The sequence below is a fragment of the Emys orbicularis genome, chromosome 8 (genome assembly GCF_028017835.1).
Source record: "Emys orbicularis isolate rEmyOrb1 chromosome 8, rEmyOrb1.hap1, whole genome shotgun sequence".
NCBI lineage: Eukaryota > Metazoa > Chordata > Testudines > Emydidae > Emys > Emys orbicularis.
In genome coordinates this window covers 91,711,853-91,856,031 of record NC_088690.1, presented here as the reverse complement: position 1 = coordinate 91,856,031, position 144,179 = coordinate 91,711,853, and the positions used below count along the sequence as shown (strand labels likewise).

At 45.7% G+C, this 144,179-nt stretch overlaps 3 protein-coding genes across 7 annotated transcripts; 1 reads left to right on the top strand and 2 right to left on the bottom strand.

The window, feature by feature from the left end:
* Nucleotides 1-27,554: 27,554 nt before the first annotated feature.
* Nucleotides 27,555-79,625, bottom strand: CSNK1A1 (casein kinase 1 alpha 1). 5 transcript variants are annotated; one of them, XM_065409699.1, is made up of 11 exons: nucleotides 79,328-79,625; nucleotides 78,422-78,528; nucleotides 61,659-61,785; nucleotides 59,618-59,716; nucleotides 57,002-57,085; nucleotides 51,836-51,975; nucleotides 47,832-47,910; nucleotides 46,715-46,789; nucleotides 45,177-45,283; nucleotides 43,760-43,908; nucleotides 27,555-29,060 (listed from the first exon to the last, which is right to left on the bottom strand). In XM_065409699.1, the coding sequence occupies exons 1-11, from the start codon at nucleotides 79,448-79,450 to the stop codon at nucleotides 29,053-29,055; spliced, it is 1,098 nt and encodes a 365-aa protein (XP_065265771.1). In that variant the 5' UTR covers nucleotides 79,451-79,625; the 3' UTR covers nucleotides 27,555-29,052. The 5 variants fall into 5 exon arrangements, with proteins under 5 accessions (XP_065265771.1, XP_065265773.1, XP_065265770.1 ...); XM_065409701.1 differs by having other exon boundaries at nucleotides 43,796-43,908; XM_065409698.1 differs by lacking the exon at nucleotides 27,555-29,060 and adding an exon at nucleotides 33,313-37,004.
* A 13,079-nt stretch (nucleotides 79,626-92,704) lies between these two features.
* LOC135882046 (toll-like receptor 13) lies at nucleotides 92,705-95,563 on the bottom strand. The gene has a single exon (XM_065408803.1). The coding sequence runs from the start codon at nucleotides 95,561-95,563 to the stop codon at nucleotides 92,705-92,707; it is 2,859 nt and encodes a 952-aa protein (XP_065264875.1).
* A 24,639-nt stretch (nucleotides 95,564-120,202) lies between these two features.
* On the top strand, nucleotides 120,203-140,184 carry ARHGEF37 (Rho guanine nucleotide exchange factor 37). Its single transcript, XM_065409908.1, has 13 exons — nucleotides 120,203-120,251; nucleotides 125,299-125,585; nucleotides 126,714-126,837; nucleotides 127,695-127,842; nucleotides 130,117-130,316; nucleotides 131,981-132,111; nucleotides 132,909-133,013; nucleotides 135,446-135,553; nucleotides 136,410-136,739; nucleotides 137,484-137,612; nucleotides 138,056-138,251; nucleotides 139,038-139,210; nucleotides 139,951-140,184. The coding sequence occupies exons 1-13, from the start codon at nucleotides 120,203-120,205 to the stop codon at nucleotides 140,182-140,184; spliced, it is 2,214 nt and encodes a 737-aa protein (XP_065265980.1).
* The last annotated feature ends 3,995 nt before the right edge of the window (nucleotides 140,185-144,179 follow it).

The following is a 144,179-nucleotide window of genomic DNA, read 5'->3' as shown; positions in this document are numbered from 1 at the left end:
TGTCTCTTGCCTCCCAGTCCTTGCTTTAGCCACAAAATCCTCCTTCCTCTTGTGGTGGGAGACTAAGCTTTGGCCCAGGATGCTAGTCAAACCCCTGCTGTTACAAGAAGTGCCAGGGGAGCTTTCCTGTCCACGTCAAGGAGACAGGAGCTTAGGGGCCAAGGTCAGATCTGACAGACCCGACACAGTGATCCGCAAGGGACTCCTCTCCCTCGGAAGGGAGAAGGGCTCGGAGGCCACAACTGGGGTTTGAATCTGAGATTCCAGCCAGGCTGGATGCTGCAAGCCTGATGCTCACATCCTTAAATGTTGGCCCTGCGGCTACCTCAGCCAGCTGCAGCTCCTTCCCAAGGTACGTGCATCTCTCTTCCAGCCCAGCTGCTGCCACCGTAGAGACTTTGCAGAGTTAACGAAACCTTCCAGGGATGCTGCACTGCAGGCAGATATTGGTAGTAGCTAGGTGGAGCCAACTGCCTCCCCCTAAGCCCCTGAGCAACTGCAGGTCCACAGGGGGCTGCACCAGCAGGGCTGATTCCCTGTATCACTCCAGGGGCGCATTTCAAAGGGGACGTGAAGACACTGACTTCATCACACTGGCAGCCCGGCCCCTCCAGCCTTATTCCCAATCACCCCAACCTGGGGTCTTTCCAGCTGATTGTTTTCCTGAAGGTCGGGGAGGAGTATTTGGTGTCTGAGCCCATGCAGGGCCTTCCAATCTATTCTCCATGGGTTATTATACTGGGCTTATCACCATAGCATCTGACGGCACATCTGTCACATGCTGTTTGTTCTCTCTGCCTCTCCCTGGAGGGAGATGCGGGTGGTGTGGAGTGTCTTGCTCTGGAAGGTTTGTTGTTGTTGTTCAATATGCCTGTTGCTATGTGTTTATAGTAGAGAAGGCAAGGTCAGTACTGGTGGAAGTGTTCACCTGTACAGAGAGCCCCTGGGCTGCACAGAAGGGGCTTCGGACGCTGGGGATCGCTGTACTGCCAACCCCAAGGAGCCAGGCCCCCAGAAATCATGAGACTGGTTTAGAAAAAATACATAGGGGGGATTTTTCTTTGCTTTCTGGTTCTGAACCGTTAGACTGCACTTGGGGGTGGGAGGTAATAGGAGCCTATATAAGAAAAAGCCCCCAAAATTGGGACTGTCCCTATAAAATCGGGACATCTGGTCATCCTACCACGAGGGCTAGAAACTTCCTTTTTTTTCCTTTCCATTTTTAAAGCTGAGATTCCCACGTAATCACATAATTCCATGAGCTGGGTCTGCAAGAAAAACACCAAATAGCACGAGACTGTCAATAAAATCACAAGGGTCGGAGACAGTGGAACCACTCTAGTACAAACCCTGATGGGGAAAGGGGACGGCTTCTGCAACTTGTCCCTCCCCGGAGCCCTCCCCAAGGCTATTCAGTTAGATCCTGCTTCAGTGGGATGGATGTGGCAGCAAGGTGCCTCTTTAGATGCTCATTGATCCTCAGCAGGTGATGACAGGTTAGCAGAGTGGATTAATGCACGAGGCTTCCCATTCGGGTGTGGTCACCAGTAGAGATGGCCCCAAACTCCTGATTCAAACACCCCCAGACTGTGGAAAAGTCCAGATCGGCTCTGAGCTCCGGTTTTGCCTCCAGTCACCCATGTGTTGAATTTGAGTCTCAACACCGTCTCTGGTGGACGTTTGCCTCCATCCGTTTTGAGCTGACACTGCCAGTCACACCAAGATGGACGGGGCTTGGGAGGGAGCCAGGTGTGGGACAGTACAAGCTGCCCACATCTAGGCCTAACAGGAGTTGTTAGTTTTCACTTTCATGCATCCTACAAATCCCCAGAGAAGTTTTGTCAACAGCCAGAGACAGTCTCCAGGGGAGATGGCAAACCCTGGCTGCAGGGTCCAACTGAGACACACTTGAAGGCCTTAGGACAAGGCTACTTCTAATCCTAACTGCAAAGGAAGGGCCCACAACTCCCCTGAAGGAAGCGTTAGAGTGAAATGCCCAGATTACAGCACCCCCTCTTCTAATTCCCCTGTTTGCCGGACTTCCCTCTATTCAGCAAATCATCCTAGTAACGCACTTCGAGGGTCACACCCCCTCCTGACCCTCAACAGGCGGGACATGACCCAGTGAGACCTGGAAAAGGAGGCTGGGGCAGAGGAGCCAGGAGAACAAATCAAACAGCTGCCAGCAGCATTTGCAGGTGTGGTGGGGCTGTCAGACAGACCTGCTGCAGCAGGATCCCCTACAACAAATGGTCCAGGGGTTGGGGGGCTGGCCTTTGACTTAGAAACCCATGTTCCCTTCCCTTTGTTGAAATTACTTAGCTTCTCTGTGGGATAATAGCACTGCCCTACCTCCCAGAGGTGTTGGGTGGATAAATACATAGAGACTGTGAGGGGCTCAGGCCCTGTGGTGATGTGGGCTATAAAAGTATTTAAGATAGGCAGCAAACTGAAACATGATAATAGTATTGCCAATCTCAAGCGTTAGACAAATCAGGAGAGTTTTAAAAAACGAATACCATTGGGGGTTCTTTTTATTTGGCTTTGGGGGTTTGAGCCTTTAGCCTCACATTTTCATGCTTTTCTTTGCAATAATGTGGGTGAGAAACTTGCTATTTTTTTAAAATGAAAGCTGAGGTCCTCATGTGATCCCCTGACTCCAGGAGCTGGGGCTTTAAGAAAAGCACCGAATAGTGTGAGACGTGTGATAAAATTACAAAAGTTAACTACATGGTGGTAAGCTCCTATGAAACTCCTGGTGGTTCTTCCATCATCATCATCATCATCATCATCGTAATACTTTGTCTCTCCGCAGCAGCTTCCATAAACCTCACTTCATACATTAACAAAGTTCCAGGAAATGGATAAGGACCATGTAGGGTGACCAGACAGCAAGTGTGAAAAATCGGGATGGGGGTGGGGGATAATAGGAGCCTATATAAGAAAAAGACCCAAAAATCGGGACTGTCCCTATAAAATCGGGACATCTGGTCACTCTAGCACCATGTCAACCATCACCAGCTGGGTGAAAGATATCAGCTCTTCGGCACCAAACAGTACCTAACTGGTTAGGAAAAGAACGCTGTATCCAGCTGAAATTGCTGGGGGGCTTCAGAGTGGTAATTCCCTCCTGCCGAGGCCACCAGGCCTAATATCGCTGCTCTTACAGGCCATGCCGTGGGATCTTTTCTAACTTCAGTCAGCAGGATCTGCTTTACATCCCCTTGCCCCAAAGCTGCTCCACCAGCCCACTGACGCACGATACACTGGGGCGTTGCTTCAGTATTCATGCAGAAGAAAGGGAGCCACCTCCCCAGTCACCCTCACCACTTCCAGCACCACCTCCATGCTCCTTTGAAGGTCACCCTCCCAGATGCTGCCGTAGCTTAGCTCAGCCCTGCTCAGTTTGTAAGATCACAGCAGCACAAGCTGGGGTGGCCCATGAGAGCCAGGGGGGAACCTCATGAAATCTGTGCTAGAACCAGCCAGAAAGAAGTCCCCCCTCCTTTTGGCAATTTTACCAAGGCAGGTGGGCTGTGTGGGGGGGGTCTCATTCATGTATCGCGCTCCCCTCACATGGCAAAGTGAAGCTTCTGCGATTTCTAGAAACCATCTGGATTTCCCGGGGCATCCGAGATCCAGCTTGAATCCATAGATCCATATGAAAACTCCTTAGATCTGATACCTCACAGAACCTCCCCTTGTTGGTCAGATTGTGGTCTCTGTGCCCCAAGTTTCCTGAAAAGCTGCTGTCATTACAGTGACCAGGGCCGGTGGAAGGATGTTTCGTGCCCTAGGCGAAACTTCCACCTTGTGCCCCCTCTCCCCCCTGTCCCTGAGCCCCCGCCCTGAGGCGCTACCCCCCCCCCGCCCTGAGGTGCCCCCCCCCCGCGGCAGCTCCCCCCCTCTGCCCTGAGGCGCCCCCTCTGCGGCAGCTCCCCACCCTGAGGCACCCTCCCCCCGCCCCAGCTCACCCCTGCCCCGCCTCCTCCCCAAGCACGCTGTGGCTGCTTCACTTCTCCTGTCTCCCAGGCTTGCGACACCAATCAGCTTAGGCGCTGCAAGCCTGGGAGGCGGGAGAAGTGAAGCAGCCACGGCGTGCTCGGGGAGGAGGCAGGGCGGGGTGAGCTGTGAGCTGGGGCGGGGAGTTCCCCTGCGTGCCGCCCCCCCCCCCTTGCTGCAGGCGGCCCTCCCCGCGCTCCACTGCCCCAGCTCCCTCCGCCTAAATGCCGGCGGTGACCGGGGCGGCCGAAGATCCGGCCGCCGCGGTCGCTGCCGAAGAAAATGGCGCCCCCCAAATCCTAGCGCCCTAGGCAACCGCCTAGGTCGCCTAAATGGTTGCACCGGCCCTGACAGTGACTCTGCTGCTGTGAATTCTTACACGCACACAGAAAAGGGAAACCATGTGAGAATGCAAACTCGTAGCATGTCAGTTAGTGCCCCAGCTACCAGGCTTCTGCTGGCCCTTTAGAGGCTGCTCTCTGAACATGCCATTCATGGGCTAGGATGGTGGTGACTCAGCAGATATCTACCCGTTCTGCAAGATGAGTCATGGCCAGGCTTCCAGAATGAGGCCATGCCTGCATTATGGACTGGCCAGCTGGCTCTTTGCAGCTGGAGTTGAATCATAATGGGGAGAGCAGTTCCTCCTGGTTAGGAATTAAAGGTTGAATTCTGGGCATCAGAGCAGTGGCAAGAGGGGATGCCAACCGAGCACACGAGGGTAGGTTTTTGTGGGACGCTGGCTGCACGGAAGCAGGGTTTGGCATAGCATCTAGGTTACGCAAACCCAGGATACCCGCAAAACCTGTTCCTGTGCAAAATGTGGGTGATTCAGGAATTGCTTGTCTAAGGATGACCTCTGAAATGGAAGCGAGCCAATGTAGCAGCCTGTGCGAATGGTTACAGCTGATGCTCTTCCTTGTGGCACCTTGTTAAGATGTGATTTGGCGGGTACAGGAGACATCTGCTCCAAGAGGAGCTTGTCTGTTTCTCTTCATGCACATTTCCAAAGAAATCCACATTGCCCAAGAGAAAACAGACCCTGACAGTGGCTTCAGGCCCTAGACCCAGTGAGGAGACGTGGCAAGGACAAAACACATCGGGAGCAGAAAGGACCAGAGAGAGGGTGAACTCCAGGAGAGCAACGGAGGAGACGCTCCTGATGGATAATGGATCTATTATCCAGTGTATAGTTGGATATTATACATATTGTCCAATTATACAGAGATGAAAGGGTTTTTTAGTGGGGGGAATGGGTATTGCAGAAATTCTGCCTAATTGGAAAAAAAATTGTAAGCAATAAATAATGATACCTTCAAAAATACTTCTAGGCTAGAACTTGCTCCAGGGGATACATTTAATGAAGGTTTATACTCCAGGGGATACTGGCAGAGATGAAAATCCTCCCGGCAACACTTGTGATAAGCTGTGCTTACAGCAATACTCAGGCTGCAAGGGGTCCCGTAAATGGGCCAGGGGTTGAAGAGCAGATTGTAGGGTGAGAAGATCAAAGAGCAGCTTACCAGAGGGACTCCGAGCAGAGCAGGAGTCCTTTGATTAATTCTTCATGGCAAGAAATCAAAACAAATCGTCATGTTTGTCCAACGGGAGTTTTCCACCCGTCCCCAGTGGATGATCCCAAGGCCCTTGGCACAACGCTGCTATTTCCTCCAGCAACCCCCAGGCAGGCGGGAGGGGTGTTCGGGCACCACAGCAGTGACTGGGGAGTAAATGCAGAGAGGGCCCCCTGAGTTCCACTGAACGGCGCCTGGAGCAGCGCAGTGCATGTGGCCCCGATGGAGAGGGGCAGGAGCCAGGGTCCCAGGGTGCAGGAAGGAACTTTCCGGCTGTGTCCCTGACTGCATGAGGCAAGCACGGAGACAGCTGTCAAAGAGAAGGAGTTGGAGCTGTTATTTGCACAGCCGGTGGGGACAGTCAGTTTCCAATCAGACCTGTGTGCATGTGTGACGGAGAGATCTGATTGTCCCATTCGTAGGGGCGACTCCAGGCACCAGCGCAGCAAGTGCGTGCCTGGGGTGGCAAGCCGCGGGGGGCGGCCTGTCGGTCGCTGTGGGGGCGGCAGTCAGGGAGCCTTCGGCGGCATGGCTGCGGGAGGTCCGCCGGTCCCACGGATTTGGCGGCAATTCGGCGGCGGGGGCGCCGAAGGTGCGGCACCGGCGGATCTCCCGCAGGCATGCCACCAAAAGCCGCCTGAGTGCCGTGCTTGGGACGGCAAAAAACATAGAGCCGCCCCTGCCCATTCGGGGCCGTAGGGAAGAGGATGATGAAGGCAGGAATTAATATGTTCTCTTTCATCCCCGCACATCCGATTGGCTGATGGCAAGAGGCCAGCTGTTCCCTGTGCCACCCCGTTCAACAGGAGGAGGAAGATTGCCCCTCACCCAACTTCCCACAGCTCTGGGCTTGATGCTGGGTACATCAGCTAGCAGGACAAGGCAGGGGGCTCCCACTCCAGGGTGACGAGTGGTTCAGAGTTTGGTGGGTAGCACCACACAAGAGGGCTGAACTGGGTTCTGATGAGAAGGGGCAGCTTCCCTTTGGCCTTCACTGTGCCCTTCTCCAAAACCTGCCTCCACCCTGGCCAGGCTTTTTGTAACGGGGGAGATCCGTGCTGGGACGGGACCATCAGGTCTGTCCAGGGAGGCAGAGGGGCCCTGCTGGGACTCCCTTCCCCTCCCCCACTCCCTCTCTGCTCTGACACTGCCACGCTAATTCCACCCCCACCCCGGGCGCATGCTGGCACCATGTGACTTGCCAGCAGCGGGGGAGACTGCGGAGTGACGTGAAGCACCTCCTCAGTGTCAGCGCTTCCCGAACAGGTGGCAGAAATCAGCTTAAAACTAATCCCCCTTGTCCTGCGTTGGCCTCTGGGGCCCGAGAGAGGCTGCCTCCCACATGCTGTGCCACTCCACGGGCAGGAGCAGAGGCTCCGTGCTTTTATCTGGTGCCAAGGGGAAGGGGAAGGAGTCGTGTCCCAGGAGAGCAACTTGTGTTGGTGAGTCTGGCCGTCATCAGCTGCTCGTGCTGCCAGAGGGGAGCAGAGCCATGGTTCTGCCGCTGGGTCCGTGCCAGGAGAGCGTACATGGCTGAGCTCTGCCCACGCCTCTGGAGTCCATCTGTCAGGCAGCCCCGGGGCTCAGCTCCAGCCAGGAGCACCCACTCCCCTGGTCCTCACTTTGTGGATGGGGAAACTGAGGTATAGACTGAGTAAGTGCTTTGTCCAAGGTCCCCCAGGAAGTCTGCCCTGAAGTCTGCAGGGCCAGGAATAGGGCCTGAAAACAGAACCCACGGTCCCTGGGTTTAACCTCTACCCTGTGCTTCCACCAAGAATAGCACAGACTCTGCACCCTCCAGGCCCAGTCACAGCATCTTCACCTCAGCAGCATCCACCCCAGCTCAGTCCCACAGTCGCCTCCCTCAGACGCAGACAGGCTCCCGTATGAGCAGCACCCGCCTTGTGCTTATGTGTTGGCTGCCATCTTAGCTGCTATGCCGGCACTGAACCATGGACCTCCTGAGCTAAAAGCACGAAGCTAAAGCGTAGCTGGGGGACGTCACCAACCCAGATCGTCCATGGATTGGCCCAGAGGGGGCCCTGAAACTCACACTCACCAATGAGTTACCCTTACATACAGCTCGGTCTCTCTGTGCGATGGCCCAGGAAACACCATCAGCTCCCCATTTCACCATCCAGCACCCGCTGGGCAACATGCCAATACAACAGCTCTAGCTTCACCCGGAGTCAGGGTCATGTGTTGTTTTGAAGCGGATGGTTCATTGTTTGGCCCGGTGGGGGTCAGGAAGGTGCTGGGCTAGCCCAAGTCCTCATGGCTGCTCCAGCTGCGAGCTCCTGTGCAGCGAGACCCACCTGCCTGCTCCAAGCACCAACCCCTGCACACCCCGGGGCTGTGCTTTGGAGCACGGGGCCAGGGGTCTGCTCATCTTCTAGCCCTGAGCTGGAGACAGCCACCTGCTCAGCACACATGCTTTTGCAGACCTAATTAGAACAAATAAGCACATCTGTAACTAGAGGCAGAGGCCCCTCCCCCCCACCCCATCTCATTTGTGCTCAGTATTTGTAGTCCAGGATTTCCTGGAGTTCCTGCTGGTGGGATGAGCTGGCTGAGAGCCCAGGGGCCTAAACACCTTCATCATGAGTAATAACACTGAGCTGGAGGGACCCTTCTGGCTCAGACAGTCCTTGGCCTCTCTGCCATGACTTCCAACAAGGGAGCCAGTCCGGTTCCAGTGTGATGGGGACAGGGCGCTTGGTCCATGGATTCTATGACACAGCAGTGGGCTCACACTGTTCCAGAGGGATGATACAACTGCCGCCAATGCACTGGAGCAGATACTCCTGCAGTGACCGAGCAGGGCTGGCTCAGAGAGGCCTTGATAGGTCTCATTTCCATGTGTGACTTATGGCCATTTCAGGAGATGCTGAACCTGAGCAGGGACAGCCATGTGACCCTGGCTCCCCAGGGGAGAGGGAGCAGGTTGGCTCAAGCCCCAGCTTGTCAGCTCAAAGAAGGCCTGGCCCAGCACGCTCTTCAGGATGCGGCTAGTGCACACCCCTCTGTCCTCAGGCACTGCTCAGGAACAAGGATCTTGTTCCAGCCTACCCACGGGGCCCACCTCACTGCTATGTTCTAAGGGGAAGCAGCACAGCTGCTAATTATGGTTGCTAATGGGTGAAGGGCACCGTGGCTGTAATTAGCCTCTGTTGCGCTCTCACTCTGGCCCAGTCCCCCCCAGCAGTCACACATGTCAGAGCAGGCTCGCTCCCAGGCACAGGAAAGGATGGCAGAGAGGGAGAGAGAGAGAGGAAGATGAACCAAAGCCCCTTGCTTCCCTCGTGGGAATCTCTTGCACAGGCCCCTGCCAGCCAGGACCCGCCCCAGTGCCTTCTCTGTAGATGATTCCCGGGGCACCCAGCTGTCGCCAGGAGCAAACCAGCCCTGCCTGAGAGTGCACAGACCCACCTACTGAGTTATGCTGCTTGGCTGTATTGGATGAGACCATTGGCCCAGCCAATGCCCCATCTGCGCTGCTAGCACCAGCTCCTTCAGAGGGAAGTGAAAACCTGGGCCATGGTGCAATGCTGTGCAACCTGGATGGCATACACGGGGCTGTTTCCTTCCTGACTCCTGGGGGATCAGTTTGCACCCTGAAGCGTGACATTGGCAAATGTCAGGACACCCTGAGCTGCACAAGCTGAGCATTGCCTCGCTGGCCTCCCGCGGCACTAAATCCCACCGGGTGGTCACAATAGCATTTCCTGCTAACCATACGACAGCTGTTCTCCTGCCAGCTTACTGAAGGCCTCCACGCCCACCTGCCTAACTCTTGGTAAATATTTGAAGGAGCTGGGTTCATAGTCTCCCTCCCTCCGTCTGCAGACGAAGAACCATCTGGGTCACCCCAAAGCAGGTTAGAAATCAGAATGAAGGACTGGGCATCGCGTGGGCCAGAGGCCATGCCCAGAGCGCCTAGCGGGGGCTGCTGGAGGGCTGGCAATGCAGATGCAGCGTGAGCGATTAGGGAGGACAAGGCTGAGAAGCTGGGGATGAAGGGGGCACTAGGTGCCCTTCCCCGGCCAGGCACACATTCCTGCTGTCTGCCCTTCACCCATCACAGCACAAACTGAACAGCAGGGGAATTACTACAGCGCAGCACGGCTCTCCCCCTCCCCGCTTGCCTGAGTCAGCACTTCAGGAGATTCATGTAAACACCGAAGTGCCCGAGTGCATTTTCCAGGCCTGCCTCGTGCGTGTGAATAACAGCTGCATCATGCAGCTCGGGCACGGCCGAGCACAGAGAAAGCAAAATTGGCAGAGGGGGCGACACAGGAAAGGCCCCAGGGGCCAGGGTGCAGCAGAGGGGGTGCGCCTGGGGCCGGGCACACTGGGGTTGTGGTGCCCGTGGGAAGACAGCAGAGGAGCGGAGGCCATATTCCTGCCCACCTGAAATGGGCACTGCGAAGGGAGGGGCCGCGCTGGGGCTGTCACTTTTCAGGAGGAGCTGCCGACCCCAGTACAAGAGAGCAGCGAGATCCGAGGGGCTGGAAACGTTGGCACTAGTGGTATGAAGTCCAGCCTGCCATTCCAGTGCCCCTGCCAACCTAGCTATGCCAGTGCCCCCTGCACCCATGGCCCTAACACACTGCTTGTCCCGTCTCTGCCCTGTCCCACTGCACCCCAGGCCTGTGAGCCAGCAGCGTCAGCTGCACTCAGGCACCCTTGCTGGTGGCACTGGCAGTGTGGGGCTTTCTGACCCAGCTCTCTGCTCCTTTTTAATAGAGGGGATAAATGGGAGCCCGAAGCTCTCGGGCAGGATGGCACAGGAAGAAAGGAGGGCCAGGCCAAGCCCTGCCCTGGAGAGGGAGCCACGGCCCAGACATGCCCAGACTGTCAGCCAAAAGCAGGGCTTGAAAGCGCCATCGTCAGCAGCCTCCGTGGCCCAGAGCGGAGCTGGCGTCCCCACCCTTGCTGATGAGCAGAGCAGCTCGAAACCTGCTGGGCTGGGCGACGGGCCACAGCAGTGCTGCAAAGCAGAGAGGTGGGGCCACTGCTCCCCGCCCCGCCCAGGGCGCCGCAGCCTGCTGTGCAAGCACCATGAGCGAGACAAGGGGCCAGTCCACCAGAAAGTGAACCAAGTGCAGACAAAACGCAAGCCCTGGCATCTGGCAACCAGAGAGGCTGCAGCAGCACAGACGTCCATCCCCTGCACCCCATTAGGTGGGGGGAAAGCCCCCCGTTCATGGCAGGGCCAGGAATAGAGTCCAGCTCTGATCTTCCACCCCCACTTGGGCCTGCGCCCCATGGTGCTGAGTGCGGGTGGCAAGCCCAGCCCTGAACCAGGCAGGAGCTCACACTCCAAGAGCGGGAGAGGGGCACACCGGGAGGCCCTGAGAAGGACCTGGTGGGGAGGCATCCTAGGAAGAGCCTGAGGGGTGGCTGCAGGGCAAGCTGGGTCACACACAGGAGCTAAAAGGGGCCTGGAGGTTGGCAAAACCGGCTGAGAGGAAGGGGTGGGAGGGTCACAGAGAGCCTAGGCAGGGCTAGGGCAAGCAAGCAAGTGCCAGTCACCCCCTTTCCCGCTCCTCTCTGAGATCAGCAATGGAATTCTGGCCGTTGGGGCGGATACCGGAGCAGCCTGCACTTTGACCTCTGGGCCCCAGGCTGCTGGCGGGGAATACCTGGGAAAGGAGGGTAGTGCCTCTAATTAGCTCCTTTCTTCTTCTTTTGAGCCATTCAAAAGCTGGTGGGGCTTTATCACACCCATAAAACACAAGTGAAGCAGACTTCACCCTGCAGCCAAAGCTGCTAAGTGCCCGTTCCTACCCTACAGCCTGGGCAGGAGCTCCTGCAGCTGGAGCAGACGGGAGCTTGACCCTCGCCAGCCTGCAGAGCTGGACCTTACTCTGCACATTCCAGTGGCTTTTCAATAGAAAGGTGTCGTCCCCCCCCGCCACACACACGGAGCCCTTTGCTGGTCTGCAGCCTCGGACAGGCTGTGGTAGCTGCCTGGGAACACGAAGGGCTGCAAACCAAAGGGATGCAGCGACGGGACGGGAAGAGAGTTCCCTGATGAGTTAAGGAGACAGGGCTGTCAGGCTCTCTTCTACCACTTCAAATTGGGGGACTTAACCAGCATAACAACAGCCACGTGGGAGGGGAGAGGAGGCACAGATAGAAGCACGTGCCCCCTGTCCCCCAATGCCTTTTGAATCAGGAGTCTGCTACATGCTCCCCAGCTATATCTTTGCTAAAGGATCACCATGGAAGAGAGAATATTCCTGCTGGAATGGGCCACAGCATTCCCCCTCCCTGCCCTGAAAGGAGATGTATGAGAGAGATGGCAGACTTGCTTACAGGGGAAAAAGCTCTCTGGCGCAGGAGCCATCTTTCTGTTCTGTGCGTGTACAGCCCCTAGCACAACGGGCTGTCCGCAGGAATGAGGAAAAATACATAATCGTCACTGCTGGAGAGCCGTACCCAGGGAACAAGGGGCTCGCCCTAGCCAGATGATTCTGCTCCAAAGAGAACCCCCTCCCCGTCCCAGCTCAAACCTCAGCTTGCAACGCATCAGGGCAGCAGGAGTTCTGCCTCTCTAGCTTTCCCCTGTGATTCTGTTCCCAGCCCCTGCCTGTGATGGGGACCACACTGCTTCCTGGCCAGCTGGGGCGTCACCATCCCAGCAACCCGGCCTGCTGCTGAACGTCACACTAGGACCAGCCCTTTCCGTGGAGCCTGGCCCATCAGTGCTGGCTGTTTGCAGGGAGGCTAAGTAAATAATTCGGCAATCACAGCTGAAATCAGTCCCAACAGGAAGGAGACGGAGGGATCCGTTTGAATTTGGGCCAACCCCAGCTCTTGTCTAAAGGATCTGCTTCAGCTGGGCTGCTCTAGTCTCGCTCACCTGCTGTTGACAGGGGACAGAGTGAAACGCTAAGCACACACAATCCTGCGGAGGATTACCGCCTTAGCAGGGTAGGGCCTGTTTGTCTTCCTGCTGCTCCAGCTGCTGCACCTGGATTGAGAGCAGGCCTAAGGGGTTCCTCAGTCTGTTGGCCAGCTGCAGCCCACACTGCACCCCTCATCCCCTTCTGCAGGGAAAGGGCCCAGGGCTTGTGGGGTGTGAGAGGCAACACTCCAGCCACATGGGCTCGTTTAGCCTGCATGAAACTAAGGACGTTAGTTTTGAGCTTTCTTCTTCCACACAGCCCTGCCATGCCCCCCGCCCCTCCAGTTTCCCCTGTTATTCCACTTCTGAGCTCTCCCCGCCAATCTACCATGGTACCTCAATACTGATCCCGGGTGCCCCTCTCCTCACTCCAGCCCTTGGCTCCAGGATTGGTCTTTCCACTGGGGTTTGCAGGATGGGGCCCAATTATTCGGAGATTTCCAAGGTACTCCCCTCACCCTGGCATCAGGCACCCTGGCCCCAACTGATCAGAGCCCCACCCCGTGGGTCATGCCTTATGCTGGCGCGTGCTGATGTGGCTGGTGCAGTGCAAAGCTGGTTAGCAATCAAAGGAGACTGCTCTGGCCCGGCCTCAAGGAGAGTTCAGTCCACCCCACCATGGCTGTCAGACATGTGAGTAAATAAGGTGGGCCCTTGCACCATGCCCTGACAACGAGCCACCCAGGCTCTGTGGATCAGCAGAGCTTGCTGCAGACACCCACATCCAGTAGGAACAGGGCTGAAAGCTCTGGCAGGACAGTGGCAGCTGTTCTGCATCTCAGACCGAGGCTAAGGGCCTGTGGCTGTACTCAGAGCAGTGACAGAGAGAGGAAGAGCTCTCCCTCCTATTGCTGGTCCTGGTGGGATCCAGTCCTCCTGACCCCTTTAACAATTTCCTCCCCAGAAGCACTGTCAGCGTTTAAAGAGGGGAACACTGGCCTCTCGAGTGAAACACATAACTGCCAGCACAAACTACAGCAGGAGGGCACGCCCAGCTGACACCAAGTCCCTAGGGCTTCCCTGGTCCCCACCCCATTGCTAGAGAGGTTTGACAGGTTCCTACCAGACCACAGACAACGCAGCTTAAACCTGAAACCAGTCATTCTGTTGACGTAGGTAGGCATCTGCAGAGAGGAACTACGGGAGGGACTGCAGCATAGAGGCAGGAGGGCAAAGCTCAGGAGTCGGGTCTGAATGATGGACAAGGGAGACCGTGTGTGGCAGGACTCCCCTTCCTCTCCCCCACCCCCATGCTGTACACTGGATGGCTAAGAAAACAGCTAGAAACTCAATCCTGGCTCTTGAGTTTCAACAGCAGCCCCATAGCAGACAGACGACCGTCACTCCTGGGGAGTTAGCAGGAGCAGGGGAACTGGAGGCTCTCGTTACAGAGAGTGGGGTGTTCTGGGCCTACTGCATCGTCCACTGCAGGAGGTGGCCATATGAGACCATGACGCCCATTCTCTTCACCATGGCGTCGGAATGCCTGGCCTGGACCGTAGATCCCCGTGCTGCAGCTGTAAATTTGACTCAATATTTCAACATGGCCCCTTCTTTCCTTTTGTCACCCAAGGAAGCCAGTCACATTCCTGGGTGCAAAGACAGGGTACATGGCTCAGGTAGTGCTCAGGGGCTGGAGGTCAGCACCAGAGGTGTGTGGAGTGGGGCTGGAGGAGGGAGCGGGGCATAGAAGCTTTAATGAAAGGAATTTACAGAGCATTGCTATTTCTTTCTCTCAACAATTGGTTTGAAAAGTGTCCTATGACGACTCTTTCTGTGCAAGTGTAAGGGGACTGTTGCCCCCTTACTAACATTCAGTGGGGGTGTTTTGGTTGGCTAGCTCCCAGCACTAGAAGGGGAAGGGTCGATGGCAAATCAGGAGCCTGAGACTGACAGTCCCCAGGAACAATGGGGAGAGGCCAATGCTCCAGATCAGCCTGATTGACAGGCTAATCAGAGGGTCAGGAGGCCAGGGAGGTCCCGTCCTCCGTGTGAGTTGGAATTGCCTGGGTCAGACTGAGTGGGGCCGAGCTAAGGAGAAAGCAGGGGCCCAAGCTGAGCTGGAGAGCAGAACCGTGCCAGATCCAGAGGTGCCAGAGGCGCAGCCCGAGACACAGCCCAGGGAGAGCAGATCGTGTGCTGGGAACAGAGCTGCAGCCACAGAGCCAGAGACACAGCCCAGGGAGAGCAAATCGTGTGCTGGGAGCAGAGCCGCAGCCACAGAGCCAGAGACGCAGCCCAGGGAGAGCAGATCCTGTGCTGGGAGCAGAGCTGCAGCCACAGAGCCAGAGACGCAGCCCAGGGAGAGCAGATCCTGTGCTGGGAGCAGAGCCGCAGCCACAGAGCCAGAGACGCAGCCCAGGGAGAGCAGATCCTGTGCTGGGAGCAGAGCTGCAGCCACAGAGCCAGGTGTGGTGAGCAAGTGGGGCCAGCCAAGGGGGGACCTTGGGCAAAGGGCCCAGCACAGAAAGACACCCCCAGACAAGGGCCCTTGCAGGCCAGACTGGGAGGGGGACCTTAACCTGACGGGGGGCTGACGCTGGGAAGAAGGGTCCCACCACTCAAAGCCCGGAGGTGTGTGGCCACCACCATTGCAAGTGTCCAACCCGCAGCATACCTGCAGCACAGCCAGGGCCTGAGACGGAAATCTGGGACCTACAAGGAACAGACTGCAAAGTGCCCTGATGTCCAGAGACACTGTTTGTGATGTTCCCTGCCACAAAGCAGGGTGATGTGTTTTCCTTTAACCTTTCCCATTTTTCCTTATTCTTTTCTTTAGATTAATTGTTAATTAAACAACTTGTATTTGTTTTAAATTGTATGGAATAATCAGTGGGTCAGGAAGGTGCCCAGTGCAGAGAGAGTACCCCGGAGTGGGGACACCCTAGCCCCTGTCCTAGGTGACCACAGCAGGGTTGGGGGTTGAGCCCCCCAGGAATCCTGGGCCCAGCCTTGTTGGGGTTACGAGGACTCTGCCAGACAGGAGAGTGGAAGGGGAGCCCTCAAGGGCAGGGAGGCCTCTGGGTAAAGGGAGTGGGAGCGAGGACTCAGATCCTTTCGCTAGCCCACTTCACCGGGGTAGTGCAGAAGCCAGGAAAGTTCCCCATAATAGTGGGACCACTCCCCCACTTACACAAGCAACACATTCTCCGTCTCACACCTCCCGCCCCCCCCCACCGAGACGTACTGTTCTTGCCATTTCTCTTCTGCTAATGACCATTTCTGAGCAATCCCTTCCTGAAACTGCAGAACATTGACACAATTAGTTCAGGACTCTATTGTCTAACTTCCTGCAGCATTAGCAAAGCGTCCTACGTGCTGAGACTAAACACCTCTGTTTAGAACGGCTACAGCCAGTGTTTATATCACTATGGCTGCAAAAGACAACACAGAGGAGTGGAGGTCCACACAATAAGGGGATATGAGAAATAGAGCAACTTCAGGCCTGTGTGTAATTAACAGCTCAGCACTTTGGAGGACATATGGGCAAAATGGGCTGAAATGATTAAAAATCGTTATGGCTAGAGATGGGGATTTTCTGAAGCACTCAGTGCTGGCTGATCAGTTTGCCTTTGGCTTCACAGGGGAACAGAGAGTTAGGCCAACTGTGAATGTTTTGGAAAATCACGCTCTTACCTGTGGGAATGCCTAATCTCTACTGCCTCAGCTCCGCTGGAGTCCCTTTCCTGGGGAAATCACCACCCCCCCGCCCCTTTGAATACTTATGCAAAACCATCATTGGCACTGGTGTGAGTTCTGTTTGCCTTTAATAAAAGATTAGCAATTTATTCTAGGACAATTCATTGTACTGGAGCCAGAATCTACTTCTCTGGCTTCAGATTGCACCCTAGGGCAATAGATTGATGCTGTTGCCCCTCTGTTATAAATCATACTTCATCTCAAGGAGACCGTGTTCAAATGCACCTTCAAGGCCAATAGCTTGAGGCATCAGGAGTGCACAGACCAAGCCAGCCCACAGGTTTTGGGTAGGGATAACACTAGCTGGTAGTGTCCTTGTTTTTATGAAGGCCCATCACAGGCTCAGGACAGCATTGTTGCTGGCATGGTCCTAGTCCCAGCACTATAGCCTAGAAGACCTTTAAGGAGAGGCAAGGAGAGTTCAGGACCTGTTGATCTTGACAACCTCCCCTCCCAGTCCCCTCAGGAGGTTGGGGAATCTCCATCTCTGGAGATATTTAAGAGTAGGTTAGATAAATGTCTATCAGGGATGGTCTAGACAGTATTTGGTCCTGCCATGCGGGCAGGGGACTGGACTCGATGACCTCTCGAGGTCCCTTCCAGTCCTAGAATCTGTGAATCTATGAATCAATGCTCACTGAGCTAGGACTCTGAGCACCTGGAGCAGGCAAAGTAATTAACTTGGCATAAAGCACAGAGACACTTCCCTTTGGACACATGAATTACTACCCATGGGAGATAAGGAAGTGCCTCTTGTTTATGTCACAAGTGTTTTTTTCAGACCACTTAGCAAGTCAGTGACAGAGCAGGTATTAGAGCCCAAATCACCTGACTCCCAACCCAGTGCTGTGCTGACATCACAGAACAATTCTTCCTCCCTGACCAGGCTTGGGAGTGGGAACAGACCAACCACCCCAACATGAATGTCATGAGTCCTCCAGAAAGATACAAGTTCTAGCTACTGACAGTGACCAGGGTGATCCAGTACTAGGCATGCTCCATTTGCACTACTTAAGAAGTCTATTGATTGATTTTAGCTGAGTAAAGTTCTTCCACTTTAATAGCTGGGGCTAGAAGTGCTAGAGCCACTTGGGGTATGTCTACACTGTACACTAAGCCTGAGCTCAGACTCAGGTTTGAGCCCAACCCCTCTTTCCATCCACACACAGGTCAGTCTGACTCAGGTCAGCAAACACTCAGGACCTAGGTCCTAGGATCCAGATCCTAGGACCGTACTGGGGGTGGGTCAGAGCCCAACTCGCACTGTGATTTGGGTCTAAGCCCTGTCATTTTGCAAAGTGGACACAGCTCAAGTCAGAAGGGCTGCGTAGTGCAGTATGGACACATTCGCATGACTCTGAGACCCGGATCCAGCAATTGTAAGCCCAGGTTTACAATCCAGTGTGGACACACTGAGACCACCAGCCTGGGTTTACAGTGCACTGCACTGTAGACATACCCGTGTAGCTTTGAATCCAGCATGTTCCCAAAGCTCAGTACAACCAGCATTATTAAATCAGTGGCCCAGTTCGCTGTTTAATATTACACCAGGCTCAGTGTCCTCTGGCGGTATAACGACAGGATGCCCAGTTTAGGAGCGAAGTAGCAAGATGGGAGGGTGCCGGAGGATTTGAGAGGAGGGAGGCTACAGTTTGGTTTAGCAGCGCTATAGGGGCTTTTGTAACTCTGCCCTTTTTTTGCGGGAACTAGGGCACAGTAAGGCCGAACTGTAGTGCGATGTGGGTAAGGAAAGGCGTGGGGAGTCTGGCTGGAGGAGGTTCTCTTTGTGGAAGGGCAGAGAAGGGAGAATTCTAGGAGGATTCTGCCACCACTCTCTAACATGGTGTCTTATACTGGGGCGGTGCAACCACCCCATGAGCTGCTCTGATCAGATTGGAGAACAGCTAATCCTGTCACCTTGCTGCCCCTGCGAGAGCTGGCCTATGGCAGACCATGGAAGGCAGAGCAGGAATAAAGACTTCTGCACTGGTGAGCTATGGTGAGCACAGTGAAAGTGGAAGGAGAACATGAGATGAAAGCCTTAGACCTTAGAAAGAGAGATGCTAGGTGATGGCCCCAGCCAGTGTGTTAAAACTAGACCACCTTATCTACACTAGGATTTTCACTATGTTTGTTAATGTGTTAAACAGCCTGTTTCTTCCAGCAAAGACGTGGCCTTAAGAAGTGCAGTCTCCTTTTCTCGGTCAGGCTGAGGAAATGCAATTACACCACAGGATGGCCTCAAACAAACAGGAGCAGAGCTCCTGCTGAATGGGGCTGTGCCTGTGCTGGGAGGCCAAAGGGCAGGCAGGGGCACAGTTCAGAGCCGTTGTCAGACAGTCAGAATGCGCTGCCCGCGCGGTTCTGTAATGGAGACAGCAGAGAGCGCCACTCTGGTTTGCACCCCATTGGACCGACAGCCGAACTCTGCACGAGGTGCTATCCCATTGGCTGTGTGCGAGCTGGGCAATAAGTAACCCACGCGTCCATTCTCCCTCTCCCGGCTGTAAAGCACAGGCTGAATGGTGTGTCACCTTTAGTAACAGCAGGGGAACTAGGGGGACCAGACAGCAAGTGTGAAAAATCGGGACAGGGGGTGGGGGGGTAATAGGAGCCTATATAAGAAAAAGACCCTAAAATCGGGACATCTGGTCACCCTAAGGGGGACTGCTGGGAAATAGGAATCAGAGCAAGTGATGTAGGCTGGTGGAGTGGAGCTGTTTATGGAGGAAATAAAACAGCACATTCTGCTACGTACAGCCCCGGTTGAAGCATCAGAATCTATGGCTGACAGACACTTGCCTATTATGAACTAAGCATGGGATTTTCAGAAGCACCTAGTTAGTTAATAGCACGAAACAGGGGGACTTGTACTCCTTTCTCCCTTTGGCCTTGTCTGCCCCCAACCATATCACTTTAACTAGCGCTGTAGTTCAAAGAGCACCCCCCCCCTGAAATGGACACGGTTATACTAGAATAAAGGTGCCTTATAACCGTACAGCTCATGCCCCTGCCCCGAGCTAGTATAAGACACTGTTGTACTAACTACATCTGCTTTAGAACTACAGCTGTAAGAACCTACCCATAGCTAACAGCTACACCAGTCCAGACCTGGGAGTAGACAAGGACAAGGCATTTTTGAAAAGCCCTCCTCAAACTGCTCCAGCCTGTGCCTTGGAAGAAGTTTATTGGCACAGCTCTGCTGGAGGAAGGTCGTTGGCTACTCATTGCCTACATCCTTCCTGAACGGGAGTGGTTGACTATTAAAGCTCAGGCACAGACACGCAGAGGCTGATTGAGATGCACATGTGAACAACTGAAGCCTCCTTTTACAATGAGAGTTTTTGAGATGGAGGCTTTTCCATTTGCCCAATGGAACATTTTGACTGACACGGCATTTGGCTCCAGTTGCACAGTGCTAGAGAAGCAATGTAGAGGACAGTACAGAAGCCAAGGTAGCTCTCTGCCCTCAGGCGCATAGGGCACTGAGCCCACACTATCACCATGATCATCTCAGCCACACCCAAAGGGCAGACTGGAATTGAGGACAAAAGCTTCTCACTCAAGTGTTGCCAAAGCTAAGCCAGTCACTGCTCCATGGCTGCTTTCCCCTCCTCAGCATTTATAGACATGTTAATCACCATTCCCCATACAATAATCTATGTAGCCAGTCAGACTATTGGAGCGGGAGGGGGAAAGAGGGGAAATCAAGAGCTTGTCTCTAATTTAAGCTATTTTTGCCGACGTTTTTTAAGCTAGGCTGTGTCTACACTTAAAATGCTACAGCTGAGTCCTCGTAACGCTGCAGTATAGACACTCACTACAGGTTCTCCTGTCACTGTAGTTAATCCACCTCCCCGAGAGGCAGTAGCAAGGTCAGTGGAAGAATTCTTCCGTTGACCTAGCGCTCTTGCCGCCAGGGGTTAGATCGGCTTAACTACGTCTCACGTATGTGGATGTAAGTAGGCCAGCGTAAGGTTCCAGCATCGACCAGCCCCTGATTAGTAGTTGTAGAGGAGACTGGCTATCTACTCCACCAGTTACTGCATCATATTTGACACCCTTGGTAGACACCCTCCTTCTTCTCAGCCATTGGACAGTGACTCTATGTAGGGCTGTTGGAAAGTGTTGCCATAAGGATCAGCATCTCCTGCTTCCATGAAGTGGAACCGCTTCCTCCGTGACCGTAATTACGGGAGACCATTTACCTCTGCCAAGGTCTGGTATCCCAGCAATAAAGGCTGGACCAAGATCAGAGCTTCTGCTCTAGTTCACTCTTACGGCAGTGTGCAGATGGCAGTGTCCATATGGTGTCAGCTGATGGAAGTTGTTCCTGCATATATCTGTGCCCTTCTAGAAACAGATGTAGGCAACACACACAGTTCTTTCCTGGAAAGAGTTCATGGGGTTTAGTATTTCTCCCCCAACCCTCTCCTTGCTCTTTCCAAATGGATCCCAAGTGCTCTGCATTCTCCCTTGGGACTATGATCCCAGCCACACTAAACAAACAGCAGCAGCTGGTGAATGTCACTCAGCAGGAGGAGCGGGATCCCTCCCTGCCAGCCATTAGCCAGGTATGTGTTAGTTTCCTCACTCCCGTTCCATGATCTCCTGCCAAAGGCAAACACTGCCAACATCTAACCGAAAGGAAAGCTGAGCTCTGCTGCAACTCAATATGCTTCAGCTCCAACACAACCCAGGAGGCGTCAACTTGCTCCAGAGAACCAACTGCTCTTTGAAGAGGGAAGAGCTGGGCATGCCGCGACAGCCACGTTTTTCCCTTAAGAGAGAGAGTTTGTGTGTAGTCTATTAGGAAAACGGTTGCAATTTGGTTATTTGCAATAAGCGGAAGAAATGCCCCATGTAAGCAGCGATAGACCCCCAGAAGCACTCCTAGAATTCAGAGAGGGCTCTGGCCCAGGAGGCCAAATGCCTCAGCTTACATACTGCAAGTCTTGCGAACAGGGCCAAGCAGCTGCTGCCTACATGAAGGACTCCGGATCTGACCGGCAGGGTTGATCAGTATCAAGGACTCCCCCCTCCAATGTTAGAAGTGATTTTAGTGTTGGCAAAATGTGCTAGACAATCTGGGACAACCAAGTCTCTCTACACACTCCTCTGCCTGCTTTGACTCTGACCTACTTCAAGCGCCTCCAGGTAATGAAGTCTCCATGCCCATCCAAAGCCTCCCTGGAGTAAGGTTAATACTAGATTGCACTTACACATTGACAGGGAAATTTGAATTCTGATGCGCTCAGCCAGAACAGCGGGAAGGGCTAGAGGCCCAGTGACTTCATTTCTCCCCTGGCACCTTCCCCCACCATAGCCAGGAGGAGTAATGCAGGAATAAGGGGCAACAGCCAGGCACCAGTTAAAGGAAAATGGCAGCGCAACCCCCCTCCAGTTATCCCTTGCTGTTTACCCGTTTCCTGGCAACCGCAAAGGAGGCAAATGCTGTGGTGCTCTATTTTCACAAGCTGCCCTCCTGCTGCCCCTTTTAAAAGGTAATGAGGCAGCCGGGCGGCCATCGGTGCCTCTCTTCGAGCACACTGGCACTGACCAGCACCCCAACAGGGAGAGAGGAAAACAGCAGCAATGGCCTTTAATCCCACACTGACTAGGTGATTGACTGGGCCCATCCGGCCTTAAACTCTGACTTCCTTAGTCTATGGCAGCCAGAGTCCAACAGAAGCAGGCAGCTGCTCATGTGAGCTTGGCGATGGACCCTGGCTTTTGTTGAAGTGAATGCATTTTTTTTTTTTAATGTAAAACACACCCACTAGATAAAGGAACTTATCATGATGGCAGAAAGGTGTTGAAAGGCTTGGGCGTCGCCTCATGCTGTCAAATATCCAAACCGATGGCTGGTATTGGTCCACAAAGGGCTGGCCAGCCCCCCTGGTGCTGCCACTCCTTGGTGCCAGCTGCTAAATTGCATTTTAAAATACCCAGCTAACTCTGCTTTTCCTCAGAGCACTTCTTCCCCATAAAGCAATTACTGGAGGCATCACAGGGAGAACATGCAAGCACAAAAGGGAGGGGAAGGAAGTGCATGGGACACGCCCCATGTTTGGACATCCTTAACAAGACAGTTTGCTATCTGAGGGGGAAAAGGAAATGTAGTGTAAAGTGTAGAGCTGAAGAAGTTTTGCTGCATGACACATGAACAAGCCATGCCTGAGCAGGGTTAGAGATACTGCATTCTCAGGCTACACTTTGCCTTCTGGGCACATGCAAAGATATTTTACAGAGCACATGACATACTGGAAGAAAAGCAAGTCTCTCTCTGAATTGCAGGGAACACATTCTGAGGCCTCTATAGTACCCTCAACATGTGCCCGCTGACAGGAGAGGCTCTGAGTGTTATCAAGAGGTACAGGAACGGTCAGATATGAGATAATTTAAAGAGTTGTCAGCAGGGAGAAAGTTCATTCAACAGAATGGATGGCGTAATCAGTTTATGGGGCTTGCTACCAGGTTAATGCTAGTCACAAAGCCATTATCACAAGCCAGATAGGGCTCGTTGCAACTGAGCCCTATAAAGAGCCCTGAGCCCTATAAACTTATGTAAAACATGGATAAGTGTTGGGCACTGGAGTGACTGTAGCACAAGCACATCTATTAAAGATATTGCTGACTCCAGTTAGTGCACCTAGCAGAGTGAAAAGTAGTTACATTTATTAGGGCTAATTGCAACCCAGCTGTGCAGAGTGAGGAGGGAAGCAGGGTGGGGTATATTTCCAGGATGTGACTCAGTGTGAATTTCAGGTGTTGCCTACTAGCACTGCAATTGTGTGACATAAGTTGGCAAACTCCTGAGTCACATAAGGAAGAACTGGCTCTTTCTCCTGGAGGATTATTAATGAGTGCTCTAGATTTTGTAATGGCCCTAAATACTAGAAATGCTTCTAAGACATATTAACCAGCCGGGCTTGCCATTTTACATGTCATGACACAACAGCAGCATACTCTTGGAAGTAGTCCTCCTAAAATACCAGCTGCTTAATTGCTTCCAGTAACCAGGCTAGAAGGAACCTAGACCTGTGTCCCTCCCCTCTGGTATTTTCCAGTTTGAGCTGCTCTCAGCTGCTGTGTAAAACTGTCATATAAACACGGGAGGCGAACATTTGACAGCACTGTCCAGGCAAAGCAAACAATCCAAAAAAAGAAAAAAAAATTGTTTTCTATAGCTACAAGATCAGATTAAATGTGAGTTCTGAATTGGTGTCCCTTTTCAATTTCCCTGCCTATACCCAGATTGGTCGAGGTGTGAGCAGCTACACTGCAAAGCCAGACCCAAGTTACTGGGTCCACACAGATGTTGTACTCACCTGTCTGAGGTGCTAGGACTTAGTGGGAGAGATCCCATGGGTCTCTGCAATAAGCCGAGCCACTCTGTGATTCTTTTCCAGCAAACCCTGGAGAATGTCTGGCCTTCTAGGCACACCCAGGGAATTAGGGGAAGGCAGGATTTTTCTCACATAGCCCTAGGGGTATGTGTACCCCGGTTTGAAAACCACTGCTTTAGGTAATGTTTATACAGAGCAAAACCCTAGTCTCCAGGAGGAGGTCATTACACAGGTGCATGGAGAAGGGACTTCCCCAACAGCAGGGAAGCTTATGAGCCAGTCCATGCATTATGTCAAAGGTGATTTCTTTTTAAAAGAAGGGGGATGGAGAAAAGAAGAGGAATCAGTTTTCTGATCAGGTGTTTTATTACATCCCGAATTACTGTTTTCATTGTGCCTTTAAAAAAAAATTGTTTAAAACTCTGCCACTAAACAAAAGATGTCTTAATTTAGGTAAGTTGGCAAGCTCTACCCAGTATGCACTTAAATTCAGGATTCCCACCCTATCTTCTGAAATATTTACCAGTTCCATTCAAATTGCTGCCCCCCTTTTGTTAGTTTAAAAAATTGTTCAAGACTTTTCCTCTCCTTAGCTATGAATACTGATATTCTGCATGGACACCGCAGAGAACCAAAATTCACTGAAGTACAAGCAGCTTCCTTTCCCCGCATTCAACCCCCTAAATGGGAAATGTAGGGTTCAAAACCAGAATAAACCAGAATAAATATTTCAGACTGATAAACCCAGGAGAGAAGCGATTGGGTCACATTAGAGGCAGGGAAAAAACACAAAAACAAAGATTAAATATTTACTGAAAATTTGGTCAAGTACCTTCAGGAAGCAAAACATTAAAGCTTTCCATTAGTAATACAAAGTACTTTGGCTTTATACAATAATCTAGCTGTATAATTAGAGTATTTGAAAATTTGATTCCAATTTACCTACTTCACCTGGAGTTCATCTCTTCTTCACAAATTAATCCTAGCTCTCTGAAACCAGCACTGGCTACTGATGGCAGTCATACTATGCATGCTGCACTTGTGAACAGTTCCTTTGCGCATGCTATTTGACACATGCATTCAATGAGCCAACTAGACCAAAGCTTTCGTATACAGAAACTTTAATGCCTCAAACTCAGCTGAAGAATAGTATGTTTGGGACCTGCAAGACACTTTTCAAAAGACCCAATTTCTTTGGGACAGAGTGTGTGTTAAGGGGAGAGCTTTCTCTTCACAACTTGGGACAAAGCAGCTTCTCATGTGTAGTTTGGAAAGGTTTCCATCCAAGTAGTCCTCAAGGCCGTGCAGTGGCCAGCCTTACACTTCTTGACTACCAGCCCAAAAAGACTTCACTGCATACAGGATTTGCATCAAAGGCCCATTGGTTTATTCCTACAAAATGGAACTTTAAAGATCTACTGTCCAACACTGGAGCAAGCCATGGAGAGAGCTGCCCTAGAAAGATGGTTTTCTTTAGTCCTTTGCTTGCCCCATTACAATTATGGGAGACATTTGTGCTTGCAGCAAAGAGCTCTTCCTCACAGCTCAACTTCACCTTTCTGCTGGAGTCTGCGGTGCTTGTAAACTTGCATTTACGACATCAGGCTGGTATGAATTCAGCATGATGGCTTCACTCTAAGTAGGGAACAGATGAAGCTGAGAAACAAGGCTGGCTCAGCAACATCTTCTAAATTGGAGAACAGTATCAAGGGAAATTAAAACCCCATGTGAAAAGCTCAGTGGATGTAAGTTTTGAACTAGACACTGTAGGCTCCTCGATGCAAAATTCCCACTTCAGTATGTGTACAATCCACAAAGCCACATGCAAGTCCAGGGAACCTTTCAGAAGTGCACACTTACAATAGTAGAACAGAATAGATACATCTCTTCAACAACTGAGTTTAGGTACAAAAGTTTAATAAAAATCAGTAGAACCCTCAGGCACCTCAAGAGAATAAACTTGGTTAAAGATTGCGTACATCAAGGTTATACATTGAACAGGCTTTCAATGTGTTTGGTAACCATTTGGCAGGCTCCGTTCTTTTAAACCAACCTGCATGTCCAAGTTAAAAGCTAGAATCACTTACCAGAACCCCCACTGCTAATACCCAGAGCAGTAAGCAGAGCGTTTGTTCTAACAGGAACAGAAAAGTGCATGGAACTTTGGAGGAGCCCTACAAACTTGGTAATGTGCCCACACTTTAAAAACAGCATCAAAGTGACAGTATGCTCTTGGTGATTTAAACAGTTACAAAATTGCTTAAAACCTGTTTTTCTTTATTGTATTATGTTCAATTGTCAGGAACGCTGGTTCTCACTAAGAGGCAAGTTTGCAAGGGATGGGATCTTAGTCTGTGCTTATATATGACCATTGTAGGTACATTATAATTGCTTGGAAATCTGTTGCAAAATATTTTGCATTGCCCTTTAGGGCACTGGATATTAGTAAGGGAACCACCCATGACACGCATCTGGCAGAGCTGAAACTGAAAGCCATTAGCCCAGATTCACAGAATTTAGTATTTTGGCTTCAGTTTTAGGTTTTGGTTACAGTATGTATTGCACAGTATACAGCCATTCAACATTCAGCTCGTGTCCACCCTCTGGAAGAGATTCTATCTTATTCGTTGTTCAGCCCGATGGCTGCAGGAGTGGGAAGTGCCTTCCAAAACAATGCCATACTGACTGATGTGCATATGACAGCATCTCCCATGCTAGACTCATGTTTTCACATCAAACAAGAACCATATATACGTATTAAATAGTAGCAATTAGTTTCCATCCTTTCCTGCACACGGAAGTAGCACAATTTGACTTTTGTAGTTTAACAGGATCTCTTGACTCCACCAAATCCAGGTTTTCCTGCTAGGCAGGCAGCTAGGACTGGATTTCGCTTATAGTGCTACACACCTGCTGACATTTTTTTCCCCCATTGATAATCCATTACAAACTCATTTGTAAGCGGAAGAACAAGATTATAAACTACACAGGAAAGGAATCTCTCCCCCTACAACTGTCGTATCTTCCCAAAACAGTAGCTGACAGTGGCTGTGATGGCATTTCCCCCCCAGTTTTGAGGAACTACATCTCTGCAAGGAAATAGCATTGGTGGCCTATGAAGTTCAGATCAACTAATCCTCTCTGGAAACATGACAGCTGTCCAGGAGGAGCTTACATTTCAGATCAGCGTCTTCTACTTATACCAGTGTGTCTTAAGAAGTGGGACTTTCCATTCAGTTTAGATATACCTTAGACTACTGTGGTTTGCCTAGTTGTAAATTATGTGCCTAGATGCTTTGGCAACAGGTGCCTTTGAAATATGGCTGTTTCCATTACTGAGACTGGGATTTGTCAAATGCTTAGAATTTCAAGTTTCCTTTGGCAAAATATGAAGCAGAGGAATGCCACCTAGAACCTCACCGCTACCCCGACTCCCCAAAAATACATGAAAGAAATCAGTTCCCCATTCACTCTGGAAATGTAGCTATCTTAAGCATCCTCCCCCCTCTGGCTGCAAGAAACTGTCTTTACTCAAAGGCAAAGTTACAAAAGAAAAACAAAGCCCTTCGTATACATAGACAGAAGCACTGGAAGTATATTTTGATATATTTGAGATCTTGAGCACTTTCAAACTCCTCACCCATCCAAACAGATATTTACCCATGTTAACTATTGAAGTGGTGTTTATTAATATAGTTGCCAGCTCACAAGACAAAGGTTTCTGCAGATATGAATTTAACATCTTATCAGGAAAACTAGAATACGAGCCCACCCGCCCGCCACCCCCCATTAGATTGCCCACTTTTTGGAACAGCTGTAGTCTGTTATAATTGTGACCTCAGTCTCTTTAGTAAGAGTGCACAGGACATATTGCAGACTTGGAATAATAAGAATTTTTCAAATTAAAGATCTTTTCCAACAAGAAAAATATGCCTCTTGGCCAAAAACTTTGCTACATGTATGGAAACAGTCTAAAAAGGCTAACGTACAAAACACCATTTACACAATAGGCATCTGGCAGCATTTTCAGATTTTTTTAATTTATTCTGACATGCTATAAAGGAATAAATTACACTGTTAAAGAATTACCAGCAATAAAAGTACTTTTCTTTCAGCTGGGCTAAAGTAAGAGTGAGGAGGAAAGCCCAGCGCAGTAACCAATGTGAACACTGCACGGTGTGAGGCTGTCCAAGAACAAGAGTTAATTTGATCATATCCACTTCACAAGAACTTGAAAGAAAATGCCTTGGTTTAAAACCCTCCAAACACTTCCATTCTAAATTTTCAAAACTAATAATCACAAGTCAGTCCAGCCAATGCAAGACAACGGCAACGCTTGTGGGCTGTCAATACTGGGGGTCTTCAAAAGATGCCAATCTCTTGTTATAGAGGGCTGGGTATCAATGCAGCAGGTTATAAAAAATGCAAGACTGCCCTTCCCCCTCAAGGAAAAAAAAAAATACAAAATTTATTTAAAAACAAAAGTGAGGAAGAATTACAATACTAAATCTAAAATGATTTAGAAAGAAATATGACTTTTTGCTTAACAAATGGCCTTGAAATTGTCTGTTTAAAAAAACTGGAGTGGTGTTTTCTTTAGACGGAATTAACAAGGCAAATTTAAAAAAAAAATTCGCATTTCCTTACAGAAAGTTTTTAGTTTTTAATGAACTTGTAAACAAAAAAGCTCCCATTTCAAAATAAAAACAAAATCCCAGATCATATAGATGTTTACAGTGATTACATTTATCTAAGCAACTTACATACAGATTCAGTTGTAAGATGTTAACTAAATTTCTGTGACAAATATGCTGTTTTTCCTTTTATACCAAGAACATTATAGAGTTAATGCAGAGTCCTAAAGATTATCTAGTAGTCGCTAAGTTTCTCTTAAGTCTTCACTTTAGATGCTGTTATTTCTAGCACAGGTAAGCAGGCAGAGTCTTTCATACGCTTAAAAACTGGAATCTTTGGTTACTACCATGTCAGCTGGCTTGGTATGTTGCACATAGAAGCCAACAATTTTAAGAATGTTTTAAGTGTACAACTTTCAAAACCCAGGGAGGAATAACCAGAAAGAGTGCACAATTGTGAGCATTTACAATGATCACAACTGTTGCTGAAGACTGTTCATGCCATTCTTCCAAAACAATGAGATCTCATAAGCAGTGTAGTTCAAAGTAAAAAGGTAACAAAAATTGGCATATGCACAATTTTCTCCACCATTTTGTGTCAACTATTTAGTTAACTTTTCCACTTGAAAAAATGCAATAGAAAACCGGACACCATGTTTCACTATCTCAGTAATTCACAATTACAGCTGCTGCTACAACTCAAAGTGCAGCATCACCAGCGCTGCCCAGAGCCAGTCTATACTGAAATTAAGTTCTTTACACCAAGTAAATGGTTGCCCACAACCACTGGCAAGTGTACGTATGAACTAAAATTTCTAGGATTTGGGGAGTGTCAAGTCCTGCTCCGATCTGCTCTGCTTCATTTGTTCCTCTCTTCATGCTCAGAAACCTGTAAGATAAAAAAAGGCAACTTACTGATATTTGAAAAGAAAGGGAATAGCCTCTGGGATGGCAGGGTTAAACACAAATAGTTATGGTCATTTACAGGGAAAATGTTGTTCCATTTTAGAATGGTATGGTCCCTGCTTTCCTTTTCTAAAGCTAAACATGGTTTGACTGATTACTGTTCTGAATCAACACCACATGCTTATAAATGTATAGCAACAGTATACATATGCACTAACTAAATGCAAAGTCCTTCAAATGGGCATTCAGTTTGGCAGCCAGCCATATAATTTAAGAACAAGATGTGTTCTTGCCACTAGGAAGCAGGGTATAATTTCAGAGTTGTTTTCTACTTGTCTGTAATGTCCTGTGTGTGTATTTTGCAGAATGTCACCACAGGTCACCTGATGGCAGTACATATGTACTGCCTCTCTGAGGAGCATCAAGTGGCAGGAAGCAGATTTTATCCTTTTCTTTGGGGCCAGCCTGATTAGAACCATTTTGGAACGGTGCAGAAATACTTTAAAATGCCTTTTCACTCCACTATGAAGCAACTATGAATCAGGTGTTTTGCTTCATATCCTTATTTTAAAAAGGCATATTGTGCTCTGTTGGGTGGGAGCCATTGCTTCGTCTGGGCACCAATTACTTTTCCCTCAGGGCTTCATTTATGCCCTTTGTAGTGGTCTACTTTTAATGGTGCTACTAGGAATGCTCAGGTTTAAGAAGAATTGTAGGCAGGCCCCAGACTCTAAGGAACACTATAGACTGAAGTGTTGTAGTGAGATGTTCACAAATCAAGGTGCATTTTGTTTATGAATGTCTCTGGCCATGTGATAGACCTTCTCCCTCCTCCCCCTCAAATTCATTTGAGAGCAGTTAATTCTGTTCTCAAACAGATGCAGCCACTAGATTTATTACACAAGAAACCTTTAATCAAATCACCCCCATGAGGTGTCATTTTGGTACCCCAAAACCTTTAAAGGTGACCAATAAGTATTTTAAAATTGGACTTGTGGCCATTGCTATTTCATGAGCGATAAAGGCCTGAAAGGTTGTTTATTTTTGTTTTTTGAACTTTAAAGAAGTCAGGCATTTCTGAGGGAAGTTTGAACACTAATGACTTACTGAAGGGACTAAAATGCTGAAACTTTAACAGATTTCCTTTAACTAGAGTCAATCATTAAACAGATTTTTAAAAAGAATTTTAAGACCAGCGATTAAAAAAAAATCCCTTTCCTTTAACTGCTCAGCCTTTAACTCGTGACGTCACCATTTCACTAGTTTTGTAGTCAGAGAGCCTTCCAGAATACACAGCACTTAGATTTCTAATGGAAACAAGCAAAAAATACTTTACGATCTGTAAAGAAAACTGAACTTCAAATAAAGAAGCCAAAAAGGATTAGAGTCCAAGATTTTCTTCTTTGCAACTCATCTTTAATATGCCTTATCCAAATGACTGCAGCTGTATGTTTTTAGTTGAAAGATAAAGGCCCATCTGACATGTTTTGTCCCAAATCATTACGCGGCTTCAGACTATTCACATTCTGATAGGCTGGTAAAGTCAAGAGTGCACTGCACCTAATTTGAAAAGCATTTAAATTGCTCAGCAATTACACCACCTTCTTTTAAGCACCCTCATCAAAAGCTACAGGAAAAACTACTGTTGTGCAGTCTGCATTTTTCCTGTGTGATTGTGTCCTTCTGTTGCGATAATCTTAGCCAAGTTGGCCAATGCTTCCTACAGTCTCAGCATTGGTTACACAGATACTGGGGCTGTACTTTGGCATGTCATGCTGATTAGACTGGCAACCACAATTTGTTATGTACACGGACCCCCAGCAGTCTGGTAATGAGACTGTCCAACACTAGTGCCATTTTACCATATCATTTGTTCAGATGCCTCTATTACTACACACCTATCATTGTTATAGAGTCACTGCATTTTGGAAATTCTTATGCTCGAGAAATCAAACATCTTTAGACCTTTTATCAACTCTTCATCACAGATACTCAATGTACAAGATAACACGAACGGCATGATCTAAAGAAATGACTTATGGGAGATTGTGGATGAAACTAAAGGAAACAAAATGCAACAATCACGTGAATCTCCTGTGTTCTGTATTACTGTTAAGCAAGGTAGGATATTCTACATCAGTGGCCAAACTGTGGCCTGTGGACCACCGAATTGGCTAGTCTTGTGACAATAGCGCTTTGTTTCCAGTTGTCAAGCTGCATTAAGGACAACCAATAGTACCTGTCTTTTGAAATGAGTGAGGGGAGGAGTCAAAGAGTGTAAGTTTGGGAATCTTGCTATATGCTAATAGCCATTTAGGAACTATGGGACCAGAACTAGATTCACTAATTTGAGAGTTTATGGTAAGGAAAGCAATCATCTAAAAACAACACATTCAGTAGATTTGCTGTATGCTTGAGTCCCATCTCTGGAAAAAAGCAGCCAGTTTACAGTGATCAGTGCTACAGAGTCCATACGGCTATGGCATGATGAGCTGGGCTCTTCTGTGTCATGAAAAAAACCCATCAAGATCAAATTGCAGATTACTGGGGACAATCTAAGATGCAAAAAAACCTGCTCAACTTCACATTTCTGGTGTTAGAAGCTAGAAAACATCTCACTAAATAACAGAACAAATTTTATTTGAATCTGGGAAAATATGCAAGAAAACAAAAGCTCATTTTTACACTGCCACTTTTGCCTAATATCAGAATTTGCTCAGTGAGGTCTTGGGTACTGCCATGATCGATGAACAGCATGCAGTGTTTTGGATACAAGTACTACAAACATTAAACACCAAGGGAAAATACTGTTGCCATTTCTTTGCCTTCTTAGGCTTTAACGTCAGACATTCTACCAGTTTGTAATATTTTCATTGACAAGAGAAGCTTTCAAATTTAAAAGCGTTTTTTCAGCTAATTCTTGCTTTCAACTTTTGCCTCAGCCCAGAGTCAATGCAATGCTCTGACAAAAGAACACAGCAGCACTTATCCAGGATACAGTGTCCTGGTACTGTAAGTAACCAGCCCTCATGCTGCCTCTCCTTTGTATTACTGATGGAGGACTGTGGGATTAACAAAGCAAGGAAGGAGATGGGAGCATCCCCACCACAGAGGACACAAGAGACAGGTCTCATGCTGTAGAATCCATGAACCCCTTTAATGCTTTCCTCTAGCAATCCTGAACATACAAGAAGCGTTAGAGGAACTACTGGGGAGGGAGCGAGAAGGAGAAAAGAATACAGAATAGCTGCTGCCACCACACAAAGAGGAGCCACTTCTTGGTTCTGGTAGCTGTCCAGTCCTAGGATGAAAAGGCAGAGTTGGGACAATGTCTTCCCACAAAAGCATGTCCCAACAGTTTGTTGAGACCCTGTGGTATACTACCTTTCTTTCCATAGAGCAGTACAAGTAGCCTTCAGATAAGGTGGTTTCCTGGCTTCCCTCCTAACTACTTTTCCCTATCCACCAGTTAGCTGACTACAGTTTTACTTTATAGCCCTAGGACTGACCATCACTAGCTAACAAATTTTTTGACCCCCTCTATGTCTACACTAGGCACAAAGTGGTTAAAAATTTCACGTGTTAGACAACATTTATGAAGCACCTCATTTTCCTATTCTAGATGCGGTTTATGTCCCTTTCTCCACCCCACCCCCAATTTTTAGACAGGAATGGAGGAAAAGGGTACGTGCGCACTTAACTAAAACCTGGAGAGTTTTCATTACTGGGTGGCACAGCATTATCCTATGTTACTTTCAAAAGGACAGCTGTCTCTAGACCAGACCCAAAGCCGCAATGAAAGCTTTGTAGCTAGGATACTGGAGCTTCCTATACACTAAAGCCTTCTATGTTTGAAGGGCCAGGTTTGCTATGCTTCCATGCTCATCTGACAAGCTGATAAAGTACATTCAAGATCATTACTAGCAACTTGAATTTTCTAGTCTCATTTCAAAAGGAAGCTCGAGTATTTGTACTTACGGTCTCTGCAGTAACTACCTGTACTAGCCAGCCTCTGCAGTTCTGTCTGACACTTCACATGTTAGAATACTAAAGTACCAGAAGACAGACTATTTCTTTAACTCCTCTGGGAAAAAGAATTTTGTTATATCTGGTTAGCACTGGAGAGTCTACTTTCACAGACCCCATTTCTAAGCACATCTAATAATTTAGCAAATAGGGTGGCGGACTGATTTAAATCACGGCAATTTAAGTCATCAAGAGGAAAACCTCAATTTAAATCATTTTAATCAACTTTTCCATTTGTACTTCAGTTATTTTCTAAAGAAAGGTGCATTCTCTTGTTTACATAACCATTAAAACATGCTATTTACAACTAAAGAGTCTTTACACTAGATTTGGTACATCTTTTTGCTACCCAGGCGGGTACACTTAATATATACTAGGGCTGTCAAGCAATTAAAACAAACTAATCGCGATTAATCGCACTGTTAAACAATAATAGAATACCATTTATTTAAATATTTTTGGATGTTTTCTAAATTTTTTAATATATTGATTTCAATTACAACACAGAATATAAAGTGTACAGTGCTTATTTATTTTTGATTACAAGTATTTGCACTGTAAAAAAAACAAAATAGTATTTTTCAATTCACCTAATACAAGTACCGTACTGCAATCATGAAAACTGAACTTACAAATGTAGAACTATGTACAAAACCCACTGCATTCAAACATAAAACGTAACTTTTAAAGCCTGCAAGTTCACTTAGTCCTACTTCTTGTTCAGCCAATCGCTCAGACAAACATTAACATTTGCAGGAGATAATGCTGCCCGCTTCTTATTAAGTCATCTGAAAGTGAGAACAGGTGTTCTCATGGCACTGTTGTAGCCGGTGTTGCAAAAAACATTTACGTGCCAGATGCGCTAAAGATTCATATGTCCCTTCATGCTTCAACCACCATTCCAGAGGATGTGTCCATGCTGATGACGGGTCCTGCTCAATAACAATCCAAAGCAGTGCGGACCGACATGTTCATTTTCATTATCTGAGTCAGATGCCACCAGCAGAAGGTTGATTTTCTTTTTTTGGTGGTTCAGGTTCTGTAGTTTCTGCATCAGAGTTTTGCTCTTTTAAGACTTCTGAAAGCATGCTCCACACCTTGCCCCTCTCAGATTTTGGAAGGCACTTCAGATTCTTAAACCTTGGGTCAAGAGCTGTAGCTATTTTAGAAATCTCACATTGGTATCTTGTGTTTTGTGAAATCTGTCGTGAAAGTGTTCTTAAAATGAACAACACGTGCTGGGTCATCATCTGAGACTGCTATAACATGAAATATATGGCAGAATGCTGGTAAAACAGAGCAGGGGACATTGAACTCCTTGGGAGAGAACGGTCACAAATTTAATTAATACATTTTTTTTTTTAAACAAGCGTCATCAGCATGGAAGCATGTCCTCTGGAATGGTAGCCAAAGCATGAAGGGGCATACAAATGTTTAGCATATCTGGCACGTAAATACCTTGCAATGCCGGCTACAAAAGTGCCATGCAAATGCCTGTTCTCGCTTTCTGGTTACACTAAATAAGAAGAGGGCAACATTATCTCCCGTAAATGTAAACAAACTTGTTTGTCTTAGCAGTTGGCTGAACAAGAAGTAGGACTAAGTGGACTTGTAGGCGCTGAAGTTTTACATTGTTTTTGAGTGAAGTTATGTACAAAAAAAAAAAAATCTACATTTGTAAGTTGCACTTTTACAACAAAGACTGCACCACCGTACTTGTATGAGGTGAACTGAAAAATCTCATTTTTACAGTGCAAATATTTGTAATCAAAAATATACACTGATTTTGATTACAACACAGAATACTATATGAAAATGTACAACATCCAAAATATTTAATACATTTCAATTGTTATTTTATTGTTTAACAGTGCGATTAAAAGTGCAATGAATAGCGATTAATTTTTTTGAGTTAATTGCGATTACTCAACAGCTCTAATATGTACACATTTATTTAAGCAATTTTAGTTAATATTTTCAGATTAATTGTACATTTTCAGTATGCTAGAAAACAGTGAATGATATTGCTTATTTACTGGATAATTAACTTTTTGCACACAATTTGAGTCATGCTGCATTAGGATGAAAACTGCAATTTAAACACACAAAACAGCATTTTTATTCAACAAAACTTTGCTTATCAAAACGTATTTCACATTTACAACTAAATGATTTAGCAAACAGAGGGATTAACTGTGTTGAGCAGTGAATTACATCGATTTCAGATCAGCTCCAGTTACTTTCACTTCGGCACATTTGAAAATTTGCCCAGGCTGAAGTTCCTTTTCGCCTAAGCCTCTTGAACAAGAGAGTCTCCTACATTTCTTAAGCCATCCTTCTAGTTTTAAAAGTTTGATTTCATCCCCTCTCCTTCTTGTTTTTATTCACAGACTGGACGAGAGACAAGCTTTCCTGCTTTTTCAACTCCCAATTGATTTCTCAACTTTGAATTAGTTCAAATGAAGCAAATATTCACTGTGCCTGCAGAAGAGGCGACTGCTGTCAAAAGCAGGTTTAGCACTTCAAAAGACTCTGGTTCCAGGTGCTTAACTAGTGGCTGCCACCAGTTCAGTTGTGTGACTGTTTAAATCATTAGCTAACATGTACAGCTTGAATGGTTTACCTCCAGCCCTGAAATTTATTGTGGTTGGCATAACTGATGAGTGATTATTAGATGCCAATGCTATAGCAGCATCTTCAGCAGTTAAGGCATCTACCCTGGTTCTTTGGGTTGACAATATTGACAAGAAAAGGAGATGGAGTAAATGATTGATCCATCCGCTTTCTTACTGCCTGCAATGTAACTTTGTTGTTCATTATTTCCTTTCTTCAATGTCTCTTGATGTTCCTTTCTAAATTTCAACACCATCAGCAAAACAGCAATCGTTCTGCAGTTTATCCCAGGCTACAGAAAGAGGTTTCAGTATATGCAGCATGCATTCTACATTTCTCTTCAGTCTGATGTTGACTACTTCAGCTGTGATAGTTCCATCTATTTTGCCAACCATTTGCTTCACAAATAATCATCAGAACAGGTCAGTTCTTAATAAATACCTCAAGCGTCAACTACTAATCCCATTGTACATATTGGGTGATAATTGGTTTGGATCTTCCTCCTCTCTTCAGCAAAGCTGAGGCAAAGTAGTTGTTAGGGAATTATTTTGAAATTTCAACATTTTCGTTTATTCCTGGAGGTGCACTTCAGCTAAAAGAACAAATGAGCACTGCATCCCTAAGTTATAAGTTTCAGGATCCTTTGTTATTTTCTTCTAGATAGCTTCTCATCTTTGCTACATGTGTAGCATTGTCTAGGATGCTACACACTTGAATTTTTGTTCAAATTGTTATAGTTTTTACTGCTACTGGTAAGTATTCTGCTGCGTGGATATTTCCTGATGTATCAATTGTTCCTGTAAGATAGACAACCCCATCATCTGCTGTCACACAAGCACATATTATTGGATCATTGTGTACGTTGCTCCACTCATCAAGACTCAGATTAATGAATTTCCCATCAATTTTTTGTGTGCACATTGTTCAATTTCATTCTCACACTCTGTGTCCAGTAACGTTCCAGCATGGTCTGCTCTGCCAGTGGAGTGTAGCCTCATCATAATGATTGAGCCCCATCAATGAAATGTTTGCTCTGAACAAGATGAAAGGGAGAATTTGTTGCATAAATGAACCAAGCAATCTGGTCACCCAAGGAGTCTGGCTGGAATTGGCTGGTCCTGATTACTAACGCATCCATGGTTTTACTGGATGAAGTCTTTTTTTGATTCAGTTAATTTACCGTCTGACATACATTTAGTTGCTGCAATCTAGTGGTACCAGCAGATGACTCTGAAGTTGTAGACACTGCAGATGGATGTTCATAAACCCTTATTGTCTAAGATGGACCCTGAAACAAAATGGTAAAAGTCACTCATTGAGTATTACTCAATGTTGCTTAAAAATAAATAAATAAAAAGATAGATTACAAATGAAACACGCATCCTACTAGAGCTGTTTGTACCACTGTTTAAATAATTTATTCCGAACCTAGTTTTATAGGAACATAAATCATGAGAATTATCCAAATCTATTTAAAAACCCTTATTTCTAGCAACATACCAGACAGTGTGAAAAGAAAAACCCCTTTAAATGTTAAAATTCATAAATGCCTAATCAAACTTTACTTTTAAACAGGAAATCTTCACCTAGGATGTTTGATTATACTGCACAATAAAAAAAAGTTATTTCAGAAGTCCAGCAGCAACAGTAAAAATGTAATTGATAAGTATCCCCACAACAAATTAATATACCAATTATATTTTAAACACAAAAACTTTGAAATTGGTAAGCAAGTAATCTACCCAAAACACTAATTTGTGACAATAAACTAAGTTATCATTTACTAACATAGTAAGACATGGTAGGCAGTCCATAAGAATGGTGGAAAAATAAGTTTACTAACCAGTTAATCCAGATTGTTCAGATATGTCCACATCATCATCTTCAAAATCACTGCCTTCTGAAGAGCATTTTGCATCATGCTTCATTCTCACAACCAGACCTTACATCTCTGTTGTACTGCTTACATTTAGCATATGTTCCTTTTATACCCAGAGGTACAATTTTGTATTTTAAATATGTCCTGCAGCCATGGCAGGTCTCTCCCTGCACCCCCTTCCCCAGTGTTGAAATGAATAGAGCAGGGGTTCTCAGGACAAATGTTTTGGTGGCCTCACAGTGCGGCCACCAACTCTTGCTAGTGGCCGCTCATATTTTTTTCCTAAAATACTTGTAGGCTGGAACCTGAAGCCCTGTGTCCAGATACTGAAATGGACAGGGGATCGGGTCTGGGGATGGAGCCCAAAGCCATGCGGCTGGAGCCTGGGGCCTGCTGCTGCACCACCAGAGCCCAGGGCTGGAGCCAAAAACAAGGCCAGAGCCTTATGCCTCGCCTCCCCAGGGCTGAAGCCCAAAGCCTGAGCCCCACTGCCCCGGGAAGGTGGGGAACTCACTGGCTGCCTGCTCCCCCAGCATTGTGCCTCATGTGTCTCCAGAGAGGGGCAGGATCCAAGCCCTACTGGCAGCCCTGCAACCAATACCAAGGCAGCGCATCCAGGAGCAACAGGGCGGGGCCGCTACTTCGCCACTCCTTCCCCTGTCCCCATCATGGCCCAGGAGATGGTGGCCGCAAGAAAGCCCCTGGTAGCTGCATGCGGCCACACTGGCCGCATTGGAGAAATACTGTGCTAGAGACTGCACTCTGAAGAATGTTATCCCTTCTTCCCAGTGTCCTGTTTTCACTCCAGCATTGCACCCTTCTGCTCCTTCTCCCTTGTTACAAAACTCCTCTACCCAGCCCCAGAAAAACAAAAGAATTAGCAATCCAAGCTATAAAACAGGAGTAGGAGACCTCCAGGTGGGCTCAGTGGATGATCCTGATGAGATACATATCTCCTGAAGTTAAGAGGCCTGGTCCAACACTTATGATGACTTTGCCAGTCTCTTGCACCAAGCAGTACAGCCTGTGGGTTCACCACAGGATCAGGCTATTACAGTACATGACCTATTGTGTCATTTATAAAGCTTCACTTCAAAAATTAGAATCAGGGGGAAACGTTTTACATAGAAAAGCATCCTTTAACTCAAAGTTTTTGAAAGAGGCTCATGGATTCAGCATATGTATTTTTTATTTAAGTGTTTTAAGAGATTACAGCAAGCTTAAGCCTTAACATATTTTGTAGTAAATTCAAACTTCATTTTAAACAGGTTTATTTTTAAAGAGATTTTTTTTTAAATTTAAAAATCTAAAAATCCTATTTTTGTATTTTTTCAAAAAAATTATTTGTATTCACCATTTAGCAAGGAGAATCACAGAACAGTTCTTTTGCAGCTGTTAACTGAAACAAGTGACATGAGTAACGGTCAAAGATTATTTCCCTCGGTGAAGATTAAACTTGCAAATCAAGCTTTAAGAATCTGCATCAACTGCAGTTAGGGTTGGGAATTTGGTTAGTCCAAAGTAATTGGCCAATTGACTTGGTCAAACATTATTCAAAAAATGTCAAATATGGAAAACCACTAAAGCACTAATTTATCAGAATAGTAACAACAACAAAAAGGTAACACTTTATGGTCTCCAATAGGCTTAGCTTTAGACACTTGTGCCTAATTATGAGAGGAAAGTTATTTCACTTCGAAAAATGTGAAGCAGAATGAAAACATTCTAATAAGTGAATTACCACCTTTTTAGCAATGTGAATGTTATGCAAGAAAACATCTGTGTAAGCTTGTCTCTCACCAACAGAAGTTGGTCCAATAATAGATATTACGTCACTCACCTTTGTCCCTCTAATATCTTGGGACCAACAGGGCAACAATACTGCATACAACAATGCAAGACTGAACAGTCACAAAAGAAAAATTAAACAGAACAAAACACATAGCATATGTAAAAGAAAAGTCATTTTTAAATGCACTTATGCTAGGTAGGTAGCAGGCCAACTCTTCAAGCATCTTGCTTTTCATTATCTTTTTCTTCAGCTTCAACTACTTCATTTATTTCTGCCATCAAATTCATCAGTATCTCCTTCCTCTTCATCCGATGAATACGGAGTCAACTCTTAATCAGCCATTTTCTTCTCTAATATTAAGTTGTGACACATGGTCACGAGCTTCCCAGCACTGACGGGCTTCAGTTTATTTCTGGTTTCTGAATGGATGAGGATTCCCCAAACTCACAAATTTTGTTATGCACATGCAGTGGTACAGGGAATCACTTCTGCCACTGTAGCTAGAGTGCAAGGAGGACACAACCCTTTCCACCGTGATTAAGGAGCAAGCTCTTTTGATTCCCTGCTGGGACTGCACACCATATTGTTTTGTGACTGAACAGGCTACCTCTTACTTTATAATTTGCCACCTCCATCAGAATTGTTTGCACATTTGTATATGCTTTAAAATTTGCAACAGTTACTAAGAGGTCACAAGCTGAATTGAATGTGTCACCACAAAGTTCTTGGCTCTAGAAATGTGGATCAAGAAGGTTGGCAGCATTATGCGCAGGAGTGATGACTTGGTTTTCCATGATACTGTTTTGTCTATTATCTTTCCTCTTCAGCTTTTGTACATGGATTGTGTTCAGTATTCTCAGAAAATTTATCCATCAGCAACTCATTCTTGGCATCAGACAAATGTTGAACTATAATTTTCCATAGTCTGAATGGACTGAGCTATGCGGTACAAGCAGTGAAATGAACTTTGAGCTTTATGTTCAAGACATTGAGACTGTCAGTGCGGAGTACTTGGGGGCAGCACTTGGCCACCCCTTCTTCCAATAGCTGTTTACTGAATGACCTTCTTGCATATTTGAAGATCTTTGAAACATTTAATAGAAGATGCCCACGGTGTATGACAATGCTTACTCAGTGTGGAGGATACTGAGTCCTGTACTCAATAACGTTGAAGAATGGCTGGTTTTTCAAAAACTTGATAATGCTTTTCACTTTTGACATGTGATGAGAAAGTTGTCAGATCTCACCAATGAAAAGCTGCCTCATATGGGCAGCACAAACGACAAAGAAAGTGTGGACACATTTATTAAAGCCCAAGCAGCTTTCATATTAGCCATGTTGTTGGTCACAACCAAAATAATCTTCCCTGGAGCCAATTCATTGATTACATTATTACACTGGTCAACAATATATTGGGCTATGTGGTGATTCTCAGTTGTGTACTGAAACGAGTAAAGCACTGTGGAGTTATCATGAAGTTGAAGGAGCATTCCGTGACTAGAGCTCCAGCCATCAAATACTAGAGACAAGTGAGGAACTTGCACAATAAATACACCTATTCTTTTTCAGATAGTCTGCTTTGGCACTCAGACGACTTCCTATAAACTGTATCCTACTTGGTACTTTGTAAATAGGATGCAACTTATGAAAAAATTCTAGCATATGAGGATTTTTGGTAGTATGAAATGGTATATTGCTGGCATAAATACCTCTACCAAATATAGTCAAGTTAGGTTTTTTCTGATCATGGCACATTCTATCCAAAAACCTCTTAAAAACAATTTGATTATGAACATCTTGAATACTTTCCAGAAGAAGGAGTTTTCAATGCTGAAGCAGGTGGAGTATCAAAATTCTTATCAGAAGACGAAGTGGAATTAGCTTCACTTTCACTAATATCACTGTCTTAACAGAAAATCCCAGCATGCTTCATGATGCTGCCAAAGACAACGTTGGAGTGCACAGAAGAAAAATTTTGATGCAGACCAACTTTCCCTATCTTGCTGTTTGACTGCAATAATCTTTGCTAGTAGCTGGACACATCATAAGAATTCATCAAAGTGTTTCTCCATTCTATCTACATGTCATACTCAGGAGAACAGAACTTGCACTTAGCTTTAACCGTTTTTCCATGTTCATGTCTAGTAAAAAAGTTTCCATACAAATGATTCAGGTTTCCCCAACTCTGCATAATTTATGTCACTGTTGTTAATGTGTCTCTACTTCTGGAATGCTCTCCAGATTATGAAGTATCTCTTGTATTTCAACCAACCAGTAGCCAATCTAGTCTGTTTCTGTCTGCTGCTGCTCCAGAAGATTCCAGCGAATCAAAACATTTTGGGGCATGCTACCCTCTCCCTCCCAGGACCTTTACAGATTTCCAGATCACATGAAAGGGAGAGGGAGCTCTTCCTCTCTGCAGCAAACACAATGGATTCATAAGCAGCAGCAAGAGAAACACAGGAGAAAGGGAGAGGCCTTTACTGAGATGTGATGTCAGAACCCCCTCATTAGCACAAGACTTTTCAGATTATCGGCAAGGTTTGGCTGGGGTTAACTGTGTGAGCATTATAAAGGAGATTTTTGTTGAGAGGGGAATAGTGGGAGTTTATTTACATGTGCATTTAATGTTGCTGTTTGCTTTGTTGACGTGAGGAAGGGGTTGGGGGTTTAATAGCTCAGATTCTTTTCTTTGTTTAGGGAGAGGTTTAATGGCTGTGTAGCTTCTCTGTGTGCTGGGGAAGGAAGTTTAATGACTGTGAAAGACTCCATCCCCAACTCCCAAGTTAATTTCTTATGTTTGGTCAGTTCAGAGTAGACTGTAAGCTCTTCTGGGTAGGGACTAGGTCTTAAATTTCTTTAACATGCTTTATAAACAGCCATGTATATTGATGGCCTGGTATACAAAATAAAGTGTATATATACACATATATATACACACACCCCACACACAATATTTGTTCTATAATGTTCTAACCAGTCAAGATGCTCAACTTTCACCTTTTCCCAACAGATGGCATTAGCATGTAACAGAGTGAGCAACCAGTATGTTCAAGTTGGCATTATGGTTGATGCAATTAAAAAGGTAGGCTGCCAGCTACATCAGGCCATTCTTGCTGGAATGCTTGACAGTGGTTAAGCGGGCCTTCAATTGACCCGCCTGCTAAGTGTAGCACTCACCTCAAGAAGTTTTAATATCCCAGCTTGGTCTACCAGTAAGTAAGAGAACGCTGGAAGTCAGAATTGTGCAGTGGCTTTCACAGCACTTCCCTGCATTATTAGTCTTAAACTTAACCTGTTAGCTTACTGACTTTCACACCTAGATTCACTGCAGGTTAAATTCTAACCAAGGATTATCCAAGGTTTCTCTTTTGTTTCAGCCATGCTTGGCACAAGGACCTGCTATAGTAGTAACTGTTACTGAATCAATGGAATATAATCTAATATAGCACATGCATTGTGAAGGTAAGATTGAAATCATTTCCTTGCTCAAAGAGCTGAGTTTTAAAAGCAGCAAGAAAACATATTCAAAGTAGTCCCTAGGGCTTTTCCAGCAGAATTCAACAGTGTTCAAACTGAAGCATGTTTAGTCTCAAAAAGAAGTTTTGGAAAGCAATTGCATCTGAACATTTCACAACATTTCCCCATGAAACCATCATCTAAAAACTTATGTTTTATACCAAGAAGTCTGAAAACCAAGAACGTCCAGCCACTTTGAAATGAAAAGATGGAAAATTGTGACTTTCTGGGATAAAACCTTGAAGTACAACAGCAGTTCAAGATTATACCTGAATTTGAGCAAAACATTCCAGGCTTATTGGTCCTTTCCCTGGACTTTGGGCCAAGTGAGGCTGAATGCTGGACATATTAACATTAGAGGAAGACAACTGATGAAACCATATCATTCACAGTTTTCCATTTTCACTGCTGAACAGATGCAGAGCAGAGAAAAACCCACAGCACTCCTATAGCTGGAACAGAGCAGAACCCAAAGTCTCCAGGTACTGGCCCTAGTTAATTAGAACTATCCCTTAAAAGTGTTAGGTCTAGGATTTTGGATTGTATCATTTATCACATTCCCAACACCAAGTCAGTTTCTTGTTTTGGAAAAGGGGTTAATGCGGGAGCAAAAGATGCAGTGGTTAAAATGACCCAACATCCCCAAAAGAAATGATATGAAGAACAAGGACATTTTGGTTTAAAGTTAGTAGTCAAATTCTCCAAGGACGTCTTCTTTTTTTTTTTTTTTTAAACAAACAGCCAAATGTGTGTTTTTAAACCACCTCCTTGATCTAACACTTAAATCACTGGCATTATCCAATTTAGTGTTTAATTTTTTTCCTGTAACGTCACTTGGTTCTTGGCTACTAACCTTTCATGTTACTCTTGGATTTGTCAGTTTGCTTGCCTGTGGGGGTTTGGGCCTGCTGCCCCTGCCCACTGGAAGAGGCGGCTTGCTGTGCTGCTTTCTGCTTTAACATTGTCCAGTCGAATGTGTAGTCATATTGGTGGTTCAGGGTCCTAGAAGACAGGGAAACACTTACTGCAACACATGACTACCTTACTGTGAATTTCAAGCCAGTATGCTGAGAAATGAAGCTAGACATTAATCTTCAAAGCACTTTACAAAAACTATTAAGAGCAGTGTACAAATGCTAAATATTAATAATTGAAAGGAATCCTTGCAGTAAGCTTGAAAGCCATTTGGTAATGTCTGCTTCCCTCATTCACACAGATAAGTACTTCTGCATAGCCCAGCTTCTCCTTCTGCCTACACTGAAGTCATGATGACCCAACATGGTACCAGATGACAGAACAAGGAGTAATGGTCTCAAGTTGCAGTGGGGGAGATTTAGGTTGGCTATTAGGGAAAAAAATTTCACTAGGAGGGTGGTGAAGCACTGGAATGGGTTACCTAGGGAGGTGGTGGAATCTCCTTCCTTAGAGGCTTTTAAGGTCAGGCTTGACAAAGCCCTGGCTGGGATGATTTAGTTGGGGATTGGTCCTGCTCTGAACAGGGGGTTGGATTAGATGACCTCCTGAGGTCCCTTCCAACCCTGATATTCTATGATTCTTTCTTTATATTGTATTATAGGAAAGATTTGTGGTGCTATAAATTCATAACTCTTCAGTGTAGGATGATTTGCAAGATCCCAAAGGGCTCAGATTACAGAGGGTCAACAACAACTTCCATTATTAAAAGGCAATTTACAGAGAAAACAGTTGGTCTTATGTTCTTGTTTGCTTCTTTACAGTGTAAAAAGCATTAATGGGTTTTAAAACACCATTCCCTCCCCTCAAATAAACTTCCAGGACACCACCAGCAGATCTATACGTAGTCCCAATCCTCACAGCACCCAAAAGCCTCCCATTGGTTCTTCTTGTGATCCAAATCCCATAATCCTCTTGCCACCGAGAGTTGCTGATGATGGTGAGATGTGGGACAATTTCAGACATTTTGTGGGTTGAGGATGAAGAGGGATCAAAGTCACTGATCTAGGTAATCGCCAGGGCGGAACAGATCAAATAGAAAAGATCCTCTTCCTTCACAGCCAGTTTCATGTTGTGCCACATTTCCTGGTTTTCTAAAGTTGTAGTTTGCACTCGGTTTCTAATTTTAAATGATTTCTTGAAGTAAACTTAGAAGTCTCCGTATTCCAGGAGTGGTTTAAAAAAAAATAAAAAAAAACCAAACCTAGCTCTAAATAAGATTCATGAAGCAGTTATTTTTCATTTGAGTGCTGACACAATTAGATTTCTAAATCATTATGCTACATTTTGAGACTGACCTGAAAAGAATACGGAATAATTGCCTCAGATACATGTAATCAGGTGCCTCTTCAAAGCGCAGGCCACGACAGTAGTTCAGGTACATGGCAAATTCTGCAGGAAATCCCTGTAAGCAACAGCATTAGTCAAACTAGGACCCGCAATGAGGAGCCATTTGTAAGGATTCAGAAATCAAAAAGCCATAACCAATGTTTAAAGGCAGAGTTAAAAAATGGATTTGGGTCTTAGGAGAAGGCAAGAATTTAAGTCTCTGTTTTGGCCCCATTTTGCTCGGGATGCTCATCTGATCACCAGACACCCAAGAATATATTCCTTTTCCTGTCTTAATTCACAGGACCTTAATATGATGTCTGTAACATAAAAATAAAGGTATATCTACAAACAATAGCACCTAATTAAAACTGAAAAATATACCAAATGCTTTATTCTTTTATACCCTTCCCCTTTTATTCTAATTATGCTTAGTTCTTAGAAATCCTTTGCCCCAACAGAAGTGGTTATAGTTCTTCAGAAAGCTCACAGGCTATTTTGGGGTATTATAAGTAAAAACAGAAGCTACTGCTTAATGCTCCTTGGGACTTAATCATGAAAAGTCTCCTACTTTGAGAACTGGCATCATGATGTGAATTTCTGTGTAATAAGTGCTGCTTAAACACCCTATTCTTAAGGATAAAATAGTTATTTGCATAAACAAATGCTCTAGTGTTGTAAGAGAAAAAGCAAGAGGAGGGAGAATTCAGTGACAGATTTTAGAAGTATCTGTCATCTGTAAGAAGTAGAACTACATTTCCTACACTCACTATATGGTGGATTTGCAGGATTGCAGAGTTAGACCCAAGGGACTCTTGGAGGACACCTAACCAACAAAATGATCTATCCTGGAGATGGGTAAAAAGCAGGCATCTGTGCCCATGCCTTTGATGCCATGAGGTGCTGACATCTGCAGCCCCAGAGAGGGTACAGTGAGCCAGTCCTTTGAAATCCCAGGTGACAGTATTGGACAATTGTTTTTCTGCAGTCAGGCCTCTCAAGTGGGATTCCACAGGGGTCCATTCTATTGCTTCTTCTATTCAACAGGTATAGGAGACTATTAGGAAACATTGCTGAGTCTTCCCTCACAGCACTGGAGGAGCTCTGTAGCTCCATCTCATCCAATCTTTCCTGTGATGCGAGTGTTCTATTTGTACCTCAATGAAATACTTTGAGAAGAATGTGGATGACACTCAACCCAGATAAACCTGGCCGAGTGTTTACATGGTGAGAGCAAGCAGAATTGGCAAAGGTGAAGATTTATATTGTTCAGACCCCCCAAACCCAGGCTATGCCTGCCTTATTTATATCTGCAAATTAAGGATCTTGTTAGATTGCCAGCTGCACCTGCTGTTCAAGGAGGAATGGCTAGCAGCAGAATTCAAGTGAGTAGAGAATGCAGTTTATTTAAAGTGCTTTGACTGTGTGTCCAACACACTGGACATGTCCTTTGAGTTTCTAAGGAAGGAGGTCATGTGGTGAAAAAGTTATTTCTATTTACTCTTACCTTACACAAAACCTCAACAGGAGTGGACATCTTCTTTTCACTAATCTTTTCATACTTTTGCTTCTTTGTTGCAGCCTGTGGAACATGTGGGTCACAATATAAAAAGATGTTGTGCAACACTGGATTAACAAGGACAGTAGCAAAAAACAAAAATCAAACTGACAGGGAAAACCCTTTGTCAACCAGAAGTGTTTTTTCTTTCTTTTTTTGAATGTGAAATCTCCAAGTCCCACATACTTATTGCAGAGGGAATAAAGGTCAATCTGGTATTAAGATTTGGACACAGTTTAATACCATTTATTGCAGTCTAAGGCTTCCATCACATGGCACAACTCGTGTCTTTCTAGCTGCTGCTTTTGTCCACTCAGATCCTACTTGAATATCCATTTGCAAAAGTTCCATTAATTCCAATTCCTGAACTCCCTTCAACTGCTGCCTGTGCTTTTTAGTGAGCAACCATTACATTAGATTGCAGCTGAAAAGTTCTAGTATTTCACAAGCAGATTGCCGGTTTAAAAACCTTACAGGTTGTGCAGCTGTAACACCCCCTGAATAGCACAATTCCCATATGGGAAAGAAAACTAAAATACAGGAAAGAATAAGTCTACACTATTCAATCACAAATTGACCATGATTTTACATGATGACCCCATGTTCTGACACAGGGTAATGCAAATGCACACCTGTGTTAAGCTTAGTGTATGTTTCAATTAAGATAGCAATTCACCTACCTAACCCACAAACTACACTTACATTTTCTTTTTAAAGTTATACTTTCATATCCTGCATAGTTACTAAGAATACTAAAATAACCTTTAATATCTTAAGTCTCCCTTTCCAAAATGACCTCACCCTTGGATAGGAAGAGTATTTTTGCAAGGCTGATGTAAGCCATTGTTTAGAATAAATTTAAAAAGTGAAACAATACACACATTCTGTATACAGCATGAGAAAAAGCAGAGGCTTTCTCCTGTCACATCCAGTAAAACTAAACTTGGAAAAGAGCTCTGAGTTAGAACTGCACAGATCATTTTATGCAGGCTAGTAGTCAAAAGCATCCATTCCCAGCTCTTAAATGTTTAGAATCTACAGTAAGACTGCAGACTGCATGGCCTACCTTTAATCCTTGCCAAGGCAGGCTGGTTCTGTTAAAATACATCAATACATAGCCTAGAGACTCCATATCATCTCGACGACTGTAGAGAAAAAAGACAACCTTAAAAACCGCAAATGTTATCAGAAAATTAAGATTGCACCATTTAGTGTTCATAAGAATCCTTAAACTAGAAACAGTGTCATGTCTGTTCATACTATTTCTAACAATGACACAAGGAATCAATGAGCAAAATGGAAGAAAAACCTGGGATTAAGCTATGTTTCTCTACAAGACATTTTAGAGATGCTGAAATTTAGGGCAAACATGTAACAATCAGTCTCAAGGCTCCAATGTTACTTAGTTTTTCAAAGCAAGGAAAATGACTTTCCCATGCAGCTCCTATTGACATTAGTTGCAGTTGTGACTGAACACCTGTACATCTATGAAAGTTTGTTCCCATGGAACTCCAGAAAGCCAAAGTGAAAAATCTGATAACTACAGATGCATTAACTTCATTTAAGGCCTGGTCCACACTTGATATTTAGGTCAACAAACCTAAATCAGGAGTGTGTAAAATCTACATGCGACTGACGTAGCTATGATGACCTAACTGCCAGCGTAGACGCAGCGATGTCAATGGAAGAATACTTCCATCGACCTAATTATGGTCATTTGGGGACAAAATCCCTACACCAATGTAAAAACCCCTTTCCAACAGAGCTATGCCCCTACAGTCTCTGGAGTATAGACAGACCTTAAGTAATTCAGGCAGAAACCTGATCTGAATTAGTGTTATTTTAAGAGACTTCTATAGTCTTCCTTATTTACATCTTTGATCTACTTAAAACAGTTTTCCTTGAACCCTGCTTTTATTATGGGGCTTACTGTAGATTCTGATGTTTAATTACTATCAACATATCTAGACAGGGAGCCATTGTGACCCCTATATTTAAGTTATTTAAAACACACTTTTAAATCACCATCAAAAAAGGGGGGAAAATGTTGTAAGAGGACGCTCCAGTGCCATTTGCAGACTGCATTAAGAGCTTGCTGCTAAAACACTGTTTCCACTAGACATGCTCCGGCACCACTAAGCAGCCTCAGACCTTATCACACCAAACATGCTCCACAGATAACATTTTCCTGAATCATTCTTCTGTGTGAGTATTTAAAGACAGGTGCAATTCACTGCAGCGAGGAGGTATATGCTCCACCAGTTTTCCTTCTTGGCAATGTCCTCCCTGCAATGGCAGGGAAGGCTTCTGCCCTTCTATATGCCAGCCTGCTGCTGATGCCTATTTAGTGTGCTCTGGACTAACTAGTTTTCTGTGTCTACCCACAAACCCCAGTTCATCAAACACACCTCCTGCCAGGCTGTTATTCTGCAGGAATCGGAGTCTGCAGAGAAGCTAGACGGCAATAGGTTCCCTCTTTCCGCCCACTAGGGGTTAAAGGGAGAGGGGAGGAAAGATGAGAGAAAGCTTGGGGGGGAGGGAGGGGGGAGAGAAAACAGCAGAGGGGAGTTTATTTAACGAGACTGTAGTGAAGGAGTATCTACATAAGTAGATTACAAAAGAATCCACATGTGCATGTAAGACAACCCTGCCCTGCAGAGCTTACTACCTGAGAGAATACTCAGTGAATGTACTGTACTTACAAGGTAGGATGGAAAAATGAGGGTGACAGTAGTCAGACTGTGCAGTTTCCTAGGCCAGTGTGCAAAATTTGCTGGTTCTGAAATAATTTGTTTTTTCCATTTTAAAATAAGCACTAGCAAACCCCAGTGACCTTGTGCATAGACATGATGTGCTTAAGAGCCTATATGGGGGTGGTGGCAGTAGGACTCTGGGGCAGACTCTTCTCTGAGCCCAGGCAGTGAGGGGGCAGCATGCACCTCCCCTGTAATTTTTTTAAATGGATTTTTCAATGCCATAGCTGTACAGTATGAAGCCTGGAATTTACAGTCTTGTACTGACATTTCCTAATAAAGGCTTCATTAGAATCGAAACGCATGTAAGTGGACTCCAGGATATCTGGCTTGTAAAGGATGAGATGATATCACCTTCTGTTATACTAGGTATTTATGCTACTTCAGTAACAGCTGTCACTACACTTGACAGAGCAAACCCTGCACTAGTCTCAATTTAGCACTGTAACTGATGAAGGGGTCTGCTGTCAAGTTTCAGGTCGTCTCCATCTTCTCTTGATTTACAGCAGGGGATCACTTAGTGGCTTCACTACTGGCTTACTCTGAATGTTTTAGTAATTCTTAGAGAGAGTGGGGTAAAGAAAGTTTACCATTAAACTAGAATTCCAAATACCAAAATAGAGGATGGGAGAGCTGCCAGACTCAAACAACTAAAAATAGCCCCAAAGAATGCATAGTCCTTTTTATGATCACTGCCTCTACCTTCAGATCGTGGCTTATCCAAATCTACTTGGGATGCAATGTATCAAAACCTGTGTTAAGAGCATGTGTTCACATCAGAAGATCTAATACCCACCTTCTCTGTTTGCCCCACATGTCTAAGATGTTAGAACATTGCCTGGGAAGAACCACCATATTTAAATTGCTATTCATGACTGCTACACAAAAAAAAACCAAAAAGAGAGGAAGGTGGTCAATATGGAAACATATGGACCTTTTCTAAACTCTATGGTACTAAACCCTTCCCATATGCTCTGAATAGTCAGTTGTAAGTTTTACTACAACTGATGAGATAAAACAGCTGCTCAAGCTATGTTTTAATAATGTTCAAGCTCTGACTACAGCTCACTGGGAGCAAAAATTCAGAGGAAAGGCTAACTACTTCAGCATGTGACCTATTATGGCTCTATACTAGAGTCCTGCAGCAGGACTGGGATCCCGCAGGACCCACTGCAATTACAGCAGGAGCAGGTAAAATGTACGTTGTTGTGGGCAGGAGTGAGGGGAAAAAAGTGAACTGTGGTAATTTGAGGGAAAACATTAAAAAAAATTAAATAAAGGTTTTAATACTGAAATTTAAGCGAGGGATAAAAAGAGATTTGATGTCTATTATAACAGGAGTGAAGTTTTTTTTTTTTTAACATGGTTTAAGCAAGATTTGTTTTATTCTTTTAGTAGTAAAAACTGTCTGAATTGTGTGTGCGCACACACATATACACGCTTTTTTTTTTAAAGTAGCATGGGGGAATCTGTTTCTCTTGCAGGATCTAAAGTTTTTGCAGGTGGGAGCAGGATAAAAGTGCAAGAAACGATATGGGAGGAGAATTAAAAAAAAAAAAGTCCTGCGCAGGGCTCTACTCTATACTGCTTTAGTCTCTGAAATGTCTTATGTATAATAATATCTAGCAGGAATGGGTGAGGGATGAAAATACAGCATCAACTCATGTTTGGTTTGATGTGCCCAACACATGCTACTGAACAGCTAGAGGGGGGAGCACCCTCTCCAGTTGATTTCTGGAGGAGTGGAGCTCAGGCATGCAGAGCAAGTGATGCACTCTGGCTCCAGGGGTGCAAATCCACCCTTTTGATTGACTAGACCAGATGAGGAAAGCGGGGGTGCCGTGATCCTCAAAACCTTACCTGCAGGTATGGGCACAAGCATAACCTAACAATTAATGACTGGGGGAAGACAAAGTAAAAATACCAGCACCGAAAGTCAGTACAAAAAGGCCTCTGAAGCCAGTTAGGAGTTTTCCCCCATTCCTGAAACAAAAAAAACTGGGCTATGGAAGTGGATCTTCCAAGACCTTTCAAGTGACAACAACAAGTGCCAGCACAATGAAAAAAATTTGTGCTTTGAAATTTTATTCAGAACAAGTGTATCTTCAGCCTGCAAGACTCATTCTACTTCAAGGAAGAAAATAAAGCACTTACTTACTTAGCTTTCATATTCTGGCAGAAGCAGGCAGAAAGGTAAGTATTTGCCAAGGGATGTGTTCACACATTTGAGTGAAAGTAGTTTAGAGACTTCTGAGTCTTATGAATGAGGTCAGCCCACAGCTTTCAGGAGCACTGCAGTAATCCCCCTTGAACTCACCTCTGCTCAATGCCAAGATGTGCATTGATACTGGCATATCGAGCTGTGCCAGTGAGATTTTTGTCTTCTCTGTATGGTATGTGTTGTCTTGTCCTGTTGTCCCGGTACTTTTTGGCCAAACCAAAGTCAATAAGGAATAACTTAAAGAGAAAAGAAAATAGGTTATTGCTTCCAGATGCAAGTATGTGGAAACCCCACCCAATATGTACTTTGTTTCATTAGGTCTGTAGTTAAACCGAGGCAATAGTTTAAAGGAAGCAAAGTAACATGGCAGTCAGTCTTATTTGCCCTAACAAGCAAACTCAGTTTTAATATTCAATTATTTCAAGCCTTTCCTTTTCCAGGTGGGAGGGACTAGATTGTGCTACTCAACTCAAAGGTTTAGTCTTAAACATACTTTACTACTGTTCTAATTTGTATTACACTAAGGTTATGTCTACACTGCCCTACAGTTTAGACTATGGGGGTGTGAACAACAGTGCATGCTGTAACTCCCTTGTACAGATTCTGCGGGTGTGAACTAAAAGGTTCTTACTTTGCATTCATGTAGTCCTGTTTGAAAAGGACTACATGAATGCACACTAAACCTTTTGGTTGGTGTCAGCAGCGGCCACACGGAGGAGTCACAGAACAGCACTCTGATTCGCACTGCTAGTCACACCGCCGTAGTGCAAACTCTGGGGCAGTATAGACAAGCCCTTACTCAAGATCTGTGACATGTGATTATTAGTTAGGAAGGGAAATTAAAATATGGTATGGCTGTATGCATCACAAAAATGTATTTATCTTGAAGCAATTTTGCACTACATACATTTAGATATTCACTTAAAGGTAGCTCAGCAACTTAAACCCTTCAATTATGTTTTGCTGTGCTAGCATTTGTGCATTTTAATTGTCCTAGCAATCAAAGATCATTTTGCATAGCATAAAAGGCCAGTTTCAATAGCAATGAGATATATTGCTTTCAGCCATACACCCATATTTTTAAGCTACTGATAAGAAGTCAGCAAGCCAAGTACCATGAGATGCTTTTATTAAATCCAGCTGATTATACTCACATAGCCAAGCAGCTCTAGCCCAGTAAAAGGATCAGATTAAGATTTATTTCTACAAAGCTCATGTCAACTAAACCTCCATAACTATCAAACTTAAATAACAAGTAGATTTAACTGGATTATGGTTAGTGTGCTGTTACTGTATTTTCTTGTGGCAAAACTTCAGGCAGAATTTGGCAGCAAAGAATGAGACTGAGGTATGTAAAAAGTGTGTTCAGTTATAGATCTGGAATATTACTCTTTTGTCTCAGTGTTGAACAATTAAATCTGTTCCTTTCTTTCCTTTAAGATACTCAGATAATTTTTTTAGCTCAACCTTCAAGTTTCAGCCTGATGGCATGCGACACCCCACTGCCATAGATTAGATCCAGAGGCCAACAGAAGGTTGGGGTCTCAGTCCATACATAGGACAAGGGATTGAAGTGGCTGAGTGTCAGGCTATTAAGAGTGCTTTTGCGACTCTTAAATAATTCGCAGGAGAACCACACTCAAGGTCTTAAGTTCAAAAGATTATTCCAGGTAACTAAGACAGAGGATGTGATTCTTAAATTCACTCAACAAATAGGAAGGGGGGGGGGGGACACACCAAAGGGATAGTTTTACCCTAGTATATAAGGAGAGATGGCTGCCTTTGGTACATCTAGGTGGTAACACAAATTAAATCAACATTTCTACTATGCAAAGAAGCTCCACTCTAGGGTGGCTGGCTGGTGGAGATTTGTTAACTATAGTTTCTTCTGGAGAGCAATCAAATTCAAAGTACAGTAACTCCTCACTTAATGTTGTAGTTATGTTCCTGAAAAATGCGACTAAGTGAAACGATGTTAAGCGACTCCAATTTCCCCATAAGAATGAATGTAAATTGGGGGGTGGGGGTGGGGAATGGGGTTAGGTTCCAGGGAAATTTTTTTTTGCCATACAGTACTATAGTTGGGAGGTTCCCCCATCTTACCCCACACAGGCACAGCCTACTGGCACTGGAGACAATGAGGCAGGCAAGGAGGTGCTGTAGGCTAGGAGAAGCACATTGCGCAGCAGCAGCTTCCCCTACTCTGCAAGCACCAGGGGCGGGGGGCTCAACCCTCGGCCCGCTCACGCCACCTCTTCCCCCAAACCTCCACCCTTAACCCACCTCTTCTTCCCCCCTCCTTTACTCCGCATGTGGCATCCTCGCTCCTCCCCCTTCCCTCCCCTGCCTTCTGCCCACGGCAATCAGCTGGCTTGCAGCGTTCAAGAGGGAGGGGGGAGGAGCAAGGACTTGGCACGCAGGCTCCCCTCCCTCCCCTGCCACCCAAAGCCTGCAAACCAGCTGATTGCCGTGGGCAGGAGGCAGGGGAGGTGCTCCACATCCTCACTCCTTCCCGCTCCCCACTGCAATCAGCTGGCTTAGGACGTTCAGGGGGCAGGAGGGAGAAGGGAGGAGTGAGGACTCCGCACGCAGGCTCCCCCCTCCCTCCCCTGCCTCCTGCCTGCGGCTATCAGCTGGTTTGCAGGGTTTGGGAGGCAGGGGAGGGAGGGGGAGCCTGCGCGCCAAGTCCTCACTCCTCCCCCCTCCCTCCTGAATGCCGCAAACCAGCTGATTGCCGCGGGGGGAGGAGCGGGAAGGCGCTGATCTGCGGGGTCTGCCGGAGGGCGGGAGGCGCTGGGGTGTAGGGGAGCAGATGGGGGGCTGCCAGCTGTGGGCAAAGCAGGCAGCCAAACGATGTTATAGCGAAGCATTGCACAACTTTAAATGGAGCATGTTCTGTAATTGAGCAGGGACATAAGATTGAAACAATGTTAAGCGAGAGGACGTTTAGTGGGGAATTACTGTACACTTTAGCAGCGTGAAGACAGGTCTTACGTGGCCGAGAAAAGGGGCAATGTTTGATGCTGAAGAACTTGGGGACATTTTGCCATAATTTATACTTGTTTTATATTTAAGACCATGATCTTAAGAACCTGCTTTCGCACAAATTTGCATGAAATGTCTTTCTTCCTTTTCTCTTAATGGAAAACTTTGCCTTACTGAAATTTCTTCCAGTAATTTGGGTTGTTATTTCATGTTCCACCAGATGAAGCCACTGCCAGTCTCAAAAAGCAGTCAGAAAAATCTCCATTCTTAGCCACACAACACAACTACTGGCAGAGAACACCTCACAGGCTGAGCAGAAACCTCAAATTCTTAGAACTACTGGGACAATTTAATAAGGCCTAAAGTAGATGCTGTAGGGTTACACTTGTATTAGCATGCTACAAGTGCTACCTACCATTGACATAGGAAAAACTAAGTGTGATGTAAATTTATAGCTGACCTCCACACAGAAAGATGACTCCCATCCACTGTTCAAAGTTTAAAGCTTTGTGATCACATGACCGCCACCAATATGATCCTTTGATCACAAAAGCTGTTCGTTAGAGTGCCCCCTTCCAGTAATAACAAATACAAGTGTTTTATGCCTCAAAGGAAAGCCACCTTCCTCAATGACTACACACATTCACTTAATCAGAACATTTAAACTACACAAGGATTTACAAAGTACTTTAAATACTTCAAAGTCTCAACTGATATAACAGGCACTTTTGTAATCCTTGGGGTCTGCCATTAATCGTAAGTGCAGGAAGAAACACAGCCGAATGATATTAATCAAAATAAAAGGAATAGCCACACAGACAGCAGCAGTCTTTATAGTTCTTTAGGCAAATTCTGTATTTTTTCCTGGAGTTTTGTTCCACATGGCATTTTAAACCCTACCTGCTGCTGCTGCTTTAAAAAAAAAAAAAGAGAGATTAGTTGCAGGAATTTTGTGATACTCCATGCTTCCTGCTACAACTCTTATAGACCTGCTTAAATGCATATTGGGCTGATAAAGCGGTTGTTCCCTACTCATATTTAAAATGTACAGATATCAATTATTTAAAAATGGCCTAATCCAGTGATGTATAGTCCTTTTTTACACTGATCAAGTAACTGGAATCTCTGTTGTATTCCACTGTAACTTTTTTTTCCTTGGGGACTTAACCTAGTCTCCAGGAGCAGGACAGCAAGTTCAGCCACCTCCCTTCTAGACAACTAAGGGTTCAATGGAGTAAAGTAGTATCTGTCAATGTAGGAGGCTGGGATCTCTTCAGAACACACTCTGACCCAATTTTAACATGGACAGACTCTTTCATCAGATGCCAGTCAGCACTAACAGAAGAGCCATCATAGAAACAAGTTCAATAGCACCTTAATTTAATTTGACGTATAAGGGTAGGGCAGCTGCAGAATAAAGATTGCCTTGACTGACATGTTTTCAGAACTAGATTCCTAATGACTTAGTCAGCCAGGTGCAGCATAGGTAGTTGTTCTGTAGTACAAGCAGTGAAGATCACTGCTTCCGCAAGCTACATACCAGAATAGTACACCTTACCAACCAACTGATGAGTTGCTTACTGATTAATTTCCATTTAGTTTCAACTGCATGGTTAGAAATAGGCACAAGATTTGCTTTCCCTTTCCAATCATGTCCTCCCTCCTAGCAGCAAGGAACCCTACATTTAAGATTTGAAAGCAACAGGCAACATGGGATTATCCAAGAGAGGTTTATCAGGGCAGCCTCATTTTATGAGCACAGTCTTAAGTCATGAGTGCCCTCACACCACCATTTGAAATGGATTTACCAAGCAAAAACTGCATGGGAAGGGAGACTGAGATAGTCAACAGGATTTCCCCATATCTGAACACATTCAGATATACAGCATGCACCCTGCTAGCGGGCATATGTACAGACCTATGAGCAAGTCCTGCTGCTACATTGCTACCAGTTTGAAGGGGTAACCTATCCACGTCAAGACATGCAACGAATTGCACTAAAGTTTTATATACCAAACTAAAACCAATTTCTGCATTTGAATACAAGGCATGTACATATAACCCATTTCACATTAAAGTTTACAGAAAACACTTTACAGTTTAGACAAGCGCCACAGGGAAACATCTTAGAAATGTTACATGTTTGCCAAGTATGTCTGAATAATGCCAACATAAGAGGTGCTTTTGCAAGGTCTACATTCTCCAGAAACAAAACAAAAAAAATAAATAAAGCACATGAATTTGGGGTTGAGGTTGGAATAGGAGACAGTTTCAGACCTGGTTTAATCCTGAGAAAGATGGGTCCTGAGAAGTACTAACAGTCATGCTTCTTTTCCTCTTCCCCACTGGAGATTCTAAACACTGAACAAACAATAGAGGGTGGCAGTGCATCAAACAGTATTGCTTACATTGCAACAATGGCCGGCGCAGACAGGCAACACCGAGGCGTTAGAGAAAGAACAGGGTAGCCAAATGCCATCCTTCTTCCACCAAGCACTGTAGTTTTCCAAAATAGTTAATTTTTTTTTTTTAAAGGAGAGAATTTTGAAAGATGTGGCAAGATAATTTTTGAATACGAGCCACTCCATAATGGCACTGCCTTAAACAGGGATAGCAATGGTGACATTTGGCTCTATCAAAAAAGGAAATTGAAGCTTTGCTTACAAAAGCATTCTTTGATACCACAAACTGCCCTTCCCCAAAAGACATTCAGAAAAAGTAAATCTTCAGTAAGGAAGAGGTAGAAGGCATTTAGTCACCTTAAAATTTACTTTCATAAGCATGCAGGGCTTATTTCTAGCAGAGCTGAAAGTTCACCTTTTAAGGTAGGAACAAAGTTACTCCCAAATATCAAATTGAGAATAATTTAAAAATTGATCACTTAAATTTAAATTGTGACTACATTTAAAAAAAAAATATTGCTTATAATTGACAGGAAGCTACTGGAACAAGATTACCATGGCACCCTAGTCTTTTTGTGACTGGCATGTCCTCAAGTAGTATGTACAAAACTATTAAATATGTAGCTGCACTTAGCTACAAAGAAAAGGAACAAAACAGTGTATTATATCTGGAAGCAAGTGTTTCTAAAATGGAGCAGCCATTAGTCCAAAACTGAACCAAAATGTCCCTTTTCAATTCTGCTTAGGTAAAGCAACAATTTTACATTCTTACATCAAGGACTATCTAAGTTGTTAAACTTGGTATTTAATAAAACTCATGCCTGCAACAAGAGTGTTTACCACCATTTCATTGTGTGGCTCCCTAACACAGATAGCAAGTGGCATTGACTAAAAATTCATGGTCTGCAGGCAATTTAGGTTTTCCACTCAGCTGATGCGACTAACATGCTCATCTAATAAAATGAGCACAGCAGTATTTTCTAGGCCATTATTCCATATCAAGGTAAAACAAGGAGCTACAATGCCAACCCAGCATGACTGTGTAAAAGTGTGGGAAAACGGCCAAAAACGAAAGAAGTTGGAAATCAGAGACAAACTAGTAAAAAAATTAAAACAAGCTATTTTAATTTTTTCTAATTATATTGCCAGGTCTTGCCAGAAAATTAAAGAACCTGACTGCTTTATAGCAAAGAAAAATAGAGCTCTATAGAGTAAAAGTATGAAACTTGGGAATGAGCAAGGTTTAACAGCAACAGGATTACATGAAGACTTTACCTTTCAATTTGACTGTTACAAAAGATTTTCCAACAAAAACAGTTAAATCTAAATGTTCATTGTGCACTGCACCCCTTCAGACAGAACTCTGATGTTTCTCATGTTAGCAACCAATTTTGTTTCTAATGTTAATGGCTTCAAGTTGGCATTCATACAGGCAAACAAAGGTAAACATTTTATAGCTAATAGTGCCGAAAGATAGTAAACATCCTCAGATAGCATATAAAGAACATAAGTGGGAATCTTGCTTCCAATAAAAAGCTTAATTATGTACGTTTGTCCTGAAGTTAAAAATTTCTATTAAATAGCATGCTTACTGCATTGCCAATGCTGCCTGTCTGCCCGAGCTCAACATAACAATTGAGAATTAAACATTTCACTCAACAGAACTAGTCATTGAAAACAGTATTTCTCTATGCAAAGTTTCCAACTGGAAGCATGCATCTCTGGCTAAGGTAACCCCCCCGCCCCCACCCACAAGTTTAAAGTTAGCAACTAGAAGTCCCCCAATTTAACTTAAAGTATTTAAGATCCAGTAAGGTCAGTTTTGATGTGTGATCTTCAAGCTTTCAGCTAATCTACATTTTAGTACTTCTCCAACTTGACAGGTTTGCAGAAATTCAGTTACAAATACAGTTTAAGTCAACAATGCTACCATTTATAGGCAGACGGTTATTTTTGTATGCATAATCCTGAAGATTTCATTACCAATCATTACAAATTTTTAACACCTTGGTGACAGGTAGGTCAGGAGCTCCTAAGCTGGTGCGAACACATTTTGCATCAAGCAATCAGTCCTGGAGCCAAGAGTTAAGATTTGATTTTAACATTAAGGGGAAAAAATTAAGCTATTCTGATATGCACTAACTTTGAATAATGAAACACCATAGTTGGACAGAGCACATTAGGTAATCAATTAAATTAGTTTACACTTCAGATTTTTATGTTTAAAAACAATCCTGTCATTAAATCCTCCTTGTGAGGTGGGTCAAAGGCCCAAATGTTCATGGCACTGCATTTAGCAATACATGTAAGGAAATCCCACCACCTGGCATCAAAGAATTAAAGTGATTTAGTCTCTTTAGCATAACCATTTCAGCAATGACAAACAGTTAACTCAAGCTGAATAGATTTTTTCAAAATCTAAATGTTTATCAGAACCATTCTTAGAGGCATTACCCTCCTTGTTCTTTCATGCAGAGAGCATTAGACTAACCTTATTACAGTGACGCCCGATACCCATTAGGAAGTTATCTGGTTTAATGTCTCTGTGTATAAAATTCTTTGTATGCACATATTCAATTCTACTGATCATCTGTAAATACAAGAAAAAATAATCAGAATTTAACGTTAGAAAGAGAAAGCTCAAGATCAAAGATATTAGAAAAAAAGTCCAGTGGTTTAGTTCAAGTTCATTTTCCTTAATAATGAATGAGTTATAAATTGCATATTTAACCAAGTACATTTTAACAAGTACTCACAAAATAGATGTGTCAAGTGAAGCGACAAACAGTTTGATGAAGATAATCACTGGTCTGTCATCACTTGACCAATACTACAAGTCTTCAGTGTAAAAGTGTCCAACTGTTTCACTATAAATAGCACAAGTGGTATTCACAATTGATTTATCCACAAATTTAAAAAAATCCATCTAGCGGAAGTTACTTTGTTTACTACAGGACTGTTTTAGAAATCTTTTCCTGATATTGTTTAACTAGGAACCAACTCATTAACAGTTGGTTACTCCACATGTGCCTTTTAGCTATTCTGGTTATCTTAATTTGCTGGACAATACTACTACAGCGTTAGGCAAAGTCTACATTACGGGGACTATTGTGTTATAGCTACAACGCCATCACTATGCTGGTATAACCCCATATAGCGATGGAAGGTGTTTTTCCTGTTGCTGTAGGACCACCTCCCAAGCAATGGGAGCTAAGTCTTCCATCAACCTGGCTGCACCTACCCTAGAGGGTTAGGTTGGCATAGCTATGGTGCTCAGGCGTGTGGATTTTTTCACACCCTTGAGTGCAACAGCTATGTTGATCTAAATTTTAAGTGTAGACCAGGCCTTAGTGAACTATAGGTGTCAATTCTGTAGCATCTCTCTAAGCTAGAAACAATCCTAGTACAATGTGTCCCAGTGGCCATCTTTAAATTTACTGTACTAAAGTTCTACATCCTATCCAGCGGTGCGTTTAAAGGCATTCCTATTGTCCCATAGATACTTAAGTTACTCTCGAAGAATCAAAACTTTTCCTTTCACAACATTTAAAGATGCTGTTACCACAGCAGCCAAGAGAGTGGTTCTCCCTCTGAAGTGAGCATCAGTGACTAAAAGCAGCTGAGAACAAGGACAGTTGACACCTATCTCCACTCAGAAATGCTGTAAGCTTCCTTGGCTGACAGCCTGGGATTTCATGACCATTTGGCAAAGTGACAGTTGCTACTAACATCAGTTGATAATCTTGGATAATTTTCAACACAAGTTTTAAACTCACCTATATTTAGGTCCATCTAACCCTGGCACTCAGGGCACGAAATTTTTCACAGCCCTGAGTGACTTAGCTAGGTGGTTCTAATTTTTAAGTGTAGACCAAGCCCTAGATTCTATGATGGAATACTTCACGCCTAAATAGAGAGGCAAGCGAATATAAGGCATTTATTTCTAAGGTACTCACCACTAAGTATGTAACCTCAACTCTAGAGATTTGAATTAAGAGGAAGGTGTTTGGCATCCCCATGCTTGTCCCTACAGGAAAGCAGACATCCCAAAACCATTCAATTTGAGAAGACTAAAAGTCAGGATAGCAAGAATGTAGCAGATACACATTGATGTGCAGTGCCAGAGCTCGACAAAAAAGTCTATATACAGCCTGCCAACAACATGCTTGGCTGAAGCCTATTATGGTGCTTCATTTAAACAAATTAACCCAAAATTTTGAGGATTGCTTTTTACCAATACTTGACATCTGTGATGTAAGTAAAATAAAATTAAGAGCATGATTTTATAAAGCATTAACACTAGCACGGGTAGAATACTAATATTTGTGTTGCACTCTTAGTTCTCTACAATGCTAATCTTATGCTCTACTATACCACGAAACTGCCACTATCACTGTTCCTATTTTTTGCTTCTATGTGGGTCAAATAGTCACTTGAGTATTTGGAGTACTGAGTTGCACACATTTTGACACACTTAAAAGGAGCACTATTTGCTTCATTTTCCTTACAATGCGAATTTAAGTTTCACATACCTGGTCTGCTAACATAAGTACTGTTTTCATTGTGAACCTGCGGGAACAGAAGTTGAAGAGGTCTTCAAGGCTGGGTCCCAGAAGATCCATAACTAGAACATTATAATCTTTCTCTTGACCATACCACCTGTAATGAAGCAGAGATGTCTAAGTTATCATTCTGTTTAAGATAAACTAACGATCTGTAGTATTAACAATGAGGTAGCCAGTTAATATTTTCTAGAAGATGCCAAGTAATACATTTTCCCACTTCAAAATAACAATTGAGATTGTTGATGCACAAATCCAATTAACTAGACTGTTTTACAAAGTGTTCAGTATTTATAAGCAAGCCCTGGCTACTGCTAGACATGGAGTATTTTTGTGACAGTAATTTACTTTGATGTAGATTAGTGGCAATGATGCATTTCTTTTATAATATTCATTTTGTTTAAGTCTTAATTGGATCAGCTCCATTTTGTTCTCCCTGCCATTGATTTCCAGAAAGCAGTACATAATGCTGGCCTTTAACTATGTTAACTCCCATTCTCTTATTAACCACCAAAAGCACTGACTAAAAACAACCCACTGGCAGCTGGCCTTTACAAGCTGGATGCAGTTTAATTTTTTATTATTAAATAGAATACCTTTTTGTAAAGCAAGCAGCAACAAAAAGCTCTGTAGCAACTTACTGAGTCACCCTACTTTCCGGAAAATCACTCAACTTTCATAGGACATTGAGCACAAAGGTTTTGTTTGTATTTTAATAAGGTGTGCCTTCAATTTTCACTTCAAAAGAAGGAGTGTCAATTTCCACCTGCAACTCGCACATCCCTCTCAGTCTTCAACTAGATGTCTGCCACTTCCTGACAGAAGAACATTTGAAAAATACCAGTGTACCAAATTAAAATGACGGAGCAAAGCAGAGGCAGCTACGACTTACAAAAAGCATATCTATTCTTTCAGCAATGAGGGAAGATCCCTTCCCATCCACAGTATTCCTACTAATGTGTCTATGGTATTTCATACCAATGCATACTATTATCCTACCAGATGCAATAGGGGTTGATGGGACCACTTCAAAATAACTCCAATTCTTCCCTTCGGAATGCTCAGTATGGCAGTGGGCTCATCTACATTGAGAGTGCTCAACTGTGAAGTCCCACAAAGCTTAAATACTTCCCTCCCATCAGGTTTAACATCTTTTTGGGGGGAGAGGGGAAGGGAAGAGAGGCAAGAAGGAACAACCACCACCACTGCTTTCTCTCCAGTTCAACTAGCACCTCTCCAAATAATGCCTAATCAAGATAATTGGTTGGATGAAAGTCAGGAAAAGGACATGCTTTGAAAGGTTCTTCTCAGGATTCAGCAGTTTACAGCACATGTCCTCCTTGCTCATTACTGCTTGACAAAATGGTCATGACAAAAACCTTCTGCCATTTAACTAGCCAGAGACTGCACCTCATCTTATCAAAGATGGACCTAGCCACAGTAAACATACTTTTGTGACCTTCAGAGTTGACTACTGTAACTCTGTACATAGGTCTTTCAATGGACATAGAGTCAGACACTGGAGACTTCGATCATACAAAGTGAAGAAAACAAGATTAACTTTTCTGGGATCTGACTAATATGGCCCTTGCCACAGCATTAGTAATAACTATCCCAAAAATAAAGGTAGGTGAACGGAAGACTATATCAAGTTCCGACTTATGCCCCAACTACCATATGTCTGTATAACACCTGTAGCAAATACCTACTTAAGGAGAGGACTCTAGAAAAGTAAGGTATCACAGATTGCTCTGTCCTCAACCACTACTGACTCCATCAATCCAGGTCATGTGTTTCAGTACAGCCAAATGCATTGTCCTACATCTAGGAACAAAGTATAGGCCACGCTGACAGGCTGGGGGCTATATCCTGGAAAGCAGAGTGTGAAGAGGACTTTAGGGGTTGTGGTAGGTAACCAACTGAACACAGGCTACCAGTGTGATGCTACAGCTAAAGAGGGCCAATATGAATAGGAGGATTAAGGAGGCAATATCCCCACTGTATGTGGCATTGACGAGACCCCCCCACCAGGCAGGTGTCAACACTTTGAAAGGACTTAGATAGGAGCCACAAGAATGGTTCAATGTCAGAAAAACATGTCTTACAGTGAGGTTGGGAGTGTAATTTATAGTTTATGGAACAGAAGGTTAAAAGACAAATTGATTACATTCATAAAGTACATACACAGGGAGAAGATGCAAGAGCAGGGGTAGGCAACCTGCGGCAAGCGAGCGGATTTTCAGTGGCACTCACCCTGCCCGGGTCCTGGCCACCGGTTCGGGGGCTCTGCATTTTAATTTTAAATGAAGCTTTTTAAACATTTTAAAAACCTTATTTACTTTACAAACAACAATAGTTTAGTTATATGTTATAGACTTATAGAAAGAGATCTTCTAAAAACATTAAAATGTATTACTGACACGCGAAACCTTAAATTAGAGTGAATAAATGACGACTCGGCACACCACTTCTGAAAGGTTGCCGACCCCTGTGCAAGAGGCTCTTTAGTCTAGGGTAGCGGTTCTCAAACTGTGGGTCAGGACCCCAAAGTGGGTCAAGACCCTGTTTTAATGGGGTTGCCAAGGACTGACATTACTCTTGGTGGGGCCCAGGGATGGACTCCAGGGGTGGGTGCGTGTGTGTGTGGCGCCGGCCTCAGGTTACACCCCCTGCCTGGGGCTGAAGCGATTAGGCTTTGACCTCCCGCCCCAAGAGCAGTAGGGCTCTGGCTTTGGTCCTGGCACCCCTGAAAGCTTTAGGTTCCAGTTTCCCTTTCAAAAAGTACTATATTTTGTTTGCATTATAGATATTGCTACCTGCACAGTCTAAAATAGACACAGTTACCCACCACTGTCCATTGTAAGACCATTTTCAACCCAAACAGTTCAATTTTGGTAAAGTTATAAGCAACTGAAATTTGGCCAAGTTAGGAGTTTCTGAAAGTCTCAGCACCTAGTTTGGCAGCTACATTCTCCAAAGATTCTATCTCTAATGGGCATGCTGCAGGGGTAGAGCAGACTTTCCTGCTATTGCTCCTTCTACCTGGCAAGAGCCACTGTCACAACATGCATTGGGAACTGAGTTTCCCATGCACCCCCTGCTGGCACCTAGGAAGAAGGAGAAGGAGGAACAACTTGACTGGAATGCAGAGGGATGAGGAGCTAAGGGGGCAGAGACTAAACATGGACAGGCTGGAGAGGTCGGGGCAGAAGGGTCTGAAGCCACTTGAGAATACTCCCTTCAGAACCTGGAATAGAACCCAGGATTTCAGAGTCCACATTCCTTTTATGTCAAATAGCAGCAAAGCATACTGAAAACATATGCATCATCCTGCAATCCAAGTGTTTTTAAACAAATCTCATGACTGTAGGTTTTTAAGCATAGGTTAGACCAGTGGTCCCCAACCTTTTTCATCTGGTGGGCGCCAGACGACAAGCCACGGAGGACCGTGGCGGCGGGCGAGCATCCGCTGAAATGCCGCCGACAAGCAGCGTCATCCAGAGGATGCTGCTTCTTGGCGGCATTTCGGCAGATGCTCGTCTGCCAGCCAGTACGCGGGCGCACTTAGACACCATGGCGCCTGCGGGCACCGCATTGGGGACCCCTGGGTTGGACAAATGAGTTGGGGTGGTCTAGGACAGATCATCTCAACCTGGGGAGGGTGTCCAACTTTTAGGGGCGTGACAAATCTTCTAATAGTTCAGTAATTATAGTAAATGTAGGGGTACAGGGGCAAGCACCAGGATGCAATGTCACTCATTCAAAAACAATTTTAGGGGGTAGGGTGGGAGGAGTCCAGCAAAAACAATGCTAAGGTGGGACCTGATTTTAAAAAGGTTGAGAATCCCTGATATAGGTGTTCTTGGCCCTGACTCAGCACAGGAGGACGGTATTAGATGACCTCTCGAGATCCCTTCCAACCCTACATTTCTAGGATTTAAAACTTAACACAGGAAATGAGCACATTAACAATGGAGCTGATGAATTAGTTTAGAACTAAAAAAGCTGCTTAATTCAATGTAAGAAATAAGAGGTCAGTGTGTTTTGAGGTGTATATTTAGAGGGATCAAGCGTTTGGGCAGACCTTCCATAGAAGTTGTTTCCTACTTGCTTTGAAAAGCATTTCAATCCCTCCATCCAACCCTCATGCATGCTATGAACAAATAGACGATTCACGAGGATAGCTCCACCTGCTTCTGCCCAAACATGTTTCACTAAGTGCTTAGGTTTACCTCAAATGTAGAAAGTGAAGGCTAATTTCAGCCATTTTTTTTTAAATTAAATTAAGGATTATACGAAGCAAGGAAGCAATATGCTCTATTTCTGCTATCAAAAAAAAAAAAAAAAAAAAAAAAAAAAAAAAAAAAAAGGTAACTGATCCCAACCAAACTGTGCAGGTATATCTCAGCGAGGTGTATGAATTGTTGAAAGAGGTAGGATTTTTTCTAACAAGGCACAGGTTTTTTGTTTTTAAATAGACCGTTATCAAGGTGTGGACTAGGAACATCATTCACCCAGACTAAAATCAGTCTATTTTTAGATTTTTGCTAACATCTCAATGTATTCTCCTTCCCACCAAAACAAACTATGTTTTGGGTGGATTATGACCGTTACGGCAGATTTTGTTTGGGGATTTTTTAAAATACAGAAAAATCCCTGTCCTCATAACCAATTCTAAAATAAAGGATTTCAGTATTTATCAAGGGTTCTTAACAGGCTTGTAATATTTAGTCTCCATCGCCTAAAGCAAAGCTAGCTCTGCAACAACTTACCAAAAGGAATTTATGTTGGAAAATGCTATAGTATTTCACCACCTCTTTAATTTCTTAAATTGTTACATGTCAGAAATAATTCTGGTCTATTCACACAACCAGTTAATTTGAAAGGTTTGGTAAAGGAGATCTGAAATATTCAGTGTTTGCTTTGCTAAACACTGCAAATCAGCAACTTCATTTTCCTGTAATGTTTCCAGGAAAAACTGGATTAAGAAGTTAGGCTACATCTTGTCCATTCAAGGTTTGTTTGGTAGCTGCTACTATTGGAAACTAATAGTAAGGAATGCAGAAACTTGGCTCTCACAAGCAAACCCTTGGAAAATATACTTACAACGAAGAAGGATCTGGCAAGTAGTCTAGTTTACTTTATAGTTCTATATTCATTTAATCAATGTTAGCTGGCATGTAGAAGGACAATGTTACACAGACGTAAAATCAGCATTACCATTTGTGTTATGAGAAAATTATTTTTTTTGTAAAAATCTGGGAGGCCCTTACCTAGGACACCCCTGCCACAAACTCTCCCCTCCTCTACACATGATTTCTCTCAAAGGCCCAGCTCCACAGCAGCTGGCAGAATTAAACAATACACTCCTAATTTTATGTTTTGGGGGTGAATTAAGGGTATTTAAAGATCTAGCCAGATATGAGATGCTATTTGAGCATCTCAGATTACAAATTCTCCACATATCTATTGGAGATTAACTGCTGATCTTGCCTTGGATCTGGAAGTGCAGGAAATTACATTTTTTTTTTAAAATCTCAGATTGAGGTTTACTGTCAAGAAGCATCAATACATTTTGGATGTGTTGGAAGTAAGGCAAGGCAAAAAGTTTATGATGAACGAAGTCAAGAAGTTAATACATTGTTTTAAGACACTATTAGCCACTCACACTAGACACACTAATAAGAAAGATGGAATATACGCAAGTCCTTTGAGATCCCTAGCCTGTAAAAATTCATATTATATAACGTCCTCAAAGAGATTACTCAGCCTCACACAAGATATTTATTTTTTCTGTGGCCTAAAAATTTGGTGTGCATGTTCTGGTTTTTGGCACAGCAGATGCTCACCCATCCTTGCTCATTAATTCACAAACATGTTAATTTTTTCATCATACTATGGTGTTTGACAGATCTCAGAGGTTGCAAAATTACTAGCAAACACACGATTGCGTAAAAAGTTAACTTGATGCTTCTTGATTGTGAAATAACTTGCATTCTGAGCTAAACAGTCGTTACTTCAGGGCATGGCTAAGGATTTACAGGTAGTCTTGGAATGATCGATTTTTAATCCGTAAGTGTCAATAAATGGGATTTCACCACACACACAAACTAATGAAAATACATGTTCATCAATGATAATCAAAATTTACAGATAGGCAAAGAAAGAAAAATGATGATTGAGAACTTAGTTTGCTTTAAGGATATTTACATTGTATATTTTGACGTGATGTTGACAATTTGCTTTTTTAACAGTTATAAAGCTTTAACTTTTTGAATCAACATCTACTGTCATTAAACAATTACTGTCTGACCTCCCCATTGTCTGGTCCCGCAAACAGTTTCCCACAACTGAAAATTTAAATTGATAAAAATCTAAAATATCAATATATGTTTTAAGTATCAGTTGAAATAATCAAAAAAGAAAAATCAAATTCTGCCAAGCCTAGATATAGGCCACACTCAAGTTAGTAAAGTACTCTTTGTTTATAGGTGTAAGAAATCTGGGAGATCAGAAATTGAGGTAGCCTTGAGAGTTTTAGGCCTGCAGAGCTGGGGCAGTAGTCAGTTAAATTTACAACTGTATGCATCCCTGCTTTCCAATGGGCTGAAAATTTCATATTAATTAAAATGAACTATTCAAAAGGTACTGATTAAGATAAGGATATAGACTTTCAAATTAAAAAAACCTTACATGGCATCAAGGACTTGCAAAAATATACAAACCTTCCAGTCATATATGCGCATTAGCACATTTTTACTGTAGTAAAGCAGTGTAACATACATAGGCAGAGTTGGAAAACTTGTTTGTAACGTCCTGTGTTTCAATGTCTGTGTCACTATGCTGGGGAATTAAGTCATGTGATACTGTGGTGTGAGAAAGGATTTGGTTTGCAGCTCCCAGATGGGCAAGCAGGCATTCTGCCAAGTCACATGATTCACCTTAGTGTTTACTCAGCAAACCCATGGTTTTTATTTCTTTAAATGACTAACCTTGAGGAAAGCAAATGAAAGTGTTGATACCGCAGTGCTAGGTGCACAATTACTGTACTTAGTTCCACCAAGGCATCATCCTCTAAACAGCAACTGCTTTTAAGTTGGCTATAACTAGGGCCCTACCAAATTCATGGTCCATTTTGGCCAATTTCACGGTGATGGGATTTTAGAAATCGTAAGTTTCATTATTTCAGCTATTTAAAATCTAAAACTTCACAGTGTTGTAACTGTAGGAGTCCTGACCCAAAATGGGGGTGTGGGGGGGGGGGTCACAGTACTGCCACCCTTACTTCTGCACTGCCTTTAGGAGCTGGGCCCTTGGCTAGCAGCTGCCGCTCTCTGGCAAGCCAGCTCTGAAGGCAGCACAGAAGTAAGGGTGGCAATACAACCCCCTTACAATAACCTTGCAACCCCCCCTCATCCCACCCCCCACCCCGCACCCCATTCTGGGTCGAGACCCTGAGTTTGAGAAACGCTGGTCTCTCCTATTAATTCTGTATAGTATAAGGTAAAAGCACACAAAAGACCAAATTTCACAGTCAGTGACGTGTTTTTCACGGCCGAGAATTTGGTAGGGCTATAGCTATAACGGACATTTTGAAACTTTTCAATTTCAAAACCTTGATGTTAGTGAGACATGTTACAAGAATATGGCCAGTGACAAATTAATATATAGAAGATCTTGAGAAACTGGACTAACAATAGCAAGTTTACTAACAAAAGACTAATTTTGTTCAATTATCAAAGCAGTAACTTTATGGTCAAATATTACTTCCTAAAGTAAACTGTACATTCAATCTTGTATGAGGAAGGACTCACTAGAGTATTTAACAGAGGGAGAAGGAAGAAAGCCATGTGTAGGAGCAGAAGTAGATGAAACCACTTGTTTCTATGTTAGCCCAACAGCCAGTGAGATTCTAGGCCTGATTTCAGACCATGTTGTACCACTTTCACTGTTCCACAAAGCAGAAGGTAAGAGCTTAATCCAAATCATTAGGCAAGTATAAACAGCAGTCACAAAACTTCGAGCAGAAAAAGCCATTACATCTTCAGATAAATACCCATCTAAGAGTTCTCAAACACACAGATCCACCCTTAACTGGGGCACAAACGTAAAACTCAAACACCGGCAAAAAGGACTCAAAGGAATAATCTCAAAGCAATATAAAAGGCACTCTAGTGACAGTTACAAAGTACAGCATGTTACTAAATACAATAAAGCTGAAGCAGAAAGTAGCCATAGTAGCAATCTTAGACATGGGAAACACACCTGTGCATTTGAGTCTATGAGGAAATGCAGACAAAGCGGTTATTGGTTCAAACATATCACTACAGCTTTAGCTCTCGTTTACTCAAATAGAAATGCGTTTTATCTCAGACTACATCGAACGAAATGGACTACTTGAAAATATCAGTGATAACTTATTGAGACCAGCACAACTTACGCATATGGATTTCATACCTCTACCTGGGACATTACACACATTTATTTTTCTTGGTTCCCTATGTTTTGTCAGTATCCTGTACTGCTCTAGCCTACAATTATTCTGACTGGCACCAATCAACTGGTTCCTTAATATCTTTCTGTTTCAAATATACAGTTTCATTATGGCAGTCACCTTTCAACTATTAAAGATGGAGGAAAACTTCTTGGCAAACAAGTATGCCTATGCACCAAGAGTTTGGATTCTTTACACTTGCTAATTCAACCCCTCCTAATGTAATGCACAGAGTATATATAAGAAAAATAGAGCCTGCCACCATGAGATATTTGAGACTGAATTGCCTAAGTATTTTACAATTTACATATGTGTTAGCTTCTCCATATTGACTTGTATGTTCTTTTCCATAAAGCTGGAAAAATAATTGTTAATTGTTGACCAAGTAAGAGTCAGGAATACAAATGCAATTAACATAATATGGGATAACTGGTACAGTCAAGTGAAATATTTAGCAGATGTAACTCACTGTGGCAACTAATGTTAGTTATAAATTAGGCCACCCAAGTACTAAATTAAGAAGCAGCAACTAAACACTTTCTATAAGAAAGTTAGAGTTACTATAAATAAAATATTGTGACTGTTTTGTACAACTAAGACAGATTATTTCGAATATATAAAGTATGGTAGTGCTACTCATTCCCATAAATGGCATGCAGCCTGATCATTTAAATTGACTAGAACTCTCTATGCTGCATATGCACTTCAAAGTGACTGACTTGCTATTTTACTAATTGCTTAAGGCAGAAAATCTACATCTGGTAAATTGTTTCTACATATGTTTCTATAGAAATTAAGCCTTCCTGCCTTTTTGGTTGCAAAGATAATCCTCCAATATAAGGAGGAACCCATGGAGTGCTTTCATCCCAAGTCTTTAGATTGCTCTAGTGCCGCTCAGCTTTCCCAGGCAGGATAAAAACCAACAAAAAACTGGTCAGTTTAATTACTGCATACAGGATGCCACACATATTGAAACGGACAAAACTGGTGGCTACCCTGGTATCTGCTTCCGCTAGATAAAGCTGTGAGCAGAGGCAGACAGACCAAGTATAGGAGAAGATCTGGAAAAGATTGAGGCTATCCCTATTCAATAGAAGAGATTACCTTCCTTGTCAGCCAAAAGGCTCTGTCACAAAAAGAAAAGCATCAGTTGCTGGAAGAGAAAAGAAGTGGCAGGGGAGTCTCACACACCTACAAATATGAAACAGAATTCACTGACAGGACCTTCCCTGGTTCCAGCAACTCACAAGAACTGGACTTTTCCCACCAGAGCGCTGCTGATGGAAGTTACAGTTGTGCCCTCTCCATGTCTGCAGGTCTGTTTTTCAAGCTCTGTTTTTTGATCTCAAATAAGCAGTTCCAAGCTGAGAATGCATCTCACCAGTTAAAGTATTTAACTTGTATAAAACACTGCTTAAAGGGACATTCACTTGAAAAGAAGTCTGATAATTATTTATCTATTGTTACTAACAAAATCCTAGGATTACTATTAAGTACCTATTTTTTCAATTTACTTTGTGCTTCCTGCAGCACTTTGTGTAACTCAGCTTCACCGTTTCCCTGAATAGTCCATTATTATGGGAGATACTAGTGAACAGTAAAGCCAAAAGACCCTTGAACATTTTTAAGATGTTTCAGGACACTGTTTCAGGTCATATCAGGAGAATAAGGTTAATCATAACAGTCTTCTAGAATTTGCTTCCCAAGAAGATGGTGGGAAGCTGTAAGAAGCTTCAACCTTCTCTCTCCACTCCCCCTGCAATAAGGAATATGAAAATTGGCATAAACATGCCTCAACACCTGTACAATATACAACAGATTTGAACATTAAGCCTGGTGGAAGGAAAGTTACGATATACACAATACATACGTTTTCAGTAGCGTTGGAATTCATCAAAGAACCAATGGTATATTTTTAGTGCTGTTAATTATCACCTATCAGTGTATGTGTTATTATACCTTGTCTACATTAGCCTTATGTAGCCACAGCCTTAGTTCTGCCCTCAAATAAATGCAACATTTAATATGTTACACATGATTAGCTGTAACCAAGGAGCAGATACATCACCCATTCCAAATACAGCCAGGTCCTGGCAATTCATCTGAACAACTAATCCTCAAGAAAAATCTCTACCCAAAGAAAACCTACTTAAAAATATGTAGAGGGTGCATCTTGAAAGACATTTAAGTTACAATAAATTAATACAAGAAATAAAGTTCAGAACAAGCCACCAGCCAAATATACAGCCAGCCAGAACCAAGGAATCTGGTACAAACTCAAATACCCCAAATTAATGTGATCAATTAAACAAGAAAGTAACAGATGAAAATACATTACAGTACAAGAAGGGGACTGACATAATGCCCTAGAACCATCAGAATAAACCTGCCAGAAGAATGTGGACTTTTCATTCAGTCCATCAGAGCTGCCTTAGGGCACAAAATCAGTTAAAGAAGTGTAACCTTGATTCAAGTTCTTTCTGTCAAACCAAAAATGAAATTCATGTTGCACAATAAATGTACATGTCAAGAACACACATTAGATTGTTTAACTACTAGTGCATTTATATAGTTCCTTGTACTCAGAACTATTTTCAAATTCTTAATAATTTGAAGGGGTCTGCATGGTAGGGGTATGGAATAATAGCTGTGCCCTTTTTTCAAGATTTCTTTTACACCATAAAGCAAAACCTTTCTTGCCCAAATCTGACTGTTTGTGTTTTTTATCTTAAACATAAGGATTGCAAAGTCTCCAACCTGTCCTGTTTACAGTGAAGGCTGAGGATTCATGTACTGTCCGCTTTCTCAGCTCTTTGAGGTGACATTCAAAAAATGTATTTTAAAATTGGATTTTGCCCTTTTGCTTCTTTATACATTATGAACACATGTAAGGGTTTTTTTAGCTAATTTATCTCAACATATCTGGAAGATCCAGTAAAACCAAGATGACTAGATGTATCTAAGCATGTTTCTGCGCTTGCATCTAAGGGGCAAGAGAGTTGAGTATTCAACAGAGACTGCCTCTTATTGCAAAAGTATTAGTAACTGCACTTCCGTGTTTACTGCTTTGATATGTGTAGGGTATGTCTACACTTAAGTGTAGCACTTCAGTGTAACATTACCTATGGCAATAGGAAGGGTTCTCCTGTCAACACAGGTAGTCCACCTCCCCAGGTGGTAGCTAGGTGAACAGAAGAATTTTTCCATCAACCTAGCACTGTCTACACAGGCACATAGGTTGGCTTAACAATGCCGCTCCGGGGTGTGGATTTTTCATCCAAATGGACACACTTAAATCAACCAAATTTTCTAGTGCAGACCAGGCCTAAGAAGGCCCAACATGTTTTTCAAAAGCTAGCCTACATAATCTTTACATTAGTAACTCAGGCTTACCGTTTTATTTCTTGTATAGATACAGCATAACAAAGGTGTTATCTAGTGGTTTTTATACACAGGTCTCAACAGTGAATCATAGAAATGTAGGACTGGAAAGGACCTCGATAGGTTATCGAATCCAGTCCCTTGCACTGAGGCAGGACCAAGTATTATCTAGACTGGGGTGGGCAAACTTTTTGGCCCAAGGGCCACATCTGGGCATGGAAATTGTATGGCGGGCCACGAATGCTCACGAAGTTGGGGGTTGGGGTGTGGGCCCTGGGGTGGGGCCAAAAATGAGTTCAGGATGTGGGAGGGGGCTCCAGGCTGGAGCAGGGGGTTGGGGTGCAGGTGGGGGGGGGGTGAGGGCTCAGGCTGGCGGTGTGGGCTCTGGGGTGCAGGACAGTAGGACCAAGGGGTTCGGAAGATGGGAGAGGGATCAGCACTGGGGTAGGGGGTTGGGGTGCTGGAGGGGGTCGGGGTGCAGGCTCCAGACGGCGCTTACCTCAAGCAGCTCCCGGAAGCAGCAGCACATCCCACCTCTGGTTCCTACTCAGAGGCACGGACAGGCAGCGGTTGCCGGCCAATGGGAACTGTGGGGGCGGCACTTGGGGCAGAGGCAGCATGCAGAGCCCCCTGCCTGCCCCTATGAGTAAGGGGCAGAGGGGGGACATGCTGCTATTTCTGGGAGCCGCGCGGAGCCACAGCACGCGTAGAGTGGGGCAAGCCCCGGATCCCGCTCCCCAGCAGGAGCTCAAGGGCCGGATTAAAACGTCTGAAGGCCCAGATGTGGCCCCCAGGCTGTAGTTTGCCCACCCGATACGTTTGACTAACCTGTTCTTAAAAGCCTCCAACTACCGGAGATACCACAACCTCCCTACATAATTTGTTCTAGTGCTTGACTACCCTTACAGTTAGAAAGTTTTTCCTAATGTCTAACCTAAATCTCCCTTGCTGCAATTTAAGCTCATCTTTTCTTGCCCTGTCCTCAGTGGGTAAGGAGAACAATTTATCTCCCTCCTCTTTGTAACAACCTTCTACATATTTGAAGACTTATGTCCCCCCCCCCTCAATCTTCTCTTCTCCAGATGTACCACCCCCCATTTTTTTCAATGTTTTCTCATAAGTTATGTTTTCTGAAACTTTAATCGGTTCTGTGGCACTCCTCTCAACTTTCCCCAGTTTGTTGAACGTGAGCTTGAATTCTTTTGTAAAGCATTACCTCGGTTTTACAGATGGGGAAACTGAAGTACAGAAAGAGTGACTTTTTCAAGGTTATACAAGCCAGTGGCAAAGCCAAGAATGAGCTCTCAATTCCCTGTCAAGTGTCCTACCCACTGGATCACAATGCCTCCTGCTATGACTACTTTAATAGAGTGCAGCTGTAAGGTTTTATAACAGTTTTAAAGCTTGCCTGACTTATGAAGAAAAAAGGATTAAATTTGCCTTAATATTCTCCTCCAGCAGAGCACAACTCAATTCTATTCGAACTGTTCCAATTACACACATTCTGTTGTAGTACTGACATGGTATACTGTCAGAATATTTAACTGAAAACTAAACTAAATATAAAAGTCAAACATTTTCCCGAAAAGAGTGCAGTTAAAGAGTACCAGATCACATGTGTCTAAAGAGACATACTGGAAAAATCAAGCACAATATGCACAATGTATGGACATCACCAGGATCAAGGTAAATTAATTCTTTGTACAATGTACGTATCCTTGATGGGTGTTTTAGTGACACTCCATGTCGTAAGTCAGGTTATTCATCTTCATTCACAGCAACACAAGTATCTGGCCTGAATCAAATTCCATCATGCTTAAGGTTTGTGGACAAGAACTTTATTGTACAAATTGTTATTGCCCTTCTCTGATGTTAAAGTAGAAAACACAAAATAAGAAGCCTTTATTTTAGGTTTTCTCACTGCAACTGTCACCAGATATCATCGAGCAAGATGCCAGCCAAAAGTAGAAATGTGTGGTTAGAGACTGTCAATTCAAATTTTGGTAGAGTATACCCCCCACCTCCCCACCCAAGATTTAAACCCAGCAAGAAGTGCTGTGGAAGGATTTCAAATTAGGGTAGATGTTCTGAAAGGCAACATTTTGCAGAACACAGCTGGTTAGCACTAGCACTGTGAGAATCTGAAAGTGAAATTGACCAGAGACTGTGTCAGTCAGGATTATCTAAGGGATTGCTTAACCTGAACTCCTCAGTTTTAAAAAAAGAGTGAGTCGAGTAGTTTCAGATACCATATCAGTTGCCAAATCTCCCGACCAATTTTTTGTAGCATTACCCATCATTTCCTATTCTTTAAAACAGTTGTTCATTCCCCTATGTTGTGTGGAAAAAAACATCCAAAATAAAGGGGAAATTGCTGACAATACACAAAGTGAAATGGGATATATAAAATACTGTCAAATGCACAAAGAAAAAACTAAAAAGATACTAAAAATAAGTTTTTTCTTTCAGTGATATCAATCTAGTTATTTTCAAACAGTAGGTAAGTTTTATACAAGAATATTATTTAAGTTGACTTAGCATCTCAGCTTGGAAAAAACAGTAATAAGTAAGTTTATTACTGATTAAGCCTGAGGACCTCTCTTTGAACTGTAATTCACTTTTGCTACATGGAAACGATACTACGTTAAGGACTTGTTGGTAGCATAACAGGTATGTTATTATTTAAGTGAAAAACAATTTACATTTACCTAAAAATACCTGCTTTTTCAGATTGGTCGTGAAATATTAAATACCTGTTCGCTTTGGCAATTTTTCCAAGTTAGCATCGTTTTAATGTGCAACTATTTCAGTAGTAAGAACAGGAGTACTTGTGGCACCTTAGAGACTAACAAATGTATTTGAGCATAAGCTTTCGTGGGCTAAAACCCACTTCATCGGTTGCCGATGAAGTGGGTTTTAGCCCACGAAAGCTTATGCTCAAATACATTTGTTAGTCTCTAAGGTGCCACAAGGACTCCTGTTCTTTTTGCAGATACAGACTAACACGGCTGCTACTCTGAAATATTTCAGTAGTGGCATTTCAATAGACAATTTCAATTATTTCTTCGATGGAAGACTTTCATTTTTAAAACTGTGAAAAGGATGCTGAAGTTGCATAGTCTATGCAGCTCTGGTTTCACACTTAAAGCTACAGGTTTTTTGCTTCATACAGTTATTTGTGTTCTACCCTTACATAAGGCTATACTGATTTTGAAAAGGGTTTAAATATATAGGACAACACAGCCTATGGCAACATAGTTATGAGCAGTAATATCTACTGCACATATGCCATAACTGGGGGCACACACAAATGTCCTCATTTTAAATGAAGGAAAGCATTAAACTAATTAGTATTCAATAAGATTTACAAAATAACGTGTCCTACAATAACAGAGGCCAGTCAAAATGTCCTACAAAATCTGTGGGGTTATACCCTTTATGTACATTAAACAAGAAAAAGAAGGGGTACAAAGCATGCACTATAGCTAGGCTTGTCAGTCCAATTTGAATTTTTTTTTTTTAAAACAACTGATGGCTAAAATTGATTTTTAAACATTTTCTATATTTATCAATTTAAAATTTGACAGTTGCGGGGAATTTTGGGGGATCAAACAACAGTAATTTGAGGACAGCAGATGTTGAGATTCAAAAAGTTAAAACTTCAAATCATTAAAGCACAAACTGTCAACATCACCTCAAAATATACAAGGTAAATATCCTTAAATCAAACTATGCTCTCAAGCAGCATTTTTCTCACTTTGCCTATTTGTAAATTTCTATTATTGATAGAAATATTTTTTCATTGGTTTGTGTGTACATGGTGAAACTGATGTTTAATCAAGATTTACCGATAAAAAACTAATTCTTCCAATCCTAACTATTGCTAGTACCCTATCCTTTGCAAACCACTAAGTTATGTTTATGTAGCCATTGACTCCAATAACATAGCTTTGATTTTCTTCACACCCACCACAAAACAGATGTTAAACACAATTCACAGAATTTTAAATACGATAAGCTTCTAATGAAGGCTCTTGAAAACTGACAACTCTTATAAAAAGTTTTTGTATAAAGATAGTTAAATTTCAGTTCATCTCTATACTGAAGTAAGGGGAACCCACCAGTTTTTGATTTATTCTTGCTGACCTACCAGTATTAGTACAATAATCCAATTCTCAAGTCTGCTTCACTACTAAGAAAATTTAAAAATAGTTCTGACTAAGCCTCCCCGATGTATTAAAACAAGTTTTCATAATTAGCATGAAACAAGGAAGCTGCATAACAAGGGAAGGGGGGGGGAATAATCTTGGCACTGTATCTCTAGAGGGCTCAGTGACGCATCTGTTGTGGGCAACAGAAGGGGGCTGCCATTTCATTCCCCCTGGAGGTTCTCTGCAGACCTGAGCCTTCCGGACACACAAATGTGCTGGAAGGAAGAGAGGTACATGCCAGAGCATGTCCATGTCCCAACAGAAGATGGGGGAAGGGCTAGTCACGTCCATCCGCCATTTTCTGAGCAGAGAAGGAAGACATGTTGGAACAAAAACACAACAAAAGAGAGCAGCCATTTCCAATGCTGCCTCCCCGGAAGCCAGCCTACACTCCCAAACACAAATCCTGCAGGAATTCCCCCTCCTCAGGGATTGCTGCATAAAAGGCTGAAATCTACAGGGCAGTAAGGGGGAATGGGGAAGGCTGGGTTGGAAAGATCCTGCTAATTCTACCGTATACACACTATTCCACCTCCTAAATCAATCCTGAGTAAAAACACTCAACCCTTCTCTAACCACGGAGCCCCATCACACGATGCACTGGACAGGAGTCCATACTGATGTCCCACAGCCTATTTGACTCTTACCTTATGTGTGGGATGCCAACTCCGCCTTGCAGAATCTTGTACAGTTTGCTCTCGTACAGCAGCTGGGGATGCCTGGCCTTCTGAGACTCCAACTTCACGGCCACTTCCTGCAGTGAGAGGGAACAGGGATCAGAGCATCCACCAAGCACAGGGGTTTAGGAGGACCACAGCACTCCACTCCCACTCAGAGCTCTGCTGCAGTAGATTTTGGGAATATGGGGAAATTTTCTAGAGCTCACAACACTAGCTCAGTATCCATAATATGGAGGAGCAGCAGGCTCTGCAAATAAAATCCACACGGTGCTGATTTGTGCATAAATATCCATCCTGGGAGGGAAATACGACTAGAGATGTTTAGTCTTCAGATCCATACGACTAATCGAGATAGGAGTTGTTTCTTCGTGGCTCGGAAAAACGTGGGATGGAGAGAGGAAAAAGAAGAAAACCGAAGAGTAGGGGGTCTTCTGTGTTTCTCCCCATATGTTGAGTGCCAGGGAAGTGTGTGCCCCCTCAAAGTGGAAAGGGATGGATGACTGCGGGAGGGGAAGACGGTCCCCTGCGCTGCTGATGGCAAGGGACATATCCCTTTGGGGGTGGGGGGGGAGAAGAGGGGATGTTCCTAACTCTACCACCCATCCCCAGGGTAAGTGGAGATCCCCCGAATCGATGTGCTATCACCAGGTAAGTTTCTCCTGCGAAGGGCCAGCCTCCCTCTGGTAGCGGACTAACCACCCCGGCGGGTACGCTGATCGCCCAATCTCTTGGTGAAACCAACCGCAGGGGCCTGGGCTCCCTGTGCTGACAGGACCCCGGCTCGATGAGGGTCGCTGGGTACGTGCCCCGGGGCGGGGACTCCCTGAAGGGATGAGTCCCGGGGCTCCCTGCGGGACTACGTGGCGCCCTTACCTCCCCGTTGGTGATGTTGATGGCCAGATAGATGTCCCCGAACGAGCCCGACCCGATCTTCCGCACCAGCTTGTATTTACCCCCGACGATGAACTCGGCCTTGGAGCCGCTGCTGCTCGCCATGGTGAGGGGCGGCTCGCGGCCCTCCCGGCGCTGAGGGAAAATGAGGCGGGGGTCCTACGCTGGAGCAAGGAGCCTGGGGGGCCTCTGCGCCGCCCGGGAGGAGGAGTGGGATGCGGCAGCGGAGGAGGAATCTGGTCCCCGCCGCTCAGCTTAGGCCGGGCCCCTGCGGCGGGCGTCCTCCTCCGCGGCTCTGCCCTACTCCCCGGCCGGGCGCCACTACACTCTCTGCCCGCTCCAGAGATACGGGAGTGGCACCGGGAGGCTCTGGGGATCCGAGCGCAGCTGGCACCGCCGGATCCCGGCCGCCGCCGCTGGTACTTCACTCAGCAGCCGCCGCCATCTTGTATATCGCGCGGCTGCTATCACGGACACAAAATGCCTCCACTCTGCGGCCGCCGCTTCTTCACCGCGCAGGGCACTCTGGGAACGGGGCGGGGCAGCTACTGTGCATGTTCGACAGGACACAAAACGCGCATGTGCAAGCTAAGAGGGCAGTCGAGGACGTTGAGCCAGCGCACATGCGTAGAAGGAGTTAAATCAAAGTCAATGACTAGCTTGGCTCTTCACGCAGCGTCCGCTTCCGCAAGTGCACATGCGCACAACCCTATTCGGAATCCAGGCGGAAGGGTGAAAAGGAAAGGGCGCATGTCCGCCCGTCCTCCTCACCTGTCCTCCCCCCGCATCCTTAAAGGGCCAGTGGCCTTTCAAAATCACTAGGGGCCTCTGTCACTTGACATAGCCAACTTGGTGGGAATGGGGCCAGGGAGGGGCACGTGGGCTTTGCAGCAAAAGCACACGCAGCGGGTTAGACCCTGCTCCAGGGCAGCTGAGCCCCCCAAGCCACCCCAGAGACCCAGATCTCTGTTTCTGGCAGCCAGCCTTGCTTTGGGGAAAGCAGAGCCAGGGCCCTGGGCTAGCAATCACAGTCACCTTCAGATGGGGGCCATCTGATTGTGGGTGCTTCCATTTTTGGTGCCCAGCTTGTGACAGCAGGGGCCTGATTTTCAGAGATCTTCAGCATCTATTGCAGCATTCAATGCAGTTAGTGGGAGTTGCTCAATTGGTGCTCAACACTCAGCACTGGAAAATCGAGCCCACAATGTCTCTAGCTGGCAGTATTGCTCATGCTGAGTATTAAAAAATCATGAGTCAAACCACAGAAAAATCATGAGCTTGGCTTAAAAATTATGAGATTTTTAGAAGTCTAAATTTTGAGTTATTTTTTGTTTGGCATCTGATTTTTGAGCCTCTAAGGTTAATATTTTCAAGTTTTCTTTACAGACATGAAGGATAGAGACAATTTTTTAACAAAGCTGAGATCCTCAATTAATCACGTGACTCTGGGTGCTGGGGCTTTAGAAAAACACCAAATGTCATGAAAGCTGGCAACACTTGGGCACCCAAAACCAGAGGTATCCAAAATCAGTGGCCACTTCTGAAAATTTGGCTGCACATGCACAGCTACCTTTTGTCCATCCCACAAACCAATCTGCTAAATATTGCTGGTTGGTTGGCTCTTTGTAAAGTGGCTGAGGGGACCCTAGGTGAAGAATACTTTGAAGATATAAAGGGCCTAAAAGTCAGACCAGGTGTAAATGGGACCACTCCCACTGAAGTCAAAGGAGTTGCAACAGCTTACCTTTTTATAAGTGGGTGGATCTCCTCTAGAACCTTTTTGGAGCAGGTACCTGACTTAGGTGCTTTGTAAATAATAATAAATTAATGCTTTGGGGTCACATTGAGGAAAATAGCAGTAATGTTACATTGTGCTTAAATGCAGTATTCATAGATCTGATTCTTGTACCCATCCTCTTAGTCACTTTTCCTGCTCCATACCCCCTTCTTGATCTTCAGTGTGTCAGTTACACCCATGTACACCATCTTTCTGACCTGTACCCACATGACCTGTAATTCACATCACCTTTTACATCAGCTCTGAGTATGGCCCAAAGTGGATGGTATCCAAGCTCTGCTGACAACTTATCAGATCCCAAATCAAATCCGAAAACCTTTGAAACATTAATGTTAAGTGCTTGACTTCATTGTATAAAAAAATAAATTCAGAGTAACATGTGGCACCTAAGGTCTTCCTGCTATTCTTAGATGCCTGCTGCAGTATCTCAGGCCCAGAAGCACAATAGGGGTGAATTAAGAATGGAGTGGAGCTCTCCTCTGCTTTTGTGCATAAACAAGCTCTGTTTTATCATCCTTCTTTAGTAGGTCTGACATGATCTGATTTACCTCCTAACCTTGGTTCAGCTACGAGTCTTTTTGGATTGTAAATTGTGTAGCACTAAGTCTTGGAGAAGCCTTGCAAATTTCTGCTGGGAATTCTTTAAGCAGCTGCTTTGTGTCAGCCAGATATATTCTGGGTCTGCTGTTTCTTTCTGCCTTTTTAAATGTTCTTTCCTTCTGTGTCCTCTCGATCCATTTTCTGCATTGTTCTTTTGCAAGAGCATGAAACTGAGAATTCCTTGTGACTCATTATTACTCACTGTCAGGATGGGCTCCACCGTGCAAGACTAAATTTGGGAGAAGATTTAGGCCTCCAGCCCTGTTCAGAAAGTACCTAAAGAAATGCAGCCAAATTATAAAAGCAGCATCCATTAGATGCCAACTTGGCATGTCTCTTGCTAACTGGATCAGCCACAGAAGCTCCCTTTCAGCTCAGCTGGTGGGGTTGCTAACCACATGCTTATGAATGATGAGGAGCCTAATTTAAGGCCTGGTCTACACACAGTTTATGTACCGATTTAACTACTTTGATTAGGACTGTGACTTTATACTGATATGGTTAAAGCGGTACAACCCCTAGTGTGAATGCAATTATACCAGTATAAAGCTGCTTATACCAGTACAGCCTATTCCCCTTATATATCTGCAACCACACTAGGGGTTGTACTGTTTTAACTATATTGGTTTCTAAATGGCTTTAGGTATAGTGGTAGAAGAACTCTCTGTCAACAAGCCCTAAGTCTTGGCTGTGACTATGTGATAACTCTGAGACTTGCCTAATTTCATTTGGTCTCCACTTGTTACTTATAAGGTGGCTGCAAAGCAGGAAACCAAAAGGGATGAAGAAGTCCAAGTAAGGGATAAAGCTTGCAGTTAGCAATGATTCTGAACTGCAAAGTTCAAATCCAAACTTCCTTGTGCTTCAGGATATTTGGATCTGAGTTTTGCTTTAGTCCCATCTCTCCCTGCAATGAAAATAAAACCAACAATCAACACTGATCACATTCTGGACTAATCCACATACTTGAGAATCAATAAGGATGCCCAAAGTTAGAGTCAGCCCCAAACTCATTCCCATGTAAATTCTGTAATTGATTCTTTGCATAAGTAAGAATATCTGCACTGGTCTCTCACTGAAAGTGAATGTTGATCTTGTACCAAGGAGTATGGATACATATCACAGGAGAAGGGGAACTGGACTTTCAAGGGTACTTGAGATGTCTCAGAACAACTCCCTCAACTCATTTCTAAATAAGGAGCTTTGTGTCCCCAATTACCCGTGCTGTTACTGTTGATCATGATATGCAAACAGCTCAGGAGGACTGAGAAACACTTAAAGCTCTACAGAATTTTTAATAGCTGCTCTTGAAGGGATTTGAGCAGTTGGGAAGCTGTTTGGCTTGAGTCACATTTATTTGAAAGAGCTGGAAAAACAGGTTGTCCGATAAATAGACCATATATGGGTGTATCTGAGTGCTATTGACCTCTCTGCTCTAGATTTGCAAAATTGTGCAATGCTGCCATCTGATGGCTGAAAAGTTACTGCTATTATTACTGCTTAAAACTAATACTTACATAGGTGCTGGAACTAGGAGTGCTGAGGGGTGCTGCCGCAGCCCCTGGCTCAAAGTGGTTTCCATTATATACAGTTTACAGTTTGGTTCAATGGCTCTCAGCACCCTCACTATAAAAATTGTTCCAACACTGCTGAATATTTATATTACAATGGCACCCAGAGACTCCAATCAGGATTGGAATCCCATGAAGACAGTGTGTCTGCCCTGAAGAACTTACAATCTAAGAAGACAAGTATCATACGAAGGGAGATATGATCAAATATACACAATTTGTAATATACATATAGACATTTGTTATTTTTTCTCTTGATAATTTTAAATATATAAGGTAAATGCCAGTTATCCCCATCTGTCCCTCATAGGGTGACCAGATGCCCCGATTGTATAGGGATAGTCCCGATTTTTGGGTCTTTTTCTTATATAGGCTCCTATTACCCCCCACCCTCTATCCTGATTTTTCACACTTGCTGTCTGGTCACCCTAGTCCCTCAAGCCATTACTAATTAGCTAACTTCTTACAGGCATCACAGCAGAGATGGGTTTTGAAAGATTTGAAAGAGGATCAGTTCAGGAAGGATGTTCTGGGCATAGAGGGCAGCCAGGAAGAAGGCACAGAGATGTGTGTGAGAAGCTGATGAACATGCTGGAATGGAGGAAGAGTAATACAAGAAGAGACAAGAGCTGATACATTTAGGGTACGTCTATACTTACCTCCGGGTCCGGCGGTAAGCAATCGATCTTCTGGGCTCGATTTATCGCATCTTGTCTAGACGCGATAAATCGATCCCGGATCGATCCCGGAAGTGCTCGCCGTCGACGCCGGTACTCCTGCTCCGCGAGAGGAGTACGCGGAGTCGACGGGGGAGCCTGCCTGCCGCGTCTGGACCCGCGGTAAGTTCGAACTATGGTACTTCGACTTCAGCTACGTTATTAACGTAGCTGAAGTTGCGTATCTTAGTTCGAAGTGGGGGGTTAGTGTGGACCAGGCCTTAGAGAGTAGAGTTCTGAAAGGCCTTGAAGGTGAGGACAAGAAGGTTAAACTTGATGCCATGAAACCGAGGGAGCCAGTGAGGAGATTCAAAGGGACTTGGTCAAAACCCAGAAGATGATCTTAACAGCTGCATTTTGTATGGTGATATGGGTGTTAGGGAGGCCACAGTAGGGAAGATGGGAGATGATGAAAGCTTGATGGGAGTTTTGGCTGTCTGGACAGAAATAAAAGAGATCTATCTATCTATCTATCTATGCTTCTAGTTAGCAAAGGCATCAGCATGAATACAATCATCTCCCCAGGTAACCCTTTGATTCCAACGCCTAAGCACACACATGTGTTCATGTGCATGCACACACACACAAACACATGCATTGCCCACTTTTTAAACATATACATGCACACACATACACTTTCCATGCATGCGTGCACTCAAGATCACAGGGACAATTCCACCATGCCATTCATCTGCATGAGGCTCAAGGAACATCATAGAATGTATGTAGGCTTGGAAGAATTCAACTTTTATCAGTGAATGTCAATTTCACTGCACACACACACACACAAACCGCTGCAAAAATATTTCCATAGATAATAACTGAAATTTACAAATAGGCAAAGTAAGAAAAATGCTGCCTGAGAACTTATTAGAATTCAATTTAATGATATTTACATTGTGTATTTTGACACATGATGCTGACAATTTTTAACAGTTATAAAGCTTTAACCTTTTAAATCTCAATATCTACTGTCATTAAATCATTTCTGATTCCCCCAACTTTCCTACAACTGTGAAAATATAAATCGATAACAATAAAAAAAAGCTTAAATCCCACAATTTTGCACAACTGAAGATTTAAATTGATACAAATTGAAAAAAATACTTAAAAATCAATATTATCCATCAAAATTATAAAAAAAAATCTAATTCTTCCAATTCTAGATGTATGATACTGAAATGACCTCGGCTCATTTCCTGTTTCTACTATTGTTCTGTCCACATTATAAATGCCAGTTTTAAGATTTGGGTCTTGGCAATTTATGAGATGTACTTGTGTATGTATCTTTCTACAATAGCAAGAAGGTAATATTTTTCTCAAGTACAAGAAAGAGAAATTAATTTCTGGATGGGCAGGAGTTCAACACATTAAGTGAATGGCATTAGTAAGGACATAGGATCTGAATGAACATCATAGAGCTATCCATTCAGGTATCCCATGCCTTACCCATATCAGATCAGATCCATAGGTCCATCCAGTCCTGTATCCAGCTCTGGCACAAAGTATCAGACTCAAAGGCCTAAGCTGGTATTCTGCCCCTTGCTATATAAGATCAGGTCCACAGGTACGTCTAGTATGGTACCCTACCGTCTGCCATACTGGATTAGACATATAGATCCATCTACTCTGGAATCCTGCCTCAAGTAGTGACCAATACCTGATACCTCAGAGGAAGATGAACACTCTTCATAATGCACCTTTCCAGCTGTCATGCCCTATAGGAGAAATAACTTTCCAGCTTTCCCATGGATAAGCATGGCTACACTGTGGAGTTTGGTCTTTAGTTTATAGAGCTGTGAATGATATTGACAGTCCAAAAGCCATCCAGGACTTTCAGAAATGCAGCCACAGCCTCTACGTCCATGTTCTCACTCTGAGACTTTGAGAAAAAACACAAGTTACACAGATGTTAACAACATATGCACAGCCTGCCAGTATCAGAAACAAAATGAACTGATGAAAACTTCTGACTTTGGGTTTCTTTTTTAAAAGATGTAAACCACACGGAGCATTAGTGGCATTGTAAATGTGGGTTGCAAGGGGATTTGTAGTGTGTGTCAGAGGAAGATGGACAAATCCGATCAGCAAAAAAGCGTGCGTTCCCAGCTTCAAAGATGGTTTTGCAAACAACTGAGAGAAAAAAAGTAATTGCTTAATTCAAACTTAAAATTGGGAACTATCAGCCTACACACCACCATCTACAAAATACAATAAAAAAATTGCCTGAGACAAATCAATCTGATGGAATCATAGAAATTTAGGACTGGAAAGGACCTTGAGAAGTCTTCTAGTCCAGTCACCTGCACTCAAGGCAGGACTAAGTATTATCTAGACCATCCCTGACAGGTGTTTATCTAACATGCTCTTAAAAATCTCCAATGATGGAGATTCTGCAACCTCCCTAGGCAATTTATTCCAGTGCTTAAACACCCTGACAGGAAGTTTTTCCTAATGTCCAACCTAAACCTCCCTTTCTGCAATTTAAGCAGTGACCTCACCTTCTGCAAGTCATCTCACCTTGCTGTAGGCTGGATCTTTGCAGACTGACTACTACTGCATGCTTCCCGACAGAATACCCTCGCCAGCAAGCAGCACCGGTAAGGTAAAACACTGAGAATTTAAAATGATATAGACTATAATTTTAACACACTTTCAATACACCACACTTTTTAGCCTCAGCCCTTTAACATGTTCTCTGTCTAAAGGCTCTGAAATGCTCTATGAATCTCATGTATTTCATTGTTTTGCAGGGGGCAATGAACCAAGGAAGAGATGTTTATATCTGTATCACCAGATAAAGCAAAAGGAATAAATCCCCTTTCTTCTCTCTCCATTAAGTACACTGAACTTCCTGCTTTGAGAACCTTTCTCATACAATTAGCTCAATACCACTTTGATCCCAGCACTGCTCACACTTCAGTCGTTCTTTCTATGCAACTGAATGTCCCCAAAGCTTTTAATTTGATCCCAGGGTAGGGGGGGGGGGGGCTGTGCACACCATAATGAAACAGCTGTTCTATACAGTACAGATCCAGCAGCATACTTGCAATAGTGCCAGTGAATCTGTCACTATGAAATCAGAGAGAGAGGGGGACCAGATCGTCCTTCTGAGCAGCAGGGATATCCCCTGCTCTTGCCAAGCAGCATTGGAGGGAAGCCTTTCAATGACAAGCTACACCATGCAGTGATCTGAAAGGTCAGAGAGTGTCAAGCGGGTCTCCTCATGGGTGGCCTGTGAGTGCTGATAATTGGGTGTTTAATTAAAATAATTATTTCTGAGCCCCCTGCCGGGATTCACTCTGCTTGCTCTGTTGACAATAGGGGGCTGGGACCCAGTGTCAGAGAGGAGAGCCTAGATTCAATTTTGCTAGACTACTGTTTTAACATCAGAGCTAGGGTGGAGCACGTCACAAATAGCATAACACAAAGACTTTGGGACAGAATCTGATCTCAGGTATGTCAGCGTTAACCTTACGCAAGTCCAGTGAATTACTCAAAGTTTACACTGATGTAAATGAGATCAGGATCTGCCTGTTTGTCCTTGTATTGCTCCTGCCATTTGAGGATCTCCAGTCACATTATAACTTTTCATCAATTTAATTCCACAACAACCCAGTGAAGTACACAAGTAGCAACACCTCATTTCACAGAAACTGAGGGCCCCTGCATTTGAGGGGAAAGATTTTCAAAGGCACAAAGGGAGCCTAAGCCTTAAGTGATTTGCACAAAGTCACACAGGAAGTCATTGGCAAAGAATCTCAGATCACCTGACTTCAAGTACTTTGGTCTAGTTATTAAACAACACTGCCTCTCCATCTGACTGGTGGGTTAAATATCGGATTGCAGAGACCTATGAAATATCATATACCCAGTCATGGGCAGTACAACCTGTTTGATGCAGTTAGGAAAGGTTGTTAATACAAGAGCAGTAACATGGCTAACATCTCCCGTGCTTCTGCATTAGAGACGGGCCAGCTCCTGTGTTATTGGCACTGCTACAATATTTATGCATCAGATTAGATCTGGATGAATGGTTTTGCAGACTCACTGGGATATTCATTTCAAGACACCCATTCTGCCTCAGTATCTCAGTGCTTTCCCGACTGCCCATGCTGTTATGTCAGGAGCATGTCCTTGAGACAAGGGCACAGCTTCCTTGTGGCTTTCCTTCTGAACAGGGTGGCCAGGTCTGTAGCTTTTCTATGACCTTCAGCGGGGGGCTTTTTACAGCAGAGAGTAGGCTGTTTACTGATCTATTTTTAGAGCTGCTCACAGCTTTTTGGGCTGCTGCTGTAGACAAGAATCTTGCGCTGCTAGGGGCCAAATCAGACACACATCAGCCAAGGGCAAGGCACTGGGACATAACCAGAGGTAGCATTATTCCTCTGAGAGCCACTAGCAGGACTCAGACACCCAGAATATTGGGCTGCTGAAGTTATTGACAGGATGTAGAGTTCAGCAATTGCCCCCATACAATGGCTGTTACATTCAATTGGCCAAATTCTGCTTCTGGTCCATGTGCCTCAACCCTGAGATTAATACAACAGATCCCTGCTAAAGTAAGGGGAGTTCAGTACCTGTGGCCCATTCAGTCACTGGGCTCTCTGCTGAGACTGTCAGCAATGGTGTCAACTGGTGCCACTGTGATGGTGGTTTCCAGTGGTCCTATTCATGGTGTGAGGAGCTACTCGGCATGAGTAAAGGTGGAAGAATCAGACCCTAATTAACCAGGAAAAAGGTCTGGGTATCATTGTGAACAGCTCAATGAAAGCCTCTGCCAATGTGAAATGGCAGTAAAAAAAAAAAAAAGTGTCAGGGTGCATAAGGAAGGGGACAGGAAATACTGCTAGAGATATTCTAATGCTATTGGATAAATCCAGGGTACACCTTCCCCTGGCTGGAATAGCATGTCCAGTTCTGATCAGCCCATCTTAAAAAAGATATGTCAGAAATAGAGCAGGTTCAGAGGCAGGGAGTAGTAACTAGATGCCTGGAGAGGCTTCAGTAAGAAAAGAAATTGACAAGACTGGGACTATTTTCGAGAGGAAACAAAGAAGAGGGAGCATCAAAATAAGGACTGGTCTGGAGAAGGCAAATTTGATGTCCTCTCAATATAAAAACAAAGCGATGTTCAATGGAAGGAAAAGGCAGCAAACTTAAAACTAGTACAAGAAAATCATTTTACACAACCCATAGTAATCTGTGGATTTCACTGTCACAACTGATCACTGAGGCCAAGAGTCAAGTATTAGACATTAGCTGAGTATTAGAGTATGGGAACATCTCCACTGAAGTCACTGCAGTGGTGGATGTGACCCAGAGTGTCATCTTTTCATAAATACTGCATCATTCACCTTGGTTTACTAAAAAATTCCCTTCTAGCATATGCTAAAGAATTAAGACAGCAGCTATTAAACATACTCAGCAAAATGCAACAAAATGGGCTCATTTAAAACATCCTGTAGTGACTCTTAAATGCTGAGCTATAGTGGGAATATCCACAAAGACTCCACTACTGTATATCACCAAATTAGATTACCAAAACCATCCAGTTAACTCACACTATCTGTCTAGGTGTGTCAAGGCTAATTCCCCACTCTGGCACTTCAAGTGCAGAAGGTGGGGGCCCTCAAGGATTCTAAAAATTAATACTGGCCACTCCAGGCTTGTATTAAACTCCCAAGGTTACAGCTTTTCTCTGACCTTGGATTGGTAGATGCTGCCACCACCCAAGTGCAGAACCCCTTTGAGAACCCAGGAAGGCGCACTTGGGAATTCCCTCCTGTGGGGTACCCTCAAGCCCTTTCGCCCCCCACCCCCTTCCGGGGAAGAGCTGAGAAAGAAAAAAAAAGAAATCAGCTATTGTCACCAGCTAATTAAACAATATGTGCACAAACCTCTTAAGACACAGAAATCCAATTCTATTCTTAAAAAAGGTAAATTTTATTAACCAAAAAAAAGGAAAGAAAATACATCTTGGAATTTAGGCATTTCCTAGATTTAAAAAAAGAAAACAACTACAAGGATTAAGCATCAAGAATAGCTTTCTTGAGGTCCATCTTTAAGGTTACAAGCAAAACAAAAGGACCTGGGGTTAGCACAGAGGAATCCACAAGCCATAATGAAAGACAAGGAATAAACCTAATTCCGTCTTCCTAGACATTTCCTGATCTACTTACATATCTGGGATTTTAAATGAGTAGTTTCTAGGTATGATACTGATGATTTTTTCATACCTAGCCCAAGCTCTTACATCATAGCTCTGTCCTGTTCGCCTCTCCCCGGGAGAACAACAGACAGACAAAAGGGGAGTCTTGTTTCAATTTTAAAAAGTTCTAGCCTTCCCATTGGCTCTTTTGGCCAGGTGCCCACTCACTTCCTTTTACCTATGCATAGCATCAGGGGCGGCTCTATGTTTTTTGCTGCCCCAAGCACAGCAGTCAGGCGGCCTTCAGTGGTATGCCTGCGGGTGGTCTGCTGGTCACGCGGATTTGGCAGCGTTTCTGCGGGTGATCTGCCGGTCCTGCCACCAAATTGCCGCTGAAGCTGCGGGACTGGCGGACCTCCCGAAGGCTGCCTGACTGCCGCCCTCACGACGACTGGCACGCCGCCCCCTGCGGCTTCCCGCCCCAGGCACGCGCTTGCTGCCCTGGTGCCTGGAGGCGCCCCTGCATAGCAGTGAGACTTTTTAACCCTTTACAAGTAGAGCAATTAGAGAACAGCTACTAAGAGGGATTTTATAGCTACTGGCTGGCTGGGTGTCCAGAAAAGGGAGCTCCACCCCCCCTTCATTTATCACAAGGTGTCTTGTAACAACAGAGAATCCCTCACAATCCATTTGCTTATGCCAGAGTAGGAAGTAAGGGCCCAGTCTAGCAAAGCCATTAAGACTAGAGCTGGTTGAAAGTCGGAATTTTCATTCTGTGGGAAATTCCAAACTAAAAAATAAAGTTCTGTTTAGAAATGCACATAGAATTTTGAAATTCCCTGCAAAAGGGAAAATCTGGGGGGGGAAATCAGTTTGAAATAATCAAAACATTTTGTTGCAAAAATTTCTCTGTGAATTTGAGCCTGAGCTTCCAGCTCAGCTGTGGTTCCCAGGGCTCCCAGTCTTCCAGTTCTGTGGCTGGGAGCCTGGAAGCCTTGAGAGCCCCTAAAGCCTTTCAGGCTCTTGGGTCCAGAGCAGAGACCTTGAAACCATAGGGCAGTCCGCATAGTGAGACTGCTCAGAGCTGCAGGCCCCCGAGCTAATGGATTTCGGATAGAGCCCTGCCTGTGTGTAGTTCGTGTTTTCGTGAAATATTTCAAGTTCAACAAATTGGCATTTTCCAACAAAACTGTTTTGTTGAAAAATCCAGCTCTAGTTCAGTGGGACTAGTCACATGCTTCTATTCTATTCTATATTGGTTCCCAGACCTTGCTCATCACCACAGGATCTGAACACTTGCTTAAAATTAAGCATGTGCTTAAATGCTTTACTGCATTTAAGCCTTAGGTCTTATGTACACACAAAAGTTGTACCATTTTAATGATACCGCTATAACTAAAGCGGTACAATCCCTCTAATGTGGACACAGCTATATATCTATAAAACAGTGCTATATTGGTATATTCTTATATATATACTGGTATTCCTGTATGGGAAGTGCAATAAGCAATAGTGATACAAGCTCTTTTATACTGTGATAACTGCATCCACTCTAGGGGTTGTACCAGTATCATTATTTCATTAAAAATTACAAACCAGCCAACATGGTTCTACCAGTATAAACACAGTGTGTAGAGCAGGACTTAGTGTGGATATTTTCTCCCTGTCCTGATTGACACTGGTAATCAATCTCTTGTCCTAAAGATTAAAAAATGAAATGTAGAAATTAACCTAAACATTAGATTTTAACAAGTGTAAAGATAATTAAAAGTTCATAGTAGAGCTTTTTCTCTATGCAGTTGTTCTCTTTAATGGCCTCGAAGCAGGATTTACATAACTTCAGGGAGTTTGAAAATGAAAGTTTGTACCTAACCTTTTCTTAAAGGTGATTTGCAAATTGTTTTAAAATAGTTTCACAGAAAGGTTATATGTTCACTGTGCCAAACAGCTGCAGACAGGAAGGCATTCATAATTTTGTTAAGTTTTTGTTTTGGGTTTGCAAAGGTTGTTTCTATCATTCTTTTCTACCCCAGGTTTGCTCTCTTTGGTTCACAATTACTTAGCTTTGCTACTGAGCTCTTTCTTTCTTTCTTTCTTTCTTTCTTTCTTTCTTTCTTTCTTTCTTTCTTTCTTTCCTTTTTTTACATTTTTAAAGCGCATTAAAACCCAATTAACAAATTTCAGTAAATTAAGCTTGATGGCCCTGCAGACTCAAGGCTTCTGTTTAGCCACAGAACAGGTACAAAAACACATAGTATCAATGCAAGCTTCACACACACATACAGTCACTGGCACAGTCTATAAGCCTCAACTGTGGCCTGGCAATGTGCAGGTGGTTTTAGTACTAACCTCTTTGTAATGCAAGTGCCACTTTCACAGTCCTCTGCAGTGAGGGGAAGCCAAATAATTTCAAATACTGGACATTAGTGTCTTCAATATCCAGGCTGATATCTAGAAGTCGCAGAGATGGCCCCATCAGAAATGTCATAAGCAGACAGAGAGAGTCACCGCAGGCCACTGTCTTTACTGATCTTCATCTGGAATGATCCCAGACAAAATAGGATCTTCATCCTCTTTCCCCTCACTTGTCTTCAAGGCCATGTTGAGTTTATGCCAAAACAGTGGAATCTCCTTCTCCTCCTGGGGCCACATGAGGTATGTTTTCTTCTTCACCAGCTTTCTCATTCTGTGGTAGGATGATAGACTACCACTGGGGATGTGTTCCAGGAAAATCAGGATCAGGACATCCTTGTGTTCATCAAAGAGGCGAAAACTGGCTATCTGGATCTCCTTAGAGCACCACTCACTTTCCAGGTAGTGGCGGGTTATGACACAAATGGTCTTCCTGCTGGCATAGATGTTTTCCACAATGTTCTTCAGGATGCACTTCCCTGGTTCAAAGTCACGGTGGTGCAGACATAGCCTCCAGTGGTATTTGTCTTCCAGTGTGGGAAGGAGCTCATTGATCACCCACTCCCGGTCATGCGTGTTGTAGGAGACAAACGCGTCATAGTCGTATTTTGTATGTTGCCTCATCCTTTTGTACCTCTTGTCATGAATATAGGCAAGTAGCAGGTGGTAAGCATAAATCCCTTGCCACCTCCAGCGAAAACAGATGCATACTATCATCAGCAAAATAATTGTGGTTGTATTCGTAACAAACAGGATAAACTCATGGTTGACTGTGCAGGAGGAGGTGTGGAAGGCCCACAGTTTCCTTCCCTTACTGGCAAGTGGGAAAGCACAGGTGTACTGGTAGAAATAGAGCACTTGAGTTTTTAAGTCATGAAGAGACCAACTGAGGAACATTTGGTTATCGCAAGAACAAGTGTAAGGATTTTGTCTAAGATCCAAAAAGGTAAGGTAAGGTAAAACCCTTATGTGTTTAAGTTCAATTACATTTAGTTTGTTTCCAGACACTCTGAGTATGGACAGCTTAGAAAAGTTTATGTGGAGAACAAAATCAAGAGACTGCAGCCCTATTTTATTGAGATGTAGCTCTGTCAGCTTCGGTACAGGCTGGAGCAGAGCTGGGCTAATGGGATTGATAGGATTGCAGCTCAAATCCAGTTCTTGGAGCGTAGGGGTGTAACTAAAGGTGGCTGGATCCAAATCAGTGATGGCCAAGTTGCCTGCATGGATTCTCACTATTGATTCCAACCCCTGCAAGAAGTTAGATGGGAAATTCAGAAGCCCTCTCTGACGTTGGCTGTTCAGAGAGAGGTATTTTAAGGACTTCAGGAGAATGAAGGGAGGGTTGTCAAGTTCTCCAGATGTCTCATAGGAGATGTAATTTTCAAAAAGCTGAAGGTCAACCAATGAGTTTACTCCCTGGAAGATGCCTTTCTGCAAAGTTTCCTTGGTGATCTTATTAGTGCCAAGAAGCAGTGTCTGCAGGTGGCTCAGACCTTCAAAGGCTCCGGGTTCTATTGTGCTAATTTGGTTGTCCAGCAGGCTGAGAAACTGCAGAGAAGTCAGATTCCTAAAAGTTTCTTTCTTGATGGAGCTCATCTTATTTCCTGCTAGTTCCATTTTTTCCAGCTTCCCTAAACTATCTGAAAAAGGTCGTGAGATTTCCAAAAGGAGGTTCGTTCCCAAATTTAATTCCAACAAATTGTGTAGATCCGGAAACAAATCTGAGTTGATCTTAGTGATTCTGTTTCCAGTTAGAGTGAGGTGCTCCAGGTTCTTTAGATTGGCAAAGTCATTTGGGACAATTTTCCTAATTTGGTTAAAGCTGAGATCCAGACTTTTCAGAGACATTATATTCGAAGTTGCATTTGGTACTGCAGTGAACTCATTGTTTGCCAAGGAAAGACTCTGTAAAGAATTCAGGGGCTGAAAAGATATCCACGGCACCACTTTTAACCTGTTGTGTGCCAGATCCAAATGCCATAGATGAGTGCAGTTTTCAAAGACAATTCCTTTAATGCTTTCGAATTTATTGCCTTGTAAGTTAAGAGTCTTGACATTGCGGTGCCAAAGGCATACCTTTTCTATGAGATTGTCAGAATCAGTCAAGTTCAACTCATTTAGGTGGATCTCCTCTAGCAAAGAGCAATTCAGTTTTTGGATCACAGCCAATATGTCTAGTGGTGTCATAAATATCCCTCCTAAATATAATCTCTTTAACCCTTTCAGGAAACAAGGGTCTTGTATAATCCATGTAATGTGGTTATGGGTGCCAGAGAAAGATAAATCCAGTGAAAGAAGTCTATACAAAGCATCAGTTGCAACATCAATGAAAGAGATTGGGTTATGGGATGCATCCAGTTCACGAAGCCACATGGGCACATTATCTTTGGTCGTGAAATGTGTTATATTGTTCTCTCTTATGTGCAGCTCTTCCAAAGATTTTACCTTAAACACAACATCCAAAGCATTCAGAGAATGTAACTTGTTTGATGATAAATCAGTTACCTTTAACTTCATCAGGTGGGCAAAGGCAGATGGCTCAATCCTGTCAATATTATTTTTCCTAAGTAGCAAGACTCTAAGGTTCCCCAGCCCATCAAACATAGAGCTGGAAAGAACTCTCAGCTGGTTTGAAGTGAAGTTCAAGATCTTTAGGCTACTTGTGTGAGTAAAAGTGCCTTCTTCAATTAGATGAATTTGGTTCTGAGAAACATTCAAGACTTGCAACAGACTCAGTTTGCTGAAGTCACTCTGCCTCAGGCTTGCAATCCGATTCTCAGACAGATCTAAGCTGCTTACATTCCAGGGAAGGTCACTTGGGACTTGTGACAAGTTCTGATGATAGCACAGCACCTTTATCGTTTTGCTCCACTTTCCATGGACCACACAGTTCTGCAGTGAGTAAGGAGCCACTCCTTGGCCTTGGCTGAAGAAAATCAAGGCAGAGAAAAGCTGCAGGAACAACATCTCTCTAACTCCTGAGCGCTCCTTTAGTTCAAAACCAAGAGCAGTCGTTGTAGCGAGGAGAGAGCTGAGAGTGAAATGAGTGCTCTTGTGTAATCAGGAAAAGTCTCCAAATGAGGAAGAGAAATATCCTTGCATTGCATATCACTATTAATAAAATATTGAGGTCTCTATTTTCAGAAGAGCTGGAGTTAGTTGCTTTACGTCTCATCCTACTGAAGAATTAAAAATTAAAGGGCCAAATTTTCAAAGGACGGTGCAGTGGGTATGTGAGCATCTGTTAGGGCCTGCATAAAACACTCAGGCATGTGCACAATGGGTAAGTGTGCAGAAAGGCCGTAATTTCATCCAGGTCTTCACCAGCGCTCGATTTTGCAATTTAGGTCACTCAGATGTTTAAAACCCCAATTGCTCCTGTAAATCAGGGACATACCTGTAGACATCTAAGCATCCTGAACTGTTAGTGCAAATAATCATGGGTACAAAACTGCACCTGCAAGAATGAGACCACGTTTGAAAAGTTGGCCTATAAAAGGCCTATTTGCTTATGTGGTTTATTTTTGTCTCAGCCGTGGAGGGTAGTTGGGAGGTCAAACAAAGTGAGTTTATGCATTGTGTGGCTTCCTTTGAAAGACATGCCTCAACAATTGTCTTTCCAGATAATAGGCAAAAATCTGGGAGTGTTTCTTTTCAGAAAATGAGATTTTTTTGGTGGTTAGTTTAGAGGATAAAATATGTATGTATGTGCACTGCTACCCTCTGCTGGTAGGAATCAGACCTGCTCAGTATAGGGGCATTTCCTAGGAATGTGAACAGGATTTAGTATTGGAATTTGTGATTCAAGTGTTTGGGTTGTCTTGCATTTACATTTTTCATGATCAAAATAGTGATACGTCACAGCACCACCTATCTGGACTGGCTTTTGGCTAGCCGCTGCCTCTGTTTCCTCTTCTTGGGCTCCCTAATAACTTCAACATAGGCTTTAATGTGTCAAGTAACATAGGCTTTAATGTGTCAAGTAACATAGGCTTTAATGCATCTTGGGGGCTGGGTTTATTAACAAAGGGTGGAATGCTCAAAAGGTGGGGTTGTGACAGCACTCACTGAAATTTGGCCTGCCCTGGCAGCCCCTCTGCCCCTGAGGCCCTCTGCCTGAGAGCTATGGAGAGTCTGTGTGCGGAGCGGCTCATGCAGCTTCCTCCTCCACCTCCTTTGAGTCTCTCCCTTCTCTATCAAGCAAGGACTCCCAGAGCTTCCTACCTAAAAGCTTTTCTTCTCTCCCCTTTGCACTCCACAGGCTTCTGTTTTATCTACCCCCAGAAGGCCTGATTTATCCATATGGCATGCCTGTCCTGTGACATTGTTCATTTTCTCCACCTGGGAAGGCAAACTAAGTGAGTCATAGGTAGGGCTGGACCCATCTCCCTTTAAAGGGCCAGTCATCCTGTGACATGATGGTTAATGATACTTCGTTCTCTCCACAGTGAAATTCACCTGAGGCAGACTGCCAGTACAAGGGGTATACTCCACTTAAGTCCTTCGCAAAGGGGTGAATTTCACCCTGTGCCTTCCATCTGAGGATCTCAAAAGCACTTTATAAATATTCGTGAGTCAAACCTCATAACAATAAGGAAATTCAATGGAGTGTTGCCACTGCATTGCATGAGCATCTCAGCTTTTTTAAAAGTAAATGTCTAGCCCTCGTGGTTGCAGAGAAAAGTTGGAAAATGTGACCCTTAAAAGTGCAAACACCAGAAGCCAAATAAAAAGAACCCCAAATGTACTGGGTTTTGAAATCGCAGGATTTTAAGCCAATCTCGTGCTTTTTGAATGTTTGGGGTTGGTGGCAGTATGAGCGTGGTGGGGTGTGCTCCCCACACTGGCCCTGCAAGACCTGAGTTGGACCAGGGGGGCCAATCAGCTAATTAGGCTGCACATGGGTAAACTTTAGGCTGGAGGTAGCTACTTAGAGAGAAGCTCACCTGAGAGGGACAGGTGGGATTTATACTAAGGACAGGAAATTGGAAGCAGAAAGGGCAGCAGGGAGAAGTTTGCAATCACCTCCTGGGAAAAGGGAGGAGTGTTTGGGGAGGGGGCATACTGCAGAGATGAATTGCCTAAAGTTACTCCTCGGGAGGATGGAGGGAAGAGACTGGAAAACCCAGAGGAGTGGGGAGGGCCAGATGGTTTGGAAGCAGCTCAGGGAAAGGCAGCAAGGTGCAGGAAACGGACCCTGGCTGCTGTGTAGAGGGTCCCTGAGCTGGAACCCGGAGTAGAGGGTGGGCCTGGGTTCTCCTACCAGTCACTGCGGGAGTGGCACTGTGAAGCAGTGAACTGGAAGACTGCCTGAGGCTACTGAAGAGCAGGAACCTTGATACATTCACCCCACATACACGCCCCAAGGAGTAACTACAATAGTGACCTGGTCAGAGGGCTGAGTGACAAAGAGGATGCTGCGGTTCTGGAGTGAGAGATGGGCTGCAGAGGAGAAATTGACAGGGTATAACTGCTGGAAGGGGTGTCGGCCTGACCGAGCTAATCCCCCAGAACTGCCAGGAAGTGAGTAGAGCCCCCTGTCACAGTGGGGCACAGAGAGACTTGTCCAAGGTCACACAGTGAGTTTCTACCAGAACAAGGGCTAAAACGCAGATCTCCAGACTATTAGAGCAATGCCTCAGGGGGCCATTCCTGGGGCCATTGTAATGGGAGCTCTTGTCTTTGCACAGTAACTGCTCCTGGATGCTAGGAAGATTGTGAGATGAGATTCAATGTCATTTTGGCCCCATAAGTAGCTTCCCAAGGCAAAAAAGCCAGTGACAGATGTAATCTCCAAAGGGGATAGAACTGGGGAGGTATCTGGCTTGACCGAAATGTCTGTACCTTCAGAGGGAGGGAGTTCCATGGGGCCCAATTGCACAGCCTTGGTGATTCAATATGCTGCCCTCTCCTGTCCATCTCAGGAAAAGGACCAAGGCCTCAACTGAGACCCCAGCAGGCTATTGCTGTGAGTACCACTGTACCCTGAGTGTTAGTCGTGTGCTGGGCGTACCACAAGCTCAGAGGCAAGGTGTGTAGGCACTCCAAGCACAAGGGCTTCAGGCTCTAACTCTCAGTGGGTTCCCCAAAACCTTTGCACACTTTATATAACTGAAGATTGATTCTTTTCCTAGGACTGCCAGAAATAACAGCTGCGCCCTGGGCATGCTTGTTTTAACGGTTACAAGATAAATCCCAGTTCTCAGTTTAGCCCAGAGGGGCAGTCCAGCACATGGGTATAAGGGTATCCAGGAGTCAGTGTGACCCCTTCGCATTGGCCTTCTGCCTGGGGGCTGCAGCACCATATCTTCCTGTTGCAACTCTCAGCTCTCCGGCCCTCCAAAGCCCCATCTCCTAAGCTAACTGCTGTCCAGCTTTTCCCTTCTCAGCCTGCTCCCAAGTTGCTGCCACCCACTTCTGGCACCTGTTTTAATGATTATGGATCCCTCCGCTAGCTGGATGTTGGACTATGGTAATGATACCCAATAATGAGCTAGCTGGCTCTTTACAATGCATCTGTAGATAATGCAGAATGAAGCCAGTGTTTATTTCCTGTGCCACATGCATGGAATCTAGCTGATGCCTATCATATCTGTATTTCTGTGGGAACAGCGTAGATACATGTTGTTGGTTCAAGACGTTAGGCCAGATGCACTGTTGGTGTAAATGGGCACAGCTCCATTGACTCCGTGGAGTTTCAGCCCTTTACAAAAGGTAAGGATCTGGCCCATTGTGTTTTCAATCCATATGATTGGGTTGAGCGTTTTATAATCAGTTGTGACTCCAGAAAACATCAGTTTATGTCTCACACTCCCTGCCAGCCTGTGGATTCCCAGGGCAGCTAGAGTCATGGGGTTCTCCTATTGCACCATTGAACTGCTCTGACCTTCTGCTTACCCAGCCTACTTCTGTCCCCAAACGGGAAGCTAGCTGCCATTGCAGGGTGGAGCCTTAAATATATTTCCTGTGCTCATGGCACTTTAGAGGAGGCGAAGAAATCTCAGGCCTTTTGCTGTAAATGTCTTTGTTACCATAGAGGAAAACAAAAGCAACCAGGCAGATATGATGTAAATGGTTTGTATTCTACAGACTATGCTTAAGCAATGGTTCCCTGAGGATTACAGACTGAGAACCAGCTGTTTGTTTTGTCTAGGACCAATTGGAGGATAATGGGCTATCCTAAAAGGGTGGGATAGCAGAAACTGCACCCATCCCAGAGCTGTGCAGATTTGTGCCGGAGTGTCAGCTGGGCCCTTGCCTATCTCTAGGTCAAGGATTAATTTCATCCCTTTCATCCCTACCAGCAGTCCCTGCAGGTCAGTGTTCAGGCAACTGGTCTGAGACATCAGCGGTTCCGAGGAGCCCTCACTCGCACTGTACTTTGTGTTTACCCTGTTCTCGCTCCGGCTCAACTCCTGATACACCACATCTTGAGAGGTGTTGAGCATGTGCCACTCCCCTGGATGTCCATGAGAGATCCAGTCCCATGACACTGCTCAGTGTGAGTTTTGCAGGAGTAAGGATTCGGGGATTTCAACCCAGAGATGGCCCCAGACTGGAACACCCAATTCCAGACAAATAATTGTGAAGGAAAAGCTGCAGCTCAGGTCTCTTTGAAAAGGTGTCCCTTTACGGCTAGACAGAATCCTATTGAGCCTCTTCAATTAGAGTGATCGATGCATCTGTCACCTCTGGTCTGAGTATCTGCTCCTCTCTACTGAGCTGCAAAGATTTTCTTGCCATTTGAGAGCTGCTGCTTGCAGAGATCAAAAGAGCATGGCCTGAGAGATGCTGTTTGATTTTTCTCTCCTCAAAAGGCTGTTGTGAGCCTCCGTTCATTAGCGTTTGTGAAGAGCTGTGGATGGAAGGTGCTAGCTAAAGGAAGGGTTATTCTCATCTTATTGTTGCCACAGTAAGATAAATATCACCATCAAATCAATCTCACCCTTGATGCACAGAGCCCTGTTCCGTGTTGTCCTATGAGCAGCGCTTATAATGCACAGGTCCCCCTTTCTAGCTTCAGGATCTGAGTGATAGATTAAAAGGTTGCAAGCTGCATTCATAGAATCATAGAATATCAGGGTTGGAAGGGACCTCAGGAGATCATCTAGTCCAACCCTCTGCTCAAAGCAGGGCCAATCCCCAGACAGATTTTTACCTTGGATCTCTAAATGGGCCCCCTCAAGGATTGAACTCACAACCGTGGGTTTAGCAGGCCAATGCTCAAACCACTGAGCTATCCCTGAAAAGCTCTGGTGCTTTTTAGACCAAGATCTTCGAAGGGTTCCTTTGGAATGGGGCTTTAAATGAATTTCAGCGCTGGAGAACAGTGTCATGGTGACAGCTCTGGAGACTTTCCAAAGTAGGGACGTAAGTTGCACTCCTAAATCTATATTTAGACAACTAAAGAAGTGGTCTGCTTTCAGAGGTGCTGAACACCCAGCAACTACCATTTGGCTTCACTGGAAGGTGCTGGATGCTCAGCACCTTCCAATAGCAGACCGCTTATGTAAGTTCCTAAATACGAGCTGGGGAGCATAACCCATTTTGGCAAATCCTCCACTTAGCCCCAGAGCACATACAACGCAGGCAGTGTCAGGACAAGCTCCCCCTCGATGTGCCTGAATACTGACCAGGAGGGACCACCACTTGGTGTGAAAGGGCACTTCAGTTAGTCCCTGCCAGCTGTGATGGCAATTTTATGTGGGAGACATTTCTCCACTAGTCTTTGCGCTGAGGCCAACGATTTTTTTCACAGAGTTTCTCAACAATGTACAGAGCAAGGCTATTTTTAGACCCATACCCCCATCCTCCACAGCTGTCTGCCCCACAGACAGCAGAGTTCCCTTTTTTGAGTTCCTTTCTGGAATTATGTTATTTGCTTTGATTCTCTGCATTGGGTTTAAATACCGTGGTCATTGATTCCTGTTCAGGAGTGCAAGTAGGGTGGTACGCTCCAGTACGCAGTACCAGCAAGAGATTTTTAGGGGGTACGGGGTACCAGAAAGACTTGGGGCTAGCCCCCCTCTCCAGTGGTGGGGTGGGACTGAGCTCTGTTCCTTAAAGGAGCAGAACAGGGCTAGGGAGGGCATTCATTCTTTATATGGCTTTAACAGCACAATGCATATGCTAACAAACTTAAACAAAGGCTTTGTTTAAGTTTGTTAGCTTTGTTTAAGTTTGTTAGCATATGCATTGTGCTGTTAAATTGGTCAGGAGTCTTCAAGAGGGGAGGAATGTGGGGAGGACTGAAGGTGTTTAAACAGTATCAGGGGGTAGCCCTGTTAGTCTGTATCTACAAAAACAACAAGGAATCTGGTGGCACCTTAAAGACTAATAGATTTATTTGGGCATAAGCTTTCGTGAGTAAAAACCTCACTTCTTCGGATGCATCCGAAGAAGTGAGGTTTTTACTCACGAAAGCTTATGCCCAAATAAATCGGTTAGTCTTTAAGGTGCCACCAGACTCCTTGTTGTTTAAACAGTGTTTTTGATTCTGTTTCTCCCCATTGGTCTGAACTATCCATGACATCCATACTGCATCACATCAAGTCCAAATCATTAGAGGAATGTCTTTGCTTGGACTGACCAGAGGAGGTTTGGATTCTGATGTCAGCCCAGTTCTGCAGCCTGACAGGAATCAGGTGTTGACCCTAGTGTACATAGAATTCTTCTTTGCAGCCAAACTAGTCTAATGTGCATTTTGCTAACTGGAACTGGAGCAGCAAAACAAAGAAAACAAATGCCTCATTTTCCAGCTTTGTGGGTCAGAGAACTATAAATGAAGATTATAATGCCAGACACTGATGTCCTTAAACCAGCTGCCTCAGGAATCTGCCAAGAACTTTGCTGAAAATATGTTCCTCCTCTTAGCAACAGAGCTAAGACTTATCACACATCTGCCCACCTTTATTCGAATTAAGCTCCTTCTGATCTGACAGCTCAGGCATTGTCAGTTTCATCCAGGACAATTTACAAACTTGGAACCTAATCCTGTAAACCCTTAATCATTTGATAAATCCCATTGAAGACAATGGGACTATTTGCATGTCTATGGACCACTTTTGTGGTAAGCGTTTGAGAAGTCTGTTCTGTTCCTATAAAGGAATTTGAATCTCCCATTGAAATGCAATGTTTGAGTACGATATCATAATGCAGTTTAGGATACAGTCCTACTTAAAATTTGTCTTTTAATAAGTCATACATATGCTGAAATAGCTCCTCACGAAACTCCCATATTCCATATAAACAGACTGAAATACTACATATTCGGGGGGAAAGTGAGTAGTTAAGCATGTTGATATTTGTATATACAAACACCCATTTCATCACTGTACTGGAAAATATAGCTGAACTTAAATTTCTATGGAATTTGAAGAAAGTTTAACAGCTGGCCCCAATTGTTTTCTGTGTTAATCGGTGTGAAGCTGAAAAAATTACATGCCTTCTAAGAGAAAAGAATCAGTCCACACTTACTGAAAAAAAAATTCCTTCCAACTGGTGTTCAGAAAAGTGCCACAAGACACATACATAACCTCATGAGCAGAAGGCGAAGAGGAGCCCCTCCCACATTATGACCAACAACAAAAATAATAATAATAATAATAATAAAATCTCAAAGAGGCAGAGGTTCACAAATTTGCAAACATAAGAGCCTGTGTTATGTTTTAAACCAGTGGTCCCCAACCTTTTCCGTGGGGCAGGCGCCGGACGACTGTGGCCGCCGGACAAGCAGCCGCCAAAATGCCGCCCTGAAGCGGCAACGTCAAGAGGCGTCGCCACCGAAATGCCGCTGAAATTCGGCGGTAGCGCTTCTTGACATTGCTGCTTCATGGCGGCATTTTGACGGCTGCTTGTCCGGCGGCCAGGAGGCGGGCGCACATGGATGCCCCGGTGGGCGCCATGGCGCCCGCGGGCACTGCGTTGGGGACCCCTGCTTTAAACCACCTCAGCACATGCCAGGCTTATGAACATTAAAAAGTTAACTGCAAAGGAACACTGAAGCTCATTAACCTGAATGTGTGCCAGCCAGTACGCCCTCACGGACTAAAGGTGCCGTCACACCTGAACAGCTAAAAATTAACCTTGCCTTTTTAAGCTAAACGGAGTCATGTCACTGGCTCCATCTCTGTTGTTACATAACAGATAACAAAACTCCAGTGGGGCATGGTGCTGGCACATAGGCTCTGAGGTATGTGGTGTGATTTTTCAGAATCTCTTTTGGGAATAGTCATGTAGGTGAAATAGCTGGTACTTATGATTATGCTATTTCTATGCATCTATATTCATCTTGGTATCTGAAGTTATGAATATTTGCTATGTTTACTACATGTTTGCTCCTGTGGTAAAGCCCACAAGGTATTCAGCCAGCACATGAAGGGACAAGTCAAGTTGAATGGCCCATTAAGGAACACTTAGCTCACTATGGACCCTGGAAAACACCTGTCTACACTTAATGGACTTTTTGTGACTGTTCTAATCTAACTAGAATATGGGTGGGGGTGATGGACATGTAACTTGCCCATGTGACTCCAAACACCATCTTCTGCAGTAAGAACAGATTTCCCTTTACTTGGCACTTGGCATAAGCCAAAAGGCCCTGGCCTGGAAACCTATCCATTTTACCTCTTTCCTGCTCTGGCCTCTTTCCTGCTCCAGCCTCTAGTCTATGAACATATACTAATGGGAGCATTCTAACCAAGGGACTGAGGACTTTAAGGTAATCTGAAGCCTTCATATTTCCTTGATCCTTTGCAGATGGACTTATTCATAGGATACCAGGGTTAGAAGGGACCTCAGGAGGTCATCTAGTCCAACCCCCTGCTCAAAGCAGGACCAATCCCCAAATATATGAGTTGGATATGGTACAGAGACTGTTTTAGCCTCATTGATTGCTGATTTCTCCCTTGCAATAGTCAAAGATCAGATGTCTGCTGACTTTTTCACGAGTCAGCAGCCTTTGATACCTGTGGTACAAGCAACACAGCCCTTGCTTGAGTGGTTTTGTTCTTTCCTCTCCAAATGTCAAAGCCTGTTCCCATTGAACTCAATAGCAAAACTCCTTTTGATCTCAATGGGAACAGGATTTTGGCCCCAAGGGATCAGAGAAGGTGATTTTGATCAACTGCTTATCAGTTGCTGGGCTGGGGATGGGGTGGGGAGGAGTCACATGGAGGGTCATGTGGGGAGGTCACGTGCCCCCCTTGTGTCCCTCCCATCAGCCCAGTACCGGCAAGAAATGATTTCTACTTGCACCACTGTTCCTGATAGATAAAAAAGTCTATTGAACAACTGTCAGGCAATTATGATTACAGATGTCCAAGGCCAGGTCCAAAGCCCATTAATAACTGGGGACCAGAAAGAATCTAGCTGTGTCCGAGAGATGATCTCCTTCCCAAGTCTTCCAGTCCCTCTTGTCATCCTGAAATCTCCACAGGTCTTACTTTCTCCTAAACTCGAGAGTTCTCAATCATTTATAGTCAAGGGAAAGAATCCAACTGCTTGTTAGCCACTTAATGGAACAAACCACCTACATCTTGTTTGTTAATTAAAAGAACAGATTGCACTGCATTTTCTTTATTAAAACCAGTGATTTAAGTCATTCTAAAGCTTCATCAGGCTTTTCATGAGCCCAGGATGATTGGCTGACATGGAAGCAAAAGAGAAAAGCTCAAGATTCAAAGCAGAAGAAATAAATGTTCAGCCTTCATCAGTCCACAAGGATACACCTGAAATCAGCTCCTGACACCGTCCTGGACTCCTCCAGCTTCCTTTTGCTTTATATGGGAATGGGCCAAAATGTTGGAAATGATTGGATCGTGCATTTCTTGGACAGTGTTCAAGGAGAGTGCAGGTGAATGCAGAGCCGGAGCTTCCTTGGGAAGAGATTAGACTGCAACGCAAGAACAACAGAACAGAGAAACCTAATTTCCAGGATCACTTCTTCTGAACTTGGTGTATCCACCAAGCTGGGTTGCACTAATATCTCTCCTGACCTGCCGGCTTTGGTCCATCTTATGTATAAAGTGTGTATTCTCAATGTCTCACTGGAGCTACTCCTAGATGATTTGAGGAGGAAGGTTGGGCCATATGACATATAAAAGCTAATTTTCTCTATATTTGCAATAAGCTCTCAGATTTATGATATGACCTGTTCTATCATAGTAATTGCATCATTCTTCATACTCGCATAGGTCACAGAGGAAACTTCACTAGCATTATAATTCAGGGAGTGAAACTGGTTGGTTTGTTCAACACTTTGAACATATGACATTTCCATAAGTGCTATTAATAACACACTTTTTAAAAGTTGCAAATAATTCTGAAAAAAAAGTCTTTAAAATAACAATTTCCTCTTATTTTCCCTATGTGAGTCTCCCTTGTGCATCTCTCACGTAACAGGATAAAGACAGCTGGGGCCAGATCTTCCCGGGGGTAAATCAGCCTTCTTTCACAGAAGCCAATGGAGCGGTACCAATTTTCACCATCTGAGGATCTGGCCCACAGCATGAAACCAAAGGTAAATGCTGCAAGCCCTCAGTATGATCAACATGAGTTCTGCCTGCATTTGGGACCACAGCAGGACTGGATACCAGGTGTTTTCATATTGTGAAACTCAAACTCCCCTCTCATTGAATTCAATAGGGCTATAGCACCGTAACTAAGAGGAGAATGTGTCTTTAGATCTTCAGTCACACTAATGGCAATGAACTAATACAAGACTTTGGAATTATCAGGCATTTCACAACAGCCTGTGGTTTTTCAGGTGCAAACTGACTCCAGCGATCATTGAGACAAACTTTCCGAGGTGGTCAAAGTAGCTGGAGCTGTAACATAAAAATATGAAATAAATCCTATCAAGAGAACTTAAACCCCCCATTATTTTACTCCATATTAAGTGCTGTTTTTCCAAGCAGCCCTTGCTCCCCCAGGCCATAATGAGATTAGTGTTCACATTAAATGGCCTGTAAGATATTAGCCTTTGTTAGTTTGTAGTCTCTGTGCTTGGAAAGGCAACAGGAAATAGCACAGAGAAACTCCCTTCTGTTAGTGATAAAGAATATTTCAAGGAAAATAAGCAACTGGGTATGAAAACAATGGCAGAATGGAACACGTGGCAAGACACCTTGGAGCACAGCCTGCTGCCACTGAAGTCAATAGGAATTTTTCCATGGCTGCAGTGGAAGCAGGATTGTGAGAAATGACCTAACGGCAGTAATTACGTAGTTAAAAAAACAAATGTTTTCTCTGCATCACATTTCACATGCAGAAGGTCTGTCTGTAGTATTTGTCTGCACAATCTGCCCTGTCTTATTCTTCTCCTTCCTGGGCCCCAACACCAGAGTGTCTGATGTTCACCTCATAGCAGCAGTTTAGCAAGAAATCGGTCTTTAAAAAATTGTTTTGCATCTGACACCACCTGCAAAGAATCCAGCTTCATTCAAGAAGATGGAGACGCTGTAAAACACAAGATCTGCTTCTCTTTAAAATGAACAGAAAATACCGATAGTCTGTTCAGTCGTTTCTAGAAACTCTTGTTGACCCAGTTTCATGGGTCCACAGGCTTGGTGCTCTTGAACAGCTCTGAATCAATCCTTGGCAGGAGCCTCTTCAGTGTGACAACCCCCGCAGTGCACACTCGCTGTAGGGTAAGGTTCCTTGCCTTCAATGCCTCCTGGGATTAACCACAGAGCCGTCATCACCCCAGCTTCACTCTGTGAGCTCCCTGCAGTGAGTCCAGCTGAATAGGCCACCTGGGGAAGCCTTGCACACACCCACACCCACACCCACAAAGGGAAGCAAAGCGCGCGCGCACACACACACACACACACACACACACTGCCTTCCTTAGTCCTCAGTCAACAGTGACTCTCAGCCAGCATTGTAAAAACAAAAGGGTTTATTAGTTGTCTGGAGCACAACATAGACAATTCTTTGTTAGCACAGCAAGCAGGAAGTTACGGCAAAGTCCATCTTGGTCAGATCCAGAGCCCTAAGAGCTGGCTCTCGACCCCCAAGTCCCCATTTCACCAGCCCCCCCCCCCCCTTCCAGCTGCCTCATGTTTAGCCACCATCTCTGGCTCCTCTCCAGTCCTTTGTCCTGGCTGCCAGGAAAACTCTTGTCACCTGCTTTTCACCTTAGTTCCTTTGTTCCCCAGCTGGTCAAACTGGTTGATTTCCTGCAGAGGCTTGGCTGTCCAGGTCTGTTAGTTGCTAGGCACCAGATGTCTGGGCCATCAGAATGACCCCTAACCTCTGGCTGAGTTACTGAAGTCGTCAAATCATGGTTTAAAGACTTCAAGTTACAGAGAAGCTACCATTTACACTAGTTTAAACTTGCAAGTGACCCATGCTCCATGCTGCAGAGAAAGGTGAAATCCCCCCAGGGTCTCTGCCAATCTGACCCAGAGGCAAATTCCTTCCTGACCCCAAGACCCACCAGCTAGACACCTGGGAAAGAATTCTCTGTAGTAATGCAGAGCCATTCCGATCTAGTGTCCCATCACTGGCTGTTGGAGATATTTGCTGCTAGCAGTCGTAGATCAGCTACATGCCATTATAGGCAGTCCTCTCATACCCCCCTCCATAAACTTATAAAACTCAGGCCTTGGCTACACTGGCAATTCACAGCGCTTCACTTGCTGCGCTCAGGGGGGGTGAAAAAACACCCCCCCTGAGCGCAGCGAGTGCAGCGCTGTAAAGCGCCAGTGTAATCAGCGCCTGCAGCGCTGCAAGCTATTCCCCTCGGAGAGGTGGAGTACTTGCAGCGCTGCGAGAGAGCTCTCGCAGCACTGGCGGCGCGACTACACTCGCGCTTCACAGCGCTGCCGCGGCAACGCTGCCACGGCAGCGCTGTGAATCCGCGAGTGTAGCCAAGGCCTCAGTCTTGAAGCCAGTTAGGTTTTTTTCCCCCCATTGCTCCCCTTGGAAACTGTTCCAGAACTTCACTCCTCTGATGGTTAGAAATCTTTGCCTAATTTCAAGCCTAAACTTGTTGATGGCGAGTATATATCCATTTGTTCTTGTGTCCACATTGGCGCTTAACTTAAATAATTCCTCTCCCTCCCTGGTATTTATTCCTCTGATGTATTTATAGAGAGCAATCATATCTCCCCTCAGCCTTCTTTTGGTTAGGCTAAACAAGCCAAACTCTTTGAGTCTCCTCTCATAAGGTAGGTTTTCCATTCCTCGGATCATCCTAGTAGCCCTTCTCTGCACCTGTTCCAGTTTGAATTCATCTTTCTTAAACATGGGAGCTCAGAATTGCACACAGTATTCCAGATGAGGTCTCACTAGTGCCTTGTATAATGGTACTAACACTTCCCTGTCTCTACTGGAAATACATGGAATGTTTCTTAGAATTCATGGAGCTGGTTTATCTTTTTACCAACAAGAAAATTAAGCATTGATCCATTTTGAGCCAGAAAGTCCTTATGTCTTCTGGCAGTAGTTGATAAATTTGTGGTCACTGTGGGAAGGCAAATACATTCCAAGCAAACACATTCCAAGTTGCATCAGCACCAATGGAAATGTTGACTGATGAGCTTGTGCCCCAACTGGCTTGGCAGCTTTATTCTTTGCAATGTTGCTCTCACGTTCCTTCCATCTTTGACTTTCAATCCAAGCAGGAAGAATAAAGTTCAGATCCTGCAGCAGTGGCCAGGAAACCAGCATCTGATTTCATCTTCAGAACAACAATGGGCCATAAAGAGTGGGCTCTTGGTCAGTTTGGTGCAGAAACACTTATTACTAAGAAGTGGATGAGCTGTCAGGATTAGTGTGATTCCCTGGAAGATATACACCAGAGAGGAAGAGCTCACCTCGGGTAGGCATCTCAGCTTATCTTTCAAAGCCAATGCTCCTGGTGTGCTGATAGTGTGGAATATACCAGCAAACGAGTGTGCAGCTTCATTGGTGATGTGGTGCTTGGGTTACCGATGGCAGGATGTGGGGTTTTTTTGCTGCAGATTGGGGGTGTTATGTAGTCCAGGGTTTTTGGAACTGTGGGGCAGTAGTATACAGCAGGGTATAGGTCCAGCTCTGGATGTCAGGTGTATGCGATAATGGGCACACAAATGCAGAATCAACACAAAATCAGGAAGAGAGAGGAAAATAGTATTATCAAATATGGATGGTTGGGTCTTTCTCAAAAGCCTTTCCCCATCTGACACTTTCTCATGTCTTCGTAGAATCAGAGGGGCTGATTTAATCTAAGTATTATTTTTAAGAATTTACTTTAGAGACAATGCATTGCAAGTGGACTTCCTTGATGGAATTATTTTTTCCTAGTTACCTTATTTACGGTAAATCTACTTCACCCCAAACATCCCAAGGAATTTTGGAACATACAGGAGTGTAGATACATGGCCATTACGGTCTATTTTGTCAGTGATCTGCATAGTAAGAGGTCCCCAGGTAGTCCACATATTGTATATGTATGATTCTATGTTACCACCTCACCCAAAGTGAGGTCCCAGGTGGGATTGAGCATTTGCCCTCCTGAGCTGAATTGGGAAACTTTTCCTGCCTAATGAGGACAGAACTGCCTCCCTTATGGAGGTCAGAAACTACTTGATGGGGGATGCTGGTGACCAAAGTCTGAAATTGTGGTGTAATCGTGTTGTGTCAATAGAACGGCACCCTTCTCCCTGCAGTGATGAGGTGCAGCTGGTGCCGTTTTGTTTGTATGGAATGTGAATGGGAGGCACAAACTCCTTTTCCATCACACCCATCTTCTCTTCCACTCCTATTCTCAGATTCCTTTGTACAGGGTTACATTTCCTTGTGCATCACCACCAGAAACCTGCACAGCCTGACTTCAGGTTCTGAGTCCAAAAGCAGGAACCACCTGCCAACTCTGCAAGCAAATTAGCAGGCTATCATGGAGGTGCCAGAAGTTAGCTTCCTGTCAGTGTGTGAGGAGCCCAGGGCTTGTTGGGTGGAGACCTTACTGGGAGGGATGGGCAAATAATTCTAGTGGATGCTTGTGTAATATCCAGCTTGTAAAATAGTTAGTCCTGCTCTCCAGCAAACTTGTTACTTTATTTACTTATTCCTGCCACTCTCCATGGCCCTGTCAGACCATGGCCTTTCCTCCTACAGGTTGCCAAAAACAGGACCAAGTGTGGCAGTGTTCAGTGTGATGTGCACACTGATTACACTAGGAACTGGACTAAGATCCATCCACTCATTTCTTGTAGCTATCAGATGGCGAGGTCCACAATCCAACTGGGGCTTGATTTGGACCTGTGACCCAGAGATGAAAGGCTCCAGGCCCTTCTACCAGTTCCCCAGGGTGCCTGGTTCCAATGATCATCCTGAGATCTCAAGGCATCTTTCAGCCAGCCAGCCAGCCCCAGTTGTGGTCAGGAATTTATGGTGAAATGGAAAAATCCAATTGCTGATTAGAATAAGCCCCTGTAACAAAGGCAGCCACCTGCATCCTTTGCACTAATAAGAGGAAGGAAGATGAATAAATATCGGCATTGTCTATTTTCTTGAAAAAAGCAATTAAAGTGATACTGAGACTTCAATAGAAGTTCCAGGAGCCCAGACTGCTTGGTCTGCATATAGAGAAAGAGGAAAGCTCTTGAATCAAATAGAGAGAAGAGCAGAGTGTTTGACATCCATTAGCCTGTAACCATCACTCTGAAATCAGCATCTGGCTTTCTCTTGATGTCCTCAAACTGTTAGTTAGCATGAACTGGAACTGGCTTAATTAGCATAACTGGCCTAGTCCAGATTTGGCAGCCCTGTGAGAATTTAGAGAGCATGAATGGGAGATGCAGGGATGCACATCCCTGGGAAGATAATACAATGCCAACATGCCTTTGGTTAAAGGTCTAGGGAAGGGAACACTGGAGACTGGGACATCAGGTCCCTACAGCATAAAATGGGGCAGAGGGGAGCCATAAAACCATGATAAAAATGAAGAGGGGTGTGGCTCCGATGCCATGTGATCGAGAGCTGACATTTAGTTGTCTCTCTTGCTGTTGGGGTCTATTTTTTCACCATTATTTATGTTATTTATGAGAGAGAAGAGAGGGAATGCAGGGAAAGGGAGAACAGGAGAAGGCGGAGACAGGAAGTGGGAAGGAGGATTGAAATTCAGTGGGAAAGAGGAAAAACTGCCGTCATGCCGGAAGCAGCAAGACTTCTCAGTCTGTGACAGATGGAAATGAGGCTTCCTGATTCAGGCAGGGGGAGCTGGCAGGGGTGACTCTACCCACCCAACCCAAAGGAGAGACATTAAACCTGGGAAGGAGCAAGGAGAAGGTTAACTGCAGCTGTCTCTGCACTGGGAATGACTGGTCAAAATTTTGATAGAGCTTTACATTCCTTCTCACAGTCCAGAGGGGTGGAGGATTTGGGGAGAGAGCCCATGCTGAGATGGGATCAAGCTGAGTAGGTTGTAGTCAAATTAGAAGGGAGATTGGTTAGAAACACTGAAAAATAACGTTCCGGTGAGTATGACTCTCATGAGAAGAGAGTTTTATTATAAAGAAAAAAGTCTCTTTGGAATATATCACAGGAGTTGAGCCAAATAGAGTTTCACGAATGTCAGCCCATAAATAAACCCCTCCACACTAAAAGATGCCACTGAATGCATTCTACTTGGATCAAATCCCCTCCACTTCATTTCACTATCTGCTTTCTTTCCTATCCTGCTAGTGAAGTTGTGCCCCTAATGGGAGTTAAGGACCAGATCCTCAGCTTCATTCGCTTCAAATGGAGCTTCAGCGGTTTATGCCAGCAGACCATCAGGCCCTAAGTTATAGGCATGATTCAAAATTCAGAGCCAAGTTTTCAGACAATTTCGGTAGACAAATCTGTGTGCAATTATGTGCCTATTTTGTGGGTGCAAGTGCATATGTACACACACAGTGGGTAAATGCAAGCACAGATGAGCCTAATTAGCTATGGGGTGATGATGAAGATATTGGAATTACCAGCTCAGTCTTAACATTGTCATCACAGAAATGTTTGTTTAGCATATATGGTAAAATCTGAGGGGGAATACAAAAATACGGCGTGAGCTCTAGCAGGACATATAAACCCAGATCGTTTCCAGCTATTCATTACTGGATAGTTCCATGCCATTTCTCAGAGCTGGCCCCGTTCTCCCTGGAATGATGAAATTGACAGTACAGCTCGCGGGTTTGTTAGAGAGTTCAGGTTTTGCAAACCTCACAGTCTATTCTGTAGATTCACATAAATTTGGATCTTTCCCCCCAAGGAGTATTCAATATTTAACCCCCCAACTTGCTCTTCTACCTATGATCCCAGGTCTGTTCAGATCAAGGTGCCAACCGCGCCTTTTTGATAAATCTTTCTCCAAAATCAATACTCTTAAAATTCCTCTGTCCAGGAGGGATGAGAAGAGGAAGAGCATCTTTTTGTTCTGGACTTTTGTGCTCTTTAAGTGTCTGATTCTGTCACCCTTATGCATGCTGTCTAAACAGCTTCCTCCACGGATAGTGACATGGCTGGTACAGGTGGGTGCCCTGTACCTTATTAAGGCAGCAAAAATGATGTCCGAGGATCTATCCCAACCTTCACCAGCTGAAGATCTGGCCCCCCATATTATATTTCATTGGATTTTTTTCTTTCCTTCTCACTTCCTTCCCCCATGTTTCTGTCTTGAGCAGAACGTGAACAGGATAACATATGAGTCTAAGCTGAATTGTCAAGCCCACAGTGTTTGAGTGGTCTGAAATTACATCAAGCAGGTGAGCACATTTCTAGACTGTGTGTTTTCTGAATGGCAAGGAGACAGTGAAATTAATGATATCAGTAAATGGAGAGAAAGACCTTGTGGGGCAAAGAGCTGAAAAGAACAATATGTGGGAAATAATCAAATAGACCTTAAAGCAGCCCTGCCCCCACCGGTGTGTACATGATGCCCTAATGTGAAATAACCCCATTGCAATTGTTGGGTAAGCTCTTGTCGGGCTTTGTCTGCATCAGTCTCTGTGTGAGGAAAATCAGCTTTAGTGTTCTGAGCAATCACTGGCAATCTCAAAGCAGTAACTGCTCAATGTTCTTCTGGGATCTTCCTGTTTTTAATATTTATCTGAAAAGCCTTATAGGTTCGGCTTTGAACAGTTCAGATGGCTCATGTGCCCTGCTCTGTATAATCAGAAATGACTTACCAGAGTAGCAGCAAAATGCTAAGGTGACAAGCACAGGGGCAACTGTCGGCATCATGGCTGAGCTGCTTGTTTTATTCTGTATTGAGTCTTAAACTGGGCAATATCCAATGCCCTCTCTTTAGAGCACTCCTGGATATATGCTGGGCAGCCTGCCTATGTTCATCCCAGGGTCCTCTATGGCCGTGAGTGTGACATAGTTGCCCAACTAAGCTGCAAATATCCCTCCCTCTTCGTATGCTATTATTGCAATGCCGATTTTGGTCCACAGCCCAGTGATGTCAATGGAAGCTTTTCCACTGCCTTCTCTGGGCTTTGGCTCAGGCCTTTATTGAGCTGGCCAAGCAAGGGGTGCTGCAGGCAGGAGCCGAGCTCGCCAGCCGCTTTTATGCTTTTTTGAAAATATTTCCACCGGAAATTTCACTGAGCCCCTTTCTCAGGAAACACACACCGAGAAAGGGAAACTTGAAACAACAACAGAAGCAGTAAAGGGAGCTGGCCATGCAAGACAAAGCCATGAAGTGAGTCAAGGCAGTGTGAGCGAGGAAGGGAGTACAGCTACCATGTTAACATTGCTGCTTGTTCTGATCAACATTCTGGTTCTCGCTCATCCAAAAAATTAGCAAGGAAAGAATAACACCAATAGCAGCTAGTTCAGGCTTCACACCTTGTGGAGTCCAGGGCCTCTCTGCAAAGCCACACAGAGGCGAAGGTGGTCGTGGACACTATTCCCCGCCCCAGGAACTGAATGGAGTCCCACCAAACTCTCTGTACATAGGCCACCAAAATGGTGGTAGGTCCTGGAAGTGTTGGCCCTAGAAAATCTAGCTGTGTGCAGCTTGGCTTGGGGATGACTAGGGTGGGGCACATATGATAACAGTCCGCAAATATTTGAAAGGTGGAAACAGCACACAGGAAGGGAACCACTTAGTTTGGTACGAAGGGAGGGGAAAATTTCACTTAAACATCAGGAAAAATTGGCAGTGAGACGTATTAGGTGGCAGAAGCGACTCCCAAGAGAATAGCAGAAGCCACTTTACTTGGGATTTTTTTTTATTTTTTTTTAAAAACTGGACTGCACAAAGCATTGGCAAATGTACAAGAGGAAACAATCGTGCATTGACCCCCAGTAGGCGGAGTGGGTGACCGCATGCCTTTCTGTCTCTTCTGTCTATGGCTCCATTATTCCATTCAGTGGTGGGAGAAGTATTGAAAGAAGAAACTGCTGCCTGTCTAAGGCCCTGGGTTGCATTCTCCAATCCAGCCTGTTACACAATAAACTGTGAGGTACAAGATTTTGACAGAAGCGATGACAAAACCAGAGCTGCAGCAATGTAAGCAACACAGCACTGATGGGAAATCACTTCACTATCTGACACTGTCTATCCCACACAGCGGCCCGGGCCAAAATAGGGGACAGGTGAAAAAAGCTGCCAAAGGAAACAAAGGCTGGCAGGAAACAGCTCAGGCACCTCAGCAAAGCCAGCCCAAAGGTGCAAGTGAGGGAGACTGCAGCGCCACTGACATTTCCTCCTGTCAGCAGCAATCTAGCGGGGTTAGTTTTGCATATTTATCTCTTAGGACAGTTGAGTGAAGATTGTATTTATCGTGTCCTTCTTTTCCTTTATTTACTCTGAGCGGCTTGAACTGTTGCCACCACCTGTCCCATTACATCTGGGATCATCCTGATTTTATGGGGTTGGTTCCGCGTCTGGCTAAACTCACTGGAAAGGGTGAAAGGGGGCCCAGGATAACTTTTGGGGCCCTTGCAACAAGGCAAAGCAACACTGTGAGTGCCCTGGCATCATGACACTACTTTGCTTACAGGAGAAACTCTCCAAAGAGGGCAGCTCCACTGCCCCTAACGGGGCCTTGCCTGTAGCGGGGAGGAGCACAGGTTGCAGGATGGAAGATTTGGAGGAGGAATCTGGAAGTCAATGTGTTTGCACAAGGCTTGAGTTGCAAATAGTTCTCTTAATACAGAGCTAGTGTAGGATTAGAGACATGGAGTCCTCTCAGGTTATTATCCAGCATGCAGGATGCTGCCCACACAATGTGGGGTTTCACTGGATAAGTGCAAACAGGTGGTTAGTCACTTGCACAGAATATATCAGATCATAGTAGATACAGGTAGAAAAGGTCTGTTAAGTCACCTAGTCCTGCATTTGTATGGCCACAGAGCAGTTACCCAATAGAAGAAACTGCAGATAGTAGAGTGATGGTTAGACATTATTGTTTCTGGTTATGGTTGACTATAGAGGTCTGCCCACAAGAGTGAGGCACAGAATCACTGGGAATCTGTCCTGACCTGCAGACCCTGCCTGCTATTCCACCCTCCCATTTCTGCTGAGGCCCCTCACTCCTGACCCACAGCAATCCCAGCTATTCTAGTCTTGTGCTTCCCCACCCCACTCTGCTGAGGCAGCTCAGATCTGATCTGCAGCATCTCTTCCTCTTACATCCACGGGGTCTCATTAAGGTGGGGTCAGAACCACACAGGGACTCTAGAGCTGAATACTCCTCCTGAATTGTGGAGGGGCTTGGATCTTGATCCAGATCTGAAGTTTCTGATTCAGATCCACTTGTGGCGAGAACCTGTGTGTCGTTCTCCACATGTCACCTTGTGGACACAGGATTGGCCTCGCATGCCAGTTGAGTTCAAGCTGCCACAGTCATTTCACTAAGGCTAGATTTAGCTGAGGGAGGGATTGTCTGTAAATCAGATGCTGCTTTGTGGATGATTTTCTATACCTTGATACCACACAGATGTGAGAGCCTAATAAGCCAAAATTAAACATTGAGAAACCATCCGGCGGAATGATTTGTGTAACTACTGTACTTCCTCAAATGGCTTTATCTTCTGTTTTAAGTCAGGGTTATTATGGTACGAAACCCCTTTCATTACCCAGTGCTTGGAACGCAGTTCCAGAGGAGGTGTGCACCAGGATCCAGTGTCTGTGCCTGTGGGTTTCTTTAGAGAAACCGGTTTGTTCTGTGGCTGTCAGACCGGCCTCTCTGCTTGTTGTTGAAAAACGAGTGATGTAGCCAATGCGGGGAGGGGAATCGGTGTGTGTTTGTGACTGGAATACTGTGGAGAGAAACTTCACTAGAGCCAGCTTATTAAAGCAACTTTAAGGGCTACTGATTAGAGTTGAGGGGCTAACCTGTGTTAGAGCTGAGTGACAGGGCCATAAAGAGACGCTGAATAAGCTGGCCCCTGAGGGATGGATCATGTATTTCTTCCAGGCAGGGGCTGTATGCAGCATACCTGCAGGGCCCTCCTGGCTCCTTCCCCCGCTGGGCTGAGAAAGTCACACAGAAACCTTTAGGTGCAGTGCCCACCTGGTGTTTTTATTTACAGGCTGTGCTCCCAGGACCTTTCCACCATACAAGTAGTCCCCTTCTTGCAGTCCACGGGCAGGAGAGAAGGGACAATCTCTCTCTCTCTATACTTCCCCTCACTGCCTTTCCGCTACTGCAGCTTTCCTCTTTCCAGCTTCCCCCGGGGGCTCTTATCCAGCCCCAGCCTGATGCGGCTTCCCCAGTCAGGGCCAGGTGGGCTACCCAGCTCCAATTCACCTCCTTTAATTGGAGCTGGAATGCCAGAGGATTGGCTAAGCAGTTTTCTGTCACAACACCAAAGGGCACCGAGTTGATGCTCAACAAATAAACAATCAGAGGCGAGGTGAGCACTAAATGATAGATCGTGTTTTGAGCTGTAAAGATACCACAGCGATGGGCACAGCATTAGAGAGAGAGAGAGAGAGACAGCCCTGCGACCTGGCAGAGCCACAACGGGCTGCATTGGGCCAAAGCTTGGCAATTGCCTTTGGGGGTCAGCTCATTTTTGTACCCCATCATATTTTGCCCAGACCATTTCCCACTCCCTGACCCGCCAGTTCTGCCTGTGTTATTTCCACTCCCCATCTCCCTATCAGGTTTGGTTGGCTTTCCAGGCAGTAAGCAACCTGCTTTCATCCAGCAATCTCCTCAGCTGGCTGGCTGCCAGAGCATTTTCTGCCATGGCTGTGTCTGCCTGCGCAGGGAGAATGCAGCTGGCTCAGCTGATCTGACTCTCTCTCCCTGTCCCTCACTGCTGCCAACAGCCTGGGGAGAGCATGACCACGACCGAGAGGAGCTGGACCCTGCTCAGAAACACGCACACACAGCTGAGTGGGCTGGTCCCTCCTGCCCTTGCAGACTGGGCCACTGCAGCACACAGCCAGTTTATCATTAACTTCCACAGAGGCAGCCTAAGCAGCAGCCACAGCCTGCACCGGGGAAGCTCCCAGAGGCCAATCCCTGACTCACTGGCAGGTAAGAACGACAAAATCGGAAATGACCGTTGCTTTGCTGTCACTGGAGTTATGCGCAGACCCGGTGGTGGGGCCTTGAAAACGTCTGTGGTGCGTTAGCAGAGTGCGGACAGTGTGGCCTCTGTTCAGCAGCTGCTGTCTTCTGCGCAGGAGGGTTGCGTAACCACGTTGGAGATCGTGTACCTTCCAAGGCCTGCCTCCTTACGGGACAAGATCAGGTGCCCATTGGAGAGGGAGGAATGCAGGCACCTGAGAGGAGGGCTGGAGTCTCAGGTTTAGAGCCAGCCCATCTGTGTCACCACAGCTGAGTCATACCAGCAGCAATGATAACACTTTGAGCTTCTATAGCAGCTTTCACCAAAGTGCCGGGCAGGTAGGTCAATAATGTGTTATCCCCACTTTACAGACCGGGAAACTGAGGCACAGAGCAGCGAAGTGACTTGCCCAAAGTCGAACAGCTGATCAGTGGCGGAGCTGGGGATGTCTCCTGACTCACAGTCTCCTGCTTTAACCACTAGATGGGCTGGCTGCCAATGAGACTGAACAAGGACAAGCTCTGGTGAGAGGCAAGAGGGATGTTAAAGCCACATGCTCCGGTTTATTCCCGAGACAAAGCTGTGATTTTTAAAGGCATTCTGACTCAGACCATTGATTGGCAGCTGTCAGTCAGGCTTTTGTAGCTCAGTTAGAAATATTTCTCACCTGATCCATTCATTCTGCCCCCTTCATAGATTAGGAAGCTGCAGGGTACTGTGTTCTAGTCTCAATTTCACTTCTTTCCCTCCTTTTTGGCTGGGACCCTGGAAGCAGGTTCTCATGTTTAAGTTGGGGGAGGGAGTTTCCACAGATTTGGAAGAAGCCCTAGCAAGAATGAGCTAATCACTCCCTCCTGCAGGCTGCATTTCCCCCCCAGCACCATGCAGGACTGGGACCTCTGGAAATGAAAGCTGTCCAGAGGAGAGGCATTGTGGGTGGCAGGACCGATCCTTATGGAATATTCTTTAGGGAGTTGTCCAGTCCCTTGTGAATGATTCCAGGGAGGGGCCTTAATAGGTTATAGTGCAGGTGCTTATAATGTGGTTACTGTTGGGATTATTATGGTTTGTTGAGCAGTGACAATGCACTCAGTGACATGGATTACCCCCGGAGTCCCCTGCTTGGAGTGCCTGGGATTGCCATCACTTGGAGTTTGTAAGAGGACACTGGAGAAGGCACTGAAAGGGTGTGGTAGGGGACAGCTCTTCATTGACAGGGGGGTGGACTGGGTGAGCTGCTATGGTACAATTCTGGGAACCTGTGCTAAGTGCTTTCCAAACATACAAGCAACTTCAGTCTCTTCTGAAGGAAGCTTCCACTGAGACACAGTTCAGACATGTCTGATGCACGGGTGATGACGGTAGCAGCCTGAGGTGGTGCAGGAATCTAGGTCATTGCTGGGAGACTCTGTGGGAGAAGTGTGATTAAGGAGGGGTGGGAAGAAGAGGAAGGGTGTATAATATATGGGCAGATGGAGACAGCTCCAAGCTTGCAGAGTGCTGGAGAGCCAGGTAGTTGGGAGGCCAGGTATGGCAGCTACCGCTCCAGGTGAAAATTCTACCACCGGGCACAGTGCACTGGGGTGAGATTCACCTATAGAATATAGCCGCAATAAATCACTCCAGGGCATGGCCACAGGGTCTAATATCACAACGTTCCTCCTGCCACAGACACTGCCCTCCCCAAGGCATATCCGGTGGTATCGACCCACGTGTGATATGCCGATGTCATCCCTGAGAGCTTGCCTTCCACTGGCTGAGTCTAGCAGATGCTTCTGTGACTGGACACTGGTGTGAATGAGAACATGGGCAAGGGCTCTCAATCGTCATGAAAGAAAATCCCAGAAGTATAGTGCTGCAAAACTGGCCATGTCCGTTAAGTGTGGGGCGGCTACCTTCTCCTAAAGCATCACATACAGACAGATATAGATGGGCCGTTCACTACTGAAACTCTGCCAGTCAGATGTGGAAACATTTGAAACACTATGTGCTACAGAGAGTGATGCAGTGCAATCCCATGAGTAGGCTGTAAGCCAGCTCAGAATTCTAGTCCAGTGTCTGTAGAACCTCTCTTTGGATCAGTACCTCCGGGCAAGAAGAGCGCAGATGTTAGTATCACTGCTGACTGATGGGCTCTGGGGAACAGAGGAGAGAGGTAAGTCAGTCCACAGAAGGACTGGGCAACCAAACATCTCTCATTCGTCAGAGAGCGCACACCAGAAGGCTTTTCTGACAGCTGAACTTTCCTGGGGGAGGCTGCCACATAGAACTGCTGTCTCAAACGGATGGAGAAAGCTCTGCGTTGTGGTAGCTTAACCCTTAAACCACTAGGGTTTTCCAGGCTGCTCTTCCAGGGGGACACACAGGAGGATGTGTTTATGTGTCCGTAGTCCACAAAGGGCTATTAATAATTGAGATGCGGATGATATTTGCACCCCAAGATCTCTAAAGGGGGATCAGTAGTATTCTCTTCATTTTATAGATAGGGAAACTGAGTCACAGTGTGGCAGAGTGACTCACCTGAGGTCACACAGTGAGTCAGTAGCAGAAGCAGGAATAAAACAAGCTCAGGAGGTTAAATTATTCATCGGGGATTGAGGGTGGGGCAGACAGATCAGAGAGCAGCACCGAGCGATGACTATCAAGTGAGGCTAGCATGGGACCAAACACCCACTAGTATATTGTACCCCAAAGCAGGATACTCACCCCCGTAGGTGCAGTTACTAGAGGTGCGGGGGGTGCTGCAGCACCCCCTGGCTCGAAGTGGTTTCCATTATATAGAGGGTTTACACTTTGGTTCAATGGCTCTCAGCACCCCCACGATACAAATTGTTCCAGCGCCCCTGGGCCAGTTCAGTTTTAGGGATCACCATATTTAGGGTGAGGTGGTAATTCAGCCCCTAGCCAGGCTGGTGAGGACCTTGGTGCAGGAGGGGCTGGTTTCACCTTCCCTTGGAGCCCCAAGCAGAGATCAGTTGATTAGAATCAGGCAGGTTAATTTCCTGGGGTCCCAGTGGGAGCTTGGGGCATTGGTGGACATGTTTCCTCTGGTGTTTCTATTCCTGTGGCAGCTGTGCTGCAGGGAGAGACTGGCAAGGGGAAAGATGTTGAAACCTGGTTAGACAGATGAGCTCAAGCAACAAACTGCAGCCAAACCTTAGGGAGCAGGACTGATACCCCGGTGAGAAACACAAGATAAAACGCACACTTGAAAACAGGTGGGATGAAAAGCGTGTGGCGCTAGTAATCATTCAGGTTTAACTCTTGGTCTTTTCCCTTCCAAATACAGGCTTTGAGCAAGGGCAGAATTCTTTTAAAGCAATTGGGTGGGATTTTAAGTGGCAACAAACTATCTAAATAATTTCGCTTTGGAGCTACTATCGGTTGGTTGGCTTGAGAGCACACCCAATAAGAGCATTACATTTCAGTAGCAATCAGTTTCCATTGCACCTCTCTTATCCTGCCATCTGCACCCGGCCCTCGTTTTTCACTTCAGCCTCCTATTTTACATCACCTAGCACGCATCTCTCCCTTTGGGACCAGTGCTTTAATCATTGCTTCAGAGGCCTTAGGCATTTTAGTGAAGGCAAGCTGTAGAGGAGCTGTTTACACATTCAAGGCTTCCCTCCCTGTAGTGATATTGAGTGTATTGCTTTGCCATTTCCAGAGCTGTGTCTTCCCCCCTCTACTTCAAAATGAGCAACATACAGAATCCAGGAAGGAAACTAAGGCCTTGGCTACACTTGCGAATTACAGCGCTGTAAAGGCTCCCCCAGCGCTGTAACTCACTCCCCGTCCACACTGGCAAGGCATTTGCAGCGCTGTATCTCCGTGGTTGCAGCGCTGCATGTACTCCACCTCTCCGAGAGGAATAGCGAGTATTGCACTGCCGCTGCAGCGCTGCGGCGCCAGTGTGGCCGCCAAATGCGCTGTGAATGGCCTCCAGAATTATTCGGCAGTATCCCACAATGCCTGTTCTAGCCACTCGGGTCATCAGTTCAAACTCTACTGCCCTGGCCTCAGGTAACCAACCATGTGACCGACCCTTTACATTCCCCGGGAATTTTAAAAATCCCCTTCCTGTTTGCTCAGCCCGGCGTGGTGTGGAGTGCTATCAGCAAATCTTTCCAGGTGACCATGCCTCCACACGCCAAGCGAGCCCCAGCATGGAGCAATGGCAAGTTGCTGGACCTCATCAGTGTTTGGGGGAGGAAGCTGTACAGTCCCAGCTGCGCTCCAGCGGTAGGAATTACGATACCTTCGGGAAGGTATCAAAGGACATGATGGAAAGGGGCCGTGACCGGGACGGATATAACCGCGGGGATGCTGTTTTCGGCCAAGTCCAGCTTCCCATACAGAGATTGCCAGCAGCCCTTTAAACGGCCAAAGGCACACTCCACAGTCATTCGGCACCGGCTCAGCCTGTAGTTGAACCGTTCCTTGCTGCTGTCAAGGATCCCTGTGTAGGGTTTCATGAGCCACGGCATTAACGGGTAAGCAGGATCTCCAAGGATCACAATGGGCATTTCAACTTCCCCTACCGTGATCTTCCGCTCTGGGAAAAAAGTCCCGGCCTGCATCTTCCTGAACAGCCAAGTGTTCCGAAAAGATGCGTGCGTCATGCACCTTTCCAGGCCAGCCTGTGTTAATGTCAATGAAACGCCCACGGTGATCCACAAGCGCCTGGAGAACCATAGAGAAATACCCCTTCCGATTAACGTACTCGGATCCTAGGTGGGGTGGTGCCAGAATAGGAATGTGCGTCCCATCTATCGCCCCTCCACAGTTAGGGAACCCCATTTGTGCAAAGCCATCAACTATTTCCTGCACGTTACCCAGAGTCACGGTTCTTCTGAGTAGGATGTGATTAATGGCCTTGCAAACTTGCATCAACATGATTCCAACGGTCGATTTTCCCTCTCCAAACTGGTTTGCGACCGACCGGTAGCTGTCTGGAGTTGCCAGCTTCCAGACTGCAATAGCCACCCACTTCTCCACTGGCAGGGCAGCTCTCAATCTTGTGTCGTTGCGCCGCAGGGTGGGGACGAGCTCCTCACACAGTCCCATGAAAGTGGCTTTTCTCATCCGAAAGTTCTGCAGCCACTGCTCGTCATCCCAGACTTCCATGACAATGTGATCCCACCACTCGGTGCTTGTTTCCCGAGCCCAAAAGTGGCGTTCCACGGTGCTGAGCATGTCCGTGAATGCCACAAGCAATTTCATGTCGTACGCGTTACGCGGCTCGATAGCATCGTCGGACTCCTCACCCTCACTCTCTCTGTCACTTTGGATCTTAAGGAATAGTTCGATAGCCAAACGTGACGTGCTGGTGAGACTCGTCAGCATACGCCTCAGCAGTTCGGACTCCATTTCCTGCAGACAGATCGCGCTGCACAGAAACCGTTGATCGATGGCGCCAAAGGTGGATGTAAACAAAGGGATTTCTGGGATGCGAAGCGATGCATCATGGGGCATTGGGACAGGACCCAGAATCCCCCGCACCCACGCCCCCTTCCCACAACCCACGGCGCCAGAATGAGAAGAGGTGCTCTGTGGGATAGCTGCCCATAATGCACCGCTCCCAACAGCGCTGCAATTGCCGCAAATGTGGCCATGACAGTGCGCTGGGCAGCTGTCAGTGTGGACAGACTGCAGCGCTTTCCCTACTCAGCTGCACGAAGTCAGGTTTAACTCACAGCGCTGTACATCTGCAAGTGTAGCCAAGGCCTATGTAAGTTAACTCCATTTATTCCTATTCTCTGCAGGCAGGGAGGAACTCAGATAGGCACATTCTAATGTGAAAGGCCTGTGAAGATAACAATGCTCCTCCTCCTCCTTCTAATATCTATAACAAACAAAAGTTATAGCCCCTCCCCCTACCACAGATATGTGTGTCTGAGAGTGTGATCCCAAGCCCATTGCAGGCAATGGAAATAGAGCTGGGAGGGATTTTTTGTCTGAAAATTTTTGGGCAAAAAATGCTGATTCTGTGACACTGAATATTTCACAAATTCATGTCAAATTCCCTGAATTGCTTTGGTCAGAATAAAACTTAAACAAATAAAACAAATAATTCAGGAAAAATCAAAAAAGTTTCAAAATTTTCTAAATGAAACACCTTGATTTTTCAATTCAACACGATTTTTCATTTTGAAATTTCCTTTAATTTTATTTTGAAACATTAAAAATATTAAAATATTCGCTAAATCAAAAATATGCTGTAAATGCTTGGCTGACCCCAAACTCCCCTCCCTCATACTTTTAGATTTGCTGAAATTAAAAAAAAAAAAATAGTTTTCCATTTGACCCAAAATATATTTCCCCCTGATTTCTCCGAACTGTCAGCAAACCAAAAAATCTGTCATTTGCCCATTTCTAAATGGCAAGACTCCCCCTGGACTTTGAGTAAGGCTCTTGAGCTGCAGGCAGTATTCCAAATGGTTAGAGTTAAAGTGAAGTTAGAAACAGCACTAAGAATCCCAATCCAAAAGGAACATGCAGAAAAGAAGCCAAGAGTAAAAGAAGCACCATTATCGAACACTCATTGAATGGAATAGCCCCGGGTCCCTGCACTTGGGATTTCTGGGCCCAGGTTTTCAGGCAGCTTAGGTGCCCATTTGCAATTGAACATTTAATTTTTTCACACACATCTACTGCAATTGCACATGCAGCTAATGATCTGTTTGAAGGCGCATCTACCCAATCCATGCATGCAGCCACTGTCATTGTGCACATAAATCTGGTGAATACTTTCCGATATATTTTGTGTCTAACCTAATTGAAAATCCAACCCTTGGGGGTCAGTGAAATCAGCCCTTTATGGCCACGTACAACTTACTCCCAACCCTTTTTTATTCCTCCATCCTGCACTCACTATGTGGGATTGGAATAATGTTTTCCGGTTTTCTCCCGTTTTTGCTGCAAAGCCAAACCCTAAAGTGTAACTTCTTTTTAATCCCTGAATTGTAATGGGTTATTGGTATCGTGCCAACACCTGAGAGATGATCCAAGCATCAATAGCTCTTCACTAGACTGAGACTGCACTGACTGAGACCCCCAAATTTGTTGCACATGGGCCACCAAACAGCCATTGAATGATAATGACTTTGGGTTGCTACCAATTTTGGCTGAATGAAAAGTGGAGACCTAGTGGCAAAAGGTGACTCAACAATGCTGAATCAAAGAATCTGTCTTTATTATAGTCATGCATAAACCTGCTGAGATGACTCGATTGCAAAATTGCTCTAAACTGAGCTCTCTGCCTCTCTCAGCGCCTGCTGCTGACATGGCGAGCTCCAGCCCAGATGAGCCGCCTGCTAAGGAGACACCAGGAGCTGAGTGCCCCATATATGAAGAGATTATATGCCTTGACAGAGTGGAGCAGAACCAAAGACTGGCAGTGGAAGAGCTGATCAAGACAGAGGCCAGTTATGTCCACACCATCGAGCTGTGTGTGTGTGACATCCGAGCCCACCTCCGGCAAAAGCAGGTGAGAGCTAGACTCAAATCTCCCAATGGAGACGTCAGTTACAACGTGGGGAATGTTCTGTTGGTGTGGGATTGAAATGGGAGCTACTGTGGTTTCTCTCAGTAGGAGCCAAGCCTGTTCCCCTGTACAATGGAAGGGCTCTTTTAAACAGCCTCTTCCATAGGAGAGAAGGTGGGGAGGTGTCTAACCAATCCTGGAAGATTGACATCCAAGCCCAAAAGTGAAGCCTCTTAAATTTGTGGAGGCAGAACCCTCCACCAGCACCTCAAAGAGTGACAGTTACCCTGGAGGAGTTTTGCCCCATAGAATTACCTGTCACATGAGGTGACAGATCTTCAAAAATAGCCACTGAACTTGCACCTTTTTACCCATTGAGATTTTCATGTCTGCTTTTAAATGCATAAACATCCAGAGTGGGGCACGCAAAGTGCATTTGCACAAGCGAACTGAGGGCATGCAATGCAGTTTGAATGCCTAGCTCTGAACTTCTGCAAGGGTACAACTGTAGATGCGGAAAACTGTGCATGCAGCGGGAGCTGGTCAAAATATTATCAACAAAGCGTTTCCCTTGACAAATGCCATTTCATTGACACTAAAATCTTTTTTTTAGTGGGTGGGAGCTGGAAAGGAAAGAGAAGATGAGAGACTGACTCTGATTCTGATTCTATAGGCGTGTTTAGGATCCTGGTCTAGGATGTGGGGATCCCAGGTTCAAGTCCCTGATCTCACTCTGGCTCTGTATAGCCTGGCCTGATAATCTCACTCTGTTAAATTTCCAAAGGTCTTATTTACATTTTCCATTAAAATGGTTTGTTTTTTTTCTCATTTGTGGTCCCCCCTAATCTTTTGATGCCTGGGTCCAGAGGCTCCTCCCCTTTGACTGGGGGCGGGGCGACTTTAGATGTGGGCGGGCCCGTGCCTGCCCATCCCCAGAGCCTCCATAGGTGGAATGTTACCACATTTTGATACCTCTAAATGTTTTGTGAAGTGGAATTGTTGTTTTCCAGCCAGCCCCATGTGCAACTTCCGAGGGTGGCTTGAAGGATGCATGTGCTACTGCCTGGAGGCCGGTGTCTAGTGTGGGACTGAATTCATTCTGATTGCTTATGGTTTCCTTGTTCCTTTCAGCTGCCTGACATAGACCTGGAAGGGCTTTTCTCTAACATAGATGACGTCCTCTGTGTCTCCAAACGTTTCCTGAAAGGACTGGAAGCGACAGTGAGCCAGGAGCCTGAGCAGCTGCTTCTGATCAGTAAGTGTGAAGGTGGCAGCGAGCGAGGCTCTGTGTGCCAGGATGACACTGAACTGATACTGCCGATCCCTGGCAGCAGTAGGGGAAAAGGGCCTGCTTCACCTTAACAGCCGTCACCCTTGTCTTCCTTGGCGCTCTTGATATCCAAACATTTACAGTAGCAAAGCTGTCTGCGGCTCTGGCAGACCCAGCCAGCCTCATGCCCATGGGCAGCAATCCAGGGCAGCATGAGTCGTACTCATGTCCTGCTTCTCCCAGGAATCCAGAACCCGAGGGGAAGGAATTGTTGGGTCTTGTGTGTTAATCTCAGCAGATTGTTTCACTAGCTCTGTGCAATCATGGAGAGCCTAACCCTGCAGGATACATGCTGCATGAGGCACGAGATCAGACCTGCCCATGGAAGGGTTGGGGAGCGTCACAGTCAGGTTAGGATAGGATGCCTGAGGGGCAGTGATGCCCATTGCTGGGTTACATTTGGCTGGGGAAGGGCCTGGTCTTGTTTGCTCTCCATCCCTTGTGTTCCCTGTTCCCCAGTTTCCAGCAGGGTGGAGAAGAGTCTCCTGTGACTTTGAACTTCTCCTGCTCATCTGGTGGGGAGAGTGGAGACCTCCATCTCTGCACCAGCCTTCGAAGGCTTCCTCCACACTGTCCCCTGCCAGTGTTTCTCAGCCACAGCTTGGAGGTGTCTCCCTCTAGGGTGTCTCGGCTGCCATGTCCATTCAGTCCTTGGTCTCTCTTTGACCCTGCTGGCCAGGAGGCTAATGACAGTGCTGGCACTGTGTATGCTGAGGATGCCCCTTCCCTGGGAATGGGGCTGGCTCCCCAGCGTGACTCTGTCTGGTAACTTTGCTGCCCAGGTGCCTTGTTCCAGGAGTTCAAGGAGGAGATGGAGAGTGTCTATAAGGTTTACTGTGCCTGCTATGAGCAAGCTCTTCTGCTGGTGGAGAGTTACAAGAAGGACCCGAGGTTGCAGCAGGAGATTGTGGAGACCCTGAATACGACGGTGTAAGTACAATACCTGTTCCCCAGCTCTCTTGGTGAAGCTGACTGTGCTTTGGCCTGAATGGCACTCTTTATCCAGGATGGACTGGGCATGCCTTGGAAGCACATTCAGTTTACACAGCTGGCTGGACTAGCTGGATGTCCCTGACCACCTGACCAGAGAAGCTGCTGCTGTGGGCACATGTCCTCAGTCAGCTGGCTGGATCATGTACCCTGAAACAGGGGTTAGTAACCATCTTTACACCACAACCTCCTTCAGCCCTCTGGCAAAATTGTGCATCTCTGAGTCCCAGACTCCTCTGGTCCAGTTGCCATGGTGCTTTGTAGGAAGCACTGTGAGGACTGGCCTGTGGTTTAAGGACATTCCCAAGGTATGGGGAAGAGTCATTTGCAAGGGACTGAGTAATTCTACTTCGGGGGAGATCGGAGATGAGGAATGGCGGTGGCTCACAGCCACCCCAGACAGCTACTGATGCTCCCATGGGAAGCTGTGACCCAGGAACTGAAGTGCTGCCTTGACAGCAACATTCCCCATCCCCTTATTCTGGTGCAGATGGTCACAGTCTCCTCCAGATATGGCTGGATTTTCCTTTCTCCTCTGGGGTATCTGGCTGCTCGGCTGTGGTGTTCAAATTTGGAGGGCAAAATCTCCTTCCAATCTGGGGTCACGGAGAGAGGCTTCCCTCACACCCCAATAATTCACCTTCTGAACAAAAGCAGGGTCAGGGGCCGTGTCAGCAGGGAACATGCCCAGAGACTGAAGAGGATGAAATGAGGTTTGGGGGGCAGCCCTATGGCCCTGAACCACCTTGAGAGGTTGGGACCCTGACTGCATTCTCAGTGCCTCAACCCCTGTCTAACCATGTGCTCAGCTCCTGGTGACAGATCCAGCCTCCCTCAATATCGCCCCCCCCCCCCCCCCGGGCCAACTGAGAAATAGCCTTAACAAGCTCTGAAGGGAGACCCATCTAGTCATCTAGTCCTACTGGACAAGAAAGGACGTTAGAATGGGAGGGGGAGAAGGAATTATTGGAGGTGTGTGGAGGGGGCCCCTCCAACATATCAGAATATTACTGCTGTCCCCAACACACGTGACAGATGGAGGATCAGAAATACTAGCCCTTGCTTTGTGCTGCATTTGCCTTGGACCTTGGTTCCTGTCTTGGACCCTTGGCTCATCCTTCCAAACCTGGACGATAGGCGAGGCTGATAACTGAGAGCACCTGCAGCTCGCGCCTGCACCCCTCCCCCAGCCAGCAAATGGGAAAACATCACCCACATGCGGAAAGGGGCCTGCCAGTGGATTGGAGATGCCCTCAGCCTGACCTGGGGACATGGGCTTGCTGCTGACACTCTCACTTCCCTATTAGGCAGGGCACTGATGGCAGGGGAGGGGGTTTCTGGGGTTTCTTACTCTGTGCCTCCATGGATTTCGCCACAAAATCACTAGTGAATAGTGCCTGCCATGCTGCTGGGAGGAAGGCTAGTCAGCCTGCAGCACTCGCTCTGCTAAAGGCAGCTAGTCACTGTCTTTGTCTCCCTTCCCCTCTCTCTGTCCCCAAGACAAGAATCAATCCCAGGACCTGTTCACTAAACAAACGTGGTACTGTGTAATAAGGCCAGGAAATCCGTCCATGGCTGGCAGTGTCCTTCGGGTCTCTCCCTGGCTGGTGCTGGCAGACAGTCATCGCAGTGACTTAGCACAGCTCTGAGGGGTGACAGTTCACGGGCTCTGCCTGCTTCCCTTTGGAAGGCTGAGACCAGGGCTGCATGGCCTGGAAATCCCTGAGCAGCTGACAGTGAGCTCCCCAGCACAGGAGGCCAGGTCCTCAGTTAGTGTAAATCAGCAAAGCTCCACCGCAGTAGTTGTAGCAACAGAGAAACTGATTTTCAGCAGCTGGGGATCTGGCCATGAATTTGAAGAGAAAATGGGAGCAACAGTACTGCCCATCTGTGATGTGCACAGAGGATCCTCCCCACTGTGGTGCCATTTGGGGGTGGGAGGGAGGGCTGCTACGCATGTCACATGGATTCATGGGGTGGATGCAATTAGCCTGGACCTTATTGTGAAATGGAGTTTCTTTGAAGGTGATCGCCCTCATTACATCACAGGTGTCTGATGCCTATTTGCCCCCCTTGCCTCCGCCCTCATGACTGGGTACATCTGAAAGCTGAGGGGTCTCTCACCCAGCTGTGGACAGGAAGGAAGGGCTCAAAGCCCTGCAGGAGTTCAGCTGTACTCAAGATCCTAATCCTCCCCATTCGCCTCTCATGCAGGCCTCACACGGGTGCTTCAGACCTGAGCTTCTTCCTGGTGATGCCCGTGCAGAGGGTCACCAAGTACCCGCTGCTGCTGCAGAAGATCCTGGAGAACACGTCAGCCAGGGACAATGCCTACTCTGCCCTGCAGAGCGCAGCCAGCGCCATGCTCGAGATTAACGCCAACATCAACGAGTACAAGAGGCGCAAGGAAGTAGGTGAGGAAGAACTGGCATGTTAAAGGCCTTGTCAGGATGATGGAGGGTCTGTAAAGCCCGAGATCAATCAGAAATGTCTCGGCTCATTGTTATTCCATTGAAAACAGTTTTTAGTCTGGCTTTAACCTGCAGTGGAACAACCCTTCCTTTCTCCCACCCTCTGTTTGTCTTGATTGTAAACTCTTCCAAACAGGGACAGTCTCTAGCAGCATCTAGCACAGTGGGGTCCTGATCTCAGTTATGGCCTCCCAGTACTAGAGTAACATTATTACTATACTAATACTACTAATTGCAAACCCTGTGTAGGAGATCCCTGAAGTGAAACTGACTAGAAACACTCGTGAAACTGACCAATATGTTGTCAGTCTCAGAGCTGAGAAAGGCAAAGAGGAAACAACACCCCCTAATGGTACCAAATAAAAACAGGCTTTTACAATTCTTTCTGATTTCTTTTTCTAAATTATTTGTATTCAGCCAAGCAATTCACCTTGATACATTGCAGTGGTGCCTAGCGACACACAGACTTCTCCAGCCAGTCACTTGTGCCAGCACTCAGTCAGACCTTAAGGTCCCTCTAAGCTGCGTGGCCATGCAGCTGCCTATTAATCCTGACGCAGGGGCTCAGGGCTGCGGCGGGGAGAGGCGCCTCTCCCCCGAACCCCCCGGGCCCAGCCCGGACCTGTCCCGGACTTGCTATGGCTGGGGGAAAGAGCCCCTCCCTCAGCCCAGCCCAGCCCTGCAGGAGCTGCTGCAGCCGGGGAGAGGTGCATCTCACCCAGCTCCAAGCTGCTGCAGCGAGAGAGGGCTGGGGGGAGTCCTCTCTCCCCACTGCAGCCCCGGAGAAGCCTGCACCCCAAACCCCTCATCCCCGGACCCACCCCCAACCCTCTGCCCCAACCTGAACCTGCACCCTGAACCCCTCATTCCCAGCCCCACCCCAGAGCCTGAACCCCAGCCAGAGCCGTCACCCCACCCCCACCCCAATGCTCTGCCCCAGTCCTGAGATCCTCCTGCACATCACCTCCATATTGGTGCACATAACAAAATTAATTCCGCACATGGACGTACAAAATGAGAGGGAACACTTCATACCCATAGTGGTTTGCGTATGTGAAACTACGGGCAGTTTTTAAAACATTGGCCTTTCATGTCTGAATATTCTACTCTGTTAATGGTTTGAGTTCTCTCTCTCTTTCCACTAATCAGTCTGATTAGAGTCATGTTACATTTCCTACAATCCTTTCTTTGTGTTTTACTAGTCTTATGACTATTCCTACCTTATTTCTTATTATTTGTATCACAGTAGCACCTGTGGGGACCAGGGCCCCACTGTGCTAGGCACTGCACAAACACTTAGCAAGAGACAGTCCCTGGCTGGAGAGCTTATAGTCTAATTCAAACGAGACATAAGACGTGTGTGTCAAACTATAGGAGGCAAGGAGGAGGGTAGGAGTGTCCAGGGGAGAACTCAGGAAGGGATATAGTGGAGTAAGCAGGTAGGTCATTTACAGCTTCATTTATACTCTCTTCCCTTTATGAGGGGTCAGGGCTGTGCATTTGGGCTCCAAAGAACTGAATGAAATATCATCCCCAGGAGGGATCCAGGCTCAGAGATTTCTTGATCCCTCACCTGTTTATCTTCCTCCCCTTCTGTCCTGAGGCAGCAACCAAATACAGCAAGGTCGAGCACCTGACACTGCGGGAGCGCCTAGGTCGGCTCAACAAGCACTCCATTGCCAAGAAGACCACGCGGCTGAGCCGGCTCTTCATGCACGAAGCGGGCATTGTGCCCAAGGTGAGGCCCCTGCTCACGTCCAGCTCCCAGTAACCATACAGTGTGTATGTGCTGGTGACGTAGGTAGGAGGAAAACAGTTGAACCAAGGGCAGCAGGGGATGGGTTCCGCTTACTGAAAGCACCTGTTGTTTTTCACAGGTGGCCTTTCTGTGGCTTAACACTGGCCAGCCCGTGTATTTGTAAGTGTGATGTGTGAAACATGGGTGAGCCACACTGAGGTCCTATCAACACTGAGATCATGTGATCCATGCTGTTATCATGTGAGACACTTAAGTCGTCATGTGACCTGCCTGTGGTCATTTGTCCCAAATTTAAAGGCTGGCCTAGTGATCTGAGTTCAGGTATCAAATTCACTCTCTTGATCCCCTGGTGAGCAAAGTCTTGGAGCATTGTAGAGGCAGCTTGCTCAGCTCCTAAAGGCTTAGATTGGGGGACTCAAACGAGGGATCCTTGAGGACTCCAAGGAAGGGAAACAAATCCAGTGGAGTGGACCCTTCCTGTAGGCTTCTCCCAAGTCCACTGAAGGCCTTTATATGCCCTACCTCTACCCTGCATGCATCCCTACCACCACGCAAGTCCATTCTGGGAGAAGTTCTGGGCCTGTTGAAGCCAACGGCAGAGCTCCCAGGATTTCACCCTCTGTGTCCCCCAAGAACTGTTTATGTTCCAATCCATTTGGTGTTGCAATCCAGTCCATCCCACAGGACAGCAGGAGCACTGCGCCTGCTGGGACTAGTCAAAGGACTGATCTCCCGTCCAGGAGCCCACGGTATATCTTCTCCCCATTGACTTTCAGACAGAGGACAAAGAATTCGACCATCTGGAGGAAAAGTTTCAGTTCCTGGCGTCTGGTGTGACTGAGCTGCAGGAGAACGTAACCTCTTACCTGAACAATTTACAGGTAAAGCCCACTCATCCCATAATGCTTGGGGGTTAGAGACCCACAGAGGCAGCCCGGGCAAGCTCCTGTGGATGGCTCAGCACCTTCAACTCCACCTGAAACCAATGAGAGTTGAGAGTGCTCAGCACCTGGCAGGATTGAGGCCTTATTTCTGATGGGTGAAATCCACCCCTGTGCAGAGAGGTCACTTAAAGTCTGTGAATTGCTTAAGTCCCCAGAGCTGAGCTGAGATTGAAACGATGCCTGGGCCTTGTACCGATTCTCTGCACGGAGGTGGAGTTCACCCCCTGTGAGGAATAAATACAATAATAACTGCACCGTGCTTAGAAGATGCACGGTGCTGTAAATGGTCCCAGGGTTATTCATGCTGTGAAATCCCCGGGCTGCATGAGGAGGACTCTTTCCAACACTAAGGCTGACACATTGGGAACAAGGACGCAGGGTGACATAGTGATCTAGTGCCCTGGCTTTCCTCCTTTGAAGACCCGATTTGCTTGCTTCTCAGCCCTCCCCACAGGTGGCATCTCTCTGTGGGAGATGGTCTGGTTATGGCGGCCACAGCTGGAGGCCTGCCTTCATCTCTAGATGCGGTGTTGCCAGGCAGATCTTGACAAAGTGCAGGGAGCTCAGAGATGAGGAGCCAAAAGGCCCAGGGGGCTGGAGGGATGGACTCATAAAGAGCAATGAGAAGTGCTAAACGGGCTAGGCTAAGAGAGGAGGAGAAGGGGCCAAATAGCCCTTTATAAATACAGGAAAGGCTTAAAGCCCCATGAAACACAGGAATTCTTTGGGGGCTGGAACTGGGAGGAATGGGATGAAATTAAGGAAAGGAAACATAGTCTGGGATGCCAGTGAGATGCTAGTGTGCAGAATAGTCTCCCAGGGAAATGGCAGAAGCCCCATCCCGTGGGACTTTTGAAACTAGCCTGGAAAAAGCCCTGGAGAACAATCCTGCCTTGGCCCCAGGGTGCTGAGCTGGGTGTCCTGAGAGGTCTTTACCATCGCTACCGTTCTCACCAGGAGTCAGGGACTAGGGTTGAGCAGCCAGGACAATAAGCTCAGTGGTCTGGCTGGGCAGGGCTGTGATCAGACACAGCTTCCCAGCAGCCTTTAGAAGTGCCTGAGGAAAGGAGTGTGTCCCATCCCTGCCCCAGGGAAATCCTCTGGTAAATATTAATAAAAGCTTGAGATGATGTGATCCCCCGCACGGAAATGACCTGACCTCCTAATGCACCATTTGGCAGGTTGGCAGCTCCTTAATTCCTCCAGTCTGATCCTCCTCATTCATCTGCACATGCCAGTCCCTCAGCCACAAGCAGAGAGCCAAATCACTATTTATACAAACCCAGAAAAGCCTGTGGCGTTCCCATAGGAGCCTCCACAGGACCCGGGTGCGGCTCAGGGGTCTCAGACACAACAGCCAATCTGCGGTTGAGGGGCCAAAGATCCTTCCCCCCATCGTCTTCGCTGCTTCTGGCTTCCACCTTGTCAGTAGCAATGAGGGCCTGAAAGGGGAGCTGCATTCCCTGGGACATGACCTCCTCCTCCTCCTCTGGCAGAGGGTGGGGGAGAGTAGGAGTGCACCTGGGACAGAGAGTCACTAGCTCAGTCTGAGTCAAGAAAGCACCTTCTGCCAATACTCCAAGGCAGCCTGGGCTGGTGGGAATGGCACATGGAAGCTCCTTTTGAGTGGCCTGGCGACAGGGTGACCAGACAGCAAGTGTGAAGAACCGGGACGGGGGTGGGGGGTAATAGGAGACTATATAAGAAAAAGACCCAAAAATCGGGACTGTCCCTGTAAAATCGGGACATCTGGTCACCCTACCTGGCGAGTATTTCTCTGAAGAGGCAGAGAACCCATCCAGATGTGAGAGCAGGGAGTTCCAGTCATCTCAGCAGCTGCCCTCAGGCAGTGGTCTGTATTTGGGTTTCTGCAGGGTTTCTTGTGATCACTGGGCTGCGGGCACCTGTTTGTCACTGTAGGGTGGCTCTTGCCACGTGGTTTGTGCACCCTGAGCTGGGGGTCATTCCTGAGCATTGGGCACACAAACTGGTTTGCTACCAGAGAGTTGCTTGGAGCACTGATCTACAAACACTGCTTTGATATTTTAGGATAACTTGGAGATGCCACGCTGAGTCCATTGGTTTGTTATTGTAGGTAGCTTGGGAGCATCGGCCTGAGTGCACTGGTTGGATACCATAGGATGCAGGACAGCTGCTGTAGTTTTTATTCTCAAAGCAAAGAGGACAGGAGCTTTGGGTGGAAGAGATAACAAGTGCCTGGAGTTTACAAAGGGCTGTAGGAAAAGGAGTAGGTCACATTCTGAACCTGCCTTCAGGGAAGGCTGACACAGCCCTGGGCATCTCCCAGGTTTGAACACACATGGACAATTCTAGGGTTCTCAGCCCCTTCCTCCCCCCCGCCCCCCCAGGTCTTTCTCCTTTCCAAACCACAGGAGTGCGAGCTGGAAATGGAAGGAGCTGCCCAGCAGTATCGTCGCCTGGCGGGAACGCTCCATCGCACCATCTTCCCGGAGTTTGTGAGTGCCACCTCACTTATATCTGTGTGGGCAGGGAGCCTAGCATTGGTCTTGCGGGTCCCACCCCAGGGCTGTTCTCATTAGCTTACAGCAGGCAGTGAGGGCAGGACTGCATCAGAAGAGAGGACTGTGGGAAAGGCAATTACACTGGCTATTTGACCTGCCTCCTGAACGGTATTCCGTTGGGAGCTCCATCATGTGCCTGTGCCCCAGCCCTCGCACCACTTCTGGGGGTTCCCTGATCCCTCCCCCCAGTCAGAACTTGGGCACCTCACCCCACTGGATGTTCCCCCACCCAACTAGCACCCTGCCTGTTTCATTCCACGATGCCTGCTTATTGCCTGGGGACTCAACACCCTCTGAAGTCTGCTCTGTCTGTATTGTGCCCCACGCTGCTCACTGCTGCAGTTTCACTGGCTCAGAACAAGGTGGGTGGGTGGCTCTTAGTGTCCTAATAAACGTCCAGGGAGGGATGCCTGTTGTGTCTGGCTACTGGTGGAGAGGTGCCTGAGAAGATACGAACCATGTGTGGAGTCTGGTGGGATCATAATGGGAGCTTCCTGGGGTCTGTCGGTAGAAGGCCTCCTTGGTGAGCCCAGTGGAAGCTTCCCCTACGTCAAGTCAGTAGGAGCCAGAAGTTGCTCTCTGCAGACATGACAATTCCCTTCTCTCATGGCCACCAGCAACGCAGGAGAGTTGGGCGCCGACGCTCTCATCTGTGACAGGCCTGGAGAGCATGGATTTCAAGGGTCCCCCATGCTGTTTCTGATGTTCAGGCTGGGGCACTGTGCTGCGCGGTTGGCAGATCTGGGGACATCAGGATTTCACTGTGGTGCCTCTGGGTTCTCTCCAACAGAGGAGACGGCTGGACCGGCTGGTCTACCAGCCACTCTGCAGCCTGTCAGAGACTCTGAAGGGACCGCAGCAGCTGATCAGGAAGCGCCTGGACAAGCTGCTGGACTATGAGGAGATCGAGGAGAAGAAGAGTGAGACGGGCAACGTGACATACGATGAGGAGGCCACCATGAACACCTACCTCGCCATCAACACCCTACTGGTGTCCGAGCTCCCCACCTTCAACCAGGTGGCCATGCAGTGGCTGGGGCAGATATTGCGCTCGCTTGTGGCCCTTCAGACGGACTTGGCCAAGCAGGTGCTCCAAGAGGCTGAAATAGAGCTGGCCCAGGTAATGGAGACCCCTGGGTGCGTACTGAGCTAGCATAAGTTAGAGGCTCTTGTGCCTGGCCTCAGCGGACAGCCACACACCACTCAGACCCACAGGCATGGGGTGGGTGGGGCACCAGGAGAGGTTTCTGCCTGGGTAGCAGCAGGGTGCTTTCCTCCCATCCTGACTCTCCACAGGCAGATGCACTGAGCTGTCCACGCAGGCCGCACTTTTATTTGCATGTGTCTATTTCCCTTCTCCTTTGGGTGGGCTGGAGTTGCTTCTCCTAGACTGCTTTGGGTGGCCCTATCCCCTCTTGGGGAGTTCCACATGGTGGCTGAGGATTACTATTAGTATTTGGATTGTGCTAGTGCCGAGGGTCCCATTTGTAGACCTGGGCCCCACTGCGCTAGGCGCTATACAAATGCAGAAGAAGAAGACAGCTCCTGCCCTGAGGAGATAGCCTGATCCAGCCAGAATATTCCTGATCTCCTAGGAGCCCTCCTCTAAGACCCGACAGTATCACTGACCATTGCACACATGGGGAGGAGCTGTGATTCAAAGTCAGATAGGAGCATCGTTTGTTGACAAGGGGGACCTGATTGATTGTTCAGGTTTCTTGAAATGTAGAAACTCTTGTTCTCTTCTGGTTTCTGATTCCCTTTCCTTCTGTTCCTCCTCTTCCTGATACCCTTCCAATGGATTTCTCTCTGCACAGCCCTTCTCCCTCAATGTGATCTCTAATTCCAGTGTCTCTTTCCACAGCTGCCGCATAGCCACGTCCCTCTGCCTACTTTCTGGAAGATGGTGAAGGACACTTTAAGCCAGTCTGGTGCTCAGCTTAACTCCTTCTGCCAGAAATTTGAGACTGTCATGCCGAGCCCTGTGGTACAGGTAGGAGCGGGGAGGTGCTGGGCACCTCCTCCCATCAGATGGCTGAGAAGACAGGGACATTTGGGTAGATTCTTAGTGTTTCACTAATGCAGGAGAACATCCCATTGGGAAGCAAGTGAGGTTGGGGACAGCCAATTGCAATGCCGAGGACTTTGCAGCAGCCATGCTACTGGCTTTGACTCCTTGACAATGGTTGGCTGGTAATTGTGGTGAGCCAGGGAATCCTCCACTTCAGGCTACAATGCCCTGGGGTGGGTCCTTAGCTCTGGAGACCCAGCTTCATACCCTGAAGCTGATCAGAACTGACAGGAGTTCCTACCCTGGCTGCCACTGATCATGACATAACCCCCAATAATCCAGAAATAAAACACACTCGGGGGGCAAGATCTCACAGTAGGAAACATTTTCTGACACAATTCTCCCTGTGTCTTACTCCCCATTAGCCTCTTAGCCCTGCTGAGGAGCGCAGGGTCCTTTCACTTGTCAATAAACATGGCCCAGAGAAGCTCTACCAGGTGACGAGCAACATCAGTGGCAGCAGAGATCTGGACCTGACCCTGCAGAGGGGACAGATTGTGGCTCTTCTGCACGAAATGGACACCAAAGGCAACACTAACAGATGGCTAGTGGATGCTGGAGGTACTTGCGAGGACTACAAGAACCTTCTCCTTTCCCCTGACGCTAAGGGTCCCTCAGGCTGGCGTGAAAAACAGGAGGGAGAACTATGGTCTGACAAAGTAAAGTGCTCTGGATTGGTGAACTGTCCCAAGGGAGGCTTCCATCTGGGAATTTCTGGGGAAGCAGAGACTGCTCGGCATTAGGGTTGTATCTCTTTTCTCTCTGGAGCAACCTCACTGAGATTCATTCTCCTTGACTGCCCGCTTGTGGGTGGAATACATCAGAGCTTTGCTGGGGAACTCACAGGGCAGAGCTCAATACACTGAGAGAGCAGAAGGTTGTGAATTCTGTTCCAAATGTGTATTTTGGAGATAGGCCTGAAGCAGAACCATTTATCTCAACCAGCCGGAACTTCCTGGGTTTGGATGAAACAGGAGCTAGATGTGACCCTCCCCTGGTTTTGCCAAACCCAGATCCACCCCCATTGTTGCCCAGTTCTATTATGTCTGCAGCCACAGGCCATTATGCGTAGTGCTCAGGTTTTGCCCCATTGATTCCCCAGGGAGCATTTGTGATGTGCCACGGCCTGGTCCGCTGTGCTCAGCAAGATCTCGGGATCCCTTCATGGTGCTTCACGGTGGGGCCAGTCAGCCAAATAGCAGGGAGGTGCAGCGGTAGAGCTGTGCAGCCTTGCACTATGCCAGGGTGTTGCCAGAGTCATCCCTTCCTTCTTCCCCTATGCACAAATCCATCCACAAAAGAACAGGTAACTGGTGCCCAGCCTGACTGAGTCTGTGTGTCCTACAGGTCACCGAGGGTATGTCCTGGCTGGGAAACTCCAACCATATCATCTGGTCCAAAGTCAAAAGCCCAGGATGCAGATGCTGGCCCCGGACGCTGGGGCTGAGAGAAGACGACACTCTTACACCTTACCCGAAACACCCAAGCCACAGGTCCTCATCACCCCTCCGGCTTTCCAGGTGGGTGTGGAGATACCTGCAGGCACCTACGTTTGTTCAGTCATTGCACCCACCTCTGTGCGTATAGCTGCCCTGGGCACATCCAGTACCTGCACACACATACAGCACAGGAGTGGGGGAAGCACATACAGCCACATTCACAACACACAACTCAAGACATACTTGGGTAACCACTTCCAGGGGAGCTGGGAACGGACAGCGCAGACTGGATCCGTGGCCCATCTAGTTTGGTATTTCCTCTCTAACATTAACCAGTGCCTAGCCAGTGCAGAAGAAAGGGACTCCCTCCATGTGCAATTGACTATTGTACAATGCTGTAGCTGGAGGAAAAGGCCTTCCTGACCTCTGCAATGATCAGAAGATGCTCAGAAAGATGAGATTTGATTAACCCTTTGCACAGACAACTGTAAATGTCCTTTTGGCTTGTAACATTACACTGTCCCTTTGTAAATCCTGGGTGCAGCATTTAACTCTGACTGTCTTGTCACTCAGAGAGGCAGTCAGGGCTTAAATGATAGTAACTAACTCCTTGAATTCCTCTCAGAAGCAAACAGGTAGCCAGTACTTATGAAATTCCACAACCATGGAGCATCCACACCCATGCACACCTCTCTGAATTGATATGGCCTAAATGAGTGGGATTCTTGCATTCATCTTGCACTTTAGCCCCCATGTCCTGCTCCCTTTTGGATCTTCTCTCTAATGGGGGTTTTCTGTACCTATCTCCTTGCCTTTTCCAGGTGGTTGCAGGTTATGCATTCACAGCCAGGAGTCCCCATGAGGTCAGTCTGCAGGCAGGGCAGCCGTTGACAGTGCTGGAACCTCACGATAAGAAGGGAAGCAAGGAGTGGAGCCTGGTGGAAGTCAACGGACAGCGGGGCTACGTACCTTCCAGTTACCTGATGATGGTCCCCACCCAGGAGCTGGGGGGTTGGAGCTTGCCTGCTTGGTCTCTGCCAACTCAGCAAACGTAGCAGCAGAAGCAATGTTCAGGAATGAGTGATCCACTCCCCTACCCACCCCGTCTCCCCAGAGAGGCTTGGCACATGCAGTAAGTAAAGCTGGAGAATGAGCTGGCAAGGAAATGAAGAGACCCCACTGGACTGAGAACAGGAAGGACAAAAACTACTGACATAGAATTTTGCACGGGGAACTTTGCATACAGGAAAGGGTGTGTGTGTGTGTGTGTGTGTGTGTGTGTGTGTGTGTGTGTGTTACTCTGAGGGTGCCTTTTGTGTTGTCATGCAGTAGGGCATGAAGGTGTGAGGGTGTGTTTGTGTTTGTGTCTGCACCATCTGAGCCATTAGCAATTCTCTTTGAAAAGTCATGGAAGATGGGAGAGATTCCAGAGGACTGGAAAAGGGCAAATACAGTGCCAATCTATAAAAAGGGAAATAAGGACAACCCGGCAAATTACAGACCAGTTAGCTTAACTTCAGTACCCGGAAAGATAATGGAGCAAATAATTAAGCAGTCAATTTGCAAACACCTAGAAGATAATAAGCTGATAAATAATAGTCAGCATGGATTTGTCAAGAACAAATCATGTCAAACCAACCTAATAGCTTTGTTTGACAGGGTAACATGCCTTTTAGATGGGGGGAAGGGGTAGATGTGGTATATCTTGACCTTAATAAGGCTTCTGATACTGTCTCGCATGATCTGCTCATAAACAAACTAGGAAAATACAACCTAGATGGTTGTATAAGGTGGGTGCATAACTGGTTGGAAAACCGTTCCCAGAGTGTAGTTATCAGTGGTCCACAGCTGGAAGGGCATAATGAGTGGGGTCCCACAGGGATCAGTTCTGGGTCCAGTTCTGTTCAATATCTTCATCAATGATTTAGATAATGGTATAGACAGTACACTTATAATGTTTGCGGATTATACCAAGCTGGGAGGGGTTGCAAGTGCTTTGGAGGATAGGATTATAATTCAAAATGATCTGGACAAACTGGGGAAATGGTCTGAAGTAAATAGGAAGAAATTAAATAAGGACACAAGCAAAGTACTCCACTTAGGAAGGAACAATCAGTTGCACACATACAAAATGGGAAATGACTGCCTAGGAAGGAGTACTGAGGAAAGGGGTTTGGGGGTCATAGTCAGGGCCGGCTCTAGGCACCAGCAAAACAAGCTGGTGCTTGGGGCGGCACATTTTTAGGGGCGGCATGGCCGGCGCCAGAATGCCGCCTCTAAAAATGTGCCCCGGCCGCCCTAGCTCACCTCCGCTGCTGCCGCTCGCGCGCCACGGCGCGCGAAACAGCTGATTCGCGCGCCGCTGCTCCCCCTCCCTCCCAGGCTCTCAAACCTGGGAGGGAGGGGGAGATCCCGAGTGGCCGTGGCGCGCGAAACAGCTGATTCGCGCACCGCTGCTCCCCCTCCCTCCCAGGCTTGAGAGACTGGGAGGGAGGGGGAGATCCCGAGCGGCTGCGGCGCGCGAAACAGCTGATTCGCGCGCCGCTGCTCACCCTCCGTCCCAGGTTCGAGAGCCTGGGAGGGAGGGGGAGACTCTGAGTGGCCGCGGCGCGCGTGCCGCTTCTCCTCCTCCCTCCTAGGCTTGAGAGCCTGGGGGGAGGAGGCAGGGCTGGGGATTTGGGGAAGGGGCGGAGCTGAGGCGGGGCCGGGGGTGGGGTAAGAAAAATACGGGGGGGGGCGGCCAAAATTGTTTCTGCTTGGGGCGGCAAAAATCCTAGAGCCGGCCCTGGTCATAGTGGACCACAAGCTAAACATGAGTCAACAGTGTAACACTGTTGCAAAAAAAAAAGCAAACATCATTCTGGGATGTATTAGCAGGCGTGTTGTAAGCAAGACACAAGAAGGCATTCTTCTGCTCTACTACACGCTGATTAGGCCTCAACTGGAGTACTGTGTCCAGTTCTGGGTGCCACATTTCAGGAAAGATGTGGATAAATTGGAGAAAGTCCAGAGAAGAGCAACAAGAATGATTAAAGGTCTAGAAAACATGACCTATGAGGAAAGATTGAAAAAATTGGGTTTGTTTAGTCTGGAGAAGAGAAAACTGAGAGGGGACATGATAACGGTTTTCAAGTACATAAAAGGTTGTTACAAGGAGGTGGGAGAAAAATTGTTCTCCTTAACTTCTGAGGTTAGGACAAGAAGCAATGGGCTTAAATTGCAGCAAGGGCAGCTTAGGTTGGGTATTAGGAAAAACTTCTTAACTGTCAGGGTAGTTAAGCATTAGAATAAATTGCCTAGGGAGGTTGTGAAATCTCCATCATTGGAGATTTTTAAGAGCAGGTTAGACGAACACCTGTCAGGGATGGTCTTGATAATACTTAGTTGTGCCTTGAGTGCAAGGGACTGGACTAGATGACCTCTCAAGTTCTATGATTCTGTGCTTTATTAGAAGCCAGGAAGGTTCATGGGTGCATGTTTTGCCCCTTTGCTGTGTTTCGCTGAAGTTAATAACATTGAGAAGAATGTTCCATTCAGCAGGGAGAAAGAACCTAGCTGGAATCTAAATGAGATCCAGTGCTGACCTCCCCGACAAATGGAGACCTCCAGACTGAAACGGACAGGTTTGGTGGCCTCTTTGAAATGCATCTGGGACATGAGAGCATGATTAGCAAACACGTGTCCACATCCTGAAAGCATCCATCACAACTGGCATGGACTGGTGCTCTTACTAGCTATCTCAACAGAGTAGCCAAGGATCAAATGAGCCCTGGAGACTCAACTATCCTCTTGCCCATGGATGGGGGCCATGCTGTGAGAAGTCTGCTCAGCTGCTGCCCTTGCTGCCCATTCAGTCTCCTGGGCTCAAAGTCCAGCACCTTTGACTCGCACTAAATTCACTTTAAATAAAAAAGACATGGCAGTGGCTGCTATGTTTAAAAGAGCATTCAAATTAGCAGTGTGGCCTAGTGCATAGAATGCTGGAATGGAACTCAGGAGATCTGGCTTCCATTCCCGCCTCTGCCACTGGCCTGCTGGGTCACCTTGGGCAAGTCACTTCCCCTCCCCTTGCCTCAGTTTGCTCAAATGACCTCCTTTGAGATGTACTGAAGAAAAGCTAACAATGACTACTAATACTATTTAATATTGAATATTATTCTGACATGTCATAGATATATAAAGCTACATACATACAACAAACTTGCTTGATACTTGGGGATAAGCTACCAAATGCTTCATTCATGCACTGTACTTGGGGAAAAAATACTACCGTGCTGCTAAGTGATAGTTACTGTCGGTGAAGGGGAACCATCATTCTTTGTACTCCAGCAGTGGGTAGGGCGGGCATGTGGGCAGTGGCACTGCTAGCATGGCACAGATGCCCCCAACACATCACCTTCACATTGCCATAACAGGACTCAACTGCCTGGGATTCTTGAGCCAGAGGGCAGCACAGCTGTACTGATGGGGATGTGTCAGACTGTTCGTACATTATCATCACAAGGGCTGGAGTACTGGAAGCATGTAGGGTAAGAAATGCTGATGCCATGCTTAGAAAGGGCTCTGGGGCTGTTGCTCTCTATGGCTGATGACAGGAATTCTTTAGTGGCCTGTGACACACCTGTGTTACAAAGAGGTCCCAGTGCATCCTGTGTCTCCCTGCGTATTCATAATTTGGCCACTAGATGGCACAGCTGTGCCATCTGGCTGCTGAATTCCTGCTATCTGCCTCAGGTCTGAAAGAGCAGAGCCTCCAGAGCAAACATTCGGCTTGAGAAGTCAGTGGGGACAGATAGCAGTTTGTAGAGGAGGCTCTGCCATCCCATGTCTGCCTGGGGGGATTGGTGTTCCGCTGCGATACCGCGTGCTAAGCCAAGGCAGGTCGGTTGGTGCTTGGATGGGAGACACGCAAAGGGGCCCTAAGGAGCTGCAGGGACTCAGTTCTCAAGCAGAATTTCGGTGTGGTGCCGGGGCATGGTGCTGCAGCCTTTTCCTTGCATTGTGAAGCTGAGGGCCTGACAGATCCCAGGGCACTCGACGGGACCGATCT

Excerpts from the sequence above, each read along its gene's own strand:
- CSNK1A1 (XM_065409698.1), bottom strand. The coding sequence starts at position 79,450 with ATGGCGAGCAGCAGCGGCTCCAAGGCCGAGTTCATCGTCGGGGGTAAA. Across the intron at positions 59,717-61,658 it reads TACTTATGTTAGCAGACCAG|ATGATCAGTAGAATTGAATA; the intron begins GTATGTGAAACT and ends TTGTATTTACAG. Across the intron at positions 51,976-57,001 it reads CTTTCTCAGGATTAAACCAG|TTATTCCTTATTGACTTTGG; the intron begins GTCTGAAACTGT and ends TTTCTCTTTAAG.
- LOC135882046 (XM_065408803.1), bottom strand. The coding sequence starts at position 95,563 with ATGTTGTTCCTGCAGCTTTTCTCTGCCTTGATTTTCTTCAGCCAAGGC.
- ARHGEF37 (XM_065409908.1), top strand. The coding sequence starts at position 120,203 with ATGTTAGTATCACTGCTGACTGATGGGCTCTGGGGAACAGAGGAGAGA. Across the intron at positions 135,554-136,409 it reads GCACCATCTTCCCGGAGTTT|AGGAGACGGCTGGACCGGCT; the intron begins GTGAGTGCCACC and ends TCTCTCCAACAG. Across the intron at positions 136,740-137,483 it reads CTGAAATAGAGCTGGCCCAG|CTGCCGCATAGCCACGTCCC; the intron begins GTAATGGAGACC and ends CTCTTTCCACAG.